Raw genomic sequence first — 141,644 nt, 5'->3', positions numbered from 1 at the left:
AGATATGTGGCTTACAATGGTTCTAGATATTAAATTGCCCTCATTTTCGGGGGTGGGGGGACTCCAAGGCAGAATCTGGGCAAACGCTAATACATCTCATTAAAAATGTTTTAGGAGGAAAAAATTGGTTTCGTTATTCGGTGGGGCGATCCGTGCACTTAGCTCCTGGACTGCGGGTCTCCTTGGGCGGCAGGAGCAGCGCTACGGACTGAGAAGCGTTGTAAAACTTCTGTGTGGAGTAAAAGAAAATGGCCCAAACCAAGCAGACTGCTTGCAAATCACAGTTGAGAAAGCGCCTGCAAACAGCTGGCCACTAAGCTGCCAGGAAAAGCGCGCCCTCTACCAGCGGGGTGAAGAAGCCCCATCACTACAGGCCCTGGACCATTGCACTTGGAGAAATCCCTCAGAGACCAGAAATCTACAGGACTTCTGATCTGTAAGCTGCCTTTCCAGAGGTTGGTGAGGGGGATGGACCAGGATTTCAAAACTGCCAAGATTTCTTATTTTACATTTACTTCTCTAACTCTCTTTTTTCCTCTATTTTAAATCTGTGTATCTATATATAACATATAGTTATTTTTGAGAGTGGAGTTGCACATGATATTGCTTTAACCTTAATTCTCAAATGTGTATTTCTTGCAAAATAGGATTTATCTTATATAATCAAATAACATTATCAGTTTTCCCCCTCCACCCCACAGTACTCTAATCCAGGGGTGGGGAACGTCTGGCCTGTGGGCTATATATGGCCCAGAGACCATTTGGTCTGGCCCTGCCAAGGCACTAGTGGTGAGTTAATTAAATGTTTGATAGCAGGCAAATTTTTTTTTAAATATATATTTTATTGATTTTTTACAGAGAGGAAGGGAGAGAGATAGAGAGTTAGAAACATTGATCAGCTGCCTCCTGCATTCCCCTCACTGGGCATGTGTCCGCAACCAAGGTACATGCCCTTGACCGGATTCAAATCTGGGACCCTTCAGTCCACAGGCCGAAGCTCTATCCACTGAGCCAAACCAGTCAGGGCAGCAGGCAAATTTTTAAGTTGATAATTTGTATGGCCTGAGAATCTAATCTAATAAAAGAGAAACATGCAAATTGACCCCACCTCTGCTACATCCCAAGCCACACCCACCGGCCAATCAGAGTGACTATATGCAAATTAACCCAACCAAGATGGCAACCGGCAGCCACGGAGCTGGAGCAGCAGGAGGCTTGGTTTCCCCGGTGATGGAGGAAGCCAAGCTTCCTGCCTGCCCTGGCCGACTGTGGCCTCGGCTCAAGGCAACAAAGTTTCAATTATAGAAGATAAATAAATCCCAGATACCTGCTTCTAGCCAGCCTCCACTAGGAGCTTGGGTGGCATTGGGGCCGTAGCCAGCCAGCAAACAGCCATCAGCCCCTCACCCAGGATGGCCACACCCTCATGGGGTGAGGGTCCCCTCTGGGGAGCTTGGCCAGCCTGCAAACAGCCATCAGCCCCTCACCCAAGATGGCCAGTCACCCCAGCAGGACCCCCCACCCTGAAGGGGGTGTGGCCAACCTGAAAACGGCCCTCAGCCCCTCACCCAGGCTGGCCAGGCACCCCAGTGGAGACCCCCACACTTAAGGGGCTGTGACCAGCCTACAAACAGCCATCAGCTCCTCACTCAGGCTGGCCAGGCACCCCAGCGGGACTCCCACTCTGATCAGGGACACCCTTCAGGGCAAACCAGCTGACCCCCACACATGCACCAGGCCTCTAACCTATATAATAAAAGGGTAATATGAAAATTGACCCTAACAGCAGAATTACTGGGAATGTCTCGTCACTATGACACACACTGACCACCAGGAGGCAGACGCTCAATGCAGGAGCTGCCCCCTGGTGGTCAGTTCACTCCCACAGGTGGAGCTCTGCTCAGCAACAAGTCAGGCTGACGGCTGCCAGTGCAGCGGTGGTGGGAGCCTCTCCCACCTCCTCAGCAGCGCTAAGGATGTCCGACTGCAGCTTAGGCCTGCTCCCTGCTGGCAAGTGGACATCCCCTGAGGGCTCCCGTGCTGCCAGAGGGGTGTCTGACTGCCAGCTTAGGCCCAATCCCCTGGGGAGCAGGCCTAAGCCAGCAGGTGGTCATCCCCCGAGGGGTCCCAGACTGTGAGAGGGCACAGGCTGGGCTGAAGGACACCCTGGAGTGCACAAATTTTTGTGCACCAGGCCTCTAGTGATGTTATAAATATCCAAATGGCTCTTGGCAGCAAAAAGGTTCCCTACCCTTCTAATCAGATAGATTTGATTGAGATTTTTGTCAATTTTCCCAATATTGTCTTTTATAGCAAAAGAAAACCCAAGAAAATGCAGTGAATTTAGCTGTAATGTCTTTCTAGTCTCTGTTAATCTGAAATAGTTCCTGAGTCATTGTGTCTCATGGCATTGATATTTCAAGAGTATAGACCAGCTATTTTGCAGACCATCCATCAGTTTGAGGGGCTGTTTCCTTATGATTCCTACTTTTGATAGGAATATAGCTGAAGTGATGCTAACTAAGGACATTGTATCAGGAGGCATTATTAGTCCTCATTATTTCCTTAACTGGCAATATTAACTTAGATTATTTGGTGAAGGTGAAGTCTACCAGGTGCTTTCACTGTAAAGTTACAACTTTACCTTTTAATTTATAATCTAAAAAATATCTTGTAAAACCCATGATATTGCCAGAATCTGAAGTCAGCTTTAAAAAAACACATCACTCTACATCATAAGTCTTTCCAAATACAATTTGCAAGCATTAATTTCATATCTATAGGTGCTTAATTATTTTCTCAGGATTAGACATTCAGATTATCTTCAGTCTTTTATTGTTATTTTAAAAAGTGCTTCTTTCAACACATTTTCATATTCAGCTTTTAATGTGTTTAGGGCTATTTTATAAAGTAGATAATCATTGTAGCATTATCAGGGTCAAGAGAATATTTTTAAAATGATTGATATACTTTGTAAAGAATATTGAAAGAATTGCACTAATTTACATTTCCACTAATAAAAAATGAGTGGTCTGTTTTTGTTTTTAAAAATGTATTTTTAAGGATATACTTTGAGACTTATCTACAAGTTCCATCCTCTGCTGATTCTGGTCAGCATCAGTTGTTACTTGACTGTTGACAAATGGTGATTTTCTAATCATCATTCCTTCTACATTTATTTTTTGCCTTTGTATTGTAAGGAAAAGCTACCCTTTCCTCCTCTCTACCTGTTCACTGTAGACTCATGGATTCCTGTTTTATTCAGTAAGCCTGCATCCTTCCTATGACAGTAGGTCCTCGGGTTACGTCTGAGATCCATCCCTACGGTGCGATGTAACGTGACTTTCGCCATAAGTCGGAACCCACCTACATAAGCACATACGTCACTACATGGAGCGCATACACAGCAGTAATGAAGTGAAACAGTAAAAAAAAATTAAAAGAAAGATAACAATTCCTGACCTTTACTTGTGGTAAATAAATAATAAAAAACATAAAGCACATATGTACATACGTCGAAATGACAGAACTTTTTTTTTCTTTATAAATGAGTGGGAGATGGTGACGTAACCACGAAATGACGTACGTCGAGTCCGACGTAACCCGAGGACTGCCTGTATTTATTTCCATACTTGGCTAGTGGGAGTTTCCTCAAACAGGTTTTTGTGGCCTTCTGGTTTGTTCCCGTCATTCTTTGAGGACTTTCTTTCTTTTTAGCATATGGTGTTCAAGGTTCATCTTGTTCCTTCTCTGTCCCACCTCTGAAATCAGCCATTTTTTTTCTGAGGAGTACTGTTGTTTGTTTGTTTTTCAGTGGAGATTGATAGTACAGGCCAGGAGCTGGACACTAAATTGACTACTTGCTACGGAATTGTCCTTGCTTTAAAGCAAGTCCTGGTCAGATAATAGAGCTGGGAATTTTTTAAAAAATTTTAAATGCATTTTTATTTATTTATATTATGAATATATACATATATACACACATACTTGCACACACATATATAGACACACTACACACATTTATATTCATTTTGTATATTTCACTGTCAATCTATATTACAACTCATGAGTTCACACTATCCTCTTAAATTTTAATACAACACCTTCAATTCCAATGCATTTAATGTTTTTATTTTTCTGTATTTCATATAAAACCTGGCTCCCATTTTCCACAAGTTTCTGCAGGAAACTGCCCATTATCTTCACTAACAGAGAAGTGCAAACAAGGATTCCAGAATGCTGGTGACCCTTGAACCCATGGCAAGGGCCTGAGTTATGCACTGTTGGTCTAGTCCTGATTATGGGGGCTTAAGCTATTTCTTGATCAAATAGTCTCAGAGTAAATCCTCCTAATATTTACTGACCATTTAAGATAGTCTGTTACTGCAATTACCTGCCTGACTAAGGGTTTTATGCTTAACCAAAGTGAATAAAAGGCTGGTGAGGCCTGGGCACTGGTGGAAGTCCTTCCCCTTGAGTTGGACTTGCCCGCCTGGCCCCCCAGTATTTCCAAATTATCTCTTGTCTCTTCTCTTTCATTTGTTTGTGGCTCCTCTTCCAGATCCTGAACCCTGAACCACGCGGGATGTGGTGGTGGTGGTGGTGGGGGGAGAACAAACATACACAAGTTTCCACTTATTTGCTCAGTCCTAGCGTATTGAAAGCATTTTAGAATTGCTAATCCATGCCTCTGCAAAACAAGACAAAGACTTGTTTAGATTTTTGGGTTGTTTTTAACTTGAGTGCATGTAGTCCAGATACTGTGTTAAGAAGTTTCTTGGGTTAGTTCTTTTTTACCCTTCTCCCTTCTGTCAGTTATTTTATTCAGTTAAAATAAAAGTATTATTTATTTGTTTCTGTTTCTATTTAGTTTGGGGGATTTTTCTGTCCTTGTGGATTTTAGTTATTTGTGTGGTTTTTTTTTTTTTTTTGAGGGTGTACCACATTGAATGTTTCAGAAAAGCAATTCTGTACAAAATGTGTATTCAGAGGAGTATGATTTCCTTGCCTTCATTCCCTTTGTCCTTTCCACTCAGTTCCTCCCTCGTTCTGTAGGTAAACAATCTCATTAGTCTTTAGGTGTTCCTTTTATTCAGAGTACATAAATATATTTTTTCTTAATTCCTTTTCTTTTTTTATCCCAAAGGTATAATACTATACTCTATTGTACTTTGCTAATCATACAACTTGACAGCTGAATCAGACCTTATGGTTGCACTTCTAAGATTATTCTTTCTTCGTTTTTTTTCTTCAGACATTAGATCAGCAACAGTTTTTCACAGAGGAAGAACTGAAAGAATATGAAAATCTTATCTCCTTACAAGAAAATGAACTTAAGAAAAAAGCCGGTGAACTTCAGAAACAAAAAGAAGAACTACAACCCTGACCTGTTTGGCTCAGTGGATAGAGCATCGGTGCTCAGACTCAGGGGTCCCAAGTTCGACTCTGGTCAAGGGCATGTACCTTGGTTGCAGGCACATCACCAGTGGGGAGTGTGCAGGAGGCAGCTGATCAATGTTTCTCTCTCATCGATGTTTCTAACTCTCTATCCCTCTCTCTTCCTCCCTGTAAAAAATCAATAAAATATATATATTTCTAAGAAGATGTCCTGATTTATTATTTTTTTTTGCTTTGATCCGTTTTATTTATTTATTTTTTATTTTTATTTTTTATTTATTTATTTTTTAAAGTATATTTTATTGATTTTTTACAGAGAGGAAGGGAGAGGGATAGAGTTAGAAACATCGATGAGAGAGAAACATCGATCAGCTGACTCCTGCACAGCCCCTACTGGGGATGCGCCCGCAACCAAGGTACATACCCTTGACCGGAATCAAACCTGGGACCTTTCAGTCCGCAGGCCGATGCTCTATCCACAGAGCCAAACCGGTTAGGGCATATTTATTTTTTAAATTAAATCTTTATTGTTCAGATTATTACAGTTGTTCCTCTTTTTCCCCCCCATAGCTCCCCTCTACCCTGTTCCCACCCACCCTCTGCCCTTACCCCCCCCCCCAATGTCCTCATCCATAGGTGTATGATTTTTGTCCAGTCTCTTCCTGCACCCCCACACCCCTTTCCCCCAGAGAATAGTCAGTCCACTCCCATTCTATGCCCCTAATTCTATTATATTCACTAGTTTATTCTGTTCATCAGATTATTTATTCACTTGATTTTTAGATTCACTTGTTTTTTTTTTTGTTTTTTTTTTGTAATTTTTTTTTTTTTCATTTCTTTCTTTTTTTTTTTATTATTTTTTTAATTAAATCTTTATTGTTCAGATTATTACATTTGTTCCTCTTTTTTCCCCCCATAACTCCCCTCCTTCCAGCTCCCACCCCACCCTCCACCCTCACTCCCCACCCACTGTGTTCATCCATAGGTGCATGATTTTTGTCCAGTCACTTCCCGCATCTCCCACACCCCTTTTTCCCCCAAGAATAGTCAGTCTATTCCCTTTCTATGTCCCTGATTCTATTATAATCACCAGTTCATTCTGTACATCAGGTTATTTATTCACTTGATTCTTAGATTCATTTGTTGATAGATGCATGTTTGTTGTTCATAATTTGTATCTTTACCTTTTTCTTCTTCTTCCTCTTCTTAAAGGATACCTTTCAGCATTTCATATAATACTGGTTTGGCGGTGATGAACTCCTTTAGCTTTTCCTTATCTGTGAAGCTCTTTATCTGACCTTCAATTCTGAATGATAGCTTTGCTGGATAAAGTAATCTTGGTTGTAGGTTCTTGGTATTCAGCACTTTGAATATTTCTTGCCATTCCCTTCTGGCCTGCAAAGTTTCTGTTGAGAAATCAGCTGACAGTCGTATGGGTATTCCCTTGTAGGTAATTGAGCCTCTTTCTCTTGCTGCTTTTAAGATTTTCTCTTTGTCTTTTGCTCTTGGCATTTTAATGATGATGTGTCTTGGTGTGGTCCTCTTTGGATTCCTTTTGTTTGGGGTTCTCTTCGCTTCTTGGACCTGTAAGTCCATTTCTTTCACCAGGTGGGGGAAGTTTTCTGCCATTATTTCTTGAAATAGGTTTTCAATATCTTGCTGTCTCTCATCTTCTGGCACTCCAATGACTCTGATATTAGACCGCTTAAAGCTGTCCCAGAGGCTCCTTACACTATCTTCACACTTTCGGATTCTTTTTTCATTTTGCTTTTCCAATTGGGTGTTTTTTGTCGAATCTTTGGTTTGATTATTGTACTCCTCTGGTCTGCTATTGGGTATAATATTCTTTATTTCAGTCTGTGTATGCTTACTTTCTAATTTCTTTATCGTAGCATCGAGGGTCTCATTAGTTTTCGTGAGGCTCTGCACAAATTTATGGCAAACCCTCAGAATTGCGATTCTTAGCTCCATATCCTCCATTTCTGTCATGTTTTTTTGTCTCCGCATCTTTTATGCTTTCTTGGTGCACCCCCTTGTGGTCTCTGTGCGCAGTCTTGTTCTAGCCAAGCCTTAATTGTTGTAGTTAACACTAGAGGGATTTGACCCCCAGGCCGACTGGCTATAGGAATCAGCTGTAAGGAAAACGTCTGCCTTCTGGGGAGGCGCTAATCCAGCCTTTGCCTGAGGCGATCGGCAAATGGCTGTGCGCAGGCTTTGGGCGGGGCGGGATCAACAGGGCGGGCGGAGGGAGCAGTTATGGCCACGCTCAGTCCCGTTCCCAGAGGCTCTGCTTCTCAGAACCCCGGCAGCCGCTGCAAACCTCGGAGAGAAAGCTGCCCTTAGGTTCCAACTGATGCCGGATAATCCCGCTTCTCCCGTTTGAGTCTGGGTCCCTAGAGACTCGCCCGGATCTGGAGCCCAGAGTCTGAGACTCACTCCCGACAGAAAACGACAACCGCGCCCTCAGCCACCAGCCCGCTTTGTGCGCGCACCTCGGTACCTTTGTATTTTCCACACTGCGCCGCCTCTGAGCCTCGATTTGCTGTTCTCTTTCCTTCTAGTTGTAGAGTCTCTCTTCAGCCAGCCTTCCTGTGGTTCTGGGTGATGTCCGTTCAGTCTTTTAGTTGTATTTTTGAAATGGTTGTTTGCGGCAGCGGTCTCTGGTGTTTACCTACGCCGCCATCTTGGTCTCCTCCTAGATTCACTTGTTGATAGATGTGTATTTGTTGTTCATAATTTGTATCTTTACCTTTTTCTTCTTCTTCCTCTTAAAGGATACCTTTCAGCATTTCATATAATACAGGTTTGGTGGTGATGAACTCCTTTAGCTTTTTCTTATCTGTGAAGCTCTTTATCTGACCTTCAATTCTGAATGATAGCTTTGCTGGGTAGAGTAACCTTGGTTGTAGGTTCTTACTATTCATCACTTTGAATATTTCTTGCCACTCCCTTCTGGCTTACAAAGTTTTTGTTGAGAAATCAGCTGACAGTTGTATAGGTACTCCCTTGTAGGTAACTGACTTTTTTTCTCTTGCTATTTTTAAGATTTTCTCTTTGTCTTTTGCCCTTGGCATTTTAATTATGATGTGTCTTGGTGTGGTCCTCTTTGGATTCCTTTTGTTTGGGATTCTCTGTGCTTCCTGGACTTGTAAGTCTCTTTCTTTCACCAGGTAGGGGAAGTTTTCTGTCATAATTTCTTCAAATAGGTTTTCAGTATCTTGCTCTCTCTCTTTTTCTGGCACCCCCATAATTCAGATATTGGTATGCTTGAAGTTGTCCCAGAGGCTCCTTACACTATCTTCATATTTTTGGATTCTTTTCTCTTTTTGTCTTTCCAGTTGGGTGTTTTTTGCTTAATTGTATTTTATTTTATTTTATTTTTTTTTATTTTTTTAATATATTTTATTGATTTTTTACAGAGAAGAAGGGAGAGAGATAGAGAGTTAGAAACATCGATGAGAGAGAAACATCGATCAGCTGCCTCCTGCACATCTCCTACTGGGGATGTGCCCGCAACCCAGGTACATGCCCTTGACCAGAATCGAACCTGGGACCTTTCAGTCCGCAGGCCGATGCTCTATCCACTGAGCCAAACGGTTTCGGCGTAATTGTATTTTAAATCTTTGACTTGATTCTTGTGATCCTGTAGTCTGCTGTTGGAACTCTGTATACTATTCTTTATTTCAGTCAGTGTATGCTTAATTTCTAGTTGGTCCTTTTTCAGATCCTCGAGGGTCTCACTAGACTTATTGAGGGTCTTACTAAATTTATCGGCAGTGTCTAGAAAATTCTTGAAAAACCTTATAAGCATGGTTTTGAACTCTATATCCAATAGTTTGCTTTGCTCCATTTCTGTCATTTGTGACCTGTTTCTTTGTCTCTGCATTTTTTATGCTTCCCTGTGTTGATAGAGTGGCTTTGTGTGCTAGGTGTCCTATAGGGCCCAGTGTCTCACCCTCCCCAGTTACCTGAGGTGGACACTCTTGGTGCACCCCTTTGTGGGCTTTGTGTACAGTCTTGAAGTTAAGCCTTGATTGTTGTAGGTATCACTGGGAGGAATTGACTTCCATGCCAATTGGCTGTGAGAAATAGCTAAGCCAAAATGGTTAGGGCTGTTTTTGTTTTTTGATAAAACAATTCCCTAAAAACTTAGAAAGTTTCTAGTCTGCTTTCTTAAATTATTATCATGAGTAACCAGGAAGATCTTGTCAAGGCATAGTTTTTATCAGAGAACCCATCTTCACTTGCAGGTTTCTGTGTTCTTTCTTTCCCCTGAGATCTTAAAAGAATGGCTTGATGGGATGACAACAGTATTTATCTGACCTTTTTCCTCTGGATGGCTCCCATTACTTAGCAGAAAATTCTTAAGGGAAGGTTCATGAAAAAGGTTAAGAACATTTTAACAGCTTTCTCAGAACCTTTACTTAAGGAGTGTGGTAGTAGTTGACTTTTTCATTTCTTCAAGGCTCCAGATTTGGGACTTCTGTCAATTTTATTTATTTATTTTTGTAGACAGAACAATTCCCTAAGCAAAGCTATATATATATATATATATATATATATATATATATATATATATATATATATATATATACCTTTCCATCTCTGTAGATTTGTAAACCTTAGCCTGAGTGGTATTTGTCTTGTAGGATTTTGCTGAAAGAGGCAGAGGCACCCCCACATGCTAGCATTGTGAAGTTCTACCGCACTTCCTTTGATACCCTTACTTCAGTTGGCATGAGGGCTCATGGCTTAAAGCCCTACCTCCTCAACTCAGCCCACTTCATATTTAAGATCCTTTTGCTTGCTGCACCTTACTTCTAGCTATCAGATTCTGTATAGGTCAAGATTCATGGCTGTAGGTCATAGAATCTTCTTTAGCTACTAAACCGAATGGGATTGATTATGGGAAATAGATAGCTCACAGAATTTTTGAGAAGAAACAGAACCTAGGCTGAGCTTCTAGGAACTACATCACAAGAGAGGGCTGCCAAAGAAGCTGCTGCTTTTGGAATAATCAAGAAGCTGCCTGCCACTTTGGGAAGCTGCCCGCTGGATTAGAAAGACATGAACAGCTGTCAGCTCCAGAGTCACACCACTACTGCCACACTTTGTGTTGGCCAACTCGGCTCCAAGTGAAAGTCTCAAGTGAGTGCCTCTGATTGTTGGACCAATCATACCTGGAATCCTAGCTGCAAGGGAGGCTGGGAAATAATAGTGTTTAACTTTCCTACCTCTGTAGTACAGGAATGCATGTTTCAACTTTTCAAGTGAACTGATCCACTGTAACACCTCATAATTTTACATTGTTTCTCTTAACATCAATATCTTTTAAACTCTTTGTTTTCATTTTACAAGTTTATAACTAATTATTGGATATTCCTCCAAATATACTTCAGATTTTTTTCTTTCATCATGGGACTCCAAATTAAGTATAACAATCTAGACATGTTTTGCTTATATTCAGCTTTAAAACCCCCCACAAAAATCACTCAACAGAGTAATGCTACAGTTTGTCAGGGATGGAGAAGAATTCATCTCTTTATGGTTAAAATTGTAGAAAACATCAAAAAAAGATCTGGCATATCTTTTTATTTATTACTGTATCTATGCCCAGAAATTGTGATAAGACAGAGGTTTTCCAGGGATAAACTCTTTTAGATGTTGGACTGTGGTTAAATCAAAAGGTAATTGGAGGAGAACTTAGAGAAATTTCTTAAAATGCTTTTATGAGCATGAATAAATAATGGATGCATATTAATGTAGACATAACTCTTAGTTTCAGCAAATTATCTATACTAATAAAAGGCTAATATGCTAATTAGACCGGACATATTCTGGACATCCTTCTGGAGAAAGCCATTGTGGCGTGGCCAAGGTAGAGGCAGTTAGGCGCAATCAGGCTGGCAGGGGCAGGGCTGTTAGGGGCGATCAGGCAGGCAGGCAGGTGAGTGGTTAGGAGCCAGCAGTCCTAGATGGATGATTCAGGATTGCGAGGGCAGGGCAGAAGTCATTTGAAGGGCCTGGTAATAAGCTCCATGAAGCTGGTGGCTGTGAAACTTTAAGACAGCTGACAATGGTGCTGTAACTTTCTACTTCCCTCAAAGATTTCATCAGTGTTCTGACTGGTTTGGCTCAGTGGATAGAGTGTTGGCCTGCGGACTGAGGGGTCCCAGGTTCGATTCCGGTCAAGGACATGTGCCTCGGTTGCAGGCACATCCCCAGTGGGGGGTGTGCAGGAGGCAGCTGATCGATGTTTCTGGCTCTCTGTCTCTCTCCCTTCCTCTCTGTAAAAAAAAAAAAAAAAAAAAGATTTCATCAGCGATTAGGGAGGTGCATTAGAAATACACCAATGGAAAAGTCATTACAGAAGTAGGAAAATGGGGGAGTACAGAGAGAAGCAAAAACTTAATTAAAACTCAGATCATCCAGGCAAAAGTAAGGAAGAAACAATAAATGATGCTACTGCAGAGATTGCTCAATTTATGTCCTGGTCTATTCCCCAAAAAAAAAAAAAAAAAATCCCTTTGTTAACCACTGTGAGATAGAAAATATCTGCTGGCCAACACAATGCATTTTAGAACTATTATTGTTTAAGGAGGATATAAAAAAGCTAATGACTTGGACAAGGGCCACGCATCTGTAAAAGGAAATGAATCGAGTCGGATTCTCCTTATGAGTCACAGATTTGCTTCATGGTCAGAAGCACTGTCCACAGAGCTCAGAAAGCACTCTAGGAGTGACTGCCTGCTTGTCCAATTAGTTCTAAAAAAGCTAACATTTCTGCAAATTTAGTTTTGTTTAGGCCAAGATCAACCTTGAATCTCAATGAAATATACTATGAATATTGAAGAGAGTGAAAAGACATACACAGAGTCTGTTGTATTACTAATTAAGATGTAGATGTGGCTTTATTAAAACAGCAATAATTTCCAAAACATTCCTATAAAAGATAAAATAGAGGCTAAGAATTTTGCTTTCAGGACAACCTTTAGAGGCCAGTCAATGCCCAGAGGGACTGTTTCATTCTTTTGTGATGGCTCTGGTGACTTCTGGATAGTTCTATCTGCCCCTCTCTACCCAGTTTCAGGGCCTCAGAATGGAAGCTGAAATACTAGAGGCTGAAATATTGTAGCCAAGGAGGACAAAGGAGCCCCGTTTCCGTGAAGGTGTTTCTTTCTCTGAAGCTCTTAGTCCAGCATCCATCAGCATACATGAAGGTCATAATAAGGCCTTGTGACTTTCAAAGTATCTGTCTATGTACCAATTAACAGGGACTCTAATTGAAATATCACATTTTTTGAATGAACACATGTAAGCTTGTGCCTAAAATAGGTCTGCAGGGAAAACCATTAGCTATTTCATGTCTTCTGAAAAACATGTCTTCTGGAATTTAGACATGAAAAACACTTTTTAAAATTATTGGGGTTTTTTTTTTCATAAAGGAAACTAGTGCTTCTTAATCTATATTTTATCAATATTTATTATGGCTATAAAAACCATATAGTAATGATGATTTATACATCCTATTTTAAAGTTAGGATTTTATTTGGGTGGCATTTAAAAAAAAATTCTATTTAAATGTTGAATTAAAGATTTAACCTTTTATAAATATGTGACCCAAAATGTTCTGTTAATTTTAAACTTTTGAAAGAAATTTTATTAGTCTTATGTGTACCTAATTTTTCTTGGCTTTTTAACACTTGGGTTGCGGGAAACGAGTTAAGTCGGCTCGCGTGAATTGCGCGTACTCGGCGGGAGCCGTCTTAACTCGGTTCATATAGATTTGCGGTGGAGTGCGGGAAACGTGTAAATTCGGGCCGATTGTAACTGCGTATTACCAAATATTTGTTTCAAAGATACCTACCTGCGTATGCGAACCGTTTCATACCCATTTCAATCGAACCCATACTTCAAAAGACATAGGAATTTTAAACTAACTCTGATTTTGCGCGGGAAACCTAAATAATTGCCCGCGCCAGCTTATATTGTGGCGGGAAATTCACCCGACACCAGAGTGTTTTAAGATAGTTGGACTGTTTTTTAAACTATAAAGAAATAATTTGATTTTAATTGATAATCAGACACAGAGACTTTATATAAGTTTATTATATTTTAATTTGTTTATTGACTGTGTTGTGAAAATTCTCAGTGCAATATTTGTTGGAATATTTGTTGAAATATTGTTGCTAAGGATATTTGTATAGGTTCCTTTTTAATTATATTAAATGTAAAATCAGAACAATATGTAATATTTGTTGCACATTTTTTGGGCAAAAAGACAAATTTGACAATATTGAAAGAATGGATTGTTTACAAAACAATAACAATGAATCATTTTCCGTGTCTTACTCATGAAAGTTCGCATTCGAATGTTTACATATTTGTCTATTTGAATTTTTGCTGGCTAAATTCTATCATTGTCTCTGCAGTGTGAATGTGCCAGCACTTTCTGCTACCCGTTTCACTTTACTTTGTGTGAATTTTGAGTGGTAGTAATTAGTAGAAGCCATTTATAATTCAAGTTGATGGTTTTGTAATATATAGAAAAGACTTTTTAGTTATATACCTGGACTTGAGCTTTTTGTTTAATTTATTGGCAATATTGTGCCAAGTCTCCAAAATAGGCTTATTCCATAGAACGGAATTAAAACTACTAAGTTATCAATATATGTTAATGTTATGTGGCATTGTGATAAGAATTCATATTATATCTGGCTAATTTAAGCTACTTTGAAATAGCCTTCCAGAAAAATTGACAGATACCCAAATGTTAGTTTCTGCATTTAACTTTTGCGCTTTATCACAGGAAGTCTGATAGAGAATTGGAATTAATATTGTAATGTTTTACTGGTGTTTGTGTTGAATTGTATACTTGTACATACAACTGTAAAGCTTTTAGTAGTGATTAGTTAGGAAATTTTAGTTGTCTATTATATTGACATTAGGCATGTTTGGAGACTTTCCTATTTTAGCATCTATAAGAAATTATATTTAAATAATTATAATGAAGTTTTGAAATTTTTGAAATACTGAGTTGGCCCAAGCATTGTCAATTTGTGTTAATTGATAGTATAAAAATTGCCAAGGGCCGAAACTGGTTTGGCTCAGTGGATAGAGTGTCGGCCTGCAAACTGAAGGGTCCCAGGTTCGATTCCGGTCAAGGGCATGTACCTGGGTTGCGGGCACATCCCCAGTGGGAGATGTGCAGGAGGCAGCTGGTGGATGTTTCTCTCTCATCGATGTTTCTGACTCTCTACCTCTCTCCCTTCCTCTCTGTAAAAAATCAATAAAATATATTTTAAAAAAATAAAAATTGCCAAGGAAAATTTATCCTGTACAATTCAGCAATAAGATAATTGTCAACACAGTTAGGAACAACAATGGTACCATATCTCTATCTCTATCTCTATCTCTTTCTCTCTCTATGTCTATCTCTATCTCTCTCTCTCTCCATATATATATATATTTAGGTATACCAGTTAACAATGGCGGATTTTGTAATCAAAGAGAACACGATAATTTCAAGAGAAACATAAAAACTGCTTTATTCAAAGTAATGCCCATTGCTGGCTACACATTTCTCCCGTCTTTCAGGTAATTTGTGGATACTGTCCCAATAGAAGTTCTTGTTTTGAGGCAAACCATTCAGAGACCCAATTTTCCACTTCTTCCTACATTTCGAAGTGCTGCTCAGAAATTGCATGTGCCATTGATCACAAGAAATGGTAATTGAAGGAGCAAGGTCTGGTGAATATGGCAGGTGGGTTAATACTTCCCAGGCAAGATCTTTTAACGTGTCTTTGACTGGTTTTGAAGTGTGTGATGGTGCGTTATCATGAAGCAAAATTACTTTGCTGTGTCTTATGGCCCACTCTGGTCATTTCACGATCAAAGCATGGTTCAAATTGATTATTTGTTGTCGGTAGCGATCAGTATTAATGGTTTCACCTGGTTATAGAAGCTCCTAATACACCACACCTTCCTGATCCCACCAAACACAGAGCATTGTCTTCTTTCCAAAGCGATTTGGCCTTGCAGTCAATGTTGATGGTTGACCTGGATCAACCCATGATTTTGTGCATTTGGGATTCTTAAAATAAACCCACTTTTCATCGCCAGTCATAACTTGATGCAAAAAAGACTTACTTTGGTGCCATTGAAGCAACATTTTACTGATGATTTTTTGGTTTTCCATTTGTCTTTCGTTCAGTTGATGTGGCACCCATTTTCCTTCATTTAAAATCTTTCCCATTGCTTGTAAATGATCAGAAACTGTTTGATGAGCAACGTTTAATCTTTCTGCAAGTTGTTTTTGAGTTTGACACGCATCTTCATCCAATAATGCTTATAATTGTTGGTCTTCAAACTTTTTTTTGGTTGACTTGGACATTTTTTGTCTTTCAGATCAAAATTATCACTTTTAAATCATTTAAACCAGCATTCACAAGTATCTTGAGATGGAGCATGTTTACTATAAGCTTCCCAAAACATACAATAACTTTTTCTTCAAAATAAAGTAATGTATTAAAACTTCCCACAAATGCTCCTTTTTTTTGGGCATGAAATTCGACATTTTTAAGTGTAAAAATATGTATGATGTTAACACCTTCAGGAAATTTGACATATGAAGTTTTGAAGCTTGCTGTCAATACAACAAAATAGCATACATATCAAATCACATTTATATCAACATATGTGTAACTCCATGTATTGAAAAAAATCTGCATTATTAACTGGTACACCAAGTATATTTTACATATGTGAATATTTATTTAAATTAACAGAAATCACAAATTACAAATTTTATAACTTGACAATTAGCACAGATATTTCAAAATCCAGAAAACAACATTCTGGTTTTATTAACTGCCTAACATATTTCTATATTGCTTTTATTGCATAGTTGGGGGTAGGGGAGGGTAAATGTCTTTGTAATGATTTTGTAGTATCTTTTTAAAAAATATATTTTTATGGATTTCAGAGAGGAAGGGAGAGGGAGAGATAGAAACATCAATGATGAGAATCATTGATCAGCTGCCTCCTGCATGACACCACTGGGAATTGAGCCTGCAACCCTGGCATGTGCCCTGACCTCCTGGTTCATATGTCAACGCTCAACCACTGAGCCCCGTCAGCCAGGCTGAAGTATCTTTTTTTATACGTAGAGAACTGAAAGATAATTTAGCTTTTCCTCTTTTACAGTTGATCAAAATTATTTTTAAATGAAAGGATGCCAAATAAACAAACGTGTCCTCAAACACAGGTACACTAGCTGTAGCATAGCTGTAAGTTTGTGTCCTACATAAAGCAGAATTCAGATGAATTCTATTCTGTATGATTCCCATAACCAAACAAGCACAGTGCATTTTAGACTGTATAGGCCCATCATCAAGTGTGTCAAGTTGTGGACAGAATCTTTATTTTGATAGATATTGGTGAAAACGAATCATCTGCTAACAGCTTCACACATCTAATTATTGGACATTTTCCATAAGCTACTCTCTGGCTCCATATTGCAGGAAGACCTCCGGCCCTGCACCTGGTGATAGGAAAGTACAAGACCATGTAAGCACAGTGCTAAGGACCCTCGGGCCCTCGGACCCTTGCTGGTCTTGGCAGGGCCCTGACAATTATGCGCTTATGCTTCATCCGCTTCCTGGAAATTCAGCCTCTGCTGATGAGGAAATGGAGAGAAAAAAGTTCAGGAAGGAAAGATCAGCCTGGGGGCTCAGGGCTCCTGATCACACACAGCCTCGCAGTTTTCTCTACTAGAACATATTGTACAAGTCTCTTTTCAGGGTTTCTTCATTAAAACTCTCTCCTGCTATCAGGTGGGTACTAGATTTATCGGGGTGATCACTTCATAAGTTAGATAAATGTCAAATCACTATTTTGTACACCTGAAACTAATATAATATTGCATGTCAACTATAGTTGAATAAATTTTAAAAACTACCTCTTGATTGTCTGAAATTGTTTATTTTTCAGTCAATTTAACTTTTATCTTGGAAAGCATTATAGTTCTCCAAAGTGAGGTTTTTAAAGTAAGTGGAACCATTATAAACACTTTTCACATGGGTAAACGCAGGCCTGGAGCTAGGAGAGAAGGCAGAGAAGGGATGCACTTGTCCAGATCTCCTTCTGCGCTGTCAGTCTCACCTCCAGAAAGCATATGCTCTATTTTAATTAGGCTACAAATTAAAAAATAGTTTTGAAATAATTTTAATATCTAATGCCTACATTTTATTTTACTCTCTGAGGAGGTCATGCTCATCCCATAATTATGTGTATTACTTTTCCTGGAAAAAAAGTCTATTCATAAACTAAAATACCTTTATTTCTTTAGTAAATAAAAAATAAAATAAAAACCACCTGAGTCCTCTACTAGCACACTTCAGAAAGTCACCATTTCAAATATACAGAAGTAACTTTCTTAATACATAAATACTATGAGCCCAAGACAATATTGGGGGTGGCGGGGAGAAATGATGTATAATTATGTTAAACCTCTTTGTAGTCAAAGATAAAGATACTTAACTTAAGTATACTCCTATTATAATTTTGTTTTGAGTTACTATTACTGGGGGGTGGGGAAGGAGACCCTTTAAGGGATTGCATTCAGTAACAACACTACAGTATAGCAATATGGATAACATCTTCAACTCAGTAAAGAATGGTATTTAAGATTATTTTAAGGTATTTTGCCTGAATAACAACATAATACCTCAACTTCCAATTAGAAATATAAACCTAGCCCTCTCGTCTCTCATTCACTTCTAACTAGACCTTCTTTTAAAGGCAACTATGGATTACATGGTTAGATTGGATGCGCATTATCCCATAAACCCAAATGAGCCAAAAGCCCAGCGATGTGTAACACCTAAGAGGCAACCTGAAAGGCTGACCTGGGGAACCTTTCTTGTTTTTATGAAACAATGTGATCACCTCTGGAGATGAAAACTTTTGGTTGGAACCGTAGAACCAGGACACCTAGAGGAACAAGAGTAAAAGAACACCACCTCCTGCTCCACAACAAGTACTGAGATTATGAAAACAGATACTACTTGTTGAAAGAAGAGGACATTACTAAAGACAGAAACATAAAACTCAGGAAGAAAGACTAAGAAGCACATGGATAAGCCTTTGCCTTTTTCATGCCATCTGCAAGTCTTCTGCTTTGTGTAGGACTTCGGTATAGGTAGTTTAGATGCAATCATTAGGCATGATATTCACCAGAGCAGACTCAGTCTCTTTCCCCACCAAATATCTGAATACAGGATAGGCATCCTAACAGCCACAACCGGCTTGAACTGCGGGCTCTCAAGTGTTGGATGCGGACCTTTGCAAGTAAAATGTGATTTCCCAACTATTGTGTGGTTACAGAGGACGTGAAGTTGTGAAAGACATCCATCCCCCAGCTCTTCCATGTTTCTGTGGTTTCACAGTGCTGGGCTCTGCATCCCCACTTGGCCACCTTAAACCAAAAGGCTGAGTTTTGGAAATAAAGAAGTTTAGCCTGGTTTGAGACCCTGGTATGTCATCTCTCCCAGGGTACAGAGATTACAATAATCCAAATGGCCATTTTTGATGTTTTGAAGCATGTGGGTCTGTTCTACAAATCTTGATGAGAGATGACAAAAATAAATCTAAATATTGAAATATATTTACATTGTATGTAACCGACAAAGTTATATGCATACTAGAGGCTCAGTGCACAAATTTATGAACTGGTGGGGTCCAGTGGCCCAGTCCCAATCTGGGCAGATCGGAGCTGAGCCTGTCAGGAGGAGGAGACAGCTGTAGGTTGGCTGGCTGCCTGTCCCAATTGGGGCCATTAGGGCCAGGCCCGCTGGGGGGAGGGGCCCTGCCTGCGATTGGGGTGAGGGGGGAGCCAGTTGGGGATGGGGCCGGCCATGGGGAGGGTCTGGCCTACCCCTGAATGGGCTGGGGGACCCATGGGGGTCAGTGGCCGGGGAGGGGCCCTGGGAGGTTGCCCAGCCAGCCGCACCCCCATTGGTGTGTATGGGGAAGGATGGGAGCAGAGCTGGTGGGAGGCGGAGGGGCTGCAGGAGGTTGGTCGACCAGCCCCACCCGCCATGAGCCGATTTCCTTGCAGCAGTGGGTGTCATAGCTACAAGTCATTCCCATCGCTGGCGATAGATAGATAGATAGATAGATAGATAGATAGATAGATAGATTTTTTCCCTTAACATATTGGACACTGTAACTGCTGTGGTCTTGACAAACCAGTAAAAATGTAAACCCAAACTAAAAGTGTCATAAAATAAACTCCTTAAACAGGAAGTTCATGAGACCTTGGAAAGGTGATATCATGTGGTTGTTTCTTCCTTTTTTCTTTCTCTTTCATTTTCTTTTTTTTTATATAAAAATAATATATAAATTGATTAATAAAAAATAACAATATGATATAGGAACAAGTCATGATCTAAAAACAACAGAAACATGATCTAAAAACAAAACATGATATAAAAACATTGATAAAAACAATGACTGATAGATTGATTAAACTTATTCTAATATTTCCCTGTACACCACATTAAGAGTAAAAACACTTTCAGAGTGCTTGACTAATTTCCCTTGTGATGAAGTATTTACAACTTTAACTTTAATGTCACACGCTCTTCGAACTCGAGAGAGCAACATATAACTGACAATGTCTGAAAACGGGTTCAGGTAGGAATATTCCTATTCTGTCTAGAGTTTGTCCTTGTGATTTATTAATAGTCATTGCAAATGCTGGCATCATGGGAAACTGTCTTCGCATTAATTTAAATGGGAGGCCAGTGTCAGACAGGGACAAATCAATTCTCGAAATCAGAACAACCTCTCCTTCCCCAGATCCTGTTAATAGCTTAGCTTTGATTATGTTGTTGTTGTTGTTGTTTTTATATTTTATTGATTTTCTACAGAGAGGAAGGAAGAGAGATAGAGAGCTAGAAACATCGATGAGAGAGAAACATCGATCAGCTGCCTCCTGCACATCTCCTACTGGGGATGTGCCCGCAACCCAGGCACATGCCCCCAACCGGAATGAACCGGGACCCTCTATCCACTGAGCCAAACCGGTTTCGGCAGCTTTGATTATGTTAGGTTGCAATCTTTTGGTAATAAATCTAGTACCATTACAAAGACTCCATTTACTATTAAGATTTCTCAGTAGCATGATAATTGCACCTACTTTCTGTGGTTGTTTCTTCCTTTTTTCCTTCTTTCATTTTCTTGATGTTTCATTTTGTGTCCTTACTTTTCTCCTTTCATTCCTTTTCTGTCCTCTCTTTCTCTTAACTTTTCCGTTGGTAGATAGAGTCGTCAGTACTTGAATCTGTCTGGCTTTCAGAAGACGAGGGAAACACACAGTCATCTGAAAAAAAGATGTTGACCTATGTTGGGATCGGTGGTGTTTCCGGTTTTGCTCTTTTCCCCCATTTGTTTGTGATTGCCTTCATGCTGGCCCTGCTCTTCAGGACTTGTGCGTGGGCACTTCTTTTTTTAAAAAATATATATTTATTAATTTCAGAGAGGAAGGGAGAAGAGACAGATAGAAATGATGAGGGGGAATCATTGATTGGCTGCCTCCTGCACGCCCTTACGGGGGATCAAACCGGCAACTGGGGCATGCGCCCTTGACTGGAACCAAACGGGACCCTTAGGTCCGCAGGCTGACGCTCTATACACCGAGCTAAACTGGCTAGGGCACTTGTTATGTCTACAAAACCTGCCTGCCGTGGTGAAAACTGTAGGGGAAAGGCCTTTCTGGGTGGGCTCCAGCCCGCGAGGGTGCTGAGGAACCAGGGCGGGGAGCGCCGCCACCGCCGCTGCGGAGCCCGGCCGCCGGACCACGGGGAACTCTCTAGTTACATTGCAATTTGCCTGCAGAACTTAGTTGTAAGTTATCTGCGATGTGAAACCTGACCTCAGACATTTCCTTTGCGTTTTGTATTTTAGACAAAATCTATTTACCGCCCCTAACTTCACGGCAGCCAGGGCTACCCGGTACAAGTCCCTGCCCATTGGAGAGGTTTGCTGGGCAGCGTCACCCAGATCCTCTCAAGAGGGCGGAGCCGTGACGATAAGGCCCCTCCCGCCTCCGTGGATCAGAGCGCGAAGTTCCCGAAGTTCCCGTGCTGACTCCGTGAGGCTTCAGGTGGCAGCCATCTTTTCCCGTCGCGGGAAATTCGAGGTTGACTCCTTTAAGCTGCTGGTGGAGCTGGATCACTGGCGGGGGCGCCGGCGCCGACGGCGGCGCCGGCGCTTCTGAGGCTGAGATCCTGAGGCTGCAGGTGTGTGTGTGGGGATCACTCTGTCGGGAAGCGCAAGGTTCCGAGGCTGAGACCCTGAGGCTGTGGGGTGGTGGCGGGGGGGGGGGGGGGGGGGGGGGGGAGGGGGGGGTTGGAGGGGTGGGGAGGAGGAGGGGATCGCTTAGTGGGGACCCGGGATCTTCTGAGGCTGAGACCCTGAAGCTGGGGGCGCATAGAGGGGGGGATCGCTTGGTGGGGACAGGAGAGCTTCAGAGAACCAGAATAAATCAAGCAATGCTCAGAGAATTTGGAGTCACTTTATTCATCGCGTGTGCTGCGGTGGGCTTAGAGAAAATGAATTCAAATTCTAAGCAGAGCTACAAGCAGAAATAACCTTTTTATTAAAGAGCCAGCCCTATGTGCGCTAGTGGTTATCTCGCTGGTAGCCTCGGAAACTACACAGTTCTATCCAATTAAAAAGTACACCTGCCATTGCATTGAGAGTATGGGCGTTATCTAGTCTCTGGCCTACAAGGTCAGACAGCTAAGTTTATCTTCCTCATTATTCAAGCAGGCTAAAGCAGGCTAGAAAGCAAAGTTATTATTTTTTTTTTTTTAAATAAGAGGCCAAGTCTAAAGAATAGCAGAGAATTCCAAACAGTAGTTTTACAAAATAGGGGTTAACCTTCTCAGGGGGGAGGGGATTGCTTGGCTGGGACGCGGGAGCTTCCGAGGCTGAGCACAGAGGCTGCGGGGGCAGTGGCACACCCAGTCCTCTTAGGGTAAATCAGGTTGAAGGGGCAGAAGGGATAGAAGGCGCAGAGAGGCCATCTAGTACCAAGCAAGTGACGGCCCCAAGAGGCGGTTTTGCGGACTGCGCTTTCCGACCCAGGACTCCTCTTTCCAGACGGAAACCCGGCAAGGCGCGCTGGTCCCCCGCAGGCATGGCTGTCCCGGTGTCTGCGGTGTCGGCGTCAGGCTTCCCGCGTGGCTTTCTGTGGACGCTCCTGGTTCTGTGGTGCTGGGTTTCCACCGCAGGTAAGGTGGGGGGGGGGGGGGGGGAGGAGGGGTGAGGTGGGGTGGCGTGGGGTGGGGTGGGGTGGGGTGGGGTGGGGTATGGGGGGGTGTCGCTAGGCGGACTCCCCCTGGCCTTTCGGGGGCCCCGCCCTAGGTCCTCGGCCACCTGTACCTTAACAGTCCCCAACTCTAAGCTTTCCTTTGTGGAATTGTAGGAATCAATTAAACGGATTTGAAAATTTCTAAGAAATTGCAAGAGACCAGAATAATCAAAACAATATTGAAAGGAAGAACAAAGATGGAGGATCTTATGCGGATTAAGGAGGGGCCATGAACTAAGGGCTTTTGTACCTGAGATACCTCCCCCCCAAAGGAATTTGTTTTTGTGTTTTCTTTTTTATAAAGGGTCAGGCAGAGTGCCTGCTACATAGTAAGCTCTTTTTAAAAAGATATTTTTAAAAATGATTTCAGACAGAAAGGGAGCGTGAGAGAGAAATATTAATGACCAGAGGCTCATTGATCGGCTGCCTGCTGCATGACCCCTACTGGGGCCAGCTAGGGCAAGGAATTTGTTTTTAATTACAGGGTAAATGTCTGAGAGTACAAGGCCTAAGTTTTTTTTCAAGGTTCTCCCATAACTGAATTTTCTTCTTTCCACAGATTTGATAGTGGAGACTGAAGGGAAGACTCAGACTGTGTTTCTGAATGACAATGTCACCATCTCCTGCAAGGTCCCTGGTTTCACACACCTGAACCTCAAGGGTATGGGTGTTATCTGGTATCGGAAGTATCAGGCAGATGAAACAGAGCACAAGGTGTTTGAAATGTATGGAGACCCTAATCCTAAAGAGGTATCCAGACCTGGAGCCAGCGTGTCTTCAAAGGCGCTAGAGAAGGGGGACGCCTCACTGCACCTTTCTGATGTCCAGCTGAGGGACGCAGGAGAGTACCGATGTGAGGTGGTGGTCACCCCCGAGAAGGCCCAGGAAACAGTCGTTCTAAAGGTTTTGGGTGAGTGCCCTGTGGTTCCCATGGTGATGGGGTTGGGGGTAGAGATGTGGACCGGCCAAGTAGAGAAGTTTGGACATGGGCCTTGGAGTTGGATAGACACGGGTTTACGTCTGGACAACTTAGAGCGAGTTATTAACCAGGTTGAACCTCAGTGTCCTTTTCTCTAAATAGATGCAATAGTACCTCTATAAAGACCCTGTCTCCAGCCCTAGCCGGTTTGGCTCAGTGGATAGAGCATGGGCCTGCGGACTAACAGGTCCGAGTTTAAAAAAGACCCTATCTCCAAATACAGCCACAGTCTAAGAGAATGGGCTTAGGGCTTTAACATATGAATTTGGGGGTGGGGCCACAATGCAGCCTATAACGGGGGCAATGTCTATGAGCCCTTCAAAATTGTACTTAAGACTTTGAATGTTTTGTACATATTGACTAAGGGGATGGGAAAGCGGATTAGGATTCATTCCCTCTGCAACTGACAGAAAGCCTAAAAAAAATTTTTTTAAAGTAATACACTATTTTTTAGAACAGTTTTAGATTTACAGAAAAAATTGCAAAGATAGTAATTTCTTCATGACTCCTGCCTGTGCACATACCACTTTCTCTATTATTAACCTCTTTCATTAGTATGGTATATTTATTAAAATTAATGAACCAATATTGATACATTTTTATTAATTAATGTCTGTAGTTTATTCAGATAGCCTTAGTTTTGACCTAATATCCCTGGTCTTCCAGCTATTCTCCAGGAAGGATGAAGGGAAGAGGGAGAGAAGGCTATAGTACTTTTCTTTAAGATACCCTTGTTCCTTAGGGGTACTTCCTTGAGGTTGCTCTCCCTACTTCTGATTCTATCCGAACTAGTAGACCCTGAGTTCACCAACTGAAGTGGAGGTTGGGAGATGTAGCTTTAACTTGGATGTGTCATTGAAGAATGGACAGCAGTTTCTACCACAACAGTGTTCCAGAGCTTTCCTTCGATTCTCAAAGGTGTCTATGGCACCAAGTGGCATAAGAAACTCTGCTTTGCACAATGGCTGTGAGAGTCGGGGTCATGGTCTATCAGCGTCACCCTGGCCCTGGGATCGGCATCCCCACATTACTTAGGCTAAGCAGAATCTCACTCGCCTCACTCACCCTTCCTGAAGGCTTCCTATGGGTCAGGCTTTGAACTGATAATAAGCTAGTCCCAACCTACCCTCAAATCATGACTTCTCTTCCCTGGCAGCTTTCCCAAAGTGCACCTTGTTTCCAGAACAAGCCATGGCGAAAGATGATGGCGACGAAGATATTTTGTGTGAGGCAAGTGGGTTCTACCCAAAGGACATTAACATAACCTGGCGTATATATACCCAGGAGAATCCCCAGGGCCAGGAGATTTCTGAAGGCATCACCAATGGTCCAGCCATCAAGAATGAGGACGGCACATTTAACATCACCAGTTGTTTGAGGCTGAACCACTCTCTGGAGCACAATGTGACCACCTACCAATGTGTGATAAGTCACATATCCCTGCCCACCTCCATGATGTTGAACTTCACCCTGTCTGGGAGAGGTAAGCATCCTCTAAACGTGTACCCTACTCCTCACCTTGAGGGAGTATAACGTAACACTCAGGTTCCCAGTTAACCTAGGCCAAAATGGGGGCCAATGGGGAAGGAGAGAAAGCTCGGTTTGTCCTACTTCAGCCCCAGAGTCAGCAGTCCAGACTAGGTCCCTAAGCCAGGGTGGATCGCCTAATAGCTAGAGAGGGGTGACAAGCATCCTCAGCGTTGCTGGTAACTTATGGCAGCTTAAGGAGCTGGATGGTCTGTATGACCTGGAATGGGAAGCTTGTCAGCTACTAGGAGAAAGGGGATAGGATCCTGTCCATGCCCCCTGAGGATAAGGGTCTATCAGGGGCCAGAGACCCAACCCTACCGGTAACCTTTCTGGCCAGGCTCTAGGGCCACTGCAAACTGTTGGCTGGTAGAAGTGAAGCCAATAGTTCTGAGCTCAAGCTGGGGAGTCCATAGTAGGGTGTCCTGCACATACCAAGGCCTTTCCCCAGGAACACTAGATCCTGAGCTTAAGATAATACAGCTCACTACAGAACGCCCCCTGCTGGTGGGGTGGGTTAATTGAATTCATATCTTAGTTTCCATGGTCATGGCTCTGGTCCTGGGTGGGGATGATCTTGCAGGTCAAATGCATCTGCCTAGAGCTGAGAGGGGTTAGGGAGGCAGGGGCTAATTGATTTTGCCAGATGGGGCCTTGAGTTGTCCTGGAGGGAGAGAGGAATTGTTTTTGGAAGCAAGGGCCAGGGATGTGTATGAGTGTCGTGTGTGTAGAATATGTGTGGGACATGGGAAATTTGGAATTGAAATATGCTTTGTATGTATAATATTATAATATATAATCTACACTAATAAAAGAGAAACATGGTAATTGGCGTACGACCGCTACCCTTTTCATTGGCTAATCAGTGAGGATATGCAAATTAACTGTCAGCCAAGATGGCGGCCGGCAGCCAGGCAGCTGGAAGCGAACATGAGGCTTGCTGCAGACTCCAACGTTCCCCGCCTCACTTTCCGGCCTCTCAGTTGCAACTCTAAGAAACTATATACTATGTTGCAAATAAGGAGATAAACAAAACACCAGAAACCGGCTTTCAGTCAGCCGGGCTTTAGCAACATTGTATCGATGTTTTCAGTGGCGAGGCCTCAGAGCGAAAGCTGGCCCAGAATAAAAAAAAAAAAAGAAAACAAGGAGCGGTTGGAAGCTTCAGTCACCGGCTTCGGGAAAACAACCCTCAGCCCTCACCCAGACTGGCCAGGCATCCCAGTGGGGACCCCCACCCTGATCCAGGACACCCTTCAGGGCAAACCAGCCGGCCCCCACCTGTGCACCAGGCCTCTATTCTATATAGTAAAAGGGTAATATGCCTCCCGGCACCGGGATCAGCATGACAGGGGGCAGCGCCCAAACCCCCTGATTGCCCTGCGGCTCTGTGTGTGACAGAGGGCGGGGCCACAACCTCCCTATCCGAACTGCTCTGTTCATGACAGGGGAAGGCGCCCCAACCCCCTGATCAGCCCTGCTCTGTGCCTGATAGGGGGGAGCTCCCCAATCCCCTGATCGCCCTGCGACTCTGTGTTTGACAGAGTGCGGCGCACCAACCCCCTGATCGGCCCTGCTCTGTGTGTGACAGATGGCGGTGCCCCAACTCCCCTATCGGCCCTGCTCTGTGAGTGACAGGGGGGAGCTCCTCAACCCCCTGATTGACCCTGCTCTGTGAGTGACAGGGTATGGGCCCCCAACCCCCCTGATGGGCCCTGCTCTGTGAGCGACAGGGGGCAGCACCCCAACCCCCTGATTGGCCCTGCTCTGTGTGTGACAGGGGGTGGCGTCGCAACCTCCCCATCGACCCTGCCTTGAGTGTGACAGGGGGCGGTGCCCCAACCCCCCAATCAGCCCTACCCTGAGTGTGACTGAGGGTGGCATCGCAACCTCCCTATCCGCCCTGCTCTGTGCATGACGGGGCGGCGCCCCAACTCCCCAATTGGCCCTGCTCTGAGCCAGACCAGGGGCTGCACATAGGGATTGGGCCTGCCCTCTGCCACCCAGGAGCAGGCCTAAGCCAGCAGGTCGTTATCTCCCGAGGGGTCCCAGACTGCGAGAGGGCACAGGCCAGGCTGGGGGACCCCCCGCCCCTGCCCCCCGAGTGCACAAATTTTTGTGCACCGGGCCTCTAGTATAATATAATATAATATAAACATGCAAAGTGAACGTACCTTTGCTACGCCCCATGCCACATCCACCAGCCAATCAGAGCGACTAAATGCAAATTAACCCAACCAAAATTGCGGCCGGCAGCCATGGAGGCTTGGTTGCCCCTGTGATGGAGTAAGCCAAGCTTCCCGCCTGCCCTGGCTGGATCTACCCTCTGCTGAAGCCAACAAAGTTTTAATTATAGAAGATAAATAAACCCCAGATACCTGCTTCCAGCCAGCCTCCACTGGGAGCTTGGGTGGCTGGGGCCGTGGCCAGCCTGCAAACAGCCATCAGCCCCTCACCCAAGCTGGCCAGGCACCCCAGGGGGGACCACCACCCTGAAGGAGCTGTGGCCAGCCTGCAAACAGCCATCAACCCTCACCCAGATGGCCAGGCACGCCAGCAGGACCCCCCACCGTGAAGGGGCTGTGGCCAGCCTGCAAATAGCCATCAGTCCATCACCTATGCTGGCCAGGCACCCCGGCAGGGACACCCACCCTGAAGGGGCTGTGGCTAGCCTGCAAACAGCCATCAGCCTCTCACCCAGGCTAGCTATACCCTCATGGGGTGATGGTCCCCACTGGGGGTGTTGGTCAGCCTGCAAACAGCCATCTGCCCCTCACCCAGACTGGCCAGGCACCCCCGCGGGACATTAACCCTGATCTGGGACACCCTTCAGGGAAAACCAGCCTACCCCCACCCATGCACCGGGCCTCTATCCTCTATAATAAAAGGGTAATATGCAACAGCAGAACGACTGGGAATGACTGGTCACTATGACACACACTGACCACCAGGGGGCAGACGCTCAATGCAGGAGCTGCCCCCTGGTGGTCAGTGCGCTCCCACAAGGGGAGCTCTGCTCAGTTACAAGCCTGGCTGACTGCTGCCAGTACAGCGGTGGTGGTGGGAGCCTCTCCTACCTCCTCAGCAGCGTTAAGGATGTCCGACTGCAACTTAGGCCTGCTCCCTGCTAGCAAGTGGGAATCCCCCGAGGACTCCCTGGATGCTAGAGGGATTTCTGACTGCCAGCTTAGGCCCAATCTCCAGGGGAGCGGGCCTAAGCCATCAGGTGATTATCCCCCGATGGGTCCTAGACTGCAAGAGGGCACAGTCTGGGCTGAGGGACCCCTCCCCCTCCCCCCACCTGAGTGCACAAATTTTTGTGCACTGGGCCTCTAGCATAATATAATATAAGAGATTTGTGTTGGTGACCTGTGGCCACTATAATAAATAAATATAATAAAAACTGCTGGGTGAGGACTTTCTTCTGGGTCACAGATTTCTTGTATCCTCACATGGTGGAGGGATAAGGGAATCTTTCTAGGGCCTCTTATATAAGGGCACTATATAAGGGCTCCTCCCTCATGACCTAATGATATCCCAAAAGCCCCACCTCCTAATACCATCACATTGGGTATTAGGATTTCAACATATGAATTTTGGGGGGAACACAGATATTTGATATATAGCAGTGTATAGTGATGTAAGATGATGTAGTGTGGAAGCTTTGAACATGTGCACGGCATACATATGTGGTAGGTGGTGTCCATATTGCCGTGTATTTCTGTCAGTTGCTAAACACACTATTTGATGTGTGGAGGTGTATGTGATAGGAATGAACAGAAGTGTGGCAGAGGATTGGTGGTTATATCTATGACAGGGAAATGACACACGACCACAGATATCTTAGCAGTGGTTGTATGGTCACTTTGGCCCCTGCATGTAGGTTTCCTTTTAACGTTTGCCTCCTCTTTCTACAGGATCTGAGATGGGAATTGCCTGGGGGACTATCGATACTTGGATTACTGTTGGCTTTATTGGAGCAGTCATTTTAATTGGACTGATTGTATGTTGGATAAGGTAAGGGGGATGCCAAAGCCAAGTTTAGCCCTGTGTCTTGGAATTGACTCTGGGAGTTCCGGGATCTTTGCCAGTGGATGATATTTGAGAGTTCTCAGGATCAATGCTGGGGGGAATCTGCGTGTGGTGTGTGTGTGGTGTGTGTGTGGTGTGTGGCTTTTTCTGATGTTGTGTCAGGGAAGAACTGTCTCCTTAGATCCCTATGTGGTAGCTTGGGACTCTGGGGAGATGCACTGTAAGGCCCCTGTGCGTCTTCCTGACACATGTCTCACTGTGAACCAGGCCTTAGAACTGTGTATGGGCTGCATTGTTGTTCTCACACATAGAACCACAGCTCAGAGAGGGGAATTCCTTCCCCGAGGTGCTCATATTTTGTTAACAGCTTAAAGGGATAGCTTTCAACCAGATTTCACCATTAAATCAGGATTCTGTAGCTCTCATTGGTGTTTCCCAGCTAAGACAGCTTTCCAAACATATTTATCCCTAACTTCTTACCAAACAGCAAATAAAATAACTCAAGGTAAAGAAGTCTAAGAGACCAGTATAGATATGTTGCTTACAATGGTTCTAGATATTAAATTGCCCTCATTTTTTTCTTGGGGTGGGCTGGGGGGGACTCCAAGGCAGAATCTGTGCAATAGCTAATACATCTCATTAAAAATGTTTTAGGAAGAAAAAATTGGTTTCGTTATTCGTTGGGGCGATCCGTGCACTTAGCTCCTGGACTGCGGGTCTCCTTGGGCAGCAGGAGCAGGTCGACGGATTAAGAAGCGGCCTAGAACTTCTGCGTGGAGTGAAAGAAAATGGCCCAAACCAAGCAGACTGCTTGCAAAGCATGGTTGGGAAAGCACACGCCAACAGCTGGCCACTAAAAGCTTCCAGGGAAAGCGCTCCCTCTACCGGTGGGTCGAAGAAGCCCTATCACTACAGGCCCTGTACATTGCACTTGGAGAAATCCCTCAGAGACCAGAAATCTACAGGGCTTCTGATCCAGAAGCTGCCTTTCCTGAGGTTGGTGAGGGGGATGGCCCTGGATTTCAAAACTGCCAAGATTTCTTATTTTACATTTACTTCTCTAACTCTCTTTTCCCCTCTATTTTAACTCTGTGTATATGTGTATATCTATATAACATATAATTATTTTTGAGAGTAAGTTGCACATGATACTGCTTTAACCTTAATACTCAAATGTGTATTTCTTCCAAAAAAGGATTTATCTACACTAATAAAAGAGAAACATGGTAATTAGCATACGACCGCTACCCTTCCCATTGGCTAATCAGAATATCCTTATGCAAATTAACTGTCAGCCAAGATGGCAGCCGGCAGCCATGCACTGAAGCGAACAGGGAGGCTTGCTTGTTCCAGTGACGGTGGACTCCAACGTTTCCCGCCTGACTTGCCAGCCTCTCAGCTGCAACTCTAAGCAACTATGTTGCAAATATAGAAGCTAAACAAAACCCCAGAAACCGGCTTTCAGTCAGCCGGGCTTCAGCCAGCCTGACCGCAACATTGTATCAAATACAGAAGGTAAAGGCCAGAAACCTGCTTTCAGCAGTGAGGCCTCAGAGCTAAAGCTGGCCCAGAATAGAAAAAAGAAAAAAAAGAAAAAAGGAGCTGTTGGGAGCTTCAGTCACCCACCAGCCAGAAAACAGCCCTCAGCCCCTCAGCCAGCCTGGCAAGGCACCCCAGTGGGGACCCCCACCCTGATCCAGGACAACCTTCAGGGCAAACCAGCGGCCCCCACCCGTGTACCAGGCCTCTATTCTATATAGTAAAAGGGTAATATGCCTCCCGGCACCAGGATCAGTGGAGTCGCAAGGCTCCCGGCACTGGGATCAGCGTGACAGGGGGCAGCGCCCAAACCCCCTGATCACCCTGCGGCTCTGTGAGTGACAGGGGGCGGGGCCACAACCTCCCTATCTGCCCTGCTCTGTTCGTGACAGGGGAAGGCGCCCCAATCCCCTGATCAGCCCTGCTCTGTGCCTGATAGGGGGGAGCTCCCCAATCCCCTGATTGCCCTGCGGCTCTGTGTTTGACAGGGTGCGGTGCACCAACCCTCTGATCGGCCCTGCTCTGTGTGTGACAGGGTGCGGCGCCCCAACTCCCCACCCCATGGGCCCTGCTCTGTGTGTGACAGGGTAGAGCCATAACCTCTCCATCAGCCCTGCCCTGAGTGTGACAGGGTGCAGCGCCCCAACCCCCTGATCCACCCTGCTCTGTGTGTGACAGGGGGCGGTGCCCCAACTCCCCTATCGGCCCTACTCTGTGAGAGACAGGGGGGAGCTCCTCAACCCCCTGATCGGCCCTGCTCTGTGCATGACAGGGGGGAGCTCCTCAACCCCCTGATGGGCCCTGCTCTGTGCATGAGAGGGGGAGCTCCCCAACCCCCTGATGGGCCCTGCTCTGTGGGTGATAGAGGGTGGCACCCCAACCCTCCTCCACGGGCCTTGCTCTGTGTGTGACAGGGTAGAGCCATAACCTCCCCATTGGCCCTGCCCTGAGTATGACAGGGTGCAGCGCCCCAACCCTCTGATGGGCCCTGCTCTGTGAGTGACAGGGGGGAGCTCCTCAACCCCCTGATCGGCCCTGCTCTGTGCATGACAGGGGGGAGCTCCTCAACCCCCTGATGGGCCCTGCTCTGTGCATGACAGGAGGGAGCTCCCCAACCCCCTGATCGGCCCTGCTCTGTGGGTGATAGAGGGTGGCGCCCCAACCCCCCTCCACGGGCCTTGCTCTGTGTGTGACAGGGTAGAGCCATAACCTCCCCATTGGCCCTGCCCTGAGTGTGACAGGGTGCAGCGCCCCAACCCCCTGATCAGCCCTGCTCTGTGAGTGACAGGGGGTGGCGCTGCAACCTCCCCATCGACCCTGCCTTGAGTTTGACAGGGGGCGGTGCCCCAACCCCCCCAATCGGCCCTAACCTGAACGTGACTGAGGGTGGCATCGCAACCTCCCAATCCGCCCTGCTCTGTGCATGACAGGGGGCGGCGCCCCAACTCCCCAATTGGCCCTGCTCTGAGCCTGACCAGGGGCTGCACCTAGGGATTGGGCGTGCCTTCTGGCACCCGGGAGCAGGCCTAAGCTAGCAGGTCGTTATCTCCCGAGGGGTCTCAGACTGCGAGAGGGCACAGGCCGGGCTGGGGGACCCCCCCTCCCTCCCTGAGTGCACAAATTTTTGTGCACCGGGCCTCTAGTCTTATATAATCAAATAACATTATCAACCTCCCCCCCCAATACTCTAATCCAGGGGTGGGGAATGTCTGGCCTGGGGGCTATATATGGCCCAGAGACCATTTGGTCTGGCCCTGCCAAGGCACTAGTGGTGAGTTAATTAAATGTTTGATGGCAGGCTAATTTTTAAAAAAAAATCTTTATTGTTCAGATTATTACAGTTGTTCCTCTTTCCCGCCCCCCCATAACTCCCCTTCTTACCCCCCCCCACCCCCCACACTGTCCTCATCCATAGGTGTACGATTTTTGTCCAGTCTCTTCCCACACCCCACACCCCTTTCCCCCTGAGAATTGTCAGTCCACTCCTTTTCTATGCCCCTGATTCTATTATATTCACCAGTTTATTCTGTTCATCAGATTTTTTATTCACTTGATTTTTATTATTTTGTTTTAGTTTATTTATTTATTTTTTAAATATATTTTATTGATTTTTTACAGAGAGGAAGGGAGAAGGATGGAGAGTTAGAAACATCGAGAGAGAAACATCAATCAACCTTGAATCTCAATGAACTATACTATGAATATTGAAGAGAGTGAAAATACATACACAGAGTCTGTTGTATTACTAATTAAGATGTAGCTGTGGCTTTATTAAAACAGCATTAATTTCCAAAACATTCCTATAAAAGATAAAATAGTGGCTAAGAATTTTGCTTTCAGGACAACTTTTAGAAGCCAGTCAATGCGCAAAGGGACTGTTTCATTCTTTTGTGATGGCTCTGGTGATTTCTGGATAGTTCTATCTGCCCCTCTCTACCCAGTTTCAGGGCCTCAGAATGGAAGCTGAAATACTAGAGGCTGAAATATTGTAGCCAAAGTGGACAAAGGAGCTCCTTTTCCGTGAAGGTGTTTCTTTCTCTGAAGCTGTTAGTCCAGCATCCATCAGCATACATGAAGGTCATAATAAGGCCTCATGACTTTCAAAGTATCTGTCTATGTACCAATTAACAGGGACTCTAATTGAAATATCACATTTTTTGAATGGACACATGTATGTTTATATATAAGCTTGTGCCTAAAATAGGTCTGCAGGGAAAACCATTAGTTATTTCATGTCTTCTGAAAAACATGTGTTCTGGAATTTAGACATGAAAAACACCTTTTAAAAATTATTAGTTTTCCTTTTCATGAAGGAAACCAGTGCTACTTAATCTATATTTTATCAATATTTATTATGGCTATAAAAACCATATAGTAATGATGATTTATACATCCTATTTTGAAGTTAGGATTTTATTTGGGGAGTATTTAAAAAATTTTTCTATTTAAATGTTGAATTAAAGATTTAACCTTTTATAAATATGTGGCCCAAAATGTTCTGTTAATTTTAAACTTTGGAAAGAAATTTTATTAGTCCTATGTTTATTTGATATTTCTTGGCTTATTTAGATAGTTGGACTGTTTTTTAAACAATAAAGAAATAATTGGATTTTAATTGATAATCAGACACAGAGACTTTATATAAGTTTATTATATTTTAATTTGTTTATTGACTTTGTGTTGTGAAAAGTCTTTCAGTGCAATATTTGTTGGAATATTTTTTGAAATATTGTTGCTAAGGTCATCTGTATAGGTTCATTTTTAATTATATTAAATGTAAAATCAGAACAATATGTAATATTTGTTATACATTTTTTGGGCAAAAAGACAAATTTGACAATATTGAAAGAATGCATTGTTTACAAAGCAATAAATTTTCAGAGTCATAGTCTTGGAGCCTTTCTTTCTCCTAAACTCTGTGGGTCCCCACAGAGACTTGCAACCAGGGGAGCAGCAAGCAGCAGCAGCTCCTTCCAGGCTGACCCCCTGATCCTGTATCCAAGGCCCCTTTTTTCTGACTCTCCAGTGAGCTAAGCAGTCCCACCTTGGCTCACTTCTTTCCTATAATCTTTCCAGAGAGTCAAAGCAGAGCACCGCCTAGGCTCTCTCCTGTTGCTTCTACTACCCTGAGTCCTTCCTTTGTTCCACTGTCCCCAGCGTTAATAAAAATACTCTCAAAATCACCTGGACTCAAGAAGGCGATGCACAAGCTGGAAGCAGCTTCCAGCTCAGCTCCTTCGACTTGTCAAAGGGCCCTGGCTGGCTCATTCCCCCCCTCCCCCGACTCATGCACTCCACCAGGTCAAAGACCCTCTGTCTCTACACAACTCACTGTAGGCTGTGATGACATGAGCAACAAAGAAGGATTGGGAGGGTTCAGGAAAAGGAAGCATGACAATTTTCCCCACAACCAGAGGAGAGAAGGGTAGGATGTTAATGCATCATCACCCGTGATGGTGGCCTTAAAATCATTTCAGCAGGAACTTGATGCAAGACATGACAAATATGAGAGACTTGTGAAACTTAGTCGGGACGTAACTGTACAAAGTAAATGATAATTTTCCTCTCTATTGGATTACAAGTGCTCCTGATATGGAGGAAATATTGACTGAGTCAGAAATTAAATTAGATGGTGTCAGACAAAAGATACTGCAGGTGACCCAGGAGCTCTTCAGAGAAGAGATGCATTCATTCCATAGAGCCATTACCACAGACTTCAGGAATATGTGGAGGCCGTCTCTTTTCAACACTTTATTAAAACACGATCACCTATCAGTATGGATGAAATTAATAAACAACTGGTATTTACAACAGAAGACAATGGGAAAGAAAATAAGACCATGAGGAAACTGAGGTTTAGAGAGATGAAATAACTTCTCCAAGGGCATGCCCTTATGAAGCAAGGTCCTGGAAGAGGTGGGAGGAGAGGGTCAAGGTCATTTGGAAGAGTTAATTTCAAAACAAGAGGAGGGACAACTCATCATCTGAGACTGGAGGATAGAAGCCCTCTTCTGATGCTCAGTGCTCACGATAAAGAGTTTGGTACTTGGAGACTGAAAATCACCCCTGTTGATTACCTCCTGGTAGTGGCTGATCTAACTGGTGAGTTGATGCCGATGTGTATGAACAGTGTGGGCAATGGGGACATTGACACCCCCTTTGAAGTGAGCCAGTTCTTACGCCAGGTTTATGCTGGGTTTTCATTCATTGGCAATACTGGACCTTACGAGGTTTCTAAGAAGCTGTATACCTTGAGACAGAGCCTGGCCAAAGTGGAGAATGGGTGTTATGCCTTGAAAGTCAGAGGCTCAGAAATTCCCAGACCAGTTTGTAAGACTAGTATTTGATATTTTATTTGACTTTATTGTGGCTTTTACATAGGAAATTTTCAGTTTTACTTGTTTTGAATTATATACAAGCTGTACATAAAAGTATCAAATGAATCATTTTCTGTGTCTTACTCATGAAAGTTTGCATTCAAATGTTAACCTATATGCCTATTTGAATTTTTGCTGGCTAAATTCTATCATTGTCTCTGCAGTGTGAATGTGCCAGAACTTTCTGCTACCTCTTTCACTTTACTTTGTGTGAATTTTGAGTGGTAGTAATTAGTAGAAGCCATTTATAATTGAAGTTGATGGTTTTGTAATATAGAGAAAAGACTTTTTAGTTATATACCTGGCCTTGAGTTTTTTGTTTAATTTATTGGTAATATTGTGCCAAGGCTCCAAAATAGGCTTATTCCATAGAACGGAATTAAAACTACTAAGTTATCAATATACTTTAATGTTATGTGGCATTGTGATAAGAATTCACATTATATTCTGGCTAATTTAGGCCACTTTGAAATAGCCTTCCAGAAAAATTGACAGAGACCCAGATGCTAGTAGTTTCTACATTTAACTTTTATGCTTTATCACAGGAAGTCTGATAGAGAATTGGAATTAATATTGTAATATTTTTACTGGTGTTTGAGTTGAATTATATACTTGTACATACAACTGTAAAGCTTTTAGTAGTGATTAGGTAGCAATTTTTTTGTTGTCTATTATATTGACATCAGGCATGTTTGGAGACTTTCCTATTTTAGCACCTATAAGAAATTACATTTAAATAATTATAATGAAGTTTTGAGATTTTTGAAATACTGAGTTAGCCCAAACCTTTTATATAGTTGTCTAAATGTCCATTTGTGTTAATTGATAGTATAAAAAGTTGCCAAAGAAAACGTATCCTGTACAATTCAGCAATAAGATAATTGTCACCACAGTTAAGAACAACAACGCTAGTTTCTAGTTATATATATATTAGATGTACCAGTTAACAATGGGCGATTTTGTAATCAAAGAAAACACGATAATTTCAAGAGAAACATCAAAACTGCTTTATTCAAAGTAATGTCTAGCTATGCATTTCTCCCATCTTTCAGGTAATTTGTGGATACTGTCTCAATAGAACTTTTCTTGTTTTGTGGCAAACCATTCAGAGACCCAATTTTTCACTTCTTCGTACATTTTGAAGTGCTGCTCAGAAAATGCATGTGCCATCTATCGAAACAAGTGGTAATCTGAAGGAGCAAGTTCTGGTAAATACAATGGGTGGGTTAATACTTCCCAGGCAAGATTTCTGAACGTGTCTTTAACTGGTTTTGAAGTGTATGATGGTGCATTATCATGAAGCAAAATTACTTATCTGTGTCTTCTGGTGCATTCTGGTCATTTCACGATCAAAGCATGGTTCAAATAGATTATTTGTTGTCAGTAGCCATCAGTATTAATGGTTTCACATGTTTTTAGAAGCTCATAATACACCACACCTTCCTGATCCCACCAAACGCAGAGCATTGTCCTCTTTCTGAAGGGATTTGGCCTTGCAGTAGATGTTGATGGTTGACCCGGATCAACCCATGATTTTGTGCATTTGGGATTCTTAAAACAAATCCACTTTTCATCGCCAGTCATAATTTGATGCAGAAAAGACTTTCTTTCATGCCATTGAAGCAACATTTTACTGATGACTTTTCAGTTTTTCATTTGTCTTTTGTTCAGTTGATGTGGCACCCATTTTCCTTCCTTTAAAATCTTTTCCATTGCTTGTAAATGATCAGAAACTGTTTGCTGAGCAACGTTTAGTCTTCTGCAAGTTGTTTTTGAGTCTGACACGCATCTTCATCCAATAATGCTTGTAATTGTTGGTCTTCAAACTTTTTCGGTTGACCTGGACGTTCTTTGTCTTTCACATTGAAATGATCACTTTTAAAGCGTTTAAACCAGCATTCACAAGTATCTTGAGATGGAGCATGTTCGGCCTAAGCTTCCTGATATATACAATAACTTTTTTTTTTCAAAATAAAGTAATGAATTAAAACTTCCCACAAATGCTCCTTTTTTGGGGGCATGAAATTCGACATTTTTAAGTGTAAAAATATGTATGATGTTAACACCTTCAGGAAATTTGACATATGAAGTTTTGAAGCTTGCTGTCAATACAACAAAATAGCATACATATCAAATCACATTTATATCAACATATGTGTAACTCCATGTATTGAAAAAAATCTGCATTATTAACTGGTACACCTAGTATATTTTACATATGTGAATATTTATTTAGAATAACAGAAATCACAAATTACAAATATTATAACTTGACAATTAGCACAGATATTTCAAAATCCAGAAAAACAACATTCTGGTTTTATTAACTGCTTGACATATCTCTATATTGCCTTTTTTACATATTGGGGGTGAGGGGAGTGTAAAGTCTTTGTAATGATTTTGTAGTCCTTTTAAAAAAACATTTTTATTGATTTCAGAGAGGAAGGGAGGGGCAGAAACATCAATGAGGAGAGAGAATCATTGATCAGCTACCTCCTGCACACCCACTACTGGGAAGCAAGCCCACAACCCAGCGGGTGCCCTTGACTGGAATTGAACCCTGAACCCTTAGGTCCACAGGCTGACGCTCTATACACTGAGCTAAACTGGCTAGGGCACTTGTTATGTCTACAAAACCTGCCTGCCTTGGTGAAAACTGTAGGGTAAAGGCTTTTCTGGGTGGGCTCCAGCCGGCCGGAGTGCTGAGGAACCAGGGCGGGGAGCGCGCCACCGCAGGACCGCGGGATACTCTCTAGTAGAATCAGTGATGGCGAACCTATGACACGCGTTTCAGAGAACTCATTTTTTTGATAGATTTTTCTTTGTTCAATGGCATTTAAATATAGAAAATAAATATCAAAATATAAATCTTTGTTTTACTATGGTTGCAAATATCAAAAAATTTCTATGTGACACGGCACCAGAGTTAAGTGAGGGTTTTTCAAAATGCCCACACGCCGAGCTCAAAAGGTTCGCCATCACTGGGAGCCTAGTAGTTTTGCAATTTTCCTGCAGAACTTAGTTATGTGCGATGTGAAACCTGACCTCAGAATTTCCTTTGCGGTTTGTATTTTAGACAAAATCTATTTACCGCCCCTAACTTCACGGCAGCCGGGACTACCCGGTCACAAGACCCTGCCCAGTGGAGCGGTTTGCTGGGCATCACCCAGATCCTCTCCCGCACCCTCACGCGAGTGCTGGAGGCGGAAGGAGGGGACGGGGCGGCGCTTCAGGTTCAAGGCGACTCCCGGCTTCTCTCCCTGAAGTTCGCGAGGAGTCCTGACTGGGAGGCGCCGCTGCCGCTGCCGCTGCCGCCCCTTCTGCCTCCAGCACTCCGTGAAGGTTCTGGAAGAGGGGGGCCCGGGGAATTGGAGGCTGACTCCTTGAGGCTGCTGGTGGAGCAGGATCACTCGCGGGGACGCGCAAGGTTCCGGGGCTGATAACCGAGGCTGCCCGGGCCAGTGGCACGCCCAGTTGTCTTACGGTAAATCGGGCTGAAGAAGTGGCAGGAGGGTGAGAAGGCGCAGAGAGGCCATCTAGTACCGAGCAAGTGACGGCCCCAAGAGGCGGTTTTGCGGACTGCGCTTTCCGACCCAGGACTCCTCTTTCCAGACGGAAACTCGGCGGCTCCAGGCGGACCCCGGCCGGGCCCGCTGGTCCCCCGCAGGCATGGCTGTCCCGGTGTCGGCGGCGGCGGCAGGCTTCCCGCGTGGCTTTCTGTGGCCGCTCCTGGTTCTGTGGTGCTGGGTGTCCACCGCAGGTAAGGTGGGTGAGGTGGGGAGGTGGGGTGAGGTGGGGTGAGGTGGGGGGTCACGTGGGGGTGGGGTGAGGTGGGCGTGATGTGGGGGTGGGGTGAGGTGGGCGTGATGTAGGGGTGGGGTGAGGTGGGCGTAATGTGGGGGTGGGGTGAGGTGGGGGGGTGAGGTGGGGTGAGGTGACGTGGGGTGGGGGGGGTGGCGCTAGGCAGACTCCCCCTGGTCCTTCGGGGGCCCCGCCCTAGGTCCTAGGCCACCTGTACCTTAACAGTCCCCAACTCTAAACTTGGGTTGCGGGAAACGAGTTAAGTCGGCTCGCGTGAATTGCGCGTCCTCCGCGGGAGCCGTCTTAAAATACTTTTTTTTTTTATAGACTAGCAGTAGAATGCGGGTAACGTATAAATACGTAAACTAAAGTTATCATAATTTTACTGAACGTTGCCATTTGCGCAAAAAAATTAGCAAAAATGGCCCGCGCCACGCGCCACCTGTTAGCGCCTGATGAAAGCTACCCGCGTACAGTGTGTTCTAAGCTTTCCTTTGTGGAATTGTAGGAATCAATTAAACGGATTTGAAAATTTCTAAGAAATTGCAAGACACCAGAATAATCAAAAGAATATTGAAAAGGAAGAACAAAGTTGGAGGATCTTATGCGGATTAAGGAGGGGCCATGAACTAAGGGCCTCTGTACCTGAGACCGCCCCCCCCCCCCCCGCCCCGCACCCCTCCCCCCCCCCCCCGCCCCCGCAAAGGAATTTGTTTTTGTGTTTTGTTTTTTATAAAGGGTCAGGCAGAGTGCCTGCTACCTAGTAAGCTCTTTTTAAAAAGATATATCTTTTTAATGATTTCAGACAGGAAGGGAGAGGGAGAGAGAAATATTAATGACCAGAGGCTCATTGATCGGCTGCCTGCTGCACGCCCCCTACTGGGCAAGGAATTTGTTTTTATTTACAAGGTAAAGTGTCTGAGAGTACAAGGCCCAAGTTTTTTTTCAAGGTTCTCCCATAACTGAATTTTCTTCTTTCCACAGATTTGATAGTGGAGATGGAAAGGAAGACTCAGACTGTGTTTCTGAATGACAATGTCACCATCTCCTGCAAGGTCCTTGGTTCCACACCCCTGAACATCACGATTATGGGTGTTACCTGGTATCAGAAGAATCAGACGCATGAGGAAAAGGTGTTTAAAATGTATGGAGACCCTAATCCTAAAGAAGTATCCAGATCTGGAGCCAGCGTGTCTTCAAAGGCGCTAGAGAAGGGGGACGCCTCACTGCACCTTCCTGGAGTCCAGCTGACGGACACAGGAGAGTACCGATGTAAGGTGGTGGTCACCCCCAAGAAGGCCCAGGGAACAGTCTATCTAAAGGTTTTGGGTGAGTGCCTGAGGCAGTGTCCTGTGGTTCCCATGGTGATGGGGCTTGGGGTAGAGATATGGCCCTGCCAAGTAGAGGAGTTTGGGCATGGGCCTTCGAGTTGGATAGACACGGGTTTACGTCTGGACAACTTAAAGCAAGTTATTAACCAGGCTGAACCTCAGTGTCCTTTTCTCTAAATAGATGCAATAGTACCTCTATAAAAACCCTGTCACCAGCCCTAGCCGGATAGAGTGTGGGCCTGTGGACCAACGGGTCCCGAGTTTAAAAAAAACCCCTATTTCCAAATACGGTCACAGTCTAAGAGAATGGGCTTAGCGCTTCAACATGAATTTGAGGGTGGGGCCACAATGCAGCCTATAATGGGGACAATGTCTATGAGCCCTTCAAAATTGTACGTAAGACTTTGAATGTTTTGTACATATTAATTAGGGGGATGGGAAAGCGTATTAGGATTCATTTCCTCCGCAACCGAGAAAGCCTAAAAAATTTTTTAAAAAAGTAATAGACTTTATTTTTTAGAACAGTTTTAGATTTACAGCAAAAATTGCAAAGATAGTAGTTTCTTTATGACTCCCATCTGTGCACATACCGCTTTCTCTATTTTTAACCTCTTGCATTAGTATGGTATATTGTTTAAAATCAATAAACCAATATTGATACATTTTTATTAATTAATGTCCATAGTTTATTCAGATAGCCTTAGTTTTGACCTAATATCCCTGATAACTTTTCTTGTTCTAAAGGCTACTTTGAAATTCTTAGAGCTATTCCAGTTTTCTTTAGATTAGCATTAGTATGGTATATAAATCCCTTTATTTTTTGTTATTGTTGTTGCTAATCCTCAGCTGAGGATATTTTTTTCCATTGATTTTTTTTGTTTTGTTTTGTTTTTTGAGAGAGTGGAAGGGATGGAGAGGGGAAGGTGGGAGAGAGAGGCAGAGAGAGACATCGATGTGAGGAAGACATTGATTGGTTGCCTCTCCCATGCACCCAGACTGGGGCCAGGGGCTGAACCTGTCACCCAGGTACCTGCCATTCATTGGCTGGAAATAGGGCCTGTGGCCCTTTGGTGCAAGGACCAATGCTCTAGCCATGTAGCACACCAGCCCGGCTCCGTTATGCTTCTTTAAAATTTGTTAGTGATTGCAATGTACTTGTACAACTAATCTAAGTTGAAAGAACACTGTACTGCATCATTGTTATCAGTGGTACAGATATTTTATTTCCAGTTCTCCCTTCCCATCTCTTATAACATTCTGTCATTCACATACCCATATGCTATAATCACCAATGCATTGTTGCTATTATTTAAAATCAACAATTATGTATTAGATCAATTAAGCATAAGAAAAGGTTTTAATTTACCTTCATTTATGTCTTCTCTGATTCTAGTTTCTGACCCATATCCTTTTCCTTCTCTCTGACAACTTTCTAATATTTTGCAAGGCAGGTCTATTGGTGACATATTTCCTCGGTTTTGTTTGAGAAAGTATTTATACTTCACTTTTTGTTGTTGTTGTTGTTTCTTTTATTATTTTTTTAAATTAAATCTTTATTGTTCAGATTACTACAGTTGTTCCTCTTTTTCCCCCCCATAGCTCCCCTCCACCCGGTTTCCCTCCCACCCTCCGCCCTCACCCCCGACCACTGTCCTCATTCATAGGTGCACGATTTTTGTCCAGTCTCTTCCTGTATCCCCCACTCCCCTTTCCCCCCAAGAATAGTCAGTCCATTCCCTTTCTATGCCCCTGATTCTATTATAATCACCAGTTCATTCTGTTCATCAGATTATTTATTCACTTGATTTTTAGATTCACTTGTTGATAGATGTGTATTTGTTGTTCATAATTTGTATCTTTACCTTTTTCTTCTTCTTCCTCTTCTTAAAGGATACCTTTCAGCATTTCATATAATACTGGTTTAGTGGTGATGAACCCCTTTAGCTTTTCCTTATCTGTGAAGCGCTTTATCTGACCTTCAATTCTGAATGATAGCTTTGCTGGGTAGAGTAACCTTGGTTGTAGGTTCTTGGTATTCATCACTTTGAATATTTCTTGCCACTCCCTTCTGGCCTGCAAAGTTTCTGTTGAGAAATCAGCTGACAGTCGTATGGGCACTCCCTTGTAGGTAACTGAGTTTCTTTCTCTTGCTGCTTTTAAGATTCTCTCTTTGTCTTTTGCTCTTGGCATTTTAATTATGATGTGTCTTGGTGTGGTCCTCTTTGGATTCCTTTTGTTTGGGGTTCTCTGCGCTTCCTAGACTTGTAAGTCTATTTCTTTCACCAGGTGGGGGAAGTTCTGTCATTATTTCTTCAAATAGGTTTTCAATATCTTGCTCTCTCTCTTCTTCTGGCACCCCTATAATTCAGATGTTAGTATGCTTGAAGCTGTCCCAGAGGCTCCTTATACTATCTTCGTATTTTTGGGTTCTTTTTTCATTTTGCTTTTCTGGTTGGGTGTTTTTTGCCTCTTCGTATTTCAAATCTTTGACTTGATTATTGTGATCCTCTGGTCTGCTGTTGGCAGTCTGTATACTATTCTTTATTTCAGTCAGTGTATGCTTAATTTCTAGTTGGTCCTTTATCATAACATCAAGGGTCTCACTAGATTTCTTGAGGGTCTCATTAAGTTTATCAGCGATTTCTAGAACATTCTTGAGAAACCTTAAAAGTGTGGTTTTGAACTCTATATCCAGTAGTTTGCTTTCCTCCATTTCTGTCATTTGTGTCCTGTTTCTTTGTCTCCGCATTTTTTTATGCTTCGCTGTGTTGATAGAGTGGCTTTCTGTGCTAAGTGTCCTATAGCGCCCAGTGGCTCAGCCTCCCCAATTACCTGAGGTAGACACTCTTGGTGCACGCCCGTGTGGGCTTTGTGCACAGTCTTGTTGTAGTTAAGCCTTGATTGTTGTAGGTAACACTGGGAGGGATTGACCTCCAGGCCAATTGGCTGTGAGAATCAGCTGTGTCTACGGTGGGAGAACTTCTGTTCTGAAGACACCCTTCTGGGGCAAGACTTGCTTCAGTGGGGCTTTGGTGCTCACTGAGTCTGCCCCCTGAGTGTGTTCCTTATGGATCTGAGCTGTAATTGGATGGTCCCACTCTGACCACTGGGTACCCTGGCTCTTGGATCTAAGGAGGTGCTAATCTAGCCTCTGCCTGAGGCTACCCAGCAGAAGCCAGCTGTAAAGCAATGCAAGTTGCCCTGGGGCCTTGGCACAGCTGCAGTTTGTTAAGTAATTTTCAGATTACAAAGTGCCTGGCCTTTCATATGCAAAAGCCTCCCTGCCTTTCATATGCAAAAGCCTCCCTGCAGGCTTGGGTGGGGCGGGGTCCCAGGGGCTCAACAGGGCAGGTGGAGCGAACAGTATGGCTGCTCTCAGCCCTTCCCTTAGAGTCCCCGGCAATCACTGCAAGTGCCTCCCAGAGAAAGCTGCCCTCGAGTTCCGACTGATGCCAGACAGTCCAGTTTCTCCTCAGAGACTCGCCTGGAACTGGAGCTCAGAGCTTGAGACTCCCTCCCAATTGAAAAAGACAATTGTGTCCTCAGCCGCCAGCCCTCTCCGCATGCACCTCTGCACCTTTGTATTTTATTTCCGACCACACCTCCTCTGAGTCTCGGTATGTTTTTCTCTTTCCTTCTAGTTGTAGAATTTCCACTCAGCCAGCCTTCCTGTGGTTCTGGATGATGTCTGTTCTGTCTTTTTTTTTTTTTTCATGTTGAATTTTTTTTTTCAATTAAATCTTTATTGTTCAGATTATTACATTAGTTACTCTTTTTTCCCACCATAACTCCCCTCCCCCTAGTTCCCACCCCACCTTCCGCCCTCATTCCCCCCGCCACTGTCCTCATCCATAGGTGCACGATTATTGTCCAATCTCTTCCCTCACCCCCACATCCCTTTCCCCCTGCAAGAATAGTCCATTCCCTTTCTATGTCCCTGATTCTATTAAAATCACCAGTTCATACTGTTCATCAGATTATTTATTCACTTGATTTTTAGATTCACTTGTTGATAGATGTGTATTTGTTGTTCATAATTTGTATCTTTACCTTTTTCTTCTTCTTCCTCTTCTTAAAGAATACCTTTCAGCATTTCATATAATACTGGTTTGGTGGTGATGAACTCCTTTAGCTTTTTCTTATCTGTGAAGGTCTTTATCTGACCTTCAATTCTGAATGATAGCTTTGCTGGGTAAAGTAATCTTGGTTGTAGGTTCTTGGCATTCATCACTTTGAATATTTCTTGCCACTCCCTTCTGGCCTGCAAAGTTTCTGTTGAGAAATCAGCTGACAGTCGTATGGGTACTCCCTTGTAGGTAACTGACTGTCTTTCTCTTGCTGCTTTTAAGATTCTCTCTTTGTCTTTTGCTCTTGGCATTTTAATTATGATGTGTCTTGGTGTGGTCCTCTTTGGATTCCTTTTGTTTGGGGTTCTCTGCGCTTCCTGGACCTGTAAGTCTATTTCTTTCACCAGGTGGGGGAAGTTTTCTGTCATTATTTCTTCAAATAGGTTTTCAATATCTTGCTCTCTCTCATCTTCTGGCACCCCTATAATTCTGATGTTGGTACGTTTGAAGCTGTCCCAGAGGCTCCTTACACTATCTTCGTATTTTCGGGTTCTTTTTTCATTTTGCTTTTCCGGTTGGGTGTTTTTTGCTTCTTCGCATTTCAAATCGTTGACTTGATTCTTGTGCTCCTCTGGTCTGCTGTTGGGAGTCTGTATAATATTCTTTATTTCAGTCCGTGTATGCTTAATTTCTAGTTGGTTCTTTATCACAGCATCGAGGGTCTCATTAGATTTCTTGTAGATCTCAATAAGTTTATCAGGGCTTTTAGACAGTTCTTGAGAGACCTTAAAAGTGTGGTTCTGAACTCAATATCCTCCCTTGATAGTTTTGTCCTGTTTCTTTGTCTCTGGATTTTTTACGCTTTCTTGGTGCACCCCTTAGTGGTCTTTGTGCACAGTCTTGTTGTAGTTAAGCCTTGATTGTTGTAGTTAATACCAGGGGGATTTGACCTCCAGGCCAACTGGCTGTGGGAAAACTTCTGTCCTCTGGAGAGGTGCTAATCTAGCCTTTGCCTGAGGCTATCCGGGAAATGGCTCTATGCAGGGTTTGGGCGGGGCGGGTCGCACGGAATCAACAGGGCAGGCGGAGGGAGCAGTTATGGCTGCTCTCAGTCCCGTTCCCAGAGGCTCTACTTCTCAGAATCCCAGCAACCGCTGCAAACCTCAGAGAGAAAGCTGCCCTCGTGTTCCGACCCATGCCAGACAGTCCCGCTTCTCCCGTTTGAGTCTGAGTCCCTAGAGACTCGCCCGGACCTGGAGCTCAGAGTCTGAGACTCCCTCCGGATTGAAAACGACAACCGTGCTCTCAGCCACCAGCTCGCTCCATGCGCACCTCCGTACCTTTGTATTTTTCACACTGCACCTCCTCTGAGCCTCGGTATGCTGTTCTCTTTCCTTCTAGTTGAAGAATCTCTCCTCAGCCAGCCTTCCTGTGGTTCTGGGTCATGTCCATTCCGTCTTTTAGTTGCATTTTTGAAGTGGCTGTTCGAGGCAGCAAACTCGTGTTTACCTATGCCGCCATCTTGGTTTCCTCCCAATGTCATTCTTATCCTTGTTACTCTATGAGTAAGTTATACACACATATAATATATATTTATGTATTATATATACATATATATATATTTCTGCATTTTCAATATGATAAGGTGTTTTACTACTTGGTGTTCTCTAAGCTTCCTATGTCTATGCTTTGGTGTCTGTCATTAATTTTGGAAAATTCTCAGCTATCATATTTTAAATGATTTCTTCTGTTCCTTCTCTTTACTTCTTTTTGTATTCCTATTACATGTACGTTACAACTTTTGCAACTGTCCAGTTTTTGGATATTTCTTTCCCTTCTGGTTCCTTCCTCCCCCTCCCCCCCAAATTCTTTTTGCTCTTTGCATTTTAGTTTGGGAAGTTTATATAAACATATTTAAGCTAGCTGATTCTCTCCTTGGTAGTGTTAAGTCTATTGATGATTATGTCAAAGACATTCCTCATTTCTTTTATAGTGTTTTTGGTTTCAAGCATTTTACTTTTTAAAAAAAATATATATTTTTATTGATTTTTTAAAGAGAGGAAGGGAGAGGGACAGAGAGCCAGAAACATCGATGATAGAGAAACATCGACCAGCTGCCCCCTGCACACCTCCCACCAGGGATCTGCTCCCAACCAAGGTACATGCCCTTGACCAGAATCAAACTCAGGACCCCCCAGTCCGCAGGCCGACGCTCTATCCACTGAGCCAAACCGATTTGGCCAGCATTTACTTTTGAGTCTTTCTTAGAGAATGACCCTCTCTCTGCTCACATTATCCATCTGTGCTTGCATGTTGTCTGCTTTTTTCATTAGTGCTCTTAACATTTTAATCATAGTTATTTTGCATTTTCTACCTGATTATTCCAAAATCTGTGTCATACCTGAGTCTGGTTCTGATGCTTTTGTTTTTTTGCACTATTCAGCATGCCTTGTAATTTTTTGTTGAAAACCAGATATTACGTATCAGGAAATAGGAACTGAGGTAATCAGGCTTCTAGGGTGGGAGTCTATGTTCATTTGGCCAGGATCTGGGCTGTGTTTAATGTTAAGACCATGCTGTAGGTGTCAGAGATTTCCGTTTTCCTCTAGGGTCTTGTTTCCTCCTTCCCTGCTTTCTTTCAGTTCCCCTATGAACTCCTCATGTAGATTTTGTGTCTTGCAGCTCTCTCAGTTGTAATCTACTATCATTATAGGGGATCCCCGTTGATGTGGTGGTAAAGTGGTGTGGAGGGGAAGCAGTCTAGCATCTGATATTAAATCTCATTCTCTGAGTGGCCTGAGCCCCTAGGCTATGACCTTCAGAAGTGTTCCTGGGTGAGAAAGGAAGGTTATAGAGGGCTGAAGGAGTAATCACCATTCTTCCAGGTCAGCAGGGCTCTGGTAAAGTCTTCTAGCTTTAGAGCATTCTTTGTTATGGATAATGCACTGGGCATATTTTTAAATGGTTACTTTTCCTCTCCCTTCTCCCCCAAACAGGAGGGAATTTTTCTTGCAACTGCGGGAACCTGAGGTGGGGGCGGGGGGGGGGGGGGGATTCCTGTAGGTAAAACGCAGAAAAACCTCCTAAGACTGGCCTCCAGCTAATCCACCTTCACCCTTTAGCAATTTGTCAGTTATAACTCCAGCACCTTCTGCTTATGGTAATATGATTTTGTCTGTGGTTCTCTCAATCTGCTTGTCTCTCTAGCTTTCAGGGTTGTGGTTTGCCCTGTCACCTCAGTTCTCTGATGGATCTAAGAGAAGTTGTTGATTTGCAGTTTGTTCAGTTCAGGATAGGAGTGATGACTTCTAGTTCTTTACATGCCAGAGAGGAAACCAGAAGTCAGCAAGGACTTTTATTATTTTTAATTAAATTAATTAATTTAAAAATTTGTTTCTCTTGATGTTAGAGACAGAGGAAGGGAGATGGAGAGGGATAGAAACATTGGTGTTTGAGAAACATTGATTGGCTGCCTCCTGCACACTCCCTACTGGAGATGGAGCCTGCAACCAGGGCATGTGTCCTGACTGAGAATCAATTCGGCCTCCTCTTGGTCATGGGATGACACTCACCCAACTGAGCCACACTGGCCAGAGCAACAGGGGCTTTTAAAAAGGTAGTTTATTTTTCTTTCCCAAAAATGGAGCCAACCCTGGGCAGGTAGGGCTGTTCTTTGATCATCTGGGACCCAAAGTCCTTTTATCTTGCCACTTTTGCATCCTCAACATATAGCTTTCACCTTGTGTTTGGAAATGGCTTCTCCATCTTGAACCATGACATGGTCTTCCAGCTGTTCTCCAGGAAGAAGAAGGGGAGAGGGAGAGAAGGCTATAGTACTTTTCTTTAAGATACCCTTGTTCCTTAAGAGTACTTCCTTGCGGTTGCTCTCGCTACTTCTGATTCTATCTGAACTAGTAGACCCTGAGTTCACCAGCTGAAGTGGAGGTTGGGAGATGTAGTTTTTTTTTTTTTTTTTTAAATATATTTTATAGATCTTTTACAGAGCGGAAGGGAGAGAGATAGAGAGTTAGAAACATCGATGAGAGAGAAACATCGATCAGCCGCCCCCTGCACATCTCCCACTGGGGATGTGCCGGCAACTCAGGCACATGCCCCTGACCAGAATCGAACCCGGGACCGTTAAGTCCACAGGCTGACGCTCTATCCACTGAGCCAAACGGGTTTCAGCAAGGGAGATGTAGCTTTAACTTGGATGTGTCATTGAAGAATGAACAGCAGTTTCTACCACAACCGTGTGCCAGAGCTTTCCTCCGATTCTCAAAGGTATCTATGACACCAAGAGGCATAAGAAACTCTGCTTTACACAATGGCTGTGAGAGTCAGGATCATGGTCTATCAGCGTCACCCTGGCACTGGGATCAGCATCCCCAGATTACTTAGGCTAAGCAGAATCTCATTCGCCTCACTCACCCTTCCTGAAGGCTTGCTATGAGTTAGGCTTTGAACTGTTAATAAGTTAGTCCCAACCTACTCTCAAATCATGACTTCTCTTCCCTGGCAGCTTCCCCAAAGTGCACCTTGTTTCCAGAACAAGCCACAGTGAAAGATGATGGCGACCAATATAGTTTGTGTAAGGCAAGTGGGTTCTACCCAAAGGACATTAACATCACATGGTATATATATACCCAGGAGAATCCCCAGGGCCAGGAGATTTCTGAAGGCATCACCAATGGTCCAGCCATCAAGAATGAGGACAGCACATTTAACATCACCAGCCGTTTGAGGCTGAACCACTCTCTGGAGCACAATGTGATGACCACCTACCAATGTGTGATAAGTCACATATCCCTGCCCACCTCCACGATGTTGAACTTCACCCTGTCTGGGAGAGGTAAGCATCCTCTAAACATTAACCTTACTCTTCACTTTGTGGGGGTATAACGTAACACTCAGGTTCCCAGTTAGTCGAGGCCAAAATGGGGGCCAATGGGGAAGGAGAGAAAGCTCTGTTTGGCCTACTTCAGCCCCAGAGTCAGCAGTCCAGACTAGGTCCCTAAGCCAGGGTGGATCGCCTAATAGCTAGAGAGGGGTGACAAGCGTCCTCAGGGTTGCTGGTAACTTATGGCAGCTTAAGGAGCTGGATGGGCTGGATGACCTGGAATGGGAAGCTTGTCAGCTACTAGGAGAAAGGGGATAGGATCCTGTCCATGCCCCCTGAGGATAAGGGTCTATCAGGGGCCAGAGACCCAACCCTACTGGCAACTCTTCTGGCCAGGCTCCAGGGCCACTGCAACCTGTTGGCTGGTAGAAGTCAAGTCAATAGTTCTGAGCTCAAGCTGGGGAGTCCATAGTAGGGAGTCCTGCACATGTCAAGGCCTTTCCCCAGGCACACTAGATCCTGAGCTTAAAATAATACAGGTCACTACAGGACCCCCCTCCCCCCTGCTGGTGGGTTGGGTTAATTGAGCTCATATCTTAGTTTCCATGGTCATGGCTCTGGTCCTGGCTGGGGATGATCTTGCAGGTCAAATGCATCTGCCTAGAGCTGAGAGGGGTTAGGGAGGCAGGGGATGATTGATTTTGCCAGATGGGGCCTTGAGTGGTCCTGGAGGGAGAGAGGAATTGTTTTTGGAAGCAAGGGCCAGGGATGTGTGTGAGTGTCGTGTGTGTAGAATATGTGTGAGACATGTGAAATTTGGAATTGAAATATGCTTTGTGTGTATAATCTACATTAATAAAAGAGAAACATGGTAATTAGCATACGACCACTACCCTTCCCATTGGCTAATCAGCATATCCTTATGCAAATTAACTGTCAGCCAAGATGGCGGCCGGCAGCCATGCACTGAAGCGAACAGGGAGGCTTGCTTGCTCCAGTGACGGCGAACTCCAACGTTCCGTGCCTGCAGCTGCCAGCCTCTCAGCTGCAACTCTAAGCAACTATATTGCCAATATAGAAGCTAAACAAAACCCTAGAAACCAGCTTTTAGTCAGCCGGCCTTCAGCCAGCCTGACCGCAACATTGTATCAAATACAGAAGGAAAAACAAAGGCCAGAAACCGGCTTTCTGCAGCCGAGGCCTCAGAGCTAAAGCTGGCCCAGCATAAAAAAAAAAAAAAGAAAGAAAGGAGCGGTTGGGAGCTTCAGTCACCCGTCAGCCTGAAAATGGCCCTCAGCCCCTCAGCCAAGCTGGCCAGGCACCCCAGTGGGGACCCCCACCCTGATCCAGGATACCCTTCAGGGCAAACCAGCCGGCCCCCACCCATGCACCAAGCCTCTATCCTATATAGTAAAAGGGTAATATGCCTCCCAGCACCGGGATCAGCGGAGCAGCGAGGCTCCCGGCACTGGTATCAGCGTGACAGGCGGCAGCGCCCAAACCCCCTGATCGCCCTGGGGCTCTGTGAGTGACAGGGGGGTGGGGCCACAACCTCCCTATCGGGAAGGCGCCCCAACCCCCTGATCAGCCCTGCTCTGTGCCGGATAGGGGGGAACTCCCCAATCCCCTGATTGCCCTGTGGCTCTGTGTGTGACAGGGTGCGGCGCCCCAACCCCCGCCCCCACCTCGCCACGGGCCCTGCTCTGTGTGTGACAGGGTAGAGCCATAACCTCCCCATTGGCCCTGCCCTGAGTGTGACAGGGCACAGCACCCCAACCCCCTGATCGGCCCTGCCCTGAGTGTGACAGGGCACAGCACCCCAACCCCCTGATCCGCCCTGCCCTGAGTGTGACAGGGCGCAGCACCCCAACCCCCTGATCCGCCCTGCTCTGTGTGTGACAGGGGGCCGTGCTCCAACTCCCCTATCGGCCCTGCTCTGTGAGTGTCATGGGGGAGCTCCTCAACCCCCTGATCGGCCCTGCTCTGTGCATGACAGGGGGGAGCTCCTCAACCCCCTGATGGGCCCTGCTCTGTGCATGACAGGGGGGAGCTCCACAACCCCCTGATCGACCCTGCTCTGTGTGTGACAGGTTACGGAGCCCTAACCCCCCTGATGGGCCCTGCTCTGTGAGTGACGGGGGAAGCGCCCCAACCCCCTGATTGGCCCTGCTCTGTGAGTGACAGGGGGGAGCGCCCCAACCCTCTGATCGGCCCTGCTCTGTGCATGACGGGGGTGGTGCCGCAACCTCCCCATCGACCCTGCCTTGAGTGTGACAGGGGGTGGTGCCCCAACCCCCCAATCGGCTCTACCCTGAGCGTGACTGAGGGCGGCATCGCAACCTCCCAATCCGCCCTGCTCTGTGCATGACAGGGGGCGGCACCCCAACTCCCCAATCGGCCCTGCTCTGAGCCTGACCAGGGGCTGCACCTAGGGATTGGGCGTGCCCTTTGCCACCCGGGAGCAGGCCCAAGTCAGCAGGTCGTTATCTCCCGAGGGGTCCCAGACTGCGAGAGGGCACAGGCTGGGCTGGGGGACCCCCCTCCCCCCCGAGTGCACAAATTTTTGTGCTCCAGGCCTCTAGTATAATATAATATAATATAATATAATATAATATAATATAATATAATATAATACAATACAATACAATACAATACAATGTAATATAATAGATTTGTGTTGGTGACTTGTGGCTGCTATAATAAATAAATATAATAAAAGCCGCTGGGTGAGGGCTTTCTTCTGGGTCACAGATTTCTTGTATCCTCACATGGCGATAGAGATACGGGAATCTCTCTAGGGTCTTTTATATAAGGGCACTAATTATTCACGAGGGCTCCTCCCTCATGACGTAATGATATCCCCAAAGCCCCACCTTCTAATACCATCATTTTGGGTATTAGGTTTTCAACATATGAATTTTGTGGGGACACAGATATTTGATATATAGCAGTGTATAGTGATGTAAGATGATGTAGTGTGGAAGCTTGAACATGTGCACGGCATACATATGTGGTAGGTGGTGTCCATATTGCCGTGTATTTCTGGCAGGTGCTAAACACTATTTGATGCATGTGATAGGAATGACAAGAAGTGTGGCAGAGGATTGGTGGTTATATCTATGACGGGAAAATGACACACGACCACAGATATCTTAGCAGTGGTTGTGTGGTCACTTTGGCCCCTGCATGTAGGTTTCCTTTTAACGTTTGCCTCCTCTTTCTGCAGGATCTGAGATGGGAAATGCCTCGGGACTTACTGCTCCTTTGATTACTCTTGGCGTTATTGTACTAGTAGCAGTCATTGGACTGATTGTATGTTTGACAAGGTAAGGGGGATGCCAAAGCCAAGTTTAGCCCTGTGTTTTGGAATTGACTCTGGGAGTTCAGGGGTCTTTGCCAGTGGATGATATTTGAGAGTTCTCAGGATCAATGCTGGGGGGAATCTGAGTGTGGTGTGTGTGTGGTGTGGCTTTTTCTGATGTTGTGTCAGGGAAGAACTGTCTCCTTAGATCCCTATGCGGTAGCTTGGGACTCTGGGGAGATGCACTGTAAGGCCCCTGTGCCTCTTCCTGACATACAGGTCTCACTGTGAACCAGGCCTCACTTATTAGTTCAGACCAGGCCTTAGAACTGTGTATGGGCTGCATTGTTGTTCTCACACATAGAACCACAGCTCAGTGAGGGGAATTCCTTCCCCGAGGTGCTCACATTTTGTTAACAGCTTAAAGGGATAGCTTTCAACCAGATTTCACCATTAAATCGGAATCTCTAGCCCTTATTGGTGCTTCCAAACTAAGACAGGTTTCCAAACATATTTATCCCTAACACCTGATCCAAACTGCAAATAAAGCAGCACAAGGTAAAGAAGTCTAAGAGACCAGTGTAAAAATGTTGCTTAAAATGGTTCTAGATATTAAATTGCTCTCATTTTTTTTGGCGGGGGGGCGGGGGGGGGGGGGGGGGGCGGGCGTCCTCCAAGGCAGAATCTGTACAATAGCTAATACATCTCATTAGAGATGCTGGTATACGGTCCTGGGGTAATCATTTTATAGAGCTGGTCTTACAAGTGGTTTTTAAAATTTATCCTTCCATTGAAGTTTTTAGGTAAATTATGTATGTTGACTAAATTTACAAATAAATTTGTTTATTTAACTAAAAAAAAAGAAACGCTTTAGGAAAATTAGAATAGTCAATTAAGAAAAAGGCCGTTTATCTGAAGTTGGCCAACTGATTCATGGGACATTTTCCTCTTCTTTTAAAAAAAGTATTTTTATTGATTTCAGAGAGGAAGGGAGAGAGAGAAACTTCAATGATGAGAGAACAACATTGATGGGCTGCCTCCCGCACGCTCTCCATTGGGAATGGAGTACACAACCTAGGCATGTGCCCTTGACTGGAACTGAACCCGGGACCCTTCAGTCCTCAGGCCAGTGCTCTATGCACTGAGCCAAACCAGCTAGGATGGGACATTTCCTTCTGATTGGACTTAGGCCAATGCGAAAACTGGATATAATGTGGTTTTCAAATGATTCTTGTGATATTTGTGAATGTTCTCATATTTCTTGCCTTCTTCTGGCTTCTGATATCCAGTACTGTCACTGTTAGCAGACATTTCACATTGAAAAAAGAGACTACTAAAGCCTTCATGATCATTCTGGATTCTGTCGTGGTTTGCAATGAAGGCTCCCGGCCTCCAACCTTCCCTAATCTTTGTCCTTTTTCATGTAACTTTTCAGTGCCCTCCAATCATGGGCTGCCCCGTAACACTGGGGTCAACCTTGTGACTTGCATTGGCCAATAGAATGAGACAGAGTGAAAGAGGCCTTGTGTATTTCCATTTGCTTTCTTTTGTGCTTCTGACATTAGTGAGAGGAGGACACTTCCAGGCTAGCCTGCGGGAAGATGAGAGACACTGAAGCCAGCGCTAGTTGCTCTAGAGGAGGCCAGTCTACAGTAAGACCTCACCTAACGTCATCCCTAGGTTCTGCAACTTTAAACAAAACCATGTATAATGAAGCTAATTTTACTATAGGTTAATTGATATAAACAAGAGTTAAGTTCCTATGGCATCTCATCAACATAATGGGAGGACATTGACCAAAACCATGTGTTTTTGAGAACCAGCTATAGATTAGATGACAGCCATCCAGTTCCTAGAATGTGAACAAATCTAGCTGAGATCATCACATCAACAGGGTCAACTCTCAAATGTGTGAGAAATAAATATTTATTTTTTAAAAGCCGCTATTTCAGACTGGCTTGTTATACAGCAAAATTGGTGAGGTACCTTCACATACACCTCCACAGGGTGTATCATTTGGCCTAATGATATCACTATAATAAAAGAGAAACATGCAAAAATGATACACCCTGTGGAGTATCACAGTACCTTCTGATTAACTGATACAGCTCCTCAGGAAGCTGAGTTTTGACTAAAAGGTGTGGTTGCTCTGGAGCTGTGCTGCTGAAAGTCTGCTATGAAGCATGCACCCAGGTAACATGTTCTACCTGTGCCAGCTCAGGAATCTGCTGCTATCTTCACCCCAAGGAGGCCCAGCCAGTGTCTGAACAAAGCAGGAGTCTTTGGAGCTCTCTGTTGGAGTGGCTGAGACTTTCTCAGAGTTGCACTATAGTCTGAAACTCTTGCTTCCCAATCCTTTCTCCTTCCTCCCTTCACAGATACCAGATCTACATCATGATCTAAAGACTTTCCTCACCTACTTCTGTGCCCTCTTTCATAGGCACTACTCCCAATAACGCTCTTCTATTTCTAACACATCTAGAAAGGTGCTTCACAGAAGATTCAAAATACTACCACAAGAAGAGACTGAAGAATTGTAACTCGGTGCTTTCACTAAGGTGCATTCATGATGTATTCAGATGGAGGAGCACTGGAAAACTGGCAGTTCTTACACAGTGACAGACAGCAGAAACCACAAGCTTTCTCAGAGAATGTGTAAGTAACTGACATTACTTTTCCTGATGACTGCCACAGCTTGCTCAAGAGCAGACCGTTCAAGCTGCCCTCCTGGATAGCCTCCGACCAATCATCTCTTTTCAAGAAAAGGAAAAAGCAACAATTCCCAAAGAAGATAGACAGTTGGCCAGCAGGGATATAAAAAGGTGCTCAACATCATTAATCATCAGGGAGATGCAAATCAAAACAATGAGACATCGCCTCACGCCTCTTGGAATGCCTACTATCAAAAAGACAAGAAATAAAACGTAGTGGTAAGGACGTGGTGAAAAGGGAAGACTTGGATACTGTTGGTGGGAATATAAATGGGTGCAGCCATTATAGAAAACAGTATGAAAGTTCCAAAAAATTTTAAAATGGAACTACCATCTGCAGCAATTTTACTTCTGGTTATTTATCTGAAGGAAAGGAATATTTGAACTTGAAAAGTTATCTGTACCTCCATCTTCATTGCACCATTATTTACAATAGCAAAGACATGGAATCAACTTAAGTGTCATTGATGGATGAGTGGATAAAGAAAATGTGATACACTCATACACGCACAGTCATGCGCCACGTAACAAAGGGGATACATTCTGAGAAATATATTGTCAGGCAGTTTCGTTGTTGTGTTAACATCATTGATTATACTTACACAAACCTAGATGGTATACTAGTTAGCTATTCTCCCGTACAGTCAGGCTACACTAAAATCATGAAACAATATGAGACCAAATCAAGCAGAAGAGAAAATGACATCAAGAGATACAGTCAACAGGCTAGGCTGCTGCTAGTGTAACTCCACATACTGTTTTTCAGCAAACTTATTTTTTTAACAAATATATTTCTTTATTGATTTCAGAGAGGAAAGGAGAAGGAGAGAGAGATAGAAACATCAATGATGAGAGAGAATCACTGATCGGCTGCCTCCTGCACCCCCCCGCCCCCCGCACTGGGGATCGAGCCTGCAACCCAGGCATGTGCCCTCGGCCAGAATCGAACCCAGGACCCTTCAGTCCACAGGCTGACACTCTATCCACTGAGCCAAGCCAGCTAGGGCAGCAAACTTATTTTTATACATAGAAAGCGTGTTGTCCCATACACCAAAAGGGTTGTGGGTTCAATTTCTGGTCAGGGCACATACATAGGTTGCAGGTTTGATCCTTGGTTGGGGCAGGTACAGGAGGCAACCCATCAGTATTTCTCTCCCACATCCATGTTTCTCTCTAAAATCAATAAAAACATATTCTCAGGTGAGGATTACAAAAATAGCAATAAAAGTATAGCATAATAAATACATGAGCCAGTAACAATAATTTATTATCATTATCAAGTATTTTGTACTGTGCAATATTATATACACTTTTATATGACAGTAGTTTGTTTACACCAGCATCACCACACACCTGTGGATAATGCATTGTGCTACAATGTTAGGATGGATGACTCCCCAGATGATAGGAACTTTTTTAGCTCCACTATGAGCTTATGGGTCCACTGTTGTTGTGATCAGTCCATTGTTCCTCAAAACATCATAATGCATATTACTGTGCACACAATGGAATATTATTTAGGCATAAAAAAGAAGGAAATCTTGCAATTTGTGACAACATGATGGACCTTAAGAGCAGTATTTTAAGTTAAATAAGAGAAAGATATGTGTCATCTCACTTATATGTGAATCTAAAAAAGTACCCCCCTGCCCCCCAAATGAGCTCATAGATACAGAGAACAGATTGGTGGTTGCTTGAGGTTGGGGACAAGAAGGGGGAGAAATGGGTGAGGGGATCAAAAGGTACAGACTTTGAGTTTTAAAATAAATAAGTCATGGGGATGTGACACCACAGTGACTCAAGTTAATAATGCTGTATTGAGTATTTGAAAGTTGCTAAAAGTAAGTCTTAAAAAATCATCATAAAAATATTTGTAACTGTATGGTGATGAATTTAAATTAGACTTATTGTGGTGATTATTTTGCAATACATACAAATATCAAATTTTATCCTGTACACTTGAAACTCATATAATGTTATATGTCAATAATACCTCAATTAAAAAAAAGGGGGGGGGGCGGAGAAAGCAATACTGTCTGCAGACTGTGACCAGTTTCCATTTCATAGTCTATTTATGTTCAGTGAGTTCAATCTGTACATGCCAGTATATAAATAAAAATATTCCCCTTTATTTATGGCTGAGTTATTCTTTGCTAGAAAATAAGTGACTTATCCTCTATCTCATGATTAGTAAAGAGTGGAGCTTGGATTTTTAATCAATATACCATACTAGAGGCCCGGTGCACAGAATTCGTGCACTGTTGGGGGGTGTGGCCTGCAGGGGTAGGCCCGCTGTGGGAGTGCCTCTCATCCCCTGGCTGTGGACCCGCACTCTGAGCAGCTGCTCCCTGGTCGGGCATCTTCCATGGAGCCAGAGCACTTGCCTCTCCAGGGGACCAGGTTGGGCCGGACCCAGGGACAATAGCACTGAGAGGCAGCGGAGTATGCCTCAGTCCTGCAGCAGCCACGAACCCGCCTCCAGGGTCAACTCTGTGAGCCTGCCGGTGTCTGGAGGAGGTGGCAGGGAGCAAGGAGGAGGAGCCTGGAGTGAGGAGGCAGTCGCAGCCTGGGTTCCTGCTGTCGGCCCCGGGTTCGCAGCGGGTTCGCAGCCTCGCAGCCGGAGCAGCTGCTCATCCCGGTCAATCCACTGGCGCTCCCACTGTGGTAGCACACTGACTACCAGGGGGCAGCTCCTGTGTTGAGCGTCTGCCCCCTGGTGGTCAGTGTGTGTCCTAGCGACAAATCGACTGGTCGTTCTGGTCATTCTGCCGTTTGTTCACTGGGCTTTTATTACATAGGATTGATTACCAAGGAAGATCCAGGGTGTGAAGTTGGGCTGTGAATCATGAGCTTGATCATTAATTAGATCTAGAGGAGAGGCTTCCTCTGTACAGTTCTAGTCTGTTCTTAGAGGAGGACCTGATAGTTGGTGTGTTCGGCCCTTGCTTTATTTTCTGTGACTGGAGCAAGGTGGCTGATGCTATTCCTAACTGGATAGAAGTATGGGCGCCTCAGCCAGGACAGGCTGACAGGGCTATGGAGGGTCTCATGTCAGGTGTTGGTCATGGGTTACATACAGTGTGGTTCTGAATGCAGTTATCAGGGATGTGCAGCTGTATTTCAGGACCTTTGTGGGGCAGAGAAGCCCTGTTCCCATCTCTACTGGATGGAGCAGTGACTCAGAAACAATTCTTAGATCGCTCAGGACTGGTGCAATTAGCACACAGGCATAACTTAACTTGCGATTCTCTTGGCTTAGAGCAGTCATTTTCAATCTGTGTGCCACAAGAATTTTTAAAACATGCAATTTCTAACTATTTAGTCAGGGGCACTAATCTTTTCCCTTAGATTGTCAAATGACAACAGCCAACATAACAATAGCTGTCTGGTGTGAATGAAACAAAATTATACCTATTTTTTTTGTGTCAAATAGACAATATAATATATTTTTTGGTGTGTTGCAGAATTTAGTTTATGTGTGCCATGAGATGAAAAAGGTTGAAAATCCCTGGTTTAGAGGGATGGATAGAACAGACTCCCCATAGCTGAACTCCTACCTGAGGGTGAGTTAGAGTGGCCTTTAGTGGTGGCCTGTGGGGATCACAGCATCAGTGTGGTTGGTGCCTGTTCTGAGAATATAATTAGAGCAACCAATATATTTCAAAGTGGAAGGAGGCACATGGCACAGTGGGAAGTAGTCCAAAGGCGTTTCTAGTGACTGAAAGAGAGTGGTTGAAAGAGAATGACACCCTTTGGAAAAAGTAGTAAAGCAGAGGAAACTTTATAAATTTAGTAAAAGAAATTATAATTTTGTAGAGATTGTGATAAAATAATGCAAGGGGAAAAGAAATAAAATATAATTAGATGGGGGAAAATCACAAATGGGGTCTTTTTATAAGAAGATGAAAATATTAGCTACAAAACATGGGGAACAGTAATTAGACATTATTGATTGAAGAGAATCTATGATGTAGGAAAAAAAAGCAACAAGGAGTTACTAAACTCAGATATAAGTATGCTGATCAGACCCTGAGAGACCTCAAGAGAGGCACAAAAGAGGCAGAATTATGGGATGATTTCCATTCTTCTATTTCCAAGATGGATGGGAAACCAATGACATAGTAGGATGTTAACAAGGATCTCAGTCAGAACTGTACTGTGTTTACTTCTCTCTGGGTTACCCTGAAGTGACTTCCCTTCCCCAGTAATAGTGGCCTTGTGAGGAAAACTGGAATGGATCAAATAAAGAGAACATAGAGGCAGGGCTTCTCAAAGTTTGGTTCTCTTCACTTTGGGTGCTGATGGTCTATGGAGGTGGAGTTTGGGACACATTTGTGCTGCAAGGAATGATGCCCCTTCATGAAGAGGACGTGTGTGGCTGGAGACCAATTCTGGGTACTGCTCACCTGGCCTGTACTCCTGTATACCCTTACTCCTCCCAGTGAAGCAAATACATTTGTGTAGTTGCATATGCACTTTGCATTACTTCCCCACTCCATGGTGTCAGTGCCTGAGGTCAGGGGAAAGGCCTGTACCCAAGTTGGCCAGCGTAAGTAACCTGCCTTTCCTGTCACTTCAGAGTTGGGCCTGTCCAGAGTGGAAATAGAGTAGGGGGCGTAGGTAGCACCTGCTTCCCCTTCCACAAAGACATACAATGCCCCAGGCAGGTGGACCTGGCAGAGAGGATGCCGACGATTTAGAATGTAGTGCGATAAACTCACTCTCTGAAACACAGTCTGACTTGAATCCCACTGCTCTCTCTTTCCCCAGCTTCTTTCAAGCTGGACCACATCTGTTGTCCTTCACACCTGTCCTAGTCTGGGGTCAACAAGACTTTGGCATGCAAAATTCATATCTTCTTCCCCAAAGTCTTCTGCATGTCCTGGTGCTACATGAGGCGTCTGATACCTGGACCTGGGGAAAGGTCAGAGGTGAGCCCGGAGACATGTAGGGAGCCACCTTGGTAGAAAGCTCCTTGGGGAAGTTCTCCTAAAGGAAAGCTGCTGGTAGGAGCTCACCTGCAGGATGGAGTTGGGAGGATGCCACCTGTGATAGTGGGTCCTGAAGAAGCTGGGCGAGTCCTCTCCAGCAGAATGGCCACGTGACTGCTTAACCTGCCATCAGTCTCAAATCTGGGACTCAGGGAGGCCCAGGGGCTTCCTGAGTTACAGTCTCCCTCTTACTCTTGGTCTAGAGACGACTATCTTTTTGTGGTGGATTTGACACTTAGGAAAGGTGGTGCTCCTAGTGAAAGCTGGAGCCCAGGTCACTGGGACTGTGCAGCAGCCTCGGACAGACTCAGGCTCGAGTCTTGGGCCTGTCCTTTACTAGCTGTGAGATTTTAGCAAGTGAATGTCACTCCTGATCCTGTTTCCTCTTCTGCAAACTTGGAGAACAGTGCCTCCATCAGCACTGGACCGTGGTGACATGAGGTGCTTCCCTCCCGTGTCCACGGGGACTGGGAGAGCCAGTTCTGCACACAGGGTGTGGACTAGCATGGACTTATATCTGCTCTTATGTGATGTCCAATGCTGTCCTGGAGGCAGCATATCAGATATGAAGTGCTCACAGGAGCTCCTGCTGGGCTGAGTGGAGCTCAGGGGACCTTCTTTGGCCAGGTGAGTTCAGTGCTTTAAAGTAGGGATGCCCTCAAATGGAAAGGGCACTACCAGTGGACAAGAACATTCACAAGGGTAAAGAAAGGCTTGATACTTCCCCTCCATGGCTGAAACTTTCCAGCTTCTCCCTGAGCTAAGCCTTAAGGCTGGAGGCGTGACCAGTGGCCCTGATTTTCTGTTATCAAGTAGGTCTTCTCTGTGACCAGCAGGTGGCGCTAAGCCCTCAGTTCTACTGTCACCAGCGGCTTAAGGTCTGAGGGCCAGAGGAAGGTTACTCTGGATGGAGTCATAAGGATAGTGCTGCTAAGGTATTTCACAGTGGGTCTGGCCCCTCCTCTGGCCTTAAGAACAGCTAATGTAAGTCCCAAGAGCCAGGAACTGGCCCCAGAAATTCTGGGCTGACTCTGAGTAGCTTCTCATCTATTTTTCCTTTAAACCAGAAATGGGTCAGCTCAGCAACACTAGGGGACTGTGTGGTGCAGGGAGGAGGCAGCTTAGAGCTTGGAACTGCAGCAGCAGCAGCTTCCTGGCTCTCAGCCTTGCCTCTCGAGTAGCCTGGGACAAACTCTCCCTGATCCAACAAAAGCCCTCTGCAGGCCTCAAACTGCAGCAATAACCCTGGCTTGTCATGTACACCATCCATCCATCCATCCATCCATCCATCCATCATTCATCCAGCACTTACTCAGTGCCAGGCACAGGGCTAAATCAGACATAGTCCCTGATCTCAAGGAGCTGTGGACTTGGGGGAGGGGAGACAGACCTAAAAATTCAAGCAAAGGTAGAATGCCCACAGACACAGATGAAGGGGGAAGGACCATGTCTTTCCAGAGGAATCAGGGAAGGCTTCAAGGAGGCATCATTTGGCCTGAACTTTTATGGATTTCAATAGGCAGACATGAAGCCTGGGCAGTCTAGGCAAAGGGAGTAACATTGGCAAAGGCTCAGAGGTAGGAAGGTGAATGTTATATGCAAAGAGAGGATAGTAAGGCAGCCAGGGGAGTGGGAGGGTGCACAGGGTCCTGGCCACTGTGAACTGTAAGGCTGGAAAGAAAGTAAAGCTGAAATGGCTGGCTATGGGTCTAGCCTTGACCCAGAAGGCGATGGGCGCTACCGCAGGTGGTTGACATAGGAGGGTATGATCATAAACCTTTTTAATAAGACCACTGGTGGCTGCATCAAAGATGGACTGAGGGGGTGAGATGGAGATAAGAAGACCAGGTAATACGTGCGGCCACAACCCCTGAGATTAGTTCAAGGGGCAACTGTGAAGAAAATAAGATCAGGCAGAGAGACGCTCACCACCGAGGGGAAATGCAATAGCACCCTCTCTCTTAACATCTGCTTGGTCAGCTGTCTCATCATGTGGCTGATGCAATAGCAATCACAATAGCTAACATTTATTGAGCATTTATCATGGACCAGATATGAAAGCATTTTACATACATATATTTTTCACTTCCTCCCACAACAATTCTATGAGGTAGGTACCATTAGCATCCCTACTTTAGAGATGAGGCAACAGAGGCACAGAGAGGTTAAGTTACTTGACCAAAGTCTTAGAGCTAGAGCCAGGATTTGAACGCAGGCAGCTGGCATAAGGGCTTATGCTCCAATCACTACACAAATGCACAGGACAACCCCACCTCTCTCCCTGAGCATCCCAGCTTTGCTACAAGTTCCTGAAAGTGGAGGCAGCACTATAAGCCTGGTGAGTGTCCAAAGGTTGAAATGGCCAGACAGGTTGGCAGGGCTGGGCTGCCTGAGGCAAAAGGGGAAATGTCTCCTTGAACTGGGGAAGAGGGCCAGTCTCAGGTCTCTTTCCAGGGCTCCTGGACTATACTCCATGGCACCTCTGGAATGTGGGCTGGCAGCCCCAGACCTCCCCTCCCTGTCCACCAGCATGCCTCCTGCTTCCCCAGCAAGAACAGCCCAGAGTTAGAGTCATGAAGGCGGGAGGCTTTATTGACAAGGAGAAGGCAGAATTATGGGTAAGTACACACAACACTGCTCCAAGAGTCCAGGCCTGGGGCCAAGCCCATCAGGGCCAAGGGCCCCTTCACCTCAGGGACCTTGCTCACCCCCACCATCCTGAGCTTTCCAGCATCTCCTTTTCTAGCAACCCCTAGACCCTCCATGGTCACTCTCCAGACAAAGTCAGTGGCAGCCCCTAGTGGGGAGTCAGGACCAGAGTTTGGTCGGAGGCCGAGGGAGTGTGGTGGGTCCAAGACTCCCTTCTCCTCAGCCTCTTTCTGCGTGGCATGCCAGTGTCTGCCCCAGCCCACCCCAGCGTCTGAGGGTGGGGGACAGAATGGGACAGGCAGTCTCAGCAGCCCCAGCCCATGGAGCCCTCACCATCGAAGCACTGGTGTTGGGGCAAAGGGTAGGGGACCAGTGCCCAACCCCACTCCCTGTGCCTGAGAGGTCTCAGTGCAGCTGAGCCTTCGCACGCCATTTCCTCCCTGCAGGAGCCTGCCCCGTGGAGGGGAGTCCTGTGAGCCTCAGCCTGCCCCTGTCTGTGCAGGCTCCACACTTCCAATCTTCCTGCGGGAATGAGCTCCCTCACTGACTGCCTTCCCCAGCTGGACCACTCTTTAGTTCATCACGTTTTCAGGGAGCAAGGGTGGCTGGGGCCTGACCACAGGCACCTCTTGGGGCCACAGAAACACAGCAGCAGGCCCCCAACCTGGGAACTGTTCTTCCCCAGCCATCTGCCCAGCTGTGGCTGGTTGATCATGGGGCTCCAGGAGTAGCTGGAGATCCAGCTTTAGGGCCTGACACTTCCCGCAGTGTCCCCAGCCTTGAGTCCGGGGAGGGGGGGGCACCAACCAGTCCTGAGTTGGGGCTGGGAGGAGCAGGGACAAAAATAACCCAGTACAGGCTCCTACTGAGACCAGAAATAGGTAGTGACAATGCCTTGTAACACCCTGGGCGAGCGCAGTAGGGGGGAGGCTGAGCTGGGAAGGGCCCAGCCTCACACCAGATCCTGACCTGGCCAACAGGCCCACACCATGTCCACTCTACATATCGTATCACACTGCCCATGTGCACACACATGTGGGGCGAGAGCCCAAGGGACCATGGCTCAGGACAGGGAATCCGGCGAGATGCTAAACCTGGGCTTGGCCTTGGCAATGGCCACGCTGCGCTTCCGCAGTGGCCCACGGGCCGTAGCGGGGGTCAAAGCGTCCAGTAGGCTGCGGTCCTCATCGAGCTGGCGGGCCGTGCAGAGTGGCGTGGGCACTTTGATGGTGTTGCCAAACTTGGAGTAGTCCACGGCGTAGCGGCCATCCTCCTCAGACACAATGGGCACGAAGCGCTGACCCCACAGGATCTCATCGGCCAGGTAGGAGGTGCGGGCTTGGGTGGTGATGCCCGTGGTTTCCACCACACCTTCCAGGATGACAATGATCTCGAGATCCTGATGGTGGTGCAGGTCGCTGGGCGCCAGGTCGTAGAGTGGGCTGTTGGCGTCAATGACGTGGTAGATGATGAGGGGAGCCACCAGGAAGATGCTGTTGCCGCCCACTCCATTCTCCATGGGGATGTCCACCTGGTGGAGGGGCACCACCTCGCCCTCAGGGCTGGTGGTCTTGCGCACCACCTGCATGTGGATGGTGGCGCTGATGATCATGCTCTTGCGCAGGTCGCCCACGCGCAGCATGAAGCAGAGGCGGCCTTGGCGCAAGGCGATGACCGCGTGCTTGCTGAAGATGAGGGTCTCGGCTCGCCGGTGGGCCTGGGCGGTCTTCATGAAGATGCAGCCCAGCATGATGGCGTTGATCATGAGCCCCACGATGTTCTGCACAATGAGGATCAGGATGGCCAGTGGGCACTCCTCCGTCACCATGCGCCCGCCGAAACCAATGGTCACCTGGACCTCAATGGAAAAAAGGAAGGCGGAGGAAAAAGAGTGGATGCTGGTGACGCAGGGCACCACGGCGTCCTCTCCAGGGGCCAGGTCAACAGTAGCCAGGTCCCCGTGGGCGAAGGCGATGAGCCACCAGACCATGGCGAAGAGCAGCCAGCTGCACAGGAAGGACATGGTGAAGATGAGCAGCGTGTGCGGCCACTTGAGGTCCACGAGGGTGGTGAACACGTCCTGCAGGAAGCGGCCTTGCTCCCGGATGTTCTTGTGGGCCACGTTGCAGTTGCCCTTCTTGGACACGAAGCGGGCCCTCCGCTCTCGGGCCCGGTACCGGGGCTCGGCAGGGTCCTCCGCCAGCCGGGTCAGCACGTACTCCTCAGGGATGATGCCCTTGCGGGACAGCATGGCTCCGGCGGCCACCAGGGAGAGGCTTCCCTCATGGGGGTGCCCCCTGACCAGCCTCCGACCTCGCTGTAGGGTTCCTTCCTTGGGTACCTTCCACTCGGGGACCACCCTCAGCCCGTCTGGCCTCACTCCTGAGACGCCTCCCCAACCAGACTTATCCTCGCCTCCATTGGCCCCTGCTTCACTTTTTACACCCGTCTCACACCTCAGCCCACCTGCCCATCGCCTAGTGAGCCCCCCCACCCTACAGGTTCCCCACCTGGATCGCAGCTCAACAATCCCCCACCTACTGGCCACCCCGGGGTGGGGCGTGGGGACCCCTGTCTAAGACCCCGTCTCCCCACCCAGCCTTCCTTCTCACCCACCTCTTCCGCTGTGGCACTTAACACCTCTGGTTATTATCAGCTGACCAGACCTCACCCATTTCTGTCCCCCGGCCCCCTCCAGGCTAGTTTCATACCCTGCCCACGCCCAGGCTCACCTGCAGGTATGGCCCCTCTCTCCCACCCCGCCCCCTGCAGCGGTCTGGCCGCTCTCCGCTCTCCGCTCCCCCTCCAGCTATCGTCCTCTCTGTCTCCTTGGGATCCTGCGCCCTCCGGAGTCACCACCCGCCCGGCGCCGCTCCGATCCCCTCACCCCGGCACGACCTGACCCGCTCACTCCGGAGTCGGGGCCTCCCGGCCCCCAGCGGGCCGCACGCACGCCGGCCCCGCGCCCCCGCCCCGCGCTCGCTCCCGGCCCCGCCCGCGTGTCGCCGCGGCACCTGCTCCTGCTCCTCAAGCCGCGGCCATCGCCTCCCCGCCCCCTTCTGCCGCGGGGCTCGCAGCGACCCGTCCTCCGTCCGTCCGTCCGTCCGTCAGTCCGCGGAGACTACCCGTGCAAGGTCGGGGTAGAAGACTGAGGGCGAGGGGCGCCGGAGGAGTGGAGGGGGGGACCGGGCCGAGGGCCGCCAGGGGGAGCCCGACCTGTTCTCGAACTGGAGCGGGGCGGGCACAGACTCAAGCCCCGCCCCTCGCCGGTCACCTCCCGTTGCCTGCTTCCTCCAGACTCACCGGCTGGCCTTGGGGATTTGTCCCATCGGATGGGCAAAAACAGGTCCCTCCTGCCCGCAGTCTCTGACATTAGGGCGGGATGGGGGGGGAAGGAAGTCGTGACTTGCCCTCCCCCTCGGGATGGCAGCTCCTGTCGCCCTGGCTTCCATCCCCCAATTTCCCCATCCTCTGTTGGGTCAATATCCGCCTCTGAGTGCAGCACTGGCTTTGCGGGTTCCCAGAGGAAGGAGGCACCGAGGGGCTGCATAACCGACCCGGTGACTGGGGGAGATTAGGAGGCCCTGGTGACTTCTCAGCTATCTGCTTCTCCTCTTTGGGGGATGTTCTTACCCCTTCTGAGTCACGGATCCTTTGACAATCTGATGAAATCCACGGTGCCCTCCCTGGGGGTGGGGATGGAGGTGGGGGAGGTATCTGAGAAGGTGTAGGAACACAATTTAACAGCCACTACAGGGGGTGCTGGATACAGGAGCCTGGGTGGTTGCATCTTTTCGATCATGACTGCCCCACCCCAGCCCTGCATTTCAAAGAGGGGTTGAGTTACTGGCACTTGCTTCACACCTCCTCATACCCAAAGCCTGATTTCTTCTATCTTAGTTAATGGGAGGACTCGGTCTGTGGGGCTGTATTAGGGCCGACGTGGGCACTGAGGACCCAAGCTCTTCGCCTGGACATGAGTGGTTTCTACTGCTGGCGTTAGCCTAGGGTTGCCCTATGGCTTGGGCCCCAGATGGGAGGCCCCCAGTTCTTGGCTGAAAGGGAAAGACTGCTTGGTCTCTATTGTGGCAGTGCTAGCCCCACTCCCTTTCTGGGTCTCAGGACCTTATGGAGGAACCCCTGACCCATGTGTGTTCATTGGTTGGAGTGGGGGCTTGAGGCAGAGGCTGGGAAGTTAAGGACAGTGGGTTTGTGGGCCTCAGTAGGGCCAGGTGTGGCTTTCATATTGAGTTTTCCTCTTTCTCTCCCATACCCATCAGCAGACAGAACACTACTACTTAGAATAAGCATGATCTTGAGCTGAGGTACAGTGTCTATGGCAGGGAGGGGAAAACAGAATGAGCAGAGTGGGAAGCTCAAGGAGACAGGATTACACAGGAAACTTCTGGAGCAACTACAGATGTTCAGTCATCAGAAAAGGTGGCTTGAAAATCACTGCCCTCCCTCGAGAGTTAGGGCACGACTGCGGAAACCATTGAGGACTAGAAGGATGGACTAATAGTGTTGTGTGGCCCCAAGTGTAGATCCAGTATAGACACTGAGGGGAACAGAGGCAGTCTTCGATTTCATGCAGGGAAGAGTCAGTTCTAATAGCCAGAGATGACCCACCTCTGTAGGGTATCCAAGTCAAGGTTGGCAGATCATTAGGGAAGCTATAGAGGGGTTTGGGCCAGGATTGCCTTGGGCATCCCTGCAAGACTTCAGTGTGGACCTTGCCCCTGCTACTTCAATTCCTTGGGGGTAGGGTGGGCAGAGGAGGATGGAGATCCTCTTCTTCTCCTAGGCCAGTGATGGCGAACCTATGACACGCGTGTCAGAGGTGCACGCAAACTCATTTTTTGGGTTGATTTTTCTTTGTTAAATGGCATTTAAATATATAAAATACATATCAAAAATGTAAGTCTTTGTTTTACTATGGTTGCAAATATCAAAAAATTTCTATATGTGACACGGCATCAGAGTTAAGTTAGGGTTTTGCAAAATGCTGACACACTGAGCTCAAAAGGTTTGCCATCACTGTCCTAAGCTCTGCTCCTGGGAGGTCCCGTAGAGGAGGGAGCTCCTGGGGCCCCAGAGGCATCGCAGAGCTGGAAAGGCTAGGCCCTACCTCACAGTGTGGCCCTGAGGCCTCAGCTATTTCCTGCTCTACCCTTTCCAGAAGGATGAGCCCACTATCCAAAGAGCTCAGCCTCCTGCCCTGCTTCATCCTGTACCTCCTCATACTCATCTCCCTCAAGTCTCTTTCTTACTCAGAAAACTTCTCCATTTCCCTTTTGGTCAATAGGCTTATCCCAGACTTCTTGTCCTGACATTTAAGGCTGTCTGAATTTATGTCACCCATCCACCACTAAATGGGCCATTTTTATCCAACTCTGCCTATAAAACTCCTATCCCTCCCATGCCCAACTCAAATCCTGCCTTTTCCAGGCAGCCTTAAAGGACTCCCCCTCTCTGAGCGCCCGTTGCTCCTAGAACATCCAGAAGGGTTTGTGTTGGGCCCCTCTCCAATGACTGGTGGGTTTGACTTATGTTGTATGGCTCTGACCCCCTTGCAAACAAGATGAATGCAGGCCCAAGGCTCCTCGGTCTGCACCCCCAGGGCCTGGTACAGCCAGTACTGAAGGCAACATGTAAATGATAATAAAATGATATGCAAATGAGCACCTGCCATTTCTTGGCTGAGGGCAGGTATGCTGTCCTGTTTCAAGATGCAGATGGAGTCTGAGGACAGTTGTTTTGGCCTCCCCTGTCTGGGCCCCAGCATCTCCCAGCCATCACCTGGCTGACTTTGTGGCATGCACTGTGCTCTCCCTCTGGAGGGCCAGCACCTCCTACTTCTGAATGCCCCTGCATGGAGGATGGAGGTGGGGACATGTGGTCCAGACCTAGCCAGTTTGTTCCAATCCTCTGACCACATGACTAGGGGCAGGGATGTGACCCAAGTTGGTCAATTGAGATTTGCTCCCAAGATTTTTGCTGGAACTATTAGGAGAAAGCATCTCTTTTTCAGAGGGGAAGGGTGTAAGCTGGAGCTGCTAGTGACCATCTGTCACTGGAGAGGAGAGGAAGATGGAACCAGAAATACAGACACATCCTGAGGTCAAACACCTGGATCCAGTGTGCTTGAAGTAGCACACCTCCTGCCCTTCCCAGTCATATATGATAATAACTCCAGTTTTTGTTTAAGCCACATGGGGTTCCTGTCATTTTCAGGGGAAATAGTGCTAATCCAAGGTACTTGGGGTCCCACAATTTCAGTTCAGGAATTAAAGTGAGAAGGAAGGGGACCAAGCTATAAGGAGATCTGCTACCTTACCTGATGAGATAATCACAAAATGCTATAGCTCTTGTTATGTGTTGCCCCATATGTTGAAGGCCACCCCCCGAATGTGACTGTATTTGGAGATAGGTCCTGAGAAGAGGTAATTAGGTTAAATGAAGTCATAGGAGCGGGGCCCTAATCCAAGATGACTGGCATCCTAACAAGAAAAGAGAGAGACACCACAGAAGTGCATACAGAGGAATGGCCATGTGAGGACATTAGCTGGACAGTAGCTGTCTGCAACCAAGGAGAGAGGCCTCAGGAGAAGTCAAATCTGCGATATCTTGATCTTGGACTTCCAGCCTCCTGAACTGTCAGAAATAAATTTCTGTTGTTTAAGCCATGCAGTCCTTGTTAGTTTGTGATGGCAGCCCTGGGACGCTAATACAACCCTCATTTCGCAGACAAGGAAAGCCGCTTTGCCCGAGCTCACACAGCTTCTGCAGGTCTGCTTGATGCCAAAATCATGCTGGCTCCACAGTCCACCCAGCCCCTGCCCACCAGATCCATGGCCTCTCATAGGAAATAATCAATCTCTTTATTTACAAGTGATTTACAGTTAGAAAACCCAGGTGGGAGGTGGGGCCAGAATGGGGCACGGGATGGCACTTGGGCTCCGGGAGGTCACTTGTCTGCACGGACGAAGGAGGCGAAGACGCTGTCCTTCCGGCTGAGCAGCTTCTCTGGCGTGTCGAACTCGAGGATGGCGCCACGCTTCAGGACGATCACCAGGTCTGCACTCAGGATGGTGTGCACACGGTGCTGAATGGAGCAGGAGGGGTTGGTCAGGGTGGTGGGGGAAGGCCGGGGCAGCTGAGGGCGTCCTTCCTGCAGCTTGGAGGATGAGGAGGCATGGGGCCAGAATGTCCTGGCTCTGTGGTGACTGCCCTTTCCTGAGGTGGCTGTGATTCCAAGCCTTCCCTTCACTGATGACGTCCTCTCCCTTCACCAGGTCTCAGCTCTGCCCCAGACTTCAAGTCTCAGAGACCCCCACCCCCCATTTCCTATGGAGATGTAACCCTAGCCTAGCTCACTGGGCCTTGGGAAAAGGTGAGGAGGGGGGCTTGGAACTTGAAGAAAGAGAGGGGAGGTCTGAGGATAGCAGGTACAAGTCCTTCCCACTCCAAATCCTGCCATCCAGGGTCCCTGCCAGCCTCCTAGACTCCTTGCCCTGCCCTGCCCCAGGGTCCCCTCTTGATTACCGGGTCCCAGTGAGCCCAAGGGCTGCTCTTTCAGTGGGTGTCCACCCGGCACCCCCTCAACGGGCCCCTTACCGCAATGGTGACCACGGTACGGTCTGCGAAGGCCGTCATCACCACCTTCTGGAGGATGTTTTCCTGCCAGGTTGGAGCACCAGCTGTTGGCTCACCTGCCCAGTGGTTGTGGTCTGGCCTAGCTTTGGGCATGTGGGGTCCAGGGTTGTGGCCCAGCTCCCATCAGACCCCAATCTTAGCCCCACCTCCTCCCTCTGTCTGGCCCTAGTCCACATAGGACCGGCCAGGTTCCTAGCATTCAAGGAGCTCAGCTCTGTGCTTGTGTGTGTGCTGTGAGCTTATGTGGGGTGTGCTGTGGTGGGGGACAGGTGTGAAGTTGCCGTGGATCTGCGTGCAGCTTGTGTGTATGTGCATTATGAACATGCCCAAGGACTAGCTGGAGTCAGGGTCCCCAGCCCTTTGTCTTGTCTGCCACAAATGGCCTTGATGTTCAAGGCAACATCTTGGACTTCAGGGCTACTTTATGCAAATTTCCCCCTAAGCCACCCACCCTCTCCAAGCCCCCCACCCGTGGATGTGCCCAGGACCAACCGTGGCCATGTCGATGGAAGCCGTGGCCTCGTCCATGATGAAGATGCTGGTCTTCCTCACAAAGGCCCGCGCCAGGCAGAACAGCTGCCTCTGGCCCTGGCTGAAATTCTCCCCGCCTTCTGTGATGATGGCATCTGAAATCAGCCCAGGAGAGGAGCAGGGCTGAGTGAATCTTGGGTTGTGAGTAGAGTAGATAGTGTGGCTTGTGGGACCCGCTGGGATTGGACCCCAGCAGGGCGGGGGCTCAGAAATATGTGATTGTGTGTGGTGAGTACAGGTATGTAGGGTTGCTGTGCCTTAAACAACACGGATGCCATCTGCATGGGTTACAACGAGAAGAGCACCCTGTGGAGTGTGTGCTGCTGGGCCCTGGGCAGTTCTGGGAGGGCTGTGTACACTGAGCATGTGCTCCACGTGCGGGGACCTTGCTGGCATGATTCTCTGAAGCCAAGGCGTGTCCAGCCTCTGCTGCCAAAGGGGCCGCAGCAAATGCAGTCTCCGGGTGGGGCAGTCTCCAGGAGCCTGCAGGAGCGCCCTGCGCTTGCGATTCCCCAGACGGTTCTCTTTCCCTCTTTCTGCAAGGACTGGGCAGGAAGGTGGACAGGGAAGGGCGGGACTGAGTGTATGGCCATGGGATCGGGGGGCTGGAAGCTCTGTCTCACAGGGACCCCGACTGTCCTCTCGGTGCCAGACCCTGAACTGACGGTTGTGTGACCCGGGGCAAGTCACTTGACCTCTGAGCTCCTGAATGGGGAGGGCGAGGACTAGATGGTCTCTGGGGTCCTGCCAGACCTCAGACTCCAAACTCTGGACAAACCCAAGGCATGAGTTTTCCCTCCCCAGCCCTTTCGGTCATCAGGGCGTCCCTTAGTGCCCGACCAGCCGCTCAGCCCGCAGTAGTTACCGAGGCCTCCTGGCAGCGCCTTCACCACCAGCTTCAGCTGCGCTATCTCCAGGGCCTCCCACAGAGTGCTGTCGGAGCACTTCCGCTCTGGGTCCAGGTTAAATCTGGGGGGTGACATGGAAAGCCCTGTAGGGAGGGGAGCAGGGTTCTGGCTCCATCCCCATGGGCCTTGCAGAGCGTGAGAATGCTGAAGGGAGCAGTGAGTGAGAACTGATTGACTTGGGGGTCTGGCTCGGAGGTGGGCACTAAGGTGGTGGCACGCCAGACCTGAGGGGAGGGGTACCCCTAGGGACCAGGGCCTGCCCAGGCCTAAGGAGAAAGAGAAGGGCATGAGGGTAAACTACTCTGAAGAACCAGCTCCAGGTCCTCATGCTCCTGGCCTTGTTCACCCCTCCAGTTTGTGCTCCAGATTCGATGGATGGAGCTGAGCCAGGCCTGGGTGGGGCCCCGGGGCTCACCGGATGGTGCCGCTGAAGAGGACAGGGTCCTGCAGGATGATGGAGAGGCGCGAGCGCAGGGTGTGCAGTGGCAATTTGGCGATGTCGATGCCGTCAATGATGATGCGCCCTGCGTGGAGACCATGCTACAGGGGGCGCACCACGGTGCTGGGGCTGGGGTCCCCATGAGATGCAGGGGAAGACACTGATTGCAGGGCCTCCTGTGCATCTGACCATACACCAGGCCCGAGGCTTCATCTGGTGGCTGTGGGTGCCTGTGGGGTGCCGGCCATGCCACTCACCTTCGAACATGTCCACCATGCGGAAGAAGGCGAGAGAGAAGGAGGACTTCCCACTGCCGGTGCGACCGCAGATCCCAATCTGGAAAGAGAGGAGCAAGTAAGCTGCAAGGGCGCTGGGAGCCTGGGGGCGCCGGGAGCTCTGGTGCTGGCTATGGGGGTGCGCGGGGCTGGGGGGTCACAGCGCATCCTCTTGTCCTGGCTTTCTCAGCAGCTTCTGCTTGGCCAGGGCTGGGCCCGGGTTTGGACTTGTTTCCTGCAGTGGGTCCCCAGGGGGCTCCCATGGGGTCCTGCAAGCAAGTGCAGGTGTAGATGCCCATTTGACTGGGCCTGGGCCTGGGCCTGGCTGTGCCTGGTACTTGGCTGCAGGAGAGTTGGGGGCATTAGTGTGTCTCTCTGTGCACGGGTGTGGCAGGAGGCCTGGGTGGCTGAGTGTGGTGTGCAGGCTGTGTCTGTGCGTCCCACCTTAAGCTGGAGCCATCTCTGTCCGCATCGCTTCCTGGCCCTTGGGTACCAACAGAAACGACAATAAAGAACGAATACAGAGACAGAGATAGTGACAAAAAGATGGAAGGAGAGGGGCAGTGGCAGAGAGAGCAAAGTGGGAGTGAGGAGGAGGGAATCAGTCAGAGAGGCAGGGCAGAGGGCCAGATGGGGGTTCCCTCCCTGGGACAAGGGTGGCCTCACACTCTGCCCCTAGGCCCCTGTTCTGAAACTCAGGGGGCAGTGCCTTGGGACAGTCTGACCATCTGCAGTGGGCTTGGGGGGGTGCTGACAAAGCCGCTTTAACCAGGGGAGCCTGAGGTGTCCTCCTGGGTGAGTGAGTGAGGGCAGCAGGAGGAGAAGGGGAGAGGTAGGGAGGGGGGAGGGGGGCTGAGCCATGTCAGGTGAGGGGCCTGGGGCTCTGAAGGGGTGTGAGAACTGAAGGACCCTGGAGGGCCCCAAGGTGACTCTGTGGGGTGGCCCGCCCTGTGCCCTCCGCCCTGACCTTCTGTCCTGGGGAGATGAGGGCGTTGACGTGCTTCAGCACGGGCTTCAGGGAGCTGTCGTAGCGCACACTCAGGTTCTGGATCTGGATCTTCCCTTGGTCCGGCCAGTTCTTGGGGATCAGCGAGGGTGCTGGGGGCCGGGCTGGGGGTCAGCCACCAGGCAAGGGCCACAGCTGGTATCCAGGAGTACCCTACCCCCAGGCTCCCTCCTGGTCCCCTCCACCCAAACACACCCCTCCTCCTGGCCTTCTCCCCAGAAGCCCTCCTGCACCCCTCACCCAGCAGCCCCTCGTAGCTCTCTGCCTCTGTTTTTAGGAGCCCGTGGATGCGTTTCACGGCCCCCAGCTGGATCTCCATGTCCGCCAGGTTCCTCACCATCCAGTTGAGGTAGTTGGAGACCTGTGGGGAGCGAGCCAGTCACAGTCAGTGACCACGCGGTCTATCCCTGGCCACCAGGATGCTCTTCTTATGGCTGAGGAGGGGCCTGTCCACTCCCCCCCCACTCCATATCTTTTGCTGCCCACTGGCCGGCTGTTCAGGTGGCCCTTCCCAGCAGCACAGGGAGACCTGAGTTCCTCACCCACCATCCGTCTGGGGCCTGGGCTCTCCTGCCTGCATGGTCCCTCTGGCATCAGACTCAGAGCAGCTTGGGGTAAGGCCCGGGGGTGTCTCATTTGCGAGAGGTGCCCTGGGATTCCCTGAGTGTGGTTTCTGATCCCTCCCCTGACCTGGCCGCTGCCACTCACCATCAGGGCATAGGTGAGGCCCAGGCCCACCAGGCCGGCAGAGAGCCCCCTGTGCAGGGAGTTGGAGATGGAGGTCACGGCCGCGATGAGGACCACACATGCACCAATGTACTCCTGTGGAGGGACGGGCTGGCTTGGGCCCTCGGGGGCTGAAGCCACAGTGACCTCCCCCCTGCCCTTCAGAGCAGAGAGAAGCTCAGCTGAGACTCAACCCCAGCCCCAAACTCAGGTAAATGTCAGCACACACAGGAGGCCTGTGAAGGCTGGACCCACAGGAGACAAAGAGCCCCAGGACACAGCTATGCTCCCCCTGCTCCCCAGTCACCCGCACATGTCTCTCACCAGCTGGCCCACACATGTACACAACATAAGTGTCATATGACCCACTTCAGACACACACACTCATCAGAGTTAAACACACACCTATTCTCACTATTCACACCTCAGATTCGCAGTCCCCAGGCAATACCATGGAGAAGAGCGGGCGTGGGGGCTCCGGTCAGACACCGGGAGGACCACCAGGGCTGGGAGAGGCAGGAGGCCTCGGTGCGCCCCCTGCGTGTGCACACGAGCTGGTGGTATTCCACACTCTTCCCACCCGCCGGTCCATGTTTGGCCCTCGCTCTGCAGAGCTCCACACCCCTATTAGAACCCCCTGTCCTGGGGCCCAGGATGGGGGTGGGTGGCACTTGCCATGCGGACTTCTAGCCATCTGTTGGCAGCCGTGAGGAAGAGGGAGGCGATGTTGTTAGAGTCTGTGTATTCGAGGAGCTTCTGCTGGAACCGGGCCTCATACCTGGCGGGAGGATGATGGTCTGAGAGAATAATTTGGTCCATGTAGCCTGTGGGAACCTGCCCTGACGCTCTAGGGCAGATGAGGCCTGTCTACAAGGAAGTCTGGAGGCTTCTTTCCTGCCCTCGTGCCCTCATCACTTCTCTCCTGGGGTTACTGCCCATGGGTCTGCCTCCTCTTTCTGACCAGCCTGGGCTCCTGGCACCACTCTCCTTGGCCACCCCTCAGACCTGGCTGGCTTGGGCACTTGTTTGATGATGAATAACGGAATGAATGAAAGTGACTTCAGCACTGCTCCCAGGGACGCAGTGAGGGACTCAGAGGGACTCCAGACAAGCCTTGGTGGGCATTGGCTTTTCTCTCCTGGAAGGTGTTTGTTCTGCTTCGGTTATTTCTGGGTGGAGGGCCTGTGATGAACTCTGTGTGTGAGGAGAGTAAAGCAAGTCTCTGAGGTGAGGAGCGGGCATTTGCTCAGCACACGTGGATGTGTGTGGGGTGATGTGGCTGAGGCAGGTGTGAAACCCTACACCTGCAGGGCTTGATCAAGTGCGTGTGTGAGATGTGCATGTGAGAGTGCAGGTGTGCACGACGGGAGAGTCCGCGGGGTATGTGACCGTCTGCGGGGTGAGTGTGTGAGGGTGTGTGAGCTTCTGGGGCAGGTGTGTGATGGTGGAAAGAGCCCCAGCTTTGGGGCCATGTGGACCCAGGTTGGAGTCCAGCCCACTCCTTACTGGCTGTGTGTGGACTGAGACTCAGTTTCCTCATCAGATGGTAATAGTTCCTACAGGGACTGCCACAGCCTCTGAGCCCAACACCGAGCCCAGTGCTGGGTACTCCTGAAAGGTTTTTTGGGAAAAAGCAGGGCCTCCTAGAAAAACCAGGTCAGACAGGCCTGGGTTCCAAGTCAAGCTAGCACCAGCACTCACTGACTGTGTAGCCTCGAATTGGTTCCTCAGCCTCTCTGGGCCTCTTTTCTTCATCTCAGTAGGAGGCTGCAGTAACTGTGGTGCAGAGTTACTGCAATAGCACAGGTACAACGCTTAATGCAGGCCTGGCACTTGGCTAGTGTGCAATCAGTAAATGCTACTCAGCTCTCAACAGGGTGGGCTGCTGGGCAAAAGCCAATGAATTAGACACATCCAAGGGATGATTAGAAAGTTCTTCATTCATTTATTTAAAAACCATCCACTGTGTGAGTGCAATGCGGGGGAGGCCTTGCTGGGCAGCAGTTCCCCTGGCCGACCACGGGCTTGGTCTGGGGCTGGTTACAGGATGCTGGGATTTACCCAGATCCTACTGAGAGGGTCTGCCTGCCCTAGGCCCAGCCTGAAGCCTTCAGGACACCAGCTATAAGACAGACATCACCAATATCTAGAGTAGAGGTTAGGCCCGGGGGGTGTTGAGGGGTCTGGAAGTTGAAGGAACTGGGGAAGTTCAGGCTTGAGAAGGGGGCAGGGAGGAGACCCTAGAGCAGCGGTTCTCAACCTGTGGGTCGAGACCCCTTTGGCGGTCGAACGACCCTTTCACAGGGGTCGCCTAAGACCATCCTGCATATCAGATATTTACATGACGATTCATAACAGTAGCAACATTACAGTTATGAAGTAGCAACGAAAATAATTTTATGGTTGGGTCACAACATGAGGAACTGTATTTAAAGGGCCAGAAGGTTGAGAACCATGGCCCTAGAGTCATGTGCCAGGCTCCAAGGAGCCTCTGGATGGGAGACAGCACAGGCTTGCAGGGGGCAGGGGATGACCAGGGAGCAGAGCCAAGACCGGAGTGGTGCTCTGTTTTACTCAGACAAGACCCCTAAGAGGCTCTCCCACTGGCCCCAGATGTCCCAAGGTGTGAACTCCAGGGACCCGGGCATCTCTCCCAGGGCTGCAGCTGGACTTTGGAGGCTAGGGGAGAAGATGTCAACCTCCTTGGACCCTCCCAGCTGGTCCTTGGGCCCTAGGGTTACTCTTAGACACAGGGCTTGGTATCGCAGGGCTCCCGTCACACCCTGCACAGCTATGCCATCCTAAAAATAACCTGGATTCACTCTCTGGTTGAGGCTTAAATACCAGAGCCCAACTATCTGGGTCAGGGGTGTCTGACCTGTCTGGCTGGAGGAGAGATGCACTAATATATCAGTCAGAGATGAATATAACAGCCCCGACCCCTCGCCAGGCAGCCTCAATGTTCCCGTCCAGCCCAACATCACAACTAACTCAGGATGGCAAGACGATGGCAGGGGCACTGACGTTTTCAGGGCATTCCTCCAGCCTGGTGAATTCTGTCCACCCTTTGAGTCCTAGCTCCATTGCTACCTCCTCTGTGAAGCCCTCCATGTCTGCCCTCTCCTTGTGTGCTCCCACAGCTTGTGTCCCGCCAGGCACTTTCAGAGTACCTGTCACATGGGTTTGTCCTGGCCTGCTCAAAGTCTGGACTGTAAGCGCCTCCAGGTCAAGGGCTCATCTGACTCATCTCTGTTTTAGTGCCTGGCATGGGGCTTAGCACATGGTGCCTGCTCCGTAAAGGTTGTTGAATGAATGAGCAGATTCAAGCCTGGGCTTTGAGGGGCCTTACACAGAACAGTAATATAAGCTCTCTGAGTCTCAGTTTCCTTGTCTGAGAAATGGGAATAATCACTGTCACTACCTCGGATTGCAGGGCAGAATGACTGAGATGGGCATGGAAAGAACTCAGCAGTGTTTGGCTTACAGGAGGCACATGCCATTGACCGTGAATCTAACCCATGATCCTTTGGTGTGCAGACTGATGCGCTATCCACTGAACAACACTGGCCAGAGCTAGGAGATTCTCAAAGATGTCCTCATGCTTGCCCATATGACATAAGGTCCTTTCTACATTGATATGTGAGTACTTGTCCCAGCCTCGTTTGTTCTGAAATTCTGCCTTAGATCACAGGGGGCCCGGGCTTGGCTGTGGGGCTGAGTTTTCCTCTCTGGATTATACAGTGGAGCCCACCTGCCCCGACCCTCTGGGGGACATGATCTGGGCCTTGGGGTTTGAGGAGGGGTTTGGAGATGTATGCCCTGGGCCTTCCTAAGTGGAGCTCTGAGAACTGAATCTCATGACCTGTGACCCGCCCCCCCCCCCCCTACCCCCCAGCCACTCCCTCCCCGCTGGGGTGAATCTGGTACCTGAAGGCCCGGATGGTAATGAGGCCTTCCACAGTTTCAGCAAAGTGCGAGAGCAGCGGGAGCTGAGTGGTGTCATCCAGCTGCTGCAGGTCCCTGTGCCGGGGAACAGAGCGGGATGTTTAGGACTCAGCCTGGGTCTGCATCTGAGCTCGACCCCTTTAACCATGTGGGCAAATGGCTTTGCCTCTCTAGATCTCAGTCTCTCACCAGTCAATGGTACCACCCCATCAAGCAGTTGCGAGGACTGGACAGCTCGTGTAAGTAAAGTGCTTAACCCACATGATGGCACAGTCACTGCTATCCTGGGCATCATGACCCCTCCTCTATCCCTCTGTCCCTGTGCTTCTGCTGCATAGCCTCTCTCTGCAGGGAGGCTGGGCAGGCACGGTTAGTTCCCTTGCACAGGTGAACAACCTGAACCTGAGACAGCTGGTCGAAGGAATAGAAAGGCAACTCAAAAGCTTCCAGTCCCTCCCCAATAACCACAATAGATTTCAGCACATCACAGGTCAGGTCAGACTCTAAAGAGCTCCTAGAGGGGGAAAGGCCAGCAGTTGCCATGGAAACAGCATTGCTCCTGCTCTCCACAGCTGCACCTGGACAGGCTGGGATGCAGAAGCAGCTTTCCTGGACAAACCTTCTCCAGGGCCACAGTGGGTGCTAGGGGAACAGGGCAGTTACCCTAGCAGAGGAAATGCACTTTGTAAAACAGCTTGTAGTGTTTAAACAGCCACCATGTTATGTGAATGTCAGTGCACTATGGATACATTGTGGGTACCAGGGGATTCTGGACCAAATAGGCAAAATGCAATTCATACAAGTCTTGATCCTTTGGTCAAGGTAATTGAGGCCAAAATGTACCTAAATTTAATTATTATTGTTGCTAATCAGCATTTTGACTCCAGTTTTTAGTCAACTTTTGCACTTGGGAAATGTACTTAATCTTTCTCAAGATAACTCATAGTAAGAAATACATTTTATATCATAACACCCCGATGCCACCAAAACAAAGCTTCCATGAAGGAAAGCTTACTGTTACTATGTGAATACAGTCTGATATTTTCCGTTTTATTTCTTTTCTTTTTAAATGCTGGTTATAATCTATGATACTGATTTCATGACCCATGGCTAGGTTGTAATTGGCATCTTGAGAAACGCTGGCCTAGAGGTTCTTTAAAATTGTCCCTACGATCCTTTGAATCTAGGAGTTAATAGAATCGTTCCCAGAAAAAATTCCTAGGAAATGTTCTTAGAAAATTTTGAGGAGAAAAGAGGTGTGCGTGGCTCCAAGGCCCTGAGGGCAAATGTGATCATGAGGCCCTGAGGGCAAATGTGATCATGAGGCAAATGTGATCATGGTGAGCGACTCCCTGGTGAGGAGGCTCCTGACCCAGGCGGCTGGGATGTGTGGTTGCCATAACACCCCTCACATCAGGTGCCCTCTGACTTCACGCATCGGCAATCTGCCTGGTCACGGGACTCATACAACCCTCCTGAGACGCATTCTGGCAAAATGAATGAAGGACATAAGCACACACATACCCTGGGACCTAGCAGTTCCATTCCTGACCATAGCTCCCAAGGAAACAGTCCAGGTATTAGCTGCAGCCCGTGTGCTGACACATGCTTACATTAGGAGAGTGGAATATGAATACTTCATTTCTTTCATGTCTATTTTCCTTTGCATGGGGAACAAGACTCTACTACTTTTATGATAAAGACTAACCAGAGTACCAAACTGCCCATTGCAAAGCACCTCCCACCCCCCTCCCCACCCCCAACCTCGGAGGTTGACAAATGATGCCATCACCTGGACGCCACCCGGAAGTACTTCTGGATGAAGTAGCACACGATGGCCAGGGGCAGGAGGGCCACGAGGAACACGGGTGTGACGTAGGAGATGACAGCCAGGGCCGAGACACAGAGCAGGGTGGAGCGGCTCAGGCACTCCAGCGTGGATGGGATGTGCTGAGGGAAGGAGGGAGAGAGGGAGGGGAGTTTCCATATTTGATGACGTTCAGTGTGTTACTTGCTGCCAGGCTTTGCTCTCTCACACTATTATAGGCACACGTCTTATCTCTCCAGCTTCACTGTGAGCTCCCTGAGGGCAGGAGGCAGGACTTTGCCTTCTCACTATCTAGCACAATGGTAAATAAAGAACACAGGCTGAATCAAAATAAATATTCTCCACAAAGTCACCTTGGCCCAGCCAGTGTGGCTCAGTGGTTGAGTGTTGACCTATGAACCAGGAGGTCATGGTTAGATTCCTGGTCAGGGCATATGCCCGGATTTCGGGCTCGTTCCATAGTGTGGGGTGTGCAGGAGGCAGCCAATCAAAGATTCTTTCTCACCATTGATGTTTCTATCTCTCTCTCTCCCTCTCCCTTCCTCTATAAATCAATAGAAAGATATATTTTTAAAAAATCAGTCACCTTTGTTTGGAATATGTTGGGACCTTCCTAGAGTGAGCCAAGGGGCTCTTGGATGGAAGCCAACCGGATGTGGTTTCCCTCAGCCTTATTATGAAGGCCTCACAGGGGGGCATGGGCAGCATTATAATCAGATTGGGGCCCACTGGGTTCCTCCCCCAGGGCCCAGGTCACCGGATCTGGGGAAGCCAGCAACAGACAGGGGCCTGGCCTCTCTCCAAACTGGAGGACTGGGTCACAGTCCTGTGTACCTGGTCGATGGTATTGCAATCAGATGAAAATCTGTTCAGGATGCTTCCGAGGGGCATGGTCTCAAAAAACCTAAGAGGCAACCAGAAGAAGTTACTCATTTGTTTACTGATTTCTCTTCTGTTTATTGAATGAGGGTAGTTATTTCTTTCATTTTGGTGTCTCTGGAGTCATCCCTGGGTCTAACCTTTGCAGGGCTTTAGCCATCCGGCCTGAGTCCCTGAGAATTCCCGCAGCAGCCCAAAGGGGTCCTGGCCCCTTCCTGGCCTCTCTTACTATCAAGCCCATGTGTGACCACTGCCACCTTCCTCAGCTGCTCCCCAGGCCTGACTCACTCAGCAGCTGTCCTCCCCGGGACATAGAGTCCTCTCCAAGAGACAACCAGTCAGGGGAACAGGGCTCTGGGGACACCCTGTCAGCTGGCTGACCCTGCAAGGCCACTCTGTCTGTCATCACTCAAGCTGTGACACAGAGCCGGCCTAACCCCAACTAGAGCATTTCAGACCCCCCAGATATGAGATAAATAGAGGGTAAATAAACTTTGAGGCCATCTCTCTGGGCCACAGAGAGGCTGAAAAGTAAATAATGGAGTTAGGTGGTGAGCTCTGGCATTGACAAGGGTGGGGCCAGATGACCTGTTGGCCTGTGGATTCTTAAGCCGAATTGGCTAGCCAGCTGGGCAGTGACTTCTTTTATACCAAGTGGTCTTTAGGGTTTTTATCCATGACATTACAGAAGATTAGAGCAGCTACACCATGTGCCCAGTATCAGAACCTGCAGACTGGCAGAGGGAGGACAGAGAGGAGGAGACTTGAACCTGTGGTTGGAGACAGGCAGACGGTACCTGCCTAGGGAAGGGAAACTAACATTTACGCAGAGCCTTCAGACCCTCACTTTGGAAGACTGTTATGATAACTAGATGAGTCAACCATATAAAATGCCTAGCACTGTGTCTGGCTGAATAAATGCCCATTCCCTCTGTTTTCTGCATTGAGGAGAGCACTTTTACAAACACTTGAGGCTCCTTGAGTCATGCCCAATAGCTTGTGACAGAGATTGTATATCCCCATTTTACAGATGGGACGACTGAGGCCTACATAATAGTGACTTGCCCACAGCCCCAGTGTGGTGGGGGAGAGGGGTACCTCATGGGAGCCAGGATGATCTGGTTCAGCAGGCTGCGGTGCAACTTCTTGGCCACCTTCAGCCCCGTCCACTCTACTGTGACAGATGTGACCAGGCAGAGCATGATGCCCAGGCTGCAGAGCACCGTGAACACCAAGGCGTAGACAGTCTGGTCAAGGGAGCATTCCTGGGCCAGGCAGAAAATGAGGCAGAGTCCTGGGGGTGTCTATGGCTCAACGCCCCCTCCCCGCCCCCAGGCCCTTGCCTTGGGGCTGCTGGCCCCACCTGGCTGAGGGAGCAGTTCCTGGCCATGGGGCTCAGAGTCAGGGCGCTGTCCGTCCACTTGGCCAGCCAGTAGTCAATGGCCACCAAGACCATGTGCTTGAGCAGCTGGGAGAAGACGAGCAGCGACAAGAGCAGGATGCCAGCAGACGACAAATACTTGGCGCAGGCTCTCCATGGGATCTTGGCGCGCTGGTGCAGCACCGACGACAGGTTGTCCTCCTCCTCACTCTCAGCTGCTTCTTCTGCAGGCCACAAGAACCCACCCTGTGGCTTCACATTTCACAGTCCTCTGAGGGTGGAGCAGGGGGCATGTTCTCCCCACTTACAGATGGGAAGACTCAGGCACACAGAGGGGAAAGGGTAAAATCAAAGGCATACTATCTTATCACCCTCAGGACCTCAAACCTTAGCCTCCCAGGGAATGATTAGACCTCAGGCCATGATTGCACTCCCAGTCCCACTGTCTGTACCTTCCTCCTCTTCCTCATCCTGCAGGAGGCCATCTCTCGAGGACATGGCCCGGGGCAGGCCCTGGGGTGGCTCTGGGACTTTTCTCTCCACGATGGTCTCCTGAAAGACAAATGGGGGCTGGCTAATGTCCTCAGATGTGCAGAGGGGAAAAGAGAGGATGGGGGCAACCACCCCTGGTAATGAATAGTGTCAATTTCCAGGTTGCCCCTGACTCTAGAAGGGTCCAGATGGACACATGTTTGTACTGCTTTCTCTCTCTCTGTCTTTTTAAAAAATTATTCTTGCCCTAACCAGTTTGGCTCAGTGGATAGAGCGTCGGCCTGCAGACTCAAGGGTCCCAGGTTCGATTCTGGTCAAGGGCATGTACCTTGGTTGTAGGCACATACCCAGTAGGGAATGTGCAGGAGGCAGCTGATCGATGTTTCTCTCTCATCGATGTTTCTAACTCTCTATCCATCTCCCTTCCTCTCTGTAAAAAATCAATAAAATATATTTAAAAAATTATTCTTTATTGTTGAAAGTATTACATATATCCCTTTTTATCCCCCATTGACCGCCTACAGCCCCCCACCCCACCCCCATACTGCCTTCTCCATCAGCTAACAACTCCCCAAAGTCCCTGGGGGAGATACTTCTCCCCTATTCTTAGTCTCTGTGATATGGGAGGGCAGACAATTCTCCCTGCCTCCAGGGGTGGGCATATGACACAGCACTGCCCAATCTTCACATTCCACATCCTTGGCCACAATGATTTGTTCAGAGGTGGGCACCTGACCAAATTGGGCCAATGAGAGTCAGCCCTGGGACTTTTGCTAAACAATCCTGAAAGAGGCACTCTCTTTCTGACAGTTGTTGATCTGTGAGAATGTAAACCTGAAACTGCCAATGGCCCTCACAGCTACCATGGGAATGAAGCCAATTTGAGGGGAGCAGAGCCAAGGGATGGGGAGAAACAGATCCCTGGTGACAGTGTTTAACTGCCTGGATCCAGCTCTCTCTGAAGTTATGATACCCTGGACTTTCTGGTTTCATGAGTCAATAATCCTTAATCTCTCCCCACCTCCCCCTTTTTTTCTTTGCTTAGCCAGTTTGAATTGATTTTCTGAAACTCTGTAAAGTAAATGGTATCTGACTACCTCAGGATAAGGGGAGGGCCTCCTCCTGATTCTGCCTTGGGTAGTGGGCACAGATACTGTTCATCCTCTGATAGGAGCAAGTTTATACTCCGCTCTCGCATCTGTCCTTTGGGGGGTTTCCTGGGACCAGCGAGGGCAGGAAGGCCTTTATGAGGTTAGGTCTAGCAGAACCTTCTTCTCAGGCGGTGGCTGCTTGGTCCAAGGATATACCCACCTTCTCCAGCTCTTGGTCCTGCCGGTTCATGAGGGTCTTCCAGTGCTCAAAGAGCTGGCACTCAGACCTCTGGAAGTCCTTGAGCGTGCCCTCCCTCTGGATGGTGCCATCCTTCATGGCGATGATCTGGAAAGGCAGTAACAAACCCTGCTGAGGGCTGGCTGGGGATATGGAGTGGAGGTCACACCCCGCCTGGCTGAGGAGTCAGAGGTGGACATATACATGCCTCTTTGAAATCAGTAAAACTTATTTTATTTGCTGACACTCAGTGTTTCACACTCATGTGGACTCATGCTTAATTTAGACACCTACCCCTGCTCCTTTCACCCCCAAACACTGCCTGGGGGCTTAGGCAGGGGTGCCGGGAGTCCTATCCACTGATACTCCAAGAAACCAGGCACCTCCATGCTTCCCTTCTTTGGATTAAAGATTGTCATGCAAACTCGTTAAGGTCACCATGGAAACTCAGACATGAAACTGCACCTGTTTTAATAGCTTTTTCTTTTTGTAATTTGGACCCTCCCCCTTTTCCATAGTGGAGGGAGGGTCTCGCCACACGTAGAAGGGAGACTTATTTAGGGAGGATTAGAAGGGCCAGTTGGCACAGGCAGACCTGAAGCTTAGGGAGGACCTCGATTTTCAGGGGCAACTCTGAGTAGGGTTTAGGCAAGGCCCAGATGTCAAAAGCCACGTGATTTCCATCTTAAAAACGAAGTGTTTTCCAATGAATTAAAAAGAAACTATGTGTAGATGTTGATGGGTATGTGGATTTAGTTAAATGTGGGGTTCACAAAATTGCATTCCACCGATAATATGGAAGTTCCTGTTACTATTGCTATCGTTTGTTTCGAGATGGGAAAACTAAGGCATACAGAGGGGAGAGTAAAATCAACTTGAATCTGACCCACCGGATGGCAGGAAGCTGGTTTTCCCATCCAGTGGGCATCCCAAAGGCCAGGGGGATGAGATATGTAACTGAGCAGGATGCAGGAGGTAGGAACTGAATGTCTACTTTTTTCTGAGACTTCTCAGAGCCAGCCCTTGTGGCACCCAGGCCAGGATGGAAATGCCTGCAGCTCTAGGTGATAGCAAGCCCTTGGGCTGTGCAGGTCTCCCTGATCTGCCCAGTCTGCATGAAGCCATCCAGGGCTGATCTCTTCTGATCAGACACTGCTATGAGACATCTCATTAACTTCTTAGAAGATATCAGACTGCCTCTCCCACCTCAGCCCCCCGAAGCTTGATGTCCCTGTGGCCCCTCACCCAGTCTGCGTGCGGCAGGTATTGTAGCTTGTGGGTCACTAGGACCACCGTCCTCTTATCGTCTCTGAGGAGCTCGAGGATCCCGGCCTGCATCAGGTGGTCACTCAGGTGGACATCCAGAGCTGAGAAGGGGTCATCCTGGACAGAGAGGAGAAGGCAGGGGCAAGTGCAAAGGGAGGGGGTGACAGTGAGTGCAAAAACCAGCAGAGTTATATCAGCTCTGGTCTAGGGACTAATTAGCTGTGTGGCCTTGGACAATGTACCTCAGCTCTCTGGGCCTCAGTTGCCTCATCTTAAAATGGGGCTGTTATCAGCTATCATTCTCAAACAGTGGTTCCCCATAGTCTATGAAGCCTGAATTCCTTAGCATGGGAATCCAGGCCCTTTACAACCTGCTCAGTCTTCCTTTCAATCTCACTGCTCATCTATCTCACCCAAGTTCCCTACACTTCAGGTTTCCAGGGAACTTGCGATTCCAGACCTTTGTCTACACTGTTCCTTCTGCCTGGAGTCTGATGTGCCTTTTGTCTGCCTGGTGAACTCCTACTCATCCTTCAGTGTTCCACACAAGCACTGGCTCTTCCCGTGTCCTTTCCTGACCCCCACACCTCTCTGTTCCACTGATACTCTGCCCAAAGCCAGATCTGATAGTTATGTACACGAGGCCCCTAAGAACTGAGGCTCCCCTTTTCCCCCCAAAAGAAAACTGAGACCTTATTGTGCCTGGTACAGAGTAGTACCTTAATAAAGTTTGCTGAAATCAACTAAAATATCCACTTTACTTCTTTCTAACAAGGTTGTTTAAAGTTCACACGGGATCCTGAATGAGCCAGGACTTTGTGAAGTGCTGTACATGAGTCAGTTACAGACTATGAACCTGACATCATGACATGTGTTTAGTAGGGAGTGTTTATGTGTGTTGTGGAGAAGAGAGAATAAAGCTGGGATCAGAGACCTGAGGTTCCTCTAATTCTCTCTCTAAATGGCCCCCTCTTTCCTCTTGTTTAAGTGACCCACACTTCAAGGCCCTCCTCCAGGAAGCCTTCCCGGAGTACTCTAGTCCTCACAGTTGTCTTCCTGGACAAGGCTCCTCGTAGTTGGTGCCACACAATTTGACTCAGCTGGGCTGTGGCTCTTGAGTAGAGGTAAGCTCTGCCTCCCTATCTGCACCTTTGAGGCCAGTGGTTTTCCAGGATCAACCAAGGCACCTAACAAAGAACTTGGCATGAAGTAGGACACGGATAGCTAATAAGTTTGCTCTCATGTCTGATGGCTAGTGGTTACCCAGAGTACTGTGTTGAGAAGGATTCTGAGGACAAGTTAAGTTTCTGTGGGAAAAAATTCTGTGATCAACTAGCAATGTCTGCTGTGGGCACAAGACGGGAAGTGGCAGCACACACTCAATGTACTAGTCATTCTCACAGTCAGGCTAAGTAAGTACTGATAGGTTGGGCTCTCCTACAGAAAAGTGGCCTGTCACTACTACTTGCCTTCCCTCATGGCTACCGTGGAGCTCAGTGTGAAGTTCCCAGTGGGCCATTTGCACTATCCTTGTCTCAGTTTCCTCATTAATAAGATGAATAAGTACTATCTCTGGCAGGAGAAGTTTGTTCCCGAAGAGGGAGGTAGTTGGTGGTGGTGTGTGTGTGTGTGTGTGTGTGTGTGTGTGTGTGTGTGTAGGCAATGAGCCAGGGAGGCAAGCCAGACACGAGGGCCCCTAGGGAGGTGCTGGCTGGTGCACTCACCAGGAAGACAACGTTGGTATGCTGGTAGAGGGCTCGGGCCACGCTGATTCGCTGGCGCTGACCACCAGACAGGTTGATGCCCTGTCACCAAAGGGGAGGAAAGGTCACGCCCTCATAGCCCTCAGGAGAGACTGTCCTGGCACCTACTCGACTGTGAGCTCTCTGGGATGGAGGCCTGGCTCTGTCCATCTCTTTGTTCCCCCCTCACTTTGCAGAGAGAAGGCACTTGTATATGTTCCCTGAATTCAGTGGGAAGTGGGGCATATAATCTCCAAGTCCTTGATGAGTCATCATATAAGTGCTAGGGACCATATGCTGACTCATCAAAAACCAAGACAGAGGACGTAGGGGTTTCATTGTACGCAAGGAGGACGGCCACTGGAGAATCCTATTGTCTAAGCTGTGGAGGAGGGGCCCCGCCTGGGGAGTGAACAGAAAGAGCATAACCCCAAGCCTAGCACAATGCTGTGGGAGCTCCCAGTATATCCCTGGGGCCTGAACAAAGGAGATGTCAGTCATCTCCAGCCTGGGAAGGTGGTAAGCTTTCTGCACCAAGCAGGGCTGGAAACTTGCCATGGACGGCCCCCAGCCTGGGTTCAAGGAGATGATTTTGACCCCATTGCAGGAAGCTCTGCAGGCTTCACCCTCTCTCATTTCCCAAGTACCTGCTCTCCATGACAAGGGTCTGGGCCTGGTGGTGGTGATCGGTGGGGAACAGGGGAGGTTGAGGTCCCCAGTTTTGAGACAACCCCTTGGAGGCTCTACTAACCCGTTCCCCAATCTGGGTCTGGTCTCCATGGGGCAGGATGTCGATGTCCGGCTGCAGGGAGCAGGCTTCGATGACCATCTTGTACCTGGAGTGGGGTGGGGCAGGGACACAGCCGCTCAGCCTGACCAGAGTGGGGCCTGAGCACTGGCAGGGGGTCATTAGCCTCCAGGCAGCTGTGCCAGGGTGAGCAATGGCTTTAATGGGTCTCCTGTTTGGGTGCAGGCAAACACCATGTGAGCTTAAAAACAGCTGAGGGCAGCACGCTCCACGGGCTTGGAGCAAGTTAAATATTTGAAGGATGGAATTAGATGGCAGCAAATATACCACATAAGTGACAAGAGAGGGCCCAGGGCCCCTGTGCAGTGGGAAAAGTGACAGTCAGAGCCCACGCTTGGGGCGCTGCCAGGGAAAATTACTGCTGGTTGGTTTAGGCAGTAGTGATAATGGCTGGTCAAATATTTGCCCAGCCTGCTCCTCTCGTACTTCTCGGGCCAGCACTTCACCCAGCAGGTGCCAGCCAGGGTGCACAGAGGAGGCATCAGAGTGTCTGGGTGACAGGCACTTGGGTATCAGGCAGCCTTGGATTTGAGACCCATTTCGTCACTTAGTGGCTGGGTGGCCTTGGGCAAGTTACCTAGGCTTTCTGAGCCTTGGTTTCCTCACCTGCAAAATGAGAATGCGAATAGTACCTGCCTGATACAAAGAGCGTGTACAAAGAGCGTGGCACTGGGTCTGGTAAGAGCTCAGTCAATGTCAGTGGTTATTGTTCACTGGAGGGGAAAGAGTGCACAGGTAGAGGGATGGGGGGGGGGGGGTAGAGGGGTAGGGAATCATGAGCACAGAGACTCCTGGGGAGCTGGGTCGGCCTTCCCACCAGCCACAGGAGAGGGCAGCAGGGCTGACGCACCTCCCTAGCCTCCCGCCCTCTCACACGGGAGTTGGGCTGCCTGATGCCCAGGCCCATCTGAATTGTTTCCAGACGGACCATATGGACCAGGCTGGAATCCAGCTAAGCCGGCTGGAGCGTGGACGGCTGGGTGTGGGGCATGGATGGAGGGGCAGGGCAGAGGGCTGGGGCTTGGGGGCTGGTGCAGGTAGCTAATGCTGCCCACGGTCAATTTTTCCCTCCCCAGCCCACCTCCTTGTCAGAGGCTTTTACCGTTGTTTGTTGAAGGGACTCTCAAAGGTGATGTTCTCCTCCACGGTGGCGTTTAGCAGCCACGGTTTCTGAGAAGCATAGGCCACAGGGCCTCTCTTCCTGGGAAAAGCAGGGTGGGAGTAGGGAGGTATTTTCAGGGCGCATTCTCAGAGGCACCTGTCCAGGTGATGGCTTAGGCCAGAGCAGGTGGGTGGGGCGGTGCTAAGGTGGGAGGTGCAGTTGGCGGAAATCTGATGTGTGGCCTCTGGTGACGGCTCCGTCCCCAGGGCCTGGGGCAGGCTTGGGTGTTGGGTGTTAGCTGACTGGGGGGACCTTGGCCTTTCCCTGCCCTACACCCCACATGCCCCACCCCTGCAGACTGTACCCCTTCCTGAGTCCTACCCAGAGCCAGTAGGGAACCAAGCAAACACTGGACCTCTGGTTTCCCCTTCACTGAATAGCTCTCAAACCATTCAACTTTGACATTAGCAGGTAACTCTCCAAATGGAACTTTTAAAGAAAGTGGAGCCAAGGAAACCACACTTAGTATGATGCAACTTTTGAAGGTTCCCCCCCCCCCCCCCCAATTAAAAAAGAAAAGGAAAAGATGAGCATCAGATAAAAATGACCTGGTGGGGCCCGGCCGGTGTGGCTCAGTAGTTGAGCATCGACCTATGAACCGGGAGGTCATGTGCCGGGGTTGCAGGCTCGATCCCCAGTGTGGGGTGTGTGGGAGGCAGCCGATCAATGATTCTCTCTCATCATTGGTGTTTCTATCTCTCTCCCTCTCCCTCTTCTCCCTGAAATCAATTAAAAATACATTTCAAAAAATGACCTGGTGGGAAGGAGCAGCTTGATGTGCCGTGGCTTCCAAACCACCCCTTGGAGCACAGAGCCCTGTATGGCTCCTTCCTGGGGCCTGCCCTCCACAGTTCTCCTCGGCCTAGACCCCCCTGGGAAGCCGGCCCTGGAGGGCAGTGTTCCCGGGGCACAGTACCTGATGTCCGCCTCAGCTGCCGGCTCCCGCTCTGGGCTGCAGCAGGGAAGAAAGATGCATTTTCAGGGTTCACGTGAGTGGACTGAGCTCTCTGCAGACATTTCGAGCTCCCTCAAACCCAGCACAAGAGTCTTTATCATCCCCGTGGCCACGTCTGCAGCCACAATGCTGCATGGAGGGGTGTGGGAGTGGGGCGTGGCCATCCAGGGGGAGCCTCCACTGCCGGAACCCCAGAAGTGTCCAGAATCCATGTGGGGTAGGTAAGGAGGGTCCCTCGGGAAGGGTAAAGGGGAGAATGGGGGAAAGCCACCATTGGTGTAGGCTCATGGGGGAAGGGGACTTCTTGCATCAGAAGAGTAAGAGGACCAACATGTGGCTCCTCCAGACCCAGCCTCTGCATCAGGGCTCAAGTGCACCGGCCGAGGTCTCAGGCTGACACAGCTGCATCAACAGCTGGGACAGGGAGTGCTGTCTGGCTGGAGCCAGGCCTGGCTGGGCAGGCGACATTGTTGCCTGCAGTTTGTGGGTGGGAACCCACGGCTGATGAAACTCAGGTGGCACCTAGAGAACTGAGAAGGGGTGATTTGCAGCCCCATGTGGTCCTCTCAGAAGACAACAGAGGAATCTGGGATCTGCCCCGAGAGACCCGGTCAGCTGCGGTGCCCACGTGCCCTGGACTGACCTGACCTGCTCCAGGACCAACTATTCTGTCCTGTTATTCTCATCCGCACAAGCCTACTTATCACACACCACGAGGCCCGATTTTTGGCTCAAGAACTATGGTCACTATGGCTAGAGAGGCTGGGCCTGTCATCACACCCTGGCACTTGGGGACAAGGTGGGAGAAAGGGCAGAGAAAGACAGGGACAGGAAACTCTAGTGTCAGAGAGCGAAGACCAGACCTTAAACCTACATAGCTGAGTCACTCTTTCCAGTCCTGACCTCCACCACCTCGGTGTGTTTGAATGTTGTTGGGAGAGGTGAGCTTAGGGAGAGTTTTGAGAGTCTCAGAGCCCCACTCATCGATTTCACTTGGATTTTTTAGACAAGAACATAAAGCAGCAAGACCAAATGTTTTGTCTAGTCTGGGGGATACCCACCTCCTCTCTTTATAGCCAGGTTTCTCAACTTTTTTTCTCATGATCACCCCCTAGGGCCATTTTAGACAAATGTTTCCTAAGTGTCCTTTCTTGAACATATTTCTTATCCAATTCAGTGTTGTTGTTTTTTTAAATTCACAAGGTTGTACAACCATCACCCCAATCTAATTCCAGAACATTCTCATCACCCTTAAATAAACCCTGCACCCATTAGTAGTCCCTCCATTCCTGCCTCCACCTCAACTCAGTGGCAACCACAAACCTACTTTCTGCCTCTATCCACCAGGAGATTTTAATCCCACAGGTATACTGTATCTCTGTTTATATACATGGCCACAAGTCATTGTAATGTCTAAGTTTTTCCTCTCCCCAAGAACCAGATTTTGTTCTGGTTGAGAAAGCCTCTGAAATTATGTAGGTGGCACACCCCTGAATCCATAATCAGTATCCCCACCACCATAAGCACCGCCCCCTGCTGTGCCCCACACCCAACCCTTCCTTTATCCAGACCAACCGGCTTCCAACTCAGTTCCGAGGTTGTACCTGGGGTCCTCTCCCGTCTCGCTGTCAGGAAGGCTGCTGGGGCACAAATGGGAGGGAAAGAGCACCTGTTACTTCTCTCTCCATTGACTTTCTCTCCATCACCCTGGGTCTTTGGGGAGAAGCAATCCCCACTGTCCCCACTCCCCACCCATTCCCAGCATCCCAAGTGGCTTCCTTGGGGCACACACTGCTGTTCTCAATCTCCGCCTCTCTGGAAGCTGGGTGGGCACCCTCCCAGCTAGCAAGGGCTTCACCAGTGCTCCTGGCACGGTCAGAGCAGCAGTGAGGCTGGCTGGCTGGCACCAACATCAGCTTATAGTTGGGAAAACTAAAGCTCAGCGAGGGAAAGGGACGTTTCCAGGGTCATAATCATTTCCCACAGTGTTTCCAAACCGTGGAATGAGACCCAATAAGTGGATCTGAAATAAGTGAATTGCAGCTGCACGGAAAAAAACAACACCACCAAATCAGGGTGGTCAAGATATGTAATTTTTTGTGTGCAATTGTTTCTCTTGTTTATCAAGGAATAAATGAATGTAGTGGGCTGTGATGTAAAATGCATTGCTTACTGTGGATTCTAGTAAATGTGTTTTTTAAAACACTGAGTGAGGCGACCTGAATTTTGGTACCAGTTTTGCCTGTGCTCTTTCTTCTGCCTCAGGCCACCTCTCAACCTTTCAGAGCAGCCTCTTGCCAATGAGATGTGTACTCTGACAGGCGCATTTGGGGGAAAGGAATCTGCTTTCAAGTAGATCTTACATAACAATACTGAAACCAGCGAACACTTACTGAGCTGTTATAAGCACTGTGATGAGCACTGGGACAGTACTATCTATTTAAAGCCCAAAAGAACCACACGAAGGAGGTTTGTTTTGACTGTCCCCACTTTATGAAGACAGTGAGGCGCAGAGAGGCGAAGTAACTTGCCCAAAGTCACAGAGCCAGCAAGCAGCAGAGAAAACAGATTTGCCTGGCTCCAAGGCTCCATATTCTAATGACCACGCCACGTAACTTCACTGCGATTGCCGTGCCATAGCTCTGATAAACGCCTTCTTGTCAGGATGGACAGAAAACAGGGGCGGAAAGAAGCCTGAGGAAATGAGGAAGTAATCTTTTCTGTCTCCAACTGAGGGGCTGGGCTGATTGGAGACCCTGATGGATATGTCATCACTAGTCTCCAATCTCTGTGGTCTCACTCCATTCTCTCAACCCAACCCAACTTTGGGTCCCTAAACCATCAGATAGCTATAATTTGTGGACAAGCTGGTAACGTGAGCAGGATAAAAAAATCCAAGCTTACAAATTCCAACTGTGCGGCCACAGCCCAGATAAGCTTATCTGTGGAGTCTCTTGCCTTGATTGCTTCCAGAGTTGCAAAGGCCGTCATTTATCTGGAGGAAAGCGCATCTGCGGGCTCCCCGAGGACCAGGCCCACAGTGAGCTCTCTCTGCCCTAATTCAGTTTGCACCATTGTCTGGGCTGCTCAATTAGCCCTTATAATGGACTCGCTCCCTCTCTAATCAGCTCCTGTGCAAATCTTTTCTCCCAGTGGAATTTTAAAGCAGGAAGAGCATCTTTCAGCCCCCACAGTGCAGAGCACACGACAGATCTGTAATAAAGGGAGGTTGTTAACTGACAAGTTAATCATTCGGGAAGAAAGGAGGGGACTAGCATGCAATGTAGGTGTCCTCATGCCAGGCACGGAGTGAAGTTGCTTATATTCACCACTTCATCCTCACAGCAACCCTAGAAACAGGTGTCAGTATCCCCATTTTATAGATGGGGAAACTGAAGGTTAAAGGTTGCATAATGTGCCCAATGGTACAGAGCTGGGAGGAGGGGGAAGCTGGAGTGAATCCAGGTTCTTCCTCTCCTCTTTCTAGTGTAGTCCCAGCTTCCCTAGAATGAGCCTCCCAAGACATATATTTCTATGTTTTAACCTGAGAAGTAAAGAATGGTATATGTGGCACACACTTTCTCTCACTGATTACTGAGCTCTTCAGTGAGTGTTGGGGACATTCTCCCATGCTTGCGCTTTGGGGACCAAGCACTGAGCTGAACAGACAATTTCCCCAGTTTTCCAAGCCCAATATCCTTCCCTCTAGCCAGCCATGAGCTGGGCACGTGAGTGCATCAACCTGAATGAAGGCACAGAACCTGCCCTGCAGGAGCTCACAGTCTGGTAGAGTGAATCGGACAAGTACAGAACGTTGTAAGGGCCAGAAGAAACGTAGAGCAAGAAAGTATTACAGAAGCATTGAGGGGAAGGTGCACACAAGCACGTACGCCAGTGCATAGAGAAAAGACGGGAAACTTTTGGGCGATGGGATGTTAGGCGGCTTTTATCTTCCTTATACTTGTGTATCTTTTCCAAATTAATGCACATCCTTTAGACTCAGAGAAAAACGTAATTTTAAAATGCAGTTTGGAGGAGGAAGCAATCTGAGGAAGTAAGGAAGGGCTGGTAGGAATTACAGCAGAGCTGAGCCTTGGAGGGGGAAGCACTGAGACAGTGGCGATGGAGGGAGGGGTGCTGGGACAGGGGAGGTGGAGGGAGGGGCTCTGGGACAGGGGAGGAGGTAGGAGAAGTGGAAAGAATAAGGGCTCTGACGTTTGTATCTGAGAGGCTACTCTACTCACTGGTTGCACAATCTTAGGCAAGCCCCTTTACTTAGGGGAACCTCTGTTTTCTCATCTGTAAAATGGGGGTAATGGCACAAACCTCACAGGGACACTGGAGAATATATTATAATATAGTTTGTAGCTGGTTAGAGGGAAAGACCTGGGGCTGGAGAACTGGGGTGGGGGCGTCATCATCTTTTCAGCTCAGGGCTTGGTCCCAAAGGTGCAGGAAGAGCAGGAACTGAATGGCCCCAGCACTCATTAAGACCCCAGCAGTAAGTAAAAAGGGAAGAGGTGGACATTGGGGTTGGAAGAAGTTAAGACTCATAGGTCTCTACGTTCTGTTCATCTTGCCACAGACAGGTTTGTCGTTGCCCTGAAATGTTACCTTTTCTACCCACAGTGCCTTTTCCAAATGATGCCATTGGGTCCTCATGCCCAATCTCTGAGAGAGGAAAGGGTTTTCTCACTGTCCAGCTGAGGAAACTAAGTTCCAGAGAGGTGAAGTAACTTGCCCAAGGTCACACAGCTAGAGAGGCAGAGTCAGGCCTACAGCCAGAGACCATCTGATTCCCAAGCTTGGCTTCACAGTGTCCCTTCTCCTGTCTGCCCACCATCGCCCCACACCTGCCTCCTCCAGGAAACCTGGGGTGCACCTGAACCCTAAGCCCAATGCCCCAAAGGCTCCAGGAACTATAAGAGCAAGTGGGACTCAGTCCTGAGAGGAGCCTATTTCTCATCCCTGAGGAATCAGGGGTCTCGGGAGGCAGCCTTCACACCAACCACCGCAATACAACAACGTTCAGAGGCAGGCCCAGGGCAAGCAGGGCCTAATGCATGGTTGCCATGTGGAAGCCTCAGCAGGGGTGGGGGCTGGGCAGCTGGGAGCCCTAGGGAGGCTGATTTGCACAGGGAGGTGGGACCTTTTCCCCACCCGATGCTTTCCCTCGGGGCCCAGCTTCCTGCTGGCTCCCTGGGGACGCTTAAAATCATTCTACTGCAGACACTAATGGCCCTATTCTTTATTTTCAGGGAAAAGATTTCATTTAAGTACATCTGCTAATATTGCCTTTTTATAACAATGCTTTCCTCTTAAAGATTAAGGAGAGAGTTTGCAAATTCCCAGGTTGATAGTGCATTGAGCAGAGAGCTGGGCAGGGGCTGGCGACCAGTATGAAAGGGAATCACACGATCCCCCAAGCCCCCTTGCCGAGAGCTGGACCCAGGAGGCTGACCTGCCAGATCTGCTCAGGGCTGCTGCAGCAACTCTCCAAACCAGAATGCCAGACCTTACCCAGTGGACCCTCGGGGCCTGCCCGGGGGGGTCTGTCTGCTTGCCTCTGTCCACCCAAGACTGGTGACTGGTAAGCTCTCTGAGGCAGGGCCAGGTTTTCTGCTTAGTAGTCTGGACAGAGGGGTTCACAAAATCCACATCTTATGTTGAGCACCTGGGGTCCAACATGGAATAATCCTCCAGCCCTGTCCTCAAGGAGCTCAGTGTAGGGGGAGACAGCACAGGTAATCACAGTGCAGTGAGAGATGCGCACTAACAGGGCTCACTCATTCCCAATGTTGGTGGAGAGGTTGGGTGTTGAAATTCTGGGTTAGGGGAACAGCTTGGGCAAAGGAGAGACACATAACAACACATTTATGCTGGCAGTCTCTTGAAGGTCATACATCGTTTCTGGTTCACTCATTTAGCATATAAATTCATTTAGCTGAGCCACTGTGGATGCAGAGACAAATAAGAGGTGGTCTCTGTCCCCAGGGAGCACACCACAGTCTCCTAGGAGACAGGCTGGAGTACAATTAAAGAGCAATTTGTTCCTGGCATAGACATACATTATCAAAGAATAATATTTATAATAATATTTATAGGGCGCTCATCACATGCGAGGTCAAACCTCATGTCCACCCCGTGGGTAATAAGGAAAACCTGGTGCAGGAAGGTCACAGAATTTTCCGAAGCACAGAGCCCCAGTTTGAACCCAGGCAGCCTGGCCCCAGAGCTGGCTCAGCCACACCGCTCATTTGTTCATTGAAGGAGTAAATGCACAGTTGTACAAACAAACCCATCTCCCAGAGCATTCTCCGTTCTGCGCCTCCTACTCCCCCATCTCCCAGCCTCGTGCCTCCTGGAACTCTTTTCTTCCAGGCACTAAAAACCTCCATCCGGTCCCTCTTTCCCTCGGCTACTGGGAAGCTCCAAGCCAGGTGTGTATTAAATGCAGTAGCCAACTTCTGCCCAGGTTTCTGAACACCTTTTCCAAACGCTTCATTTCTTGGTCGCTTTTTTCTTTTTAAAAAGCTTCTATTTTATATGTATCTTTTATCAACTAGTCTCAAGTGCTTTCTGGGAATAGGTGGGTATAAAGAATAGATTCGTGCTGGACTCAGCGTGGGGTTCTGGCTCTTTAATTATGATAGCGATCTTTCCCCACATGTTTGTCTGGGTTAATTTTGGCTCCTCAAAACATTGACTGAATGGTCTGCTCCAGCTTTGCTGAGGATCAAGCTGGAAACCAATGTCTGCACCCCACCCCCACCTCCGCTGAGTGAGCATCGGCTCGGGAATCAAATGGAACTGAGTTTGAATTCCATTTATCAGGGGGATGAATTAGGGCAACTAGTTTAACCGTCATCTATGAAATGAGAACTGTCACAGAACTCACCTTGCTGGTTGTCATGAGGAGTAAATGGAATAATGCATGTAGAGGACTTGGTAAGGTACCTGGCACATAGTGAGGGTAATGGGTACTCATGATGATGATGGGAATAACCAGTCACAGCATTTACTGAGTAACCACTGAACACACAGGTGCTCAACAAATGCACAATGAAGGCATCCTTAACGGAGCAGGATGGTTGGAAGGAGGGCTGCCCACCCGCCCACTGAGAGTGACTTTCCCCACTACCTGAGCCCTGAGGATGTGTGTGTTACCTGTTCCAGAAGACGGCCCCTGAGATCTTCTGCATCTCCCCCAAGGTGGCAAGAAGAAGTGAGGACTTGCCGCAGCCCACCTGCCCCACGATCATGGTCAGCTGGCCTGCAGGGCGGGAGGCCAGCAGATGGGGCGAGGGCCAGGAGGGAGTCTGAACCATCACGACCCAGAAAGACAGACAGACATACGCCCAACCCTGGGGCCCCGTTTGCTTTCCTCCGACCTAGAATCCTCAAGGAGTCCTTTCCCTTTTGAACCTTTCCTTCTGGAAATCAACCCCCTCCTTTTCCTTCCTCACTGATGATTTCCCCCATCCCTCCCAAAGCTCTTCTTCTCCCTTCCACGGTTCCCCAGTGTGAGCCCAGCTCCTTATGGTCCCACTAACACCACCCTGAGTCTCACCTCCATCCCACTTTCATGCTTTGCTCAAGCTGCTGCCCCTGCCGAAATGGCCACCCTGCCTCCTGGCCTGAGGGACCCTGCTAATGCTGAGAAACCCCACCTCTTCCATAATGCCTTCCCTGGCTACTCGGGTCTGATCTTTTTGCAAAGTGCCCTACTGTCTTCCACCGATGGTTTGACATCAAGGCCCCCATCTTGCCCTGTCCTTGCTGCTGCACACGGACCCCTCAAGGATGAAGCCCCCCTACCCCTAGCACCCACCATGAGTGCGCACAGAGCAGACACTCAATAAATGCTGATTTTTCTTGTTCTCTCCATTTGGTGGAGGCATGGGGAGGAGCACTTCAGACATGACTCTAAGGGGGCACCCCAGACTATGATGGAGGGGTGAGCGGGACCTTACCTCGGGGGATGTGGATGGTGATGTTGGACAGTGTGGGAATTCCGTCGGGGGTCCATGTGAAGAAGCCTCCAATGATCTTCATTGGCAACACCCCACCGCCCGAAAGAGAATAGAAAGACAGCTGGATTTTCAGTGTTAAAGTCTCTTGCCTCCCCTCCTCCCTGAAAGCCAAAAAACCACTGATTGCAGTCCCTGGGTCACTTCCAGGACAGGGGAGTAGAGAAATGGTTTTCTCATGCCCACCCTGCCCGAGGCACCCTCCTGAGAGAGCAGCCATCCCCCCCCCCCCGCAAACACACACACACACTTGGTCGAGATAGAAGATTTGTCCCTATGAACTCTACAGGCAAGTACGGTGACCTTGGGGCAGAGGACTCAGCACATAGGTCTCTGGCCCTTCAAATGCTGAGCTCCTTCTTGGTGATGGTGCTGGGGGACCGGGCATGGGGTGCAAGGTCTCGGACTCACCTGGACACAGCAATTGTCAGCATTCCCATCTGCACTGGGGGCCAGCCTCTGCAGTGGGCCTGTGAGGCCCCGACCGTCCTCCCGGGCAGGACGCTTTCGGTTCACGACCTTGAGGGGCTGGGGATGGTGAGGAAGAGGTGAAGGCCCAGGGGGCTGGGAGCTGTGCAGGGGAGCTGCCTTCCTGTGAGGAAAGGCTGAGGCAGGATGCAGGCAGGGCTGAGTGGCAAAGGGAGGCCAGGCACTCACCACAGCCTGGTACTTGCTGGCCTGGCCCTGGGGCGCAGGCTCCCGGGGAGCACACTGCTCCTCTCGGATCTCTGCACTGGACAGGAACTCACTCAGCTTTTGCACACTACAGAGGAAGCACAGAGACCCCCTCACCCCTGCCAGGGGCAGAGGGAAGGGGGGAAGGAAGAGGGTGCGGCTTGAGAGAGCAGCTCTGAGAAAGTTCCGGATCCTGAGGTGCAGCCCCTACAAAGCTCCCACTAGAGGGGGGTAAAGCAGGGGCATCTGTGGTGGGAGCAATAGGTGTTACCAGGATTTGTTAGGGTTGAACAGTCCTCTGGAGTAGGTTAGGGTCTGGATTAGGGCAGATTTGGTTAGTTTTAGGAATAGTTCAATGTTAAGGTTGGTTAGACTAAAAGATGGTTGGTGTTAGACTATACGAGTTACTGTTAGAATTAAGGTTGGTCAGTGTTAAGGTTAATTAGGATTAGAATTGGTTATTAATAGTAGCTAATATTTATTGAGTACATACTATATGCCAGACACTATATGTCTTATAAGCATACAGTTTAATCCTGCCAGGGGAGGTGTATTATTCTCAACTCATAAATGAGAAGCCTTCCCCCAACCCCCAGGAATTTTCCTGTGGACCCAGAGGAGGCTCCAAAAGTTTTGGTTCGTTTTCTCTCATCCCTGGGGGTGTGGAACCTGTCTTGGGCAGCTTGAGAATGATCTGTATACCTCTTTCCTCCCATTTGCTAAGTGTCCCATAGGCCCGGGCCAGACAAGCTCTCCAACTCTCAAGGCCAGAATAGTCTGAGGCTCTAAATGCACGGTGGCCCCTGGTTTCTGCTCTGGGCATGAACCCCCTCCCCTGACCAGGAGTAGACTGGATCCAGCACTCTCTCAACAGTGAGTGTCTGCATATGGAAATGCTCCTGAGAATCAGCACAAGGATTTTCAATAGGTGCAGCATTCTTGAACCTGTGGTTTGTACACAGAATCACAGGGCTGGGGTGGTCCTGGGAGGGGGTGGTCATCAGAAGTCACAATGCATGGCCAATAGAACTGAGTCCGCACAGCCAGCCCTGGAAATGAGAGCTGATAGTTTCCAGCCTTTAGTCCCTGGTTAGATATTCCTTGGACCACAATTCTTCTGAGTTATATATAACCCTTTCATCCTAGAACACCTGCCAGAGCTTCCTCCTGTAAGTTGCTCCGTCCATCAGCTACTTCAACCCCATAGCTACTCCTTCCTGCTAGCTGCCTTGGACCTGCCAGGGTCCCACGAGACAAGGATGTCATTTTCCTCAAGGCTATAGGGTACAGAAGATATTTGTCACTGTCTGGTCCCATTGACAATGAGGAAGGACATAGCCAGCTTTCCCCAGAGACATGACAGGCCACTGTTTTCAAGGAGCTATTTCAGAGGCCCAAGGAGATCCTCACAGTCAAAGCCTCAGCCCTCTACCTTCGGGCTTTCATTCCTAAGAGGGCGATGCCTCTGGGAGAGTGGCAGCCACCACTGGGCTCAAGAGCCTGGAAGTGGGGCCTCCCAGAGTGCAGGCCAGTTGAGGACAGGACCTGCAGGCAGTGTGGGAAGTTGCTTCACTGACCAGGGCTGTGAAGGCTCTGGGACCCGAGGGAAGGATGGGATGCTCAGCCTGAGGAAAACAAAGATTCCGTGGACACCTTCTGAAACCCGGGGGCTGTCCTGTGGGGAAGGGATGGTGCTCATTCTGGGTGGCTCTGGAGGGTGGAACTAGGACCAATGGGTAGTATTTATGAAGATGTACCAATTTTGGCTCAATGTTGAATTATTTTTTACAGAGTTATCTTGGAGTTGACATTGACTTTGGAGCTCTGCAAGCAAGTTGGCTAGTCCTTTCTCAGGGATGGCTTGGAGGGGAGCCACACGGGGCCTCCACCCCTCTGCCCACCACAACCAGCTCAGAGAGGCCCAGATCAGTGGGGAGGCATATCCTTGGACCAAATAGCTTTGGCTGTAACTGTCAGTCACTGGAGTCAGTGCTGGGGCTGCCACATGAGCTGCCTGTCCAGTGCCCTTGCTGGACCCTCCTCTCACCTGACTAGAGCTTTGACTGTAGACCGGACCACACTGGACAGCAGGAACAGCGGCGTGACCAGGATGTGGAAGAGGGAGAGGGAGGCGAAGGCCACCGAGGGCGAGAAGTCGGCCTCTTTGAAGAAGCTGGCGTGGCCCACGAAGGTCTGTGGACAGAGGCACAGAGTGTGGGCCCTTCCCACACCGGAAGGTAACAGGAGTCCTGGGACAGGGAACTCAAGGGGACCTTCCAGTTAGGGACACCGCCACCATCCTCACAGGCATCTCCTGGCAACGTCCCCAGCAAACTCGGGACTCCAAGCTGGAGGGCTGGGATGCCCCTCCCTATCCTGCTCCCTCCTTGCCAGGGGTGGCCAAGGGGGAGCCCTCAGGTTGGGTCAGCTCCACCCCCTCTCAGACAACAGTCCTCAGTCCGAACTATAACCACCCAGTCCCAGTGCTTGCCCTCTGGCTACCTGGCTGACTCACTGTTACCCAGAATTCCCTGAAGAGCCAGGCCTGAACCAACCCAATAAATCATGTCGAAAGAGAATTCCCAAGCATGCCTGATGGGCTGTGACCACGTCACAGCTCAGGGACACTGGCCCCGGGGGAAATAAATGCATCTTTTAAAAGAATCGTAGCTATCACAGAAGCCAGGGATGGGAGTCCTGGGTGAAGGGACTGCGGGATTATGGGGCCCAGGCCTTCTTGGGGGGTGGGGGGGGCGGTACGTGGGCACAATGCCGCCCCCACTGCTGAGCTCATACACGGCTTTGGTCCAAATCCCTTTAGAAAAACCTCCACTGTAATGTCTAATGATGTGCAGGATTGTTCGTGCCGTGTCCTTACAGTTCAAAGGGCAGGTTACAAAACTGCATGCGCGGCCCAGTCCTATTTTCGTAAAAAGGTCATATTACGTGCCTTCAAAAAGGCCTGGAAAGAAACACATTAAAGATGCTGCCAGTGGGATTATGGGTGATTTAAATTCTCTCTGCCCTTTCCGTTCTGGATTTCCCAACATTTCTACCATAAACATGCTTGGTAGCTATTTTTAAAAGAAAGTTTAATTTCTTGAAGACTAAGCCTCAGGTCCTTCCGGGCCGGAAGCCCGAGGCCCTTGCCTTCCTGGAGTGGGGGAGGCGCCCCCTCCGCATAGCGACGTGCAGACCACTGCCCTGTTTGCAGCCCCCCTGCTGAGTCACCTTCTGAAGTCCCGTGCCGAAGGGACATCCTGCCCCCACAGCCCACCCGGAGGTGGAGGAAGCAGCCACTTACGATGAGGACAGCTGCGATGGGGATGGCCGTGTTCATGAAAACTGTGGAGGAAGCACAAGTTCAGTGGGAGGGATGAGACAGCTAAAATGAAGGCCCCCTCCCCGGGGGGTGGAGGCAGTGCAGCCCCTGGGTCCCTTCCCCAGCCATGGGGTGAGCTGGGGCAGGGTAGGGGCAGAAGTCTAGCCCTGTGGCACCTCCAGCTCCTTACCTGTTTCCCTCAGAGGGACTCTTGTCCCATGTCTCTGAGACGTAAGTCTTTACATAGAGGCTTACATGCTCCTGTTCTGCTCCACAGTGTGAAGAAAGCCCCGTGAAAAAAGTGGTGGATTGGAGAGGTGGTGGCCTGTGGTCAACCGGGAGGCCAGCAGCATGGGCTTCTGGAGCCAGCAAGTTGCTTCTCCTTCCTTTGCCTTTGGTCCCTGGATCCCCCCAAATGGGGTTCCCTTGGAGGTTTAGAGGCTTCCTAACCTCCCATGGCTCTTGGGAAAGATTTCAAACTCATTCACACTGAGGCATCAGTGAAGAAGGACAGCTTAACACGGGGTCTCCCTTAGCTCTAAGACTGAGAGTCCATGCCAGGTGGGGCAGTTGGTTTGTTTAAAGTGTGGCCCTCAGATCCTCCATAGGGACCCCAGAGAGCAACGAGAGCCGGATGTAAAGTCAGAGAATGGTGGAGTCCCTCTACGTATGAGCTGGGTGACCTTGGGCAGGTCATTTCCCTACTCCGTGCCTCAGTTTCTTCACATGATCTTCATGAACTTGTGCTTACTTGTGCACATGCTCTGGCTTTCCCCCAAGGTGAGAGGGGATAATGTGGGGAACAGGCTCTGTGAGCCCCAGGTGCTGACTATCACACCTCACCCGCTGCCAGCTCAGCCCTGCTCCCCAGGTCCCTGCTCCTCTGGCCCAACGTGGAAGATGCCCGAGGTCTGGGCATGGGGTCCTGAACTTGCAGAGAGAGCAGCCCTCCTACTACCGCCTTCTTATCTCATCTTTAATTTTCCTGGTAGCCTCTTCCTGGCCAGCCCAGAAAGGAATCTGGCCTGTAATTAGCCAAATGAAAGCAAAGGAGCCAGGAGCCAAGGGCCAAAGGCCACGGGCTCAGCCTGTCATGTGGCCCTGTCTAATGAACAGTGAAGTCTCTGACACGCTGAAGAAATCCAGATGGTTAACACCAATCCGAGAAACTGAGTGTCTACTTACTCCAAGAATCCTGCATCCGCCAGTACATACACAGTGTATAGCAGCGGTTCCATATCAGATATTACATTATGATTCATAACAGTAGCAAAATTACAATTATGAAGTAGTAACGAAAATAATTCTATGGTTGGGGTCACAACATGAGGAATTGTATTTAAAGGGCCAGAAGGTTGAGAACCACTGGTGTATAGGGAGGTCTGGACCCCCGAGTGGGAGGAAAAACATAGCCCTGCCTTCAGAGGGCTCCTAGTTTGAGGAAGGAGACAAAACTATGTCCATAGGAAGGCCCTGATATGCTGGGGAGAAAGGAAACATGGCCCTAGGGAGTTCCCAAGCAGATAGGGAAGACATTGTGCCCACCTGGGGGGTGGGGGTGGGCTTCTAATCTGATGAGGGACACACAGCCCCTGCAGAGCTCCCAGTCTCATGGAGGAGATACGCTGGGGCTCCTGGGGCTCTGCCAATCGGTCTGACCACAGGCTTTTCATCAACACCAGTATCACACATGACCCTGCTTTAACTGCCCTTCCTGAAGAGGTGCCCACAGCAGTGCCAGAGCCCCACCTCAGAGTCTTGGGCAGGGGCAGTATAAGCATTATTGGTTTTCCTACGGTAGAAGGGACCCAGGTCTGGGACTAAGACATAGCACAGCCATCACTGGCTGGGGAGAGGGAGGAGGAGAAGGACTCCCATGAGGCCTGGGCCCTTGACCATCACCAACTGTATAGCTCTAAACACAGGTAGCCTTGTCCCTCCCCTCCAGGGGCAGTTACTCCAGGAAACTCTCTCAGGACCAGGGCCTCCTTCTGTTCCTCTCCTGCCTATCCCAGCAACTATCAAAGAGGGGGGTTCAAGCTACAAGGCGCCTGTGCACCACCCCTTGGCCCTTGCCTCAGGCTGAGACCCCTCCCAGCTAAAGAACAGGTTCAGAGTTAGGTTGTAAATCGGTGCAACTCTGCTTGGAAAGCAATCTGGTGTTTTGTAGCTAGAGCCACAGAGTTTAGACCTTCTGATCCTATAATCCCCCTCCTGGGAATTTATCTTGAATACGTAATCATTTGAGAGAAGCAAAAAGCCCTCAGCAAGCTGGTGCTAGCTATAGCACTGTAACAGGCAAACGAAACCACAGCCACAGCCACAGCCACAGCAAACAAACCACCGGAAATGAGATCAACTGTCAACATCCAACACCAGGGGCTGTTTTAGTAAATGTGGTTCATCAACGCTCAGGGTGATGCTGCAATCACAGAACATGTCATAATTAACACTTTGTTCTGTAGCATGTTCTTCCTGGTTGTGATTCTCCTTGATTTATATTTTTTCTATTTTGTTGTCTTTATTCTTCTTGTAGCTGCTTGAGCTCCTTTGAGGAATGACACATGCTATAAATAAATTTAAAAGTGAGTATTCCAAAGCCGATTCTCTCAAAAGAGAATCCATCTATAATAATAAAAGTGTAATATGCTAATTAGACCAGATGACCTTCCGGATGAAGCCGGGGCTGCGAGGGAAGCCTGGGTCCCGGGTGCCAGAGGGAAGCCGGTGCCGGCAGCCGGGGGAAGGAAGGCCTACTCTTGCACGAATTTCATGCATCGGGCCTCTAGTATGGTATAATTAATGTTCTACCCCATTCTGGCTGTTGTATGGAGACACTAAAGAATGAAAATATAATTTTTCATTTTCCTCACCCTCTTTTGCAAGAATGGCCTTTGTGCAGGAACTCTGGGTCCCCTTTGGGGCTGGGACTGGGGGATGGAATTACTCACTGCTTGTATTTTAAAGGCCTCTATGAAGAGCACCCCGCTGGGTCCTGAAATGGACAAGGCTGGAACTAGGGATGTCAGGGAGGCCTGGGAAGCTCTGGTGCCTCTCTGGGCTCAGCAGACACCCCTGAACCCTGTGGAGGGTGGAGAGGATGGGGAGCTGGCATCCCAGCTGTCGTGGGTTGAACACTGTGGCCTTGCCTCTTAACCGGGATGGTGACGGAGAGGTAAAAAAAACATGACTAATAGATTTCTCTCCAACTTTGGCATGTGGTAGGAAAGAAAAAGGAAAACAAGATACTGCTTAGATCTTGCAGATTAGGGAGCAAGGGATCCTGTTGAATAACACAAAGTGAGAGCAGAGGATTATAAAATGCTGTGCAAGTGCGAAGCTGCGGTGGACAAGTTTAGCCGCATGTAGGCAGGCTTCAAAGGCCTCCTTCGAAAGCGAAAGCCTCTCTGTTGTGGAGATGTGGGTAGGTGTTGTATGCATCTTCCCCCAAAATATCCTCTAAGAAGAACTTATTAAAAAATTCTTTTTTGAGGGTCTTCTCTGTTCCAGGCATGATGCTGGGCTTGGGGGGTACAGCAGTGAACATGCTGGCTTTTCCTACCCTTCCCAAATGAAATAACCCACAAATCAACCGAAACCAAAGAGGGGCGCAGGTCACCCCTGGCTTTGCCTAAGGAATGTGGCATGGCTCTGTGGGTGCCAGGTACACCACAAAACCAGCGGCTTTTCATTTCCAAAGATAAATATTTCAGAAGCCACGTGGCAGGGAGCCGCAGCCAGCCACGTGTGCCTCTGGTTAACTGCAGCTTTGTCCCGGGGCTGGGGGTGAGGGGTGGCCAGTGGGAGCAGCAGGCTCACAGCTTGGCCTAACTGCAGGCAGCACCTGCAGGAGGGGGCTGTGTAGTTGGACGTGCACAGGGCTGTTTTACATTCTGTCTCATAGTCACTCAAAGTCAGCGGAGGAGGAGAAAAGCAGGTCACCAGGGTGTCTGCCACTGGCTGGCCGTGGTGGAAGCACAGCAGGAGGCCCCACACATCACACTGATTTCTGCCTCCTTCATTGATGAACCTCCCAGCCCCCCCTCGGCCACCTCCAGGCCCAAGAAGGTCAGGATATGCATCGGCAACCCACACCCTCCGTGGCTGCACCAGCTGGTGGCAGGAAGAGCAGATATTGAAGAAGAATTTCAGAGAAGCTGGAGAAGGAAGAGGGACCAGGTCAGGAGGTCCTGGCTGGTCTGAGTCAGGGCCTTCCACCGAGGAGGACAGAAGGAGCTCAAGTCTTGGGCTATAGACTGGGGGCAGGTGCTGGGGGCCCTGCGAATGGGGTTCACCAGCATCCTCCTGCCCGTCCCACCCCCATGCATGGCATGGTTGGGTTTGGGGGTTTGTTTTCTGCTTTTCAGGACATGGTATGAGGCCCGTCATATTCATCCAAGGAGGGCCCACCTGACTGTGGTTCAGACCAGACTGGGGGGACAGAAGGTCATGGCCCCAGAGCACTAGGAGAGATGGCAAACCCAGCGTTCCTGCAGTTAAACTCCTTCCATGGCGCCCCTGCCTCAGGAGAAGACCCAGAGGCCTGCACACAGGACACAAGGCCCTGTATGATCTGGCCTTGTTCCCCTCTGCTCACCGGATTATGTTTGAGTCCTGGACACACTGTCCTTCTCACCTGTAGCCCTTTGTACCTGGAACATTCTTCCCCTTACCTGGTTAACTCCTAGGAGTCCTTCTTTGAGCATCGGCAATGAACTTCACTCTATGACTAGACCAGGTACAATTCTCACTGCACCTATAGAAAACCCCTTTCTACTCGTCACTCACCACACAGTCCCATGACCAGCTTCTCTACTAGACTGTGAGCAACCTGCAGGTGGGGACCGATATTTCTTCTCAACCCCGCATCCCCAAGCTTAGCACAGGGCCTGGCACACAGCAGGTGCCCAGTGAAAATTTGTTAAATAAGTGAATAAAAGCAACAAAAGAGGGCAGGGCCGGGTGAGTACCACAACAGAGAAAGTGGGGCACTTGGAACTAACCCCTGGCTCTGACCACAGGCATGGCATGGTCACCCACAAGACTGTGAGGGTGGGGACCATGCCTTTTACCCCCTTAACCTCCAAGGTCTCAGTAGAGTTTGGCACAGAGAGAAGGCCCTGGAATGGGTGCTGCATAAAGGACAGAATGAACTGGCAGCGTGCTGCTTGGTTGACTGGTAGGGCCTAGGACCCCTTTGTCACTCTTGCAAAGCTTGTCCTCAAATACATGGTGGGGCTGGATACCTAGAGTTATGCTGCTGCTGCAAGGGAATAAGTATTGAACTGACTTCTAAGGGGAGTGGCCACAGCACTTGCCTCCAGCTTTTCCCTATTTTATCTTCTAGTCATTGAAATCCTGCCCATCTCGCAAGATGCTGCCAAGCTTCATCTTGCATGAAGCCCTGTGTGAACTCCCGGTCCACATGGGCTTCCTTCTTCTCTGTCATTTGCTGGCTGAGGACCTCAGTGAGTCAAATAGCTTCACTGAGCCTCAGTCTTCTCTGCTGTAAAATGGGACAATGGAGCTACACACTTCACAATGTTGATGTGAGGATTAAGTGCAGCCAGGCTTGCTAGGCAGGCAGCGCGGAGCAGGTCCACACAGTGTACAGCTCCCGCCACACTGTTAGCTCTGACTTCTCAGCAGACTACACGCTCTTTGAGAATGGGGAGCACATCTTACTGACTCTTGGATTCCTCCCGGTACTTAGCACAGGGCCGAGCACACAGGGCTGGGCTCACTCAACACCCACTGAGTAACTGACCCCTGTTTTTCTTTGATTCTGAATTTGATGGTGGGGAAACTACACCCACTTCCTTTTCACCCCCTCTGGGGTGGCCCTGCCCTGCCCTGCACCAGGGCTCCACACACAGCTCTCAGTGAAGCTGAAGGTGAGACCATCAGATAGAGAGTCAGGGATAACCTGTCCACCCCACAACCTGACTGACTGGGGTAGGATGACAGACTGAAAGCCCAGCAGGCAGCGCCAGATGGGCCCCATCAGGAAATGTGACTCCAGGGCTTCGCTGTGGCACCAGGACCCATGGCTGGCGCCGGGGGCGAGAGTTAAAGATGCCCCATTACCTCAAGCCTAATGACCTGTGTCCTGATCCCTGGGGACACAGAGCAGAAGGCAGGAAGTCTGGAAGGAGATCAATGAAAACACACTCAAAGCCTATACCTGCAGCCAGGAGGTGCCTCACCTACCATCCATCTCTCCCCCTCCCACTGACCCACACAAAGAAGCCCGTCCCAGGAAGGGCGAGCCCTGAGCAAACAGCGCTGGGCTTTCAGAGCTTCCCGGGGGCTCTTTCCTTTCCCTCCCCAGCGCCTCTTCCAGGGATCTGCCTGGGCTGCTCTGCTGATCCTTCTGAGTCCCCCTCTAGGCTCCAGAGCCCCTTGCTCCTTCCAGAGTCATCTCAGCTCTTGACAACATACAGTCTCCTTTCCCTGGGTCCTCCCGGCTTCAGGCCATTCACAAAGCCCGGGCTTGTCTTCTCAGGTCCCCAGGGGACAAGAGCACCTACTAGATAGGCTTCAGTGGGCCAGCCTGGGAACCTGCTGGTGTTTACATAGGATGGAATGCGAGATGAGCTTACATCTCCTAGGAGCAAAGTAGCTGCCACCTGCCCCCATCACCATGACGGAGGCAGCCCCCTACTTTCCTGCCAGTGCCTCAGTTTCCTTGCCGCTTCTCTCCCATTGCAGCAACCATGAGCCTGCCCTACACCACCCTGCGGTGTTGTTGCTGGGAGAGAAAGTCACCTGGCAGGTGGAGGAAGCCATTTCCTCCCTCACTAGCTGTTCCCCCTGTTCTCAGGTGTCTGTATCTCAGGGGGCTGTACACAGGGTGAGGTTTCTGTTAACACAACCAGACCCAGGGGCAGGCGGAGCTGGCAGAGAGAAGGATGAAGAGGGCCTGGGTCTGTGGACACTGATTTCTGAGGTCTCTAGGTCCTCCCCAATTTCTGCTGTCTTATGGAGTGCTCAGCCTGAGGGCCGGAGGCCACAGGGTCAGGGATGAGGTTAAGGGGCGAGACCAGAAACCTGGAGTATCTTGGTGAGGAAGCCAGGAAGCAATGGCTGCCTGCCCTGCTCACAGCTCCAGTCTGAGAAAATCAGATCCTAGCAGGACTTTCTGCAGAAAGATGCCATGGCTGTGCTGTGTATGGGGGATGGCCTGGCCACTGCTGACTGGACAAGGGTCCCTGCCTGAGGCACAGGACCTCGGGTCTGGCTGGACACAGAGAGGCAGGAGACCTGGGTGCTCAGTACAAGGGTCGCCCTGGGAGAACCTTCAGGTTGGATGGTGGCCACCTGTCCCCAGCAGACCTTAGGCAATATGAACACCAGGAATGCCGAGATGACTTGAGGGACTGTCCATTCTCCGTGAGCTTATCTGGGAGACACATCTAGGGCACCCTCCACTGCTGCCCACCACCTGTCACTCTCCCCCTCCCCCCACCCTCCACCCCAGGTATGTCTCTTCCTTGCACATAAAAAACCCACCACATTTCAGCTGTGGGAGGTGATCAGATTTGTTCGTCTCTTCTAATTTCCTCCCCTGTTTTCACTCCCGTCAGAGCCCATTCTAGGTTGTTTCTCTTCTCAGTAAGAGAAAATAACCTGAAAATGGTGTCCCATTGTGTCCTAAGTCTTCTTGTCCGTCCCTAGGTTCCCAGCTCTGTGTGGAAATAGTTCAAGGCCGGGGGCTAGAGACTCCAGAGGATCTAGTCTGAGTCATACTATCAACCCCAGGAGTGACCTCAGGAGGGCACCCCTCTGGGTCTTCATTCCCATCAGAAAACCGTTTACCTCCCTTGCCACATTCTGTGCAATTTCTACAGGTCTATCTTCTAATTCACAAATTCTCTCTTTAGCTATGTTATTTCATTTAACCTGTACACTGAGGTGCTTTTATTTTTTATTTTTATTGTTTCCATTTTGTTTTCTCCCATTGAGCCATTGGACCAACTGAAATAAACTTCAGCCAGGACTCCATCGATTACCTCACCTCAAACGCCCTGACTCTGACTGGGAACTATTATCCATCAAATTAATTTCAGTAACTAAATTTTTAATTTCTACAAGTTCTTTTGGCTCCCCCCCCCCCCCCCCCGCTGATATTTTCTTGTTCTGCCCTGTAGGTTCTATATCTTTTTTTAGCTCTTTAATTATTTTACACACACTTATTTTATGATCTCTTTCAGACTATTCTGACATCTACAGGTATTGAGGGAGTAATTCTCCTATTTTTTGCATTTGCTGATTCACTCTGGTGATGCATTCATTTTCTCTGGAGGATTTTTATTTCTTTATTATTAGCTCATTGTTCAACAGGAATGTTCCCCACAGGAGCCCCATGTTCTCTGAAAAGTGGTTTTATTATGTGTGTCTGCTGGGACCCTAGGAGTTTTACCAGTTTGGGTCTTTTTTTTTTCCCTCTATTTCTGGGCTTGGAGTTCCCAAACCAGTTGGTTAATGTAAATTCAGTCAGTGTGGCTACACCTGTGAGGACCTCAAACTCGAGCTCCTGTTGTTTAAAGAAAATGTTTCTCCTCCTCAGGGACCCAGATAAATGGAAGTTTCCTGTTGCTTCCCCAGGCAGTGGCAGCTCAGTCTGACTTATTGAGAAGGAGTCCTCAGAATTAGGAGAATTCAAACTGTTATTTATTCCTTCACTGCTGCCTCGCAGGAACATATCAACTCAGTAGCGTATCTCTCTTTCTCATCCTGTATCTTGAGGGCCAGCACAGTGTCCCCGGCACAGCAGGCTCTCAATATGTTTTCTAAATAAATGACTGAGAACACTGTGATTTCTGGGGGCTCTGCCTCCTGAGGCAGTGCAAGGCTCAGCTGGATTGGATGACCCCAAAGCCCCCTGCTCTGCCACCACCCCCCTCCCCCAAGCCCTGAGACCCGGCCCCAGCAGCATACAGGGCTGGCTGGTTGGGTGGACTCACTGGAGATGGAGGTATAGATGGCGAAGGCCCTGAGACTGGTCATCTCCTTCCTGCGGGTCATCTCCACCCGCGTGCGGAAGATGTTCTCCCAGGCGTACAGCTTGAGCAGCTTGATGCCCCGGAGCATCTCGTTGGTCTGCTTCAGCCTCTCGTTAGAATACTCCTGCCAGGGGCACCGAGTCAGAAACGGGCTTCGTCCGCCCCCGTCCCACACAAGAGGAAGGAGCTGAGCCAATGTCCTCACCATTTCACAGACAATGCCCAGCTCCTGCCTTCTTCACTAATCCCATCCCAAGGACCAAGACATGGGTGAAGCCAGCAGGTGAAGTGACCTGCTGGAGGTCAATGATAGGGTGCGTGTGCGTGTGCATGTGCTTGTGCATGTGTGTGTGTGTGCGTGTGTGTGTGTTGGGGGGGAGGTATTTGGTGGCATCTGGGGGAAGAGTGAGGAGATCCGCTGATGAGAGGGGAGAGGGAGCAGGCAGACACGTGGGGGAAGGATGGACACTCACCAGGGTGCTCCGCTGGGCCTGGGAAAGCTTGGTGGCCACGAAGTACTGGACGGGGGCCAGCAGAATGATGACAGCTGCCCCGATTAAGGCACTGACTCCGAGGATGTAGTAAAGGAGAATCACGCCCACGATGATCTGAGGGAGGATCGTGGGAATGAGTTCCCTTTAACCTGGTGGCTGCCCTGCCAGGGGGTGTTGGCAAAATCCCCTCCTCTCCAGTCCCCTAAAGTGGTACAGCCTTGGTGCCCGGGTTTCCAAATTGTCTTGGGGGTCAGGGCAGAGGAAAAGGGGTGACAGAGCAGTATCAGAGGGAGGAGTTAACATGATGGGCTCACACAGCAGAGAGTTTCTGGGCTGAGAATTAACTGCATTTATCTGCAAGGCTGGCTGAAGCATCATCTGTCCACACGTCTGTTTCCCAGATGGAGGTCTCAGAGCTGAGGGCACAGCGGGTGTGACAGCACCCTTCGTTTTGCGCTGGTTACCGAGGCTGACGTTTCACTCTCACTGGGACAGAGTGACATATGAGCAAAGAGGCACCGTTGCCGCCTCCGTGCCAGACAGAACCAGCCCAGGATCCGAGAGTTTACTTTTCATTCTTATGCTCCCGACAACTTTAATTTTTTAGTGGATCTCAAAGATATTCTCTAAAAAGAAAATTCGTTCTGTTTCTAGCTTTATGTAAATGACTGCCTGCTTCTGAATATTTATGAGAAGCGTAAGTTCCTCTTGCCAGTCCCTAAAGCATCAGGATGACAGTTTCTCAGGTTGCCTTCAAAAGCTGGCACCTCTGAATCAGGGCTTATTCTAGCAGTGGTTCTCAACCTTCTGGCCCTTTAAATACAGTTCCTCATGTTGTGACCCAACCATGAAATTATTTTCGTTGCTACTTCATAACTGTAATGTTGCTACTGTTATGAATCGTAATGTAAATATCTGATATGCAGGATGGTCGTAGGCGACCCCTGTGAAAGGGTCGTTCGACCGCCAAAGGGGTTGCAATCCACAGGTTGAGAACCGCTGTTCTAGAGGACCAGATGTGCTGCCTTCCTTAATTGAAAATAAAAAAGTCTGCTGGGCTGGCCCTGCACTCCCTGAGCCCTACGCCAAATTGGTGTTCAGTTCCTTGCACCACCTCAAGGACAGAGGAGTGGGCGGGTGGCTCTGTGATTTCCATTAGTCACAGAATGCTTCCTGCATTAGCAGGTGTTTAGGGCTGCTAAGCGACCCTCTGCCACCTGCCTCCCAGTGTTTAGCTGATGATAAATTAATGCTGGCATGGATGGGCAGAGGAGCTCCTCAGGAGATGAAGAACCTCCTCCTGCTGCTGGCCCCACTGCCATCACCCTCCGGGAAAACTATCCCTGGCATCCAGTCCTTCCATGAACTGTCCGCATATGGAAGCTATCAGAGCGTCGTTCAGCAGCTTGAGTAGGGCCAGACCCCAAGGAAGTTCCCAGAGTCACCATCAGTGCACTAGCTGGGGGTCAGTGCCCGCAGCCCCACCGCCTCCAGGTGCTGGCAGCTGCTGGGGCAGGAGCTGGGGAGGCAATATCTGCAAGGCTCCCCCTCACACTCCACCTGCCCTTCCTCGTGCTCCTCAGACTCCTCTGTCCACTCCTCTCTTCTGCAGGGGTCTGAATGAACCCCACGGGGGAACATACCAGAAATCAGGAATTCTGAGTTTGCAAAGCAAGTGTGGGGGGAAGGGGCTATTCTAGCTCCTATTCACAAGTTAGAAAAGCAATCTAGGGTAGTAGTGGGGAGATCTCAGCACTTGGTGGCTGTGCAATCTTGGGCAAGTTACTTAACCTCTCTGTGTCTCAGCTTCTTCATTTTTTCTAATGGTGATTTTAATGTCCACTTAGCAGGACTGTTGTGAAGATTAAATGAACACATGTGATAAGCACCTAGAATAGTGCCTAGCACATAGTTGTAGATCAATACAAGGTGGCTGATGCCCCTTTTTAAAAACAAACAAACAAACAAACAAACAGCCCTATGAGAACCCTGTCACTAGGGGACCACAGAAAGGAGATGGTTGGCCGTGGTGCTGGTACCAGCTCACTGTGTGGCCCAGGGTAAGCCCCTGGGCTCTGGGTCTCTGATGCCCAGAGATGGGATGGAGATACACAGAGGTTCCTCACTATGGCCGAGTTCATTACCAAGGTGTCCGTAAGCTTCAGGGGGCCCATTGAGCCCCTGAAATTGTAGGCAAAATGTGTGAACACCCATTTGTTTTTCTGAAAGAAGGTTTCATTAGATTTTCAAAAGTATATGTAGACTGATGGTTGCCTAGGGCTGGGGTTGGGAGGAGGCATGACTATCAATGGGTATGGATTTCTTTATGGGGTGACGAAATTATTGTAAAATTGTGACATGATTGCGCAACCCTGTGACTATGCTAAAATCCATCATGTTGTACACATTAAATGAGTGAATTATGTCTCAATAAAGCTGTGATTTAAAAAGTATACGTGACCAAAAAATGACTACAAAACAGGGAGAACTCTTGGGGGTAAAGAAATGGGGTTCCCGAGTCCCAGAGAGGCTATTTGAATCAGCCTGTCTCATCCAAGTCCAGACACTTTCCTCTACACCAGGCAGCCCCCAGGAGCTAGTAGGCCCTCTGGGTATGGGTCTGGGATTTCTGCTTCTGGCCTGAGCACCCGAGTGGAGATTCACTCCCAGCTACAGGAGAGGCTCAGAGACTCCCTGGTGGAAGGTGGGAGTCAAGTAAACCACGTCTGAGATTCTTCCCATATAGTCGGGAGAGAGTGCACCTCCTTCACAGCCAGCCCCTGAGGTTGTTTGGTTTTAAAAACAATCATGGTTTTGAATTTCAAAAATAATACATGCTATTGGAGAATTCAGAAATGCATGAGAAAATAAAAACCACTTGCACTCCCACCATGTGACCTTCTAGTTCTTTTTTTCTGTGTGAATCTGTGCAAATGTATACATACAGGTATTCCAATTTAGTAGGGAGTGTATTCCATATACTATTTTGTAATTTACTTGTTTTGCTTAAAATATATCAGAACACTTTTCAGTGTACTTAAGCCCTTTGCTATAACGTAACTTTTAATGTCTGCAAATGCTCCACATATGATTATTCTATAGTTTAAAAAAGTAGATTTTGCCCTTGCTGGTTTGGTTCAGTGGATAGAGCATTGGCCTGCGGACTGAAGGGTCCCGGGTTCGATTCCGGCCAAGGGCATGTACCTTGGTTGCGGACACATTCCCAGTAGGGAGTGTGCAGGAGGCAGCTGGTCGATGTCTCTAACTCTCTATCCCTGTCCCTTCCTCTCTGTAAAAAAAATTAATAAAATATATTTTTTAAAAAAAATAAAAAAAGAATTTAAGGTTTAAACTGCATTTAAAAAATTTTAATGGTACTACCTTCTCTGACCATCCAGGGAGATGGCTAGATGCTTGCAGAGGGTGAGACAGAATAGAGACCCAGGGATGCACCCCATGGAGACCCAGCAGGGAGGAAGGTACAGGCAAACATAGAAAGGAAGATGGTGACTCCTAGTCACTGAGCACACAGCAGCAGATTCTGGTTTTGTGCCCCCTCTCCTACTCCCCACCAAAGCACACATCACTTACCTGTACTGGCATAGCCCAGAGGTTTGGGCACAAGAAGAAAAACCACATGAGCTGGTTGGTGTCGATGGCAACCAGGTTACAGATCTGCCCGGCAGTCATTTCCCCCATGGACAGGTTGGAGGTGGACAGGTGCATGATTTTATTGTAAATCTTGGTCTAGAAATGAGAGCAGCATGGTTCACATTTGTCATCATCATTCTAATCACCACCCCAGATGCCACACATCTATAATGTGCCAGACATTCGCCCTACGGAGCACAGAGCAGCTCTGTAAGGGGGCCCTGCATTACTGTCCCACCTTTACCAGTGAGGTACCTAAGGCTCAGAGAGGTAGAGGGCTTTGATGACCAATCACACAAGCCCGAGAGGCAGCATGCAAACGAGGAACCCATGCCAGCAGGGCAGGCTACTTTCCCAGCAAGCAAAACCTCTCCCTTGGGGACAGGACTTAATGAGCTCTTAAATCTTAAAAGCAGATTTTCCTGTCCAGTTGAATTCTTGATTTACCAGAGGCCAGCAGAGAGCATACTTCAGAGCCATAAACATGACAAAGTGGGGCAGCCATCTGTTTTAATGGGCCATCTCCAACCGGGGATGGGGTGTGCTCCAGGGCCAAGTCCTGTCTTCATTGAGCCTTGACACAAGACAAGTGCTCAACCTGGAATGGGCTTATGTGAGACACAATGTATGGGTGTCCATGAGCCCCAGCTCCGTCCTGGAGGCCAGCCATCCTGGGGACTTTGCTCTGCCCCCTCCAGGCAGGTGGGAACAGCCATGGTAATGGCTCCTGTGAGCTGTGAACCTAAAAGCCATACAGGCAGAGTGATTGTGCCTCCCAGAAGGATGGCAATTTCCGGGCCATGTGCTCTCGAAAAAGGAAAAATGCATTTCTGTCTTAAATATCCTAGGGAAGCCTGCTCACAATGAAATTCTATTGTGCGTTCTGTTGTAAGGTGCATTCCCGGGCCTTAATTAATAATTTGTGTAAACCCAGGCTTTTCTGTGGGCCGGGCATGCTTAAAGCATAAACCTATTCTATGTCTTTTTTGTGAGTTTATTTGCACCACAGGTAAGGTTTAAAATGAGGGCAATGGCATTTTTGGACAAGCCTATGCACATCCTAGGTTATATGAAATCGGTCCTTAAAGAATAATAATAAACCTAGTTTCAGTGAAGTAGAAACATAGACTAATCTATCGAAGAAAGCATTATTAAGTAAAGACCAAGATACATAGAAACACACAACCGACTGATAGCTAGTAAGCCAAAAAATTATATATAACACAGGAATTTTGCTTAATAACTTTTCATGCAAGAAATGGGATTATTCTCAAATTCACAAAGACATGAATTCTTGTCTATAATTTTCTGTAAATTTCTGAAAGAACTAATTTTTTTTTTATCTCATTTGTTTCCATAATTAATGCTAGCTATTTTCTTTTTGTGACACCTGAATCAATCTCTCTTATTAATGCAAAAGATTCAGGTAGTTTGATAAAAACAATTATATGCTAATACTTTAAAAAAACCACTTTGCCTCTTTTAGTGTAATTGGAAAATTCTGGGCCAGAGTGTGAATTATGACATACAAATAGGAAGCTGATTTAATTACAAAACTGTTTGACTACAAAACTGGCTGCTGTTTGTGGGGGTGCAGGTCTGCCTGTCACTGGAGGAGTGTGAACAGAGGCTGGGATTTTCAGAATGGTTTTCTGAACTGAGCAATAGCTGGTTCCTTCCAGTTCTGAGCCCCTATGAGTCTTAGAGGGTCTTGGATTTTCCTGGGATCTTTCTACCATTCTCCTGTGATGACATTCCTGGAAATGGCTCTGCTTCCTCAGTGTAAAACCACTGGGGATGGGCAGCGACGTCATGGCAGCCGCTCAGGTTGTGCACTACCCAGTTCCAGGGGGCACCATGCACATGGACTACACCTACATAACCAGAGTTTGGCCCCTGACGCTGTCCCCAACCCAGGCTATCCCTTTTCCCTTCCAGTCCCTTTTCTACACGGCCTCTGGTCCCGGCTCCCAGAGGACCAGTCAATGTTCATGATTCTGAGGCTCATACATGAAGAATGATGTGGCTTTGGGGTTTAATCACAACTTCCTAGTGTTGTACTGACTTCATGGGAATGGTCCGGTATGGCAGAGTCTGTAGTTGTCCCCCCATATCCATTCTTTTCTTTTCACCAGAAGAATTTCTAGAAGAATTGTGGCAAGAAGAAAGACCCCACTTCTTAGCCTCTAGGAGTGGTCATGTGGGCAATTTCTCAGGAAAGGGATGGGAGAGAATATGTGCAACTTCCGCGCTGTGATTTTAAAAGAGGAAGCGTTCCCTCCTATTGCTCCACCTTTCTTCTGCTGAGGTAAATGTAGACATGTGGCAATTTCAAAAGTCCTTTAAAATCACAAGATGGAAGTAATTGTGAGAAGCCTGGCAGAGCAACATTGCAGAAAGAAATAAGGTCTCTGATATTGTGTAGCTATCATACCAGCCCTGACTGTGAAAAACAAGCTTCCATCCTATGTAAACCACTATTGTACTGGGTCTCTTCATTCCAACCGCTGAACCAAAATTCTAATAAAAACACTGGGGCTTAGGCAACTCTCATCACCAGCTTGCCTAGAGGGGCCCTGCCTGCTCCCTGACTTTGATCATCCTTCCAGTGACTCGGAGAAGAAATCCACAGAAGGCAGCAGCGAGAAGCTAGGCCCAAGGGACCTATCAGACCAGCTAAGTCTCTCTTATGACCCAAAATCTAAGCTCTCCAATAGATCTTAGAGGCTCTCTAATCCTGGCATGTCAAACACGTTTTCTGTTTTGCACCCAAAGAAGACTGTCTGGTAGAACTCTGGAATGGTATCTAGAGAAGGATTCTGAGGCTGCATTTGCATTCCGAGGGAAAGAGTGCTGTGATGGATTAGGGATGTCAGTCCCATTCAAGGCTGAAAAACATGGAGGCCCAAAGGCTGTGCAGTTGACATTAGGGGTCAAGTCCAAGACAGAACTACAACAGTTCCTAAGTCCAGCCCAAGGCATTTTCCACTATCCCACACGGCATTGTCAATGGTATTTCAAAACAGATTTAAAAGAGCCACCAAAAATATAAAAATAAGTCCCAGCAGAAATGATCCTTGAGGGCCTATGAGGACAAATCATGTGGTTCTTACTATGAAGCGATAAAAATAATCATCCAAGTACCTGTATTGCTCCTCGCAAGTTAATTCCAGTTTCGATGGCGACATAGTAGGATGCTTGCAGAAATGTCCTTTGCAGCAGGAGTGCGAGGAACAGAAGCACGGCCAAGACGTAGGCATTCGCAAGAAACTCTTGGGATGAGACAAAGTAAACCCCGAGAAACTGTGTCTGTTGGAAAGACAAGCGCAGCGGTGGCTGTCATTGCCAGCAAAAAGACGACCTTCAGTACCTGTTACTGGGCCATAATGGCTGTCATTATAGGACCCCCCAGGCTTGCAAACCCATGTGCAATTGTTTATGCGTGAAAATCAGACTGATGAATCCCACTAAGCATTCTTCTAACTACAGGGAGGGCTGCCTATACCCTCTTCAACATCTTGCTTAGGGGAACAGAATGTGGCCCAGTTCTAACCTTACGCCCATAAATATGACTTGCAGTGTTGCGGCCACCAGGCCCAGGGGAGCTCGCTCTGAATGGAGCAAGAATAAATAGAACGAATCACAGAGCAGCCAAAACCAGAACGGCTAGAACAAATCCCACGATGTGTGTTCTTTGCTACAAAAATGGAATTAGGGAGGCCTTGTCCCACACTCACCAACAGCCTGTTCTGTAGTAATTTCTGGGAGAAAAGATCAGCGAAAAAGATGGCATGGCAGTGCTCCCAGGCGAGAGATGGGAACGCATCGCCTATAATAGACTGAAAAGATTTCAGGCCCGAGCCCCCCAGCCTCTTGAACTCCCAGGACCTCCTTTTAGATTTAGGGTTCTCTTGCTGTACTCTCCAGCAAGAACTCAGATGATAAGCAGTGAAAAAATCCCCAAGCGCCGAAACCGGTTTGGCTCAGTGGATAGAGCATCGGCCTGCGGACTGAAAGGTCCCAGGTTCCATTCCGGTCAAGGACATGTACCTGGGTTGCGGGCACATCCCCAGTGGGAGATGTGCAGGAGGCAGCTGATCGATGTTTCTAACTCTCTATCTCTCTCCCTTCCTCTCTGTGGAAAATCAATAAAATATATTTTAAAAACAACAACAACAACAACAGAAAAACCAAACATTTTGACTTTGTTGCTAAAGATACCAGGGAACAGCAGCATGTCTGTTTCCAAATTCAGCACCAAGAGCTCCCAGGAAAACTTTGATCTTGGCTAAGTTCATTGCTCCCCAGCAGAGCCACATCAATATTTCCATGAAGACAGAAGTTCTTCCCTGAACTCTGCAAGCTATGGGGAAGGGTGTGGGAGCTGCTGCAGGGGAAAGAGTGCTGGGAACAAAGGGATGAGAAGGGGCCGAGGCATGTCCCTGACTGTGGTCAGGCTGAACGGGGCAGGCCTCTGAGGGGAGTCCTTTTCCTAGGGTCACAAGGGCTTCCTGATGGCAGGAAAGATACTGCCTTTTGGCTCAACAGGGCTCTCTAAAGGAGCCCTCACTGCTTACAACTGTTTCTCCCTTGCTCTGTGGGACAGGGGGCTCTACCTTTTGGGGACAGCAGGAAGCAGACACAGGGAGATCATTGAGGGATTCACACAGGACTCTTAGAGGAAAGCCGACTGAGACCTGAAGCCCTGGACACTCTTTCTCATTTGTCAAAATACCAGAGGGAGAAGGGAGAAAGTAATGGGTGGGGGTGGGCAGGAAGTAGCAAATGGACCTTAAGAGTAGGCTGCAGGGTGGGGTGGGGAGTAACCTGACCTTACAGGGAAGCAAGGAGCAGGACACACTGTTTATCAGGTGCAGAACTCCATCCATTCTTAGCCCAATTTTATACATGAGGAAACGGCGCTTCAGCACGGATAAGGGGCTGGCCCCAGGTCACGTGCGTAAAGGAGAATATGTGAACATGAACCTGTGTGATCCCCAAAACACCACCCCAGACATGATGCTTAGGCCATCCAGCCGTTGACCTTTAGTCGTTTATTGTCATCGTCAAGCTGTGACCTGTGGGGGAGAGAAACATGCCCCTTTGGCTGGTTCTGAGTGAAAAATGAAGGCATGCAGGGAATTCTTCCGTACTGCTATTCTCTGCAGAGACCTGGCTCTGGAGAATGGAGTCCATTATTTTAAAACAAGAAAGCACATCATGGGAAGTCATTCCAAAGGAAGTAATTTAACATAAGGAAATGGCTGCAGGTGCAAAAATGTCTATCCCTAGATCAGATCAGGGGGACAGTGCAAAAATCCCTTAAATTTCTAACCACAGGGAACTGTCAGGTATATTATGATGCTCATGGGAATGCTATGCATCCAAGAACACGGATCATCATGAAAGCTCTTGAGCAGCCTGGAATGACATACATGTGTTGTGCCACAATGACCAGAAAACACACAGGGTGGAGAATGAGGGCTGGAAAAATAAATGGATCATAAATGTTGGTTAAGCTCTGGGTAGTATTTGTTAAATGCACTCATTTCATATTTGTGTATTTTTTATAAGGTAACGAATTCCCTTTTTGCGGCTGTCAAAGCAAAGCCTTTACCCCTTACCCTGCCACATACCCATTCTAGAGTCAGAAATTGTATTTCTTTGGATCAAGAATTTTGTGACCCGTTAAAATAAAAATCTCCCTTCAGGCATAAGTCATGAGGTCATTATTTCATCTCCCTTCAAAGAGACAGTTTAAAAAGGATGAACTCTAGAAAAGCAAAGTTTTGATTAAGAAGTGGGTACTAGGTTAGCCAAAGAGGCCTGGGGTATTGTCCAAAGAAGGCAGGCCCTGAGGAAGTCTAGTGACCAGAGGGTCCTGGGAGGCCATGCATGGGTGTGAGGGCATGGCCATTGTTCAGTGCTCTGAAAGCGTCATGGCAGGACAGACAAGGCTAAGGACCTACAACGTAACATGTGGTGGGAGAGAAATGCTTTGTAAGATCAGATGCCCTCATCGCACATTTTCACAAACCCTCGGAGAAGAAATTATGTTTGTTTCCAGGGATTTCCCCAATAGTGCTCAATAAATATTTAAAAATTAATCAATGCATAGGATCGTCATCCCCCATCTAATTTCTATAGAAGTGATTGCACTTTTCCCCATTTTGCAGTTGAACCAATGAGGGCTGTGAGTGATGAAGAGCATAAGGAGAGTTCGTAGCACAGGTAGGACTAGAGCCCAGGACTCATGACTCTACAGTGAGGACCCCCGTGTCCCTGCCTGGCCAGAGGTTTGACTGGGAAGTCTTCCTTCCCTTGTTCTCTGGAGCTCGAAGGGAGGGGCCACCTGACCTCTTGCTTCTGATTTTGGCAGGACCCAAAAGGTGAATTGCCCATAGGCCCCAGCCCTGGGAGGCTATGGGTAAAAGCAATGAGAACTGTCTTTGACTACTCACAGATCAACATAGCCACCCATCTGCCCACACCACTTGACATGCTGGTTTAGAGCCTGGACTTTGAGGCAGACATATCTGAGTTCGAGTTCTGGCTCATTACATACTAGCCATGTGTCCCTAAGTAAGGTCCTCAACTTCTCTGAGCCTCAGTTTCCTCACCTATAAATGAGGCCATGAAAGATTTCTACTTTAGAACATTGTTGGGAGGATTCAACGTAGCAATGGAGGTTAAAAAAATTTAGTAAGTGCAAGTGCTCAATCAATATACAATAACTTCTGCATTATTTGTTGAAGATCATTTCTTCTGTGCCTTCTAGGTGTCAGGCCTGGAGCTGGGAGCTGAACACACTGAGACCAGACAATGTAATTCCTGTCTTAAGGGACTCAGGGTAAAGTTGAGGAAGGAGAGAAGGGGTACTTTGATGGTGCAAGCACAGTATGTTATAGGACCACAGAGGAGGGCCATCTAATTCAGCCAGAGGAAGGCTTCCTAGAGGAGGTGACATCTGAGGTGGGTGTTGGCAGCTGAGAAGGGGTTAGTGAGGTGAAGGACGGAAGGAAAGGTACCTCAGGCCAGAGCAGAGGCATGGGAGCTGCCACACACTAACTTCATAAAGTCACAGAAATGCATACAAGTTCACAAAGTCACCCATAGTGATAGTCCTCAAAATGGGGACACAGACTTACAGAGAAAAAGACATACCAACAGACACAGGGACAACACAAAGGACTCACAGATAGAAACACAAGCAGTTCCCAGGAGAACTCATTCAGAAACAAGCACACACACAGTCACAAACCTATACGTTTTTCCTCTGAGATTCAGAGGCCATTCAAAGCTTGGGCCCTGAGACCATACCCAGACCGTTTCTCTGTTCAGCTGACAGCCTAGAGCAGCGCTGGCAGGTTTCAGATGCCAGCAGTTCTTTTGAATCCAATTTCCTCATCCTCTAGCCAGATCAGTGGCATCCATGGCAGGTGACAGATTGTGGGTGGGGGTTGGGCAGGAGAGAGCACTGGAAAAAGATATATCATGGGCTGTGCCCAGCCTGGGTCGTAGCTTTTTCTGGCGAGTGGCAGGGGGGACAGAGGCATCAAAGATTTGTCAGGCCCTGGGACACGTCCAGTCATTAAAGAAGAAAGAAGAAATGTTTGTCCTTGCAGATGCCAAGGGCGGTGACTCTTGCTCACTGTGAGTGTCCTGGACAGGGAAGAGGGGGCAGGGCAGCCACTGATAGTGAAGTAAACACTGGTGCCTGGCTGTGCAGGCTTCAACAGGGGGATACGGCCAAGCGGAAAGAAGGGCTTTCTCACCGAGAGGTTTAAACATTGCAGTGTGTAGCTAGAGAGCGTCCCTCTCTGCTGGTACATAAACACCAGAATAGCATCTGTCTCTCTGGGTTAAAGCTGCTGGGAGGCAGGGGGGTGAACCAAATGACCTCAATACATGACCCCTTCCCCCATTTTCTGGGCCCAGAAGCCCAAATGAGAAGTAAGCCATATCCCAGTCAACCACACGATTAAGGATTCTTTGTTGCTGACAGTAGAGACTACATTTACTTTCAACTCTCATCTCTATGTGTGTCATTTGCTGATTGCATTTGGGCCTCAGAGAACATATGTTAAATGTGTAAGGCCTGCTGCTGCGGAGGCAGGGCCACCGGTCTCAGGGACTTAGGTGCTGGCGAGTAACTGGGACAAGCACATTCCAATGAGAGGACAGCGAAGCCCAGGTTTGTGTTTAAATAAAGAGAAAAGAGAAGGCAAAACTAGTGTCAGATGAACTGACATCTAAGTGCTATTCTCACCATCTCTTCGGCACATCCTGCCTCAGAGCTCTCTCCTCAGGAGAATTCCACAGGATTTTGGGGAAACACAGGAAGAAGACGACGATGTGGACAAGCAGACAAGGGCTCTGGCCTGAGCCACTTCCTTCTGATATTAGAAACTGGCTCCATGTTGCTGCAGGATTACCAATGTCGAGTATTCTGGGGTCACTTCTGACTAGAATTAAGCTGAAAGATGACAGTCCTGTGGACAAGAGAAGCAGCCTCTTCCCCTCTCTTTTGGGGCCAATAAAGTTCAGATGCTCAAAAGCCAGAGTAAGCCTCAAAAGCCAGAGTAAGCCTCAAAAGCCATCGACGTCTAAATAAACAAAAGGTGTCCTCACATTCTTGATTATACAAGAAATCTGCCCACCTTAGCCTGACCAACTCCTATTCATCTGTCAAGGCCCCATTCAAATACCCCTTCCTCTACAAAGCTGTCAAGACCACTGCTCCTTACCACTTGGCTTGCTGCTCCTTAGCACTGCCGTGGAGGCAGGAGAGGCTCCTGCCACCACCACTGCACTCACCAGCCATGAGCCTGGCTTCTGGCTGAGTGGCGTTCCCCCTGTGGGAGCGCTCTGACCACCAGGGGGCAGCTCCTGCATTGAGCATCTGCCCTCTGGTGGTCAGTGTGCGTCATAGCAACCGGTTGTTCTGGTCATTCTGCCGTAACGGTCGCTTAGGCTTTTTTATATAGACTAAAGGCCCGGTGCACAAAATTTGTGCATGGGTAGGGTCCCTAGGCCTGGCCGGCAATCAGGGCTAATTGGGGCCTTCCGGCTGCCGGCCGAGGCCTTCCTTCTGGATGCTGGCCGGGGCCTCCCTTCCCTGGCTGCCGGCTGCCAGATGGGGCCTTCCTTCATTCCACGCTGCCCCCTAGTGGTCAGCAAATGTCATAGAGAGTGATAGAACTGGTCTCCTGGTCAAACTCCCATGGGGACACTTTGCATATTAGCCTTTTATATATATACATAGTCCTCATCATAACTATTGTCTGTATTCTTACAGCCTAACCCAGGCCTGACACATAGCAGGGTTCAATAAATATTTGCTGAATAAATCAGACAAACAGACTTGGAGTGTCTCATATCCCTGACCCAAAGTGCTCGGCTGATTAATTATAGCTCAAGAAAAAATTAATATAAACCTCCAGAGAATTAACTGCTATCTGCAATTTTAGAGTCCTCGAGATGAATAACATTGCACAAGGGAGTGTCATAAATTACTAAGATCTCTAGTCATTCTCTACATCATTTTTGAACTGTTTGTGGTTAAAAGGTTATAATAATGTTCTTTCTGGGAAAATAAAACACTGAGTCTTATTAGAGGTGAAAAGTTTTCCATCTTGTGACCATCTAAACCTAAGGGGCAGCAAAGAAACAGGTGAAAGAATTAAGTATCCCACCTCCCACCCATGGTGAATGCTATTGCACCAAGCAGGGAAAATAATTATCCAGAAAGACTTTTTGTCTCTTTTGTCCAACAAATTTCAGTTTGTAGCATCTTTAGAGCTGGAAAGGCCAGTGGATACCATCTAGTCCAATGGGTTTCAAATATTTTCAAGACATGAAACTCTTTAAAAAATAAATTCAGCTTTAGCCAGTTTCGTTCAGTGGATAGAGCATCGGCCTGCAGATTGAAGTGTTGCAAGCTCGATTCAAGAGTGCGGGAGGCAACCAATCGAAGTGTCTCTCTCACATCTATGTTTCTCTCTCTGTGTCTCTGTCCCTCCCATCCACTCTCTCTAAAAATCAATGGGAAAATGCCCTTGGGTGAGGATTAACAAAACAAAACAAATAAACAAAACAAAAAAGAAAAAAGAATTCAATGGGAAAGTCTAAAACATTTTAATAAAACTGGGGCCCGCTTTCAATGAACTTTGGGTCAGGGGGAGAAAAAGCCCTAGGCATGGAGATTTCCCATGTTCCTTCCCCCAACAGCAGCCCCCCAGGTCCCCTGCAGAACCTCGGGCGCTATGGACATACAGAACTGGGGAAGACAGATCCCTGAACAGGTACTGAGAGTCTATTAAGGTGACATGAACTAAAAGCCAACAAGTCATAAAAGCTCTTGACCCTGAGTACACAAATTCACTTCCTACAACTTTCTCAGTGACTAAGTAACCAAGAGAGCTATTCTGGTGGTGAAGGCATGAGGAGCAGAGCAGGGCGCCAGAAATCCTCTCGGGGCACAAGCTCGCCTCCTGGCATTTCTGTGGACCGATGCGGAGCATCTTCTGGATGGGCATATTGCCAAGTGAGGAGCAGTATTGTGCATGTGCGAGGAGTTACCCTACGGTAGCCACAGCTCATACACACGGGCCTCTGGCACGTCCTCACCCACCAGTGAAAACTTTCCAAAGGGTGCCCTGCTCTACCCCTGGGTGGCCTACCTTGGGCTGGAAGACATGGTTCTCCTTCCCTAGGTGGTCCACGATTCCGAAGATGCACATGGGTCCGGCGAAGCCCAGTAGGTCGGCCAAGATGCGGAAAGTGCTGCTGAGGACCAGGCGTCTCCCGAAGGCATGGCAGAGGGCCCGCCAGATGGCCCGGGCGCCCTGAGGGCTCTGTGTGTCCTTCCGCTGCCCAGAGAGACCCACGGCCAGGTCAGAGCGGCTGAGGGCCCATTCACAGCAGGGCCCAGCATCCCAGGAAACCCCTGGCTCCTGCTGCCTGGGGAAACCTGGTGGCCACGTCTGCTGCAGACAGATGAACTCCAGGAAGAAATCATGGAACCACCAAGTGCATAAGTGAGTGAGCCCATCAATGCCAACGTGGTCCAGATGAGGAAACTGAGGCCAGAATATCGATCAAGGTCACACAGCTGTCAGGGACTATGTGCTGAGCATAGCACTGTAATGAGGAGTGGCACATGCCACACCTACTTGCTCTCGCCTGCCAGCACATCTGCCTCGGTGTTTTCCCACTATGCCAGGGCAGAGGCAGCGAAGGAGCACTGAACTGGGAGTCGGGAGACTGGCTCTGATACCTGCCAGTGATGGACCAGCTCTGAGGAGGTCCTGGCTTTTCCCAGGACCTCAGTTTCCTACTCAGTGACGTGGGGAGATCCTTTCCTGGCCCAACTCATAGGATCAGGCCACTAACGCCCTGCTCTCCAAAACGGGTGAAAATTCCCACCGTTAATCACTGAGCTTCAGAATGAAGAGCACAGGACATACGGTATCCAGTGGGGTCACTACCCTTCTCAGGGCCTCAGTTTCCCCACCTGGAAAATGAGGGTGTTAGACCGGATGACCTAAACGATAAGGGCCATTTCAGCTGTGACTGCCCTATGACTCAGTGGGCCCTGGACTTGTCCCTGGCTCAGTGTGTGACTTGGGGCAAACCTCTTCCCCTCCCAGGCCTCAGTTTCCCCACCTGTCCCCCCCGGGGTTTGACCTGATGCTTTCTGAGGATCCCGTCTGTGACTCTAAACCAGAGGGCAGGGAAGGGATGGTGTGGCCATGCTCCCACTGACCACCTGGGCGTCGAAGGCCTCGCGGAGCCGCCGGTAGTTGGTCAGGGCCCTCATGGCGATGGGCAGCTTTCCGATAACGCGGAGATCAATGGGCTTCTTGTGGGCAGTCTTAATGAAGGCGTTCATCCACCAGTACGTGCCTTTGGACAGCAGGTTCACGAAGGGCTGCAGGAAGCGCACCCCCAGGTCCTGCAGGTCCTCGGGGGGCTTCACCTCCCTCGGCGTCTTGAAGAAGATGTATCTCTGTGGGGCACACAGGCCACTGGGGATGGGCAAGTGCAACTTCTCCCCACTCTCCAGTTCGCCCCAGCAGCAAACATCTGGGGTTATGACATCCCACCCTTGACCTCTAACAAATGGGACCATCATTGGCCTATTTCCAGGAAAAGGAACACCCAATCCTTTAGCCACCAACACCAGGGCCCCCTGACTCTTCACTAAGGCTCTCTGAATCCCCTGGGCTGGGCTGGGTTCCAGTTAGATTGGGGAAGAGCAGAGATCCCCCATATGCTGTCTTCTCCACAAATTGGAGGATATCACCATGCAGGGTTTCCAGAACATGGAGCCATGCAGACCTGGGTTCGAATCCTGCCTCTTCCACTTACTAAATTTTTGGACAAATCTTATCTAAAATGTTTCCTCATCTACAAAGGGGATGGTACTTGCATCATAGGAGGTGCTGTGAGGGTCAGTTGAGGTAGGGAATGTAGGAAATCCTTGTACCCTACAAATCAACTAAAAACAGAGGAGTCAGAGAAACGCACATTGAAGTAGCATTTCCCACTCATCAGACTGGCCCACATGAGAAATGGCTGGTTGGAGGAAGGAAAAAGGGTTTTCTTATTTATTGCTGGTAGATTACAGCTTTTCTGGAAGGTGATCTGCAACATTGATTAAAACTTAAAATACACAGAGTGTTTGAACCAGCAGCTCAACTCCTTGGACTCTCTCCCATAGAAATAAAAGCAGCAATACATAAAGATATAGTAAGTATGTTTAATACACCATTGTTTGTGGAGGCAAAAACTTGGCAACAAAATGGATGCCCATTAATAGGGTAATGGCTGATAAATTATGGCTCAACCACATGATGGAATATTATGCAGCCATTAAGAAAACAAAATGGCCATACTACACTTGGGGGGAGTCCTAAGAGATATCTGTTGGATGAAAAAAGCAAGATGCAGAAAACTGTAATATAATCCCATTTTTTATAAAACAAATATTGAGAGAAAAAACTGTGTGTGTGTGTGTGTATACAGAGTACCCTCCCCCCCAAATGTATACACACTTTTTTTGTGATTACTCAATTGATGTTTCTTTCTTTTCAGATTTAACCCATTGGAATTAATAATTACTCAAAGTGTGTACACATTTAGGGGATACTCTATATATATGTGTGAGTTAAGAAAAAAAACAAAACCCTGGATAGAAGTTTATGCTATTATATTAATAAAAACAAAGAATGGAAGGTCACAGATTAGGCTGTTAGTCTGGGTTACCTGAGAAAGGAAAGGGAGGGAAAGGGGGGGAGGGGAAGTAAAGGAGGCAAGCAAAAATGACAACAAAACAAAAGACATGTATGCAGCCACACTGACTCATTCACATATATGTGTAACTATATGAACACATTAAAATAAAAACAAGTATCATCCCTCCCCTCCCCCTGAAAAAAAAAATCAAACTTGGAGAAGGCAGTGCCTGAAGCTTTTATTTCCCCTCTGTGGGATTAAGCGCAGAATCCTATAACCTTCCTAACACATCCTGTCACCTTCCTTCCCTCTGGGCAGCTGGGCCAGATGGAATGTTGCTCCTGAAACTCTGACACTGGCCTCAGCTCCCCTTGCTGAGGCAGATAAAACAAGCTGACTTCTAGGACTTGGCTAAGAAGCAGGACACTGGTCAGGAGCCCCGCCCTTGCCCAGGTGCGCCCTAGGTGGGGGGCAGCCCAGGAGGGGCCTGCTTACCCTCACCCTGATGACATTGACCTCCACAAGCAGGAGCATCCCGTAGAGGATAACCAGCAGCCCCGTGAGGCAGAATCGCAATTGCGAGAAGCCGATGTTGTGGTCGTAGAACTTGACAAACTTGATGGTCTTGGTGATGAAGGCCAGCATCCAGTAGGCCAGCAGGGCTGTGGAGGAGAGACAGAGAGCAAAGAGGGTGTGTGTGTGCCCTCATGCATGTGCAAATATGTGGGAGAGAAGGAGAAAAATGAGGTGTCAGAGGAGGTGCGTGAACAAGCAAGTGTTATGGATGTGAGTGTGCACATTTCTGAGTAAAGGGATGTTGCATGTATGAATGGATGAGTGTGTCATTTTGAGATGATGTACATACATTAAATCATTCATGATGGGCATGTTCAAAGACAATAATCTTGGAAGTCAAGCTATTCACCCTTTACAATAAATAGAAGAAAAACAGGGAAACTATTTCTTTATTTTAATTAAGCTGCAGGTGCTGTGCCAAGTAAGCACTTTAAACATATTGTCTCATTTATTCCTTACAATAGCCTTGAGAGAGAAGTATGTGTCACACCCCCAATTTAACAAAGGAGTCGAGGCTCAGAGAGCTGAGGTGACTGATCCTAGGTCCTACAGGCTCCACCCTAGAATGGGAATTGTGGAATTTCCAAGCTGAGATCTTAACAGTCCTTCATTCCAGCCCTTTCATTTCACAGATGAGGAAACTGAGGCCCAGAGAGAGGAGGTGACCTGCCCAAGCTCACTGCAAGCTAGTAACAGAGAGAGGGTGAGGGTAGAGGTCCCTGGCTCTCCAGTCCAGAGCCCACTACTGCATGAAGCTGCTGCTCAGGGGGCCTGGGATATGAGAGATATAAAAAGTCACAGTCTGACCAGGTGGCTCAGTTGGTTGGAACATCGTTCCATACACCAAGAGTTTTTGGGTTCGATTCCCGGTCAGGGCACATTCCTAGGTTGTGGTTTGATCCTGGTCGGGGCACATCTGGGAAGTAACAGATTGATGTTTCTCTCTCACATGGATGTTTCTCTCTCTCCCTATACCTCTAAAAAATCAATAAAAACATATCCTCGGGTGAGGATTAAAAAAAGGGTGAGCCACAGAACTGGGGGGCAGTGTGTACAGTGATTAGAACTGGGCCCTATAGCTAGATACAGCTGGACTCAGATCCTGTGACTTAACAGCTATGTGACCCTAGGTAAGTCATTTAACCCTTCTAGGCCTCAGTTGCCTTATCCATAAAATGGGGATAATAATAGTACTATCTCAAAAGTTGTTGTGAGCAGAGTATGAAAGGCATTTAGCACAGTGAGCCTGGCACGCAGTGAGTGCTCTTTGGACATCAGCTGTTAATATTTTTATTTTCTCCAGATTTCAGACCTGGGGTCATAAACATCAGAAGCTGTCAGTGGATTCCAGCCTCTTAATTCCCACCACTGCCACCTACCAATAAACCAGTCAGCTGGCAACAACAAGAAGAGCACAGGCAGCTCCTCCCCCCCTCACTCCCTAGAGCCACCAGCAGATAAAGTCAGCCTGACTCCTCTCTAGACCTTCACCGGCCCTCCATCCCTAGGTGGGCCTGGACATGAATCCCAGGGCATCTCTAGGGACAAAAGCTGGGGTCTGCCCCAGCCTGGCTCTGAGCTGGGTGCTAGGTTGAGGCACTGAACTTGCCTGGAGAGGGGCAAATGCCCTCTCAGCTCTGTCTGGTTTCCAGGTCACAGGGATCCCATAGCTGGAGGCCTTCTCCCTGCTTCCACCTACACTCCCCTGGAAAGGCTCTATCCCAGGCATCAGAACCTCTTTCGTCCTTAGTGAGGGTCACCTACTGGGGCCAAGACCTGACAATATGCCTCACACTGGTCTTGCCTCTAACACTTAACAGACATGGTCTGATTTGATCTTCATAACAACCTTATGGCTTAGGGACTTACTATTCCTGTCCAGATGGGAAAACAAGGCTCAGAGAGCCAAAGTGTCTTGTCCAAGGTCACACAGGGAGTTAGTGGTGGACCCAGGACTTAGCCCTGGGGTTATTTCCTCAGTCCCATCCCACAGTGCTGAGCCCTCAGCCTGTTGCCAAACACAGCCACACCCAGCAAAAGCTTAGCGCTTGACTGAGAAAAGGGGAAAGGAAAAAGAGTGGTGGCTCACAGGGGCTGCTGGGGAGGTTAGGCTCAGAATGCCAGTTTCTCCTGCTTCTTTCCCCCCTCCTCTCTCTCAGCCCCACATTCCACCCATTACCAAGTTCTGGCAATTTTACCCCAAAATATCTTGAATCCATTCACTTCTTTCCATCCTGGTGGCCACCCGGATCCAGGCTGTCCTGGTGCCTACCCTGGACCTCCTTGAGAGCTTCTCATGGCTTCCCCACTCCCCTCACCCAATCTAGCCTCCATAAAGCAAGACATATCAAACATGATCTCAACGCACCCATGTTTGTAGCAGCATTATTCACAACAGACAAAGGTGGACACAACTCTGTGTCCGTGGCCTGATGAATGGATAAACAAAATGTGGTCTACACATACAATGGACTATCATTTAGCCTTAAAAAGGATGGGCATTCTGACACATGTTACAATCTGGGGGAACTTTGAGGATATTATGCTAGGATAAGTGATCCAGCCACAAAAGAACCAAGTAGTGTATGATTCCAATCATATGAGGTACCTAGAGTAATCAGATTCATAGAGACAGAAAGAACAGTGCTTGTGAGGGGTTGGGGGAGAGGGGAATGGGAGTTATTGCTTAATGGGTACAGAGTTTCAGCTTGAGAAGATGAACAATGTTGGAGATGGATGGTGATAATGGCTACACAACAATATAAATGTACTTAATTCCACTGTGCTATAGACTTAAAAGTGGTGAAAGGTAAAATTTATGTCACTCATATTTACACACACACACACACACACACACTCACACATCACTCCTCAATGGTGTGGCCTTCAAGGCCCTGTCTAGTGCAAGCCCCACCTGCCACACCAACCCTCAAATTTCAGCTCCCTTCTGTTCTGCACTCCAGCCACTATTTTTCTCCCAGATTTCCTAATGTGCGTTGTTCCTCCTGCCTCATGTGCTATTCCTTTTCCTAAAGCGCTCCCCTCTCATTTCTCCTAAATAGTTGCTACCTATCCTTCAGTTCTCAGCTCAAACATGACTTTCTCATAGGACATTTCCTTGTTCTCACGTGGGGCCCCAGAATCAAGGTTGTTTTGTGGGACAATGGAAGCTGCATCATGCTTCACCTTTCTGTGGGACTCCAGACCTGTGATCAGAAAGTAGCCTCCTCAGAGGACCAGCTATTCCCCCAAATACCCATTGCCCCCTCTCATTCCATTTTCCCCTGTTCTAGAATTTCTGGCTCTGTGGCGAGCAAAACTCTGACAAAGGGGAATGGAGGGAGTGAGTCCTTGCTCCTTGGAGAAGGACAGGGCCATCCATGGGTGGTAATTTGTGCTTTAAGGAGAGAACATTATGTGTTTCTTGGAGAATGAGAAAATGAACTCACCAGATTCCTAGACAGGGGGTTTCCAGGGGGACCAGGCAGTTCATGAGGGATTCTCTGTGCATAAGAAGCTGCTTCAGAACCCAGAATGGGAGCTCTCTGAAGCCTGTATTTAACATTTCTCCCCATATCCCCCCCCCCCGCCCCCCCCCGCCTTTGTCTCCCAGCCACACCAACCCAGGGTCCCCAGGGCAGCGGGATCACCTGGATGATCAATGGAGCTCAGCTCCCACCTTACACGGGAAGGTAGGCCTGTGATCAGCTTGGGAAACACTATCGACCCCCTCACAACACTGTGCTGTCTCTGACTTAGTCCAGAGAGGCCCACATTCCAGATGTCAAGTAGATGCTGTGACTTAATGACACAGAGGCTGACCACAGCCTCCCAGCCAGATGAACAGCCTGGTGTTAGGCTTGTAGACTGAGCCCAAACACACAGGCAGATCTGTGGATTTATACCTCTGGCCCGTGCACCCCCTGAGGACTTTAGACATACAGTCTCAGAAACAGTTAAGACCCGGCTGGGGTGCCAAAGTCCTGGCACCTCTGAGCTTCTGTTTCCTGACCCATCAAGGGGAAATAATAGTGATGCTTACCTCACAGCGTTGTTGTAAAGATTAAATGAGTTAATATATGTAAAATGCTTCGGGTAGTGTCTGACACCTAGTAAGTGCTAAGTGAGTGTCCACTGTTAGTATTTGTAACTTCTGAATTTCAGGGTCCACATCTGTAAAATGGGAATAGCAACAGTAGCAATAGGGAGATTGTGGGGATTAAGTGAGATCATGCATGTAAGAAGCTTAGCACTGAGCCTGCATGCAGTACATGCTCAGCAAATGTCCACAGTTATCACTTTTGTTGCTGCCTGGGACCCCAGTCACTTGGTGTTGGAAGCTCTAGGTTGGCACTCCTTCCTGAGTCTCTTTAAATGTTGGCAACCACAGGTTCTAGTCCCGCGGCCTTTCTCTTCTCTCTCAAGCTGACCTCATCCGGGCTCAAGCTTTAGATGCTACCTGTAAGCCTGTGATGGTGGAAGGTACATCTCCAGCCCTGAGCCCCGCCCCCCCCTCGACCCCCTATTTATCTAATTCTACTCATTTACTTAGTGGCCTATTTGATATTTAAGTTGGCATCTCAGCGACATCTCAAGCTCGACATGCAGGGAGAAAAATTGACCCCTACTGCACCCCAATTCTTGCTCCTTTGCCATGTCAGTTATTAATACCACTATTTGCCAGCACTCGAACCCAAAGCCCCTGACCTCCTCTCCTACCATTTTCCCCTTTTCCATTTGATTCCTTTGCCAAGTTTCTTCCTATCAGAAGGCCTTTGCACTTGCTGGTCCATCTGCGTGGAACAGTCTTCTCCCAAATATCTGCAAGCTCACTCTTATCAGAAGCCTCCTCTATACGGACAGCCCCACTGCCATCGCTCTCTGCCACTTACTCAGCTTTATGTTCGTCACAGAACCAGCACTACCTGTTTGTTTATTCCATTTGCCTGTCCGTACGCTCCGTGATGGCAGGGTTTTTTTCCTTCTCCACTTCTGAACCTCTAGCACGGAGAAGAGTGCCTGGCACATAGGAGCCCTCAGTAAACAAGATCTAAAGGAATGAAAGGAGGTTCCTACCCCTCCCGGCCCCTTTCCCTGCCCTACCGATCAGCAGCTTAGGGAAGTTGGAGGTCTCGATGTTGTGATAGTAGACCACGGAGGTGACAGCAGCCATGAACGCCATCCCGGCCGGCATGTACAGGTGAAGATGGCGGGATTCGGTCACCCTGAGATGGAGGCAAGAGAGAGACAGACAGACAGGATGTGGATATGCTGAGTACCCCAACAGAGCAGCCCAGGCCTTGGGCTTAGGGCTCAGCACACAGGACTCATGCACAGCTCCACACCATTCGCCGGCAGCTCTCCCCAGTGATACTACAAACGTGCCCACTAAGTAAGGGGCCCAGGAGGCCTCACAGAGATGCCAGGAAGGCTCAGTGGTCAGGCTTTGGAATTCACAGCCTTCTTTCCCTGGGTTCATGCTCATAGAACCTGGCGTAGGGAAGCCAGCCTTGGCAGTCATGGCTGCAGAGCCTCTGGCCTGGAACCACTTTTCTGAGAGTGAGCACAGCTGGGTCCCTGAACTCAGGGTCCTCTGGGCATGCAGGAGCCTGTGCACCACAACTGTCTTAGTGACAGCCCCATTTAGCATGAACAGCGTAGGTCAGCATTGCTACTCCTCCCCAGGCGCTGTAATAATAACACTGATAGTCAATATTTATTGAGCATTTACCGTGTACCAGGCACTGTTCTTAGCACTTCCTGTACGTCAACTCACTATCTCTTCATAAAATACCATGAAGCCCATTCTGAGGCATAGAAAGGCTAAGTAACAAGGCCAAGGCCACTGTTTTTGTTTGCTCCCTTACTTAGTGGCCTATTTGATATTTAAGTTGGCATCTCAGCGACATCTCAAGCTCAACATGCAGAGAGAAAAATTGACTCCTACTGCACCCCAATTCTTGCTCCTTTGCCATGTCAGTTATTAATACCACTATTTGCCAGCACTTGAACCCAAAGCCCCTGACCTCATCTCCTACCATTTCCCCCTTTTCCATTTGAAAAGGATGGGGATAAAGGCAGCCCATACCAGCTCATCCCCTCCCCTCTTTAACTCACAGAGGCCTGGGGCGGGGGCTGGGGGGCGGGGGGGAGCGGCTCTGGTCTGGTGATAAGACCCCTAGGGAGCCAGAGCTCCTCCCAGACCTGAGGCTTCCCCAAGATGGGTGAGAAGGCTCACCTACTTGGTCCTGATCATGCCCTTCCTATAGACAGCAAAACCCACAGCCAGCACCACAGGCTCAGTGATGTGGCCTCAAACCATTCGTCTAGCATTGCCCAGGCTGCTCTTTCCACTGAAGCCGTGCTGGGATCCCCCATTGCCAGACGGCCTCCTCCAGTGTCCCGTCTCGGGCTGCTCTTGCTTGCACTGCTCCTTCTCTACAGCCCGGCAAGGCCCCCACCCTCGACAAGCTGACAGTAGAGAGTGGGCAAGCAGCTCAGAGCTGACTGACCAGATAGTCTAGGGCCTGATACTGCAGATGAGCAGAGGCTGAGAGCACAAAGGAGCTGGTGGGCGAAGGAGCTTCACAGAGGAGGTGGCACCAGGCTGGACTTTGAAGGATGAGCAGGAGTTCCACAGAGAAGGAGAGGGGAGCATGTTGGAACCCCAAGTGGTCTGGTGGGACTAGGGCAGTGATGGCGAACCTATGACACGTGTGTCAGAGGTGACACGCGAACTCATTTTTTTGGTTGATTTTTCTTTGTTAAATGGCATTTAAATATATAAAATAAATATCAAAAATATAAGTCTTTGTTTTACTATGGTTGCAAATATCAAAAAATTTCTATATGTGACACGGCACCAGAGTTAAGTTAGGGTTTTTCAAAATGCTGACATACCAAGCTCAAAAGGTTCGCCATCACTGAACTAGGGCATAGGTATAGAGGCAGGGGGGCTGTTCACCAAATGGTATGTTCCTCTCTTTCCATGCACGTTTGCTCCAATGCAATGCACCCAGCCCCAGGGAATGGATGGTGATTGGTTCAAGCACCATGCAGTTCCATATCCCTTTGCCAGTCTAAGAGTGGTCATAGCACCCAACTCCAGCCAATGAGATGGAAAGGAAAGCCTGCAGAGGACGTCTGCATGAGGAAGAGGCATGTGGGAAGCATGAGTGACCATGAGGAAAGATACAGCAGACACACAGAAGGTAGAGTAAAAGGATGGGGAGAGCTGGGTCCCTGATGCCATCACTAAGTCACCACACCAACTAAAAAAGGCAACTTCAGGCTTCTTGTTAAATGAGACAGTAAATGTCAATTTTCCTTAACCCTTGATCAATGGATATTTTCAGCAAAATATTGATATGTGACAAGGCAATCAGTCACGACTGGGGACCCTGAGAGCAACCAACACTCTGCCCAGGGGGCTTAGGGAACTCTTGCCTCTGTACTCCTTGAAGTAGTTTTGAAAAACTCTATAGACCCTCGCACATTTTGAAGGTGACATCTAACTTGTCACATCATTTAAGTTTAAACGAATTATTATTTTTTGCCATAGAAAGTAGAAATGATAAATATTTTATAAGATGAAATAAGATGAGGAATAACCATAATTGAAATAAATATTTCATGACACGACTTCATAATATAGGTGTTGGCTGCTTTACTGAGCAGTATACGCTGAATTAGGTAAGAAATTAGGGACCATTTTTTACATATGGGCTTTATGCCGTGTATGGTGGTCTGGGGAAACATTCTCCTTATATTTTTTTTTAAAGTGCGTCCTCATTAACCCACACTGCTTTGGTTGTTCCGAACCCAGAGCATCACACACAGAAATAAGACTCAAAGGAAGACAGGAAGCCTTACAGGGTAAGAATGGCTTGACTAATCACGAAACGAGGCTTATCCTAAATTAAAGTCAAGTTTGAAGACCACTGCTTTAACCAGCCTCCACTCCCACCTGCCCCCTGGACTTCCAGGCAGGTCTGTAAACGCAGGCCAGGGTGGACTGGGGGTGCCATAGGGCAGGGACTGTGGCTTCTCTTCCTGTCTGCTCCTTTCTGATGCCCCTCCCTCACACTTGCTTGTTCAGGGTTTTGGGGCCACAGATAGAGGCCAGCCAAGACCAGCAAGTGCCCGGTTCAGGAGCTGACCTGTCTGCTGGGGAGATGGCGGTTTGCACTGAGCTGGAGAGGTTTGGGATACAGGTACAGCCCACACAGGAGGGGCTGCTGGACAGCCTAAGGCGGAAAAGTCCTCGACCTGGTTCACTCCAGTCTCCCACACTCTGGGGATACGCTATCTGCCCAGGGCTCTGCCACTCCTTGTCTGGCACCCTGTTTGTGCTCTAATTCCATCCTCCATGGCCCTCTGAAGCAGGCAAGGCAGGGGTTATAATGCTCATTTCATAAGAATGAAAGAGGCTGAGTGGCTTGTCCAAAGTCCCACAGCTGGTATGTACATGGCAGAAGCGCTAGCAGAAGACCCAGGCTTACCTTCTCCACGGGTGGAGTGTCTTTCTCTGTCCCTGCTAATTATAACCTAGTGGGTATTTCTGGCCTAAAGGCTCACACGGCATCCCTCCCCTATCTAGCATTTGTGTGCTTTGAAAGGGGTGTTGGGGACTTGTCACCTGCTAGTCACTGTGGCTGTACGCATTCTGGTCATCTTGCTGGTCTGGGGACTTTGATACTCAGGAAAAGCCTCAAGGCAAGCAGTTATCACAGAGATTACCACTGAAGCCAGGATGCAGGGACACTGACAGTAGGAGGGTGAGGGAGTGTGTGGGGCGGTGGGGGGTCCCATCCCCCTGCCATCCAGCTGCAGGAGCCCGGGCTGGCAGGAGTGCGGTCTGAGCACACACTGATTCCAGCTCAGAAGGGCTGGACCTCAGATATTTAAGCCAAATGCCCCCACTTTTCACCACCTCCTCGCCCAGGCAGTCGCTGAGCCTTGCTGATTCTTCCATTCCTCCTTAGTGACAAGACTGCTTCGCCCCCTCCTCTTCTGCACTCCCAACTGCTGACACACCATTTGCAGCTGCTATTATTTCTCACCTCGATGACTGCAATCACCTCCTAAGTGCTGTTTCTACCTCCACATTCTCCCTGGCTCCAAACCTGCCCTGGACACCCCCTAGGGTTCACACCTAAAAGTGCTGTGCCAATTACCTCTGATTACACTCAACCTCCATCACTCTGCTCACGCACCTGCTGTGTTTCATGCTTCAGCCCCATGCACTTCTCCCCAACCCGCCTGCTTTTCTAGGTGGGGCCTTTGTGCCTACAGGCACAGAGAGCTGACTGCGAGGATGCTGGATGCCAGGCCGAGGACTGGGGACATTATATACAATTGGGAACCAAGGGAAGATCTTAAGCAAGAGTATCCCCCCCTCCCCCCAGTAAGGTAACCCCAGCAGCTGGTAGAAGAAGCTGGGCACCTTCCACAGAGTTGGGCACTCCAATAGGCTCTGGGGTGATCTCACTGGGTTGTGGCATTCAGATCTGGGTTCCCTGCTGCACTGAGAGCAGGGCTCACTTGTGTCCAGTGCCTGGCACAGAGAGTGGCACACAGGAGATGCTGGGGGAACAGTTGCTGGGTTCATTAGCAAGTGATACTGGCTGATGGAACGCAGGTGAGCTGGGCTCTCCCTGAGCCTCTCAGGAAGCACCTGGAGCAGATCCGTTCTCCCGAGTTCCCCGAGAATCACTCACCCGTCAGACAGGATGCCCTCCGCGATCTCACACACCAGGACGAAGAGCAGCATGAAGGTCAGGATCCAGCGCAGGTTGTGCCCAGGGAAGTGGAGCCACGTGCTGTGGTGGATGTGTACCTTGGAGCTCTGACTGCCCCATCCTGCAAGGAGAGACAGGAAGAGGTGGGAAGCCTGGTGAATGGGGAGGAAGGTGCATGAACCCCAGGAAGGTGCTTCGACACTGGGTCCACGGTGGGGGGAGGAGCGTACCCCGTGGTACACCTGTGCCTGAGGACGCTGGAGTCTGGTACACATGAACTAAGTGTCCGAGCATGAAGCCTGGACCCGCCCAGGCCCACCTATGCAGGTACCCATTTTATATATTGATCTCCTGTGTGACAAGTTATCACATAAATAAACCATTTGGTTGAGAACAGTGTAAATGTTGGTATAATTTTTGATACACATATGAGCATATGTGGCATATGCTTCCTTCTTGTTTCTATTTGTCAACAACTATTAACTCTGCTTCTGCAGCATCCTGCTCTTTTGAATTTTGTTACAATATGTTCTTTCTTCCCAAAAGCTGCATATGAATTTTAAGATTTGCTTTTTTTATTCTTAGACTGAATCACCACCTTTTGAGGAGGCAGGGGGATGAGTTGACAGAGCCAGCCAGCTTGGGAAATTCAAGGTCTTGAAGAGGGATGAAGGGGACGCGGTGAAGAGCCAGGCATGAGCATGATTGCCAGGGCAGTGGCGCCCAACTTTGCAGAGAGCTTTCAAGCAGTGGCGCGGGGGGCCTCTGGCGTCCAAAGTCAGGGGCTGCTGGCAGGCAGCCTGAGAAGTTGCGCTCCAGAGACACAAGCCCACGTGGGGTCGCAGGGAAGGGGATCCTTGTCCCTAGCTCCCCGCTCTCCTCGCCTAGGCCGAGTGGGACCCTGGGATTGTCAGAGACCACACAAGGGTTTGCAGGGCCTCGGTCTGCCTCTGAGGCGCAGGCTGCACTTCTCCTGGGCCCAGCTTCGGCTGACAGGGAGGGTGCCTTGGGGGAGGGGTGACCCGGCTCAACACAGCCCGAGCCCCTCCCGACCTTTTCAGTGGGTACAGAAACCTCTGTGTTCGCCTTTCTCCACCCCAGCTCCGGTCCTGAGGTGACAAAACTTGGGGATTCCCTGGGTTTGGAGCGTCCGCCTTGTTCGGTGCAGGTTCAGGGGCACCCGGGGGAGTAAAGGGAAGTGCAGATGTGAGAGTGCGGAACCGCGGGGTAGTCCACCGAGCAGGGGACTCGGGGAGGGGATCCCCGAAGGGGGACAAGCGGCGGCCGCGGGGCCCCGCCGCCTCCTCCCCTACTCCGCCGCCCCCTCCCCTACTCCGCCGCCCCCGCGCGCGCGCGCTCACCGATGAAGAGGATGGGGAAGGTGATGAAGAGCAGGAAGACGTGCGGCACCACGTTGAGCGCGTCCACGAAGCAGCCGTTGTTGAGGACGCCCTGGTCCACCCGGTAGGCGTCCGAGTGGTTCTCGCTGCCGCAGAAGGCCAGGGGCATGGCGGCGCGGGGCGGGCACGGATCGGCTGCGGCTGGCTCCACGCGCCTCCGCGCCTCTGTCCCCGGCTCCTCAGCCTCCCGGCCCGGCCGGCAGGCCCCCGCCCCCCACCCCGCGGGCCCCGCCCCGCCGGCTCTCCCGCTCCCCCCACCCCCCCACCTCTCCCTGATCCACTATCTGTGGGGCCAGGGGTGGGGGTGGGGCGCAGCCGGGAGCCCAGCCGGGCCACGCTGGACCCCCGTTCCAGCTGTGGCAGCCCACGCGCCCAGATGTGCTGGAGGACGCGTTGTGAGCGCCCCGCTGCGCGCGTGCGCTTGGAAAGAGGGAGAAGGGTGGGCGCGCTCAAGTCTGGGTGGAAGAGTCAGGGGTGCAGAAGAGAGGCGGAGGGTCTTCGTGGGTCTGGGGTGGGAGGGAGCGTTTGGGGTATCTCCTGTGAGCTCCCCGCCCCGGGTCTGAGATGTGGGTTCACCTGGGCAGGGCGCCAATAGAGGTAGTTAGATCGGAGGGTCCTGGTGGGGGCAGAGTGGAGCTAGTCCCCACCCCAGGTGGATAAGAAAAGCAGTAAGAGCATTCCTTTGGACAGGGGGTGGGGTGGGGGCGCTTGGAATGTTTTTATGAAAAGTGGTCCCAGGTGCGGGGGCACTCATAGGTACTT

General features: G+C 48.7%; 5 protein-coding genes and 1 pseudogene across 13 annotated transcripts in view; 4 read left to right on the top strand and 2 right to left on the bottom strand.

The window, feature by feature from the left end:
* Positions 1-5,341, top strand: part of LOC139019052 (natural cytotoxicity triggering receptor 3 ligand 1-like) — a 15,041-nt gene extending 9,700 nt beyond the window's left edge. Inside the window, exons 6-7 of the mRNA XM_070428232.1 lie at positions 115-455; positions 5,255-5,341. Of these exons, the coding sequence (XP_070284333.1) occupies positions 115-433 (319 nt within the window). The 3' untranslated portion in view covers positions 434-455; positions 5,255-5,341. The remainder of the gene's footprint in view (positions 1-114; positions 456-5,254) is intronic.
* Positions 5,342-22,603: 17,262 nt separating this feature from the next.
* Positions 22,604-33,672, top strand: LOC139018361 (natural cytotoxicity triggering receptor 3 ligand 1-like). Its single transcript, XM_070426990.1, has 6 exons — positions 22,604-22,697; positions 23,337-23,687; positions 24,913-25,239; positions 29,201-29,300; positions 29,970-30,311; positions 32,973-33,672. Exons 1-6 carry the CDS (start codon positions 22,604-22,606, stop codon positions 32,998-33,000), a joined length of 1,242 nt encoding a protein of 413 aa, XP_070283091.1. The 3' UTR covers positions 33,001-33,672.
* Positions 33,673-34,702: 1,030 nt separating this feature from the next.
* On the top strand, positions 34,703-35,701 carry LOC139018360 (translin-associated protein X pseudogene; annotated as a pseudogene).
* Positions 35,702-39,400: 3,699 nt separating this feature from the next.
* Positions 39,401-57,879, top strand: NCR3LG1 (natural killer cell cytotoxicity receptor 3 ligand 1). Its single transcript, XM_070426989.1, has 5 exons — positions 39,401-39,491; positions 40,517-40,861; positions 49,453-49,782; positions 52,997-53,096; positions 55,554-57,879. The coding sequence occupies exons 1-5, from the start codon at positions 39,401-39,403 to the stop codon at positions 55,609-55,611; spliced, it is 924 nt and encodes a 307-aa protein (XP_070283090.1). The 3' UTR covers positions 55,612-57,879.
* Positions 57,880-63,338: 5,459 nt separating this feature from the next.
* Positions 63,339-66,348, bottom strand: KCNJ11 (potassium inwardly rectifying channel subfamily J member 11). The gene has a single exon (XM_070428225.1). It carries the CDS (start codon positions 65,671-65,673, stop codon positions 64,486-64,488), a length of 1,188 nt encoding a protein of 395 aa, XP_070284326.1. The 5' UTR covers positions 65,674-66,348; the 3' UTR covers positions 63,339-64,485.
* Positions 66,349-70,284: 3,936 nt separating this feature from the next.
* ABCC8 (ATP binding cassette subfamily C member 8) lies at positions 70,285-140,991 on the bottom strand. Of its 9 annotated transcripts, none has more exons than XM_070428213.1 (39): positions 140,844-140,991; positions 139,462-139,603; positions 134,846-134,967; positions 129,662-129,828; positions 127,695-127,937; positions 126,610-126,798; positions 119,072-119,236; positions 115,868-116,023; positions 112,256-112,390; positions 111,744-111,906; positions 102,760-102,800; positions 101,503-101,648; positions 99,438-99,543; positions 99,192-99,308; positions 98,724-98,799; positions 97,918-98,023; positions 92,355-92,390; positions 90,712-90,747; positions 89,736-89,834; positions 88,577-88,661; positions 87,808-87,888; positions 86,063-86,200; positions 84,800-84,925; positions 83,449-83,548; positions 82,979-83,220; positions 82,714-82,880; positions 81,571-81,640; positions 80,701-80,858; positions 78,891-78,983; positions 75,639-75,741; positions 74,946-75,059; positions 74,478-74,598; positions 74,199-74,341; positions 73,214-73,292; positions 72,933-73,041; positions 72,475-72,578; positions 71,571-71,704; positions 71,040-71,102; positions 70,285-70,527 (listed from the first exon to the last, which is right to left on the bottom strand). In XM_070428213.1, the coding sequence occupies exons 1-39, from the start codon at positions 140,989-140,991 to the stop codon at positions 70,390-70,392; spliced, it is 4,761 nt and encodes a 1,586-aa protein (XP_070284314.1). In that variant the 3' UTR covers positions 70,285-70,389. The 9 variants fall into 9 exon arrangements, with proteins under 9 accessions (XP_070284314.1, XP_070284316.1, XP_070284315.1 ...); XM_070428215.1 differs by having other exon boundaries at positions 74,199-74,329; XM_070428214.1 differs by having other exon boundaries at positions 92,355-92,387.
* Between the last annotated feature and the right edge of the window lie 653 nt (positions 140,992-141,644).

Source organism: Myotis yumanensis, unplaced genomic scaffold (genome assembly GCF_028538775.1).
Source record: "Myotis yumanensis isolate MYYU_CA2020_CCGP unplaced genomic scaffold, mMyoYum1.0.hap1 SCAF_10, whole genome shotgun sequence".
NCBI lineage: Eukaryota > Metazoa > Chordata > Mammalia > Chiroptera > Vespertilionidae > Myotis > Myotis yumanensis.
Note: the sequence above shows the minus strand (reverse complement) of the source record. Positions and strands in the feature narration are given on the sequence as shown.

Coding starts and splice junctions, on each gene's coding strand:
- LOC139018361 (XM_070426990.1), top strand. CDS start 22,604: ATGGCTGTCCCGGTGTCTGCGGTGTCGGCGTCAGGCTTCCCGCGTGGC. Junction 22,698..23,336: donor GTGCTGGGTTTCCACCGCAG/GTAAGGTGGGGG, acceptor TTCTTTCCACAG/ATTTGATAGTGGAGACTGAA. Junction 25,240..29,200: donor CTTCACCCTGTCTGGGAGAG/GTAAGCATCCTC, acceptor CTCTTTCTACAG/GATCTGAGATGGGAATTGCC.
- NCR3LG1 (XM_070426989.1), top strand. CDS start 39,401: ATGGCTGTCCCGGTGTCGGCGGCGGCGGCAGGCTTCCCGCGTGGCTTT. Junction 49,783..52,996: donor CTTCACCCTGTCTGGGAGAG/GTAAGCATCCTC, acceptor CTCTTTCTGCAG/GATCTGAGATGGGAAATGCC. Junction 53,097..55,553: donor CTGATTGTATGTTTGACAAG/GTAAGGGGGATG, acceptor TAACACATCTAG/AAAGGTGCTTCACAGAAGAT.
- KCNJ11 (XM_070428225.1), bottom strand. CDS start 65,673: ATGCTGTCCCGCAAGGGCATCATCCCTGAGGAGTACGTGCTGACCCGG.
- ABCC8 (XM_070428213.1), bottom strand. CDS start 140,991: ATGCCCCTGGCCTTCTGCGGCAGCGAGAACCACTCGGACGCCTACCGG. Junction 92,391..97,917: donor GGGGCCGTCTTCTGGAACAG/GTAACACACACA, acceptor TTTGTGCCCCAG/CAGCCTTCCTGACAGCGAGA. Junction 73,293..74,198: donor TCATCTCCCCAGGACAGAAG/GTCAGGGCGGAG, acceptor CTCTCTTTCCAG/ATTGGGATCTGCGGTCGCAC.